The following is a 126,597-nucleotide window of genomic DNA, read 5'->3' on the forward strand; positions in this document are numbered from 1 at the left end:
AGATCACCTAGCCACGTTCCCTTCACACCCCCTTGGTTAGCAAGTGCAACTGTTTCTGCTCCAGTCCGTGGTTGCCACATCGCTTTCCCTCTGGAGCGATGACTTAATGTACCGCAGCTGTGCCCCCTTTCTAGATGGCCGACTTCCACCTAACCCTGGGAATTAATTGTCATGCCATCCAGTCCAGGGCACTCTGTTCCCTTTACACTGCATCCTCACAGGTCGGGAGGGAGATTTATCACCAAGAATCATTCTGTCTCTGTCACACATACCCATTAGCCTCGTAACTCATTCCACTGTTATGCTGATATTTGATTTCTGGAGGGCCATGCCGAGCAAGCCTTGCTTGATCTACCGAGTGGGGCATGCTGGGACTGAGCGATTGGACTTTCTGACGGCTCCGGACAAGTGGACTGTTCTGTTCCCTTTTTCGGAAGTTAACCCTTGAGTTATTGTTTCCCCTTGTGTGTACCACCGTGCTGTCCAATCTGGGGTAAGTGTGATGTGTTACCATATAGTGTGAGTGAGTCATTTAGTGTGACTCCCCTGTCTCTTCCCACTGTGTGTGAAAATTCCCTGACCTGTGTTATGCTCTGCAGCTGTATGGGTTGGATGAATAAAACTTGGTTGATTTAACTCTGTTGAATCTGTCATCACTTCCGGGTAGGAACGAACATGTAGCAGAAATGTTACAATATAGTGGTGTAAACTGGATTTGGAGTATTTGGAATACTGTATTAAACTTCAAATACATTTCAAGAAATTTTCATTAAATTATTCAGATATTTGTCCCAGCACTACACTGAGGTAACTGCCATCCAACCACTTCAAAAAATGCATGCAGATTTAGAATAACAATAACTTCTTAACTAGCAAATCAGTAGTGGTTTATATAAACAGCAGATGTGAGAACAGCTTGCCTGATTATTCGGCACAAACAGCGCAAACTGTGGCTCACTTGACATTTCATTTGATAATCCGGGTTTAATTGAAAACTGCAGATTTTTTGTAGAAAATACTGTTTTAGTTTTAAGAAACCAATTACTTAAAAGCAAGTATACCTCTTATTCAATACCTGCAAACCACTTGGAAACTTTGTACTTGTTCTTTGACAAGTATGTATTTTAGTAGAAAATTACACTTTTTATTTTCTTTTTAGAAACAGAAGCTTTAACATTAAAAGTACAGAACATCAGTCAGTATATAATAATAATAATAATAATAATAATAATAATAATAATAATAATAATAATAATAATAATAATACATTTTAAATATGGGATTCTAAAAGGAATCATTGACTAAAACATACTGCATGGAAATAGTGTCTGTCAGATATCTGTTAACAAAACAAAGCTGAGCTACACCTGGCTTTTGCCATTTGCCATGTGAATCCTGGTATTAAGCTGATCTCTATATAGGTTAACAAGTGTAAAAAAAAACATGTTTTGTCTTCAGTATGTGTTATTTTTATTTCAGATACTTTTTATTTTACTGTTACCTACTGATGCATACATTTTTAAGTTATTTTTCTACAGATCTTTCACTCGCTCCGATGTTCTCTCCCCTGCACAGACAACGTGGTCAGTGATTGTGTTATTCACTGTTGTACGCCTGGTTAACAAACTACACCCTTGCTACATGCACTAAGCACTTTCGAAAGTGCAATATTGCACTAGACAATCTGTAATTGATCACTTGCTGGTGAACTGAATAGTGGTCCTATATAAAAAATATTGAACAATGTGTTGTTGCTCCTTTTAACCGTGCTGTGTTTTTCTTGGTGACACTGTTCCCCGTATTTTAACTGATCAGTTATCTAATATTGTTCTGTGCTCACTGGACTGGTGTAGTTGCACTACATATTAAAAATAACCCCTCTGTTTGTAGCCCCTCTGAGTGAGCGGGTGTTGCATATCCATAGAGAAAGGCAACTGTTAAAGTAAGACAACCTGTGTGTTAGAGCCCAGCAATGCTATGTAAGCCTGCAGCTGGGATCAATTATGAACTTGAGACATAGGATTGTAAACACATATTAATATGCATGAGCACCCTTCCTGAGAATTTAATCTTCACACAATATGTACATGTCTTTCTTCCTAATCCTCCACTTAACACCTCACATGTGGTTTAGCCATGGTTACAAATTGTTCATAACAAATCAAAGCCATTTGGCTCCGCTTGAGTGCCCCTGCTCTCTTCCCTCTCTTCAACTAGCCACAGTGATATAAGAAGTGGCAACACTACAGGTTGAAATCATTGCTAGTGGGAAGCATGAAAGAAGATGTCACTTCCAATCTTTATCAGTATAGCCAATTCAGATGCTCTTTATATGGATCAGACTTTATTTGCCTGGTGTTATTCTTCAGATATCCCTTGCCTCATGATTATCCCCTTGAGTAAAACAGGATTTCCATTCCAGAAACAGTCTCATGTCTATGTTTACCTAGACATTTACCTTTAAGCAATAGCTTAAGCTTATGACAGTAAGGTCTATATTTTCAGTGTTTAATTAACATCTCTTTTTGAAAGGGGAAAACAGCTGACTCAAGAACATTTAAAATGTTGAGAACGAGAACAGGCTGAAAAAGAGTCTTGCTTCTTTTTTGCACACCAATTGCCAGAGGACAGTCAAATTCTACATTCTACACATGTATTTTTCTGTGTTAAAAAAAAGAAAAAAAAAGATTTCCTACCTTCTGCTCTGAACTTTCTTTGTATTTGTTGCATCTGGTACTACGACTCCCTGGGATAGAATGAAGAGATGTTAATCTTCCCTTCCATTTCTATAATGTTTTTTGTTTTTTGAGATTGCATAGCAAGAGTTTTCAAGTAGCAGCTTTTGACTGGTTGGTTGTGGTATTGATTAAACTGTTCTAGACTATTGTTGACTTGTCTAGAACAGTTTCTTGAATAAAAAAGTACTGTATAAAGTATAAACATACTTTAAATAACAGCTTATGTGAATAAACCCTAAATTATGACACCCTTAAACTCAACTGGCAGGGCTGAGGCCTGCCCCTGTAAAATATGTTTTGTTGTTTAATTATAAATATGGTTTAGTGGGATTTGGTTGGATTTTTAAAAATGTGTTTAATTTGTATAATTGGAAAGTGTTTGGATGTGGCTGGGCTGGGAGGTTCTCATTCCCTCCCTAATTGAAATATCATGTGCAGCAGGTGGCCAGATGGCAATTGAGTAATTGATAATCAATTAACCCTGGTCACCTGTCTTTAAAAAGAGTCTGAAAAGCCAGTTTCTTTGTTCTTCTTTTGCTTGGTGTTTGTTCCTGTTCTTGTGTACCAGCATAAAAATTAATGCCAATGTGGATAGCCAAGGAGAGTGAGAAAGGAGGAGTGTGTTTAGGGTAGGGATTAATGTAGGGGAATTTGAATCCCTCCTGTTTATTTCGTTTGTGTAGGGAGAAGATTGCTGGAGCGGGAGCTTCCTTTTAGTGGGAGCAGCGCTCGACCTGAGCTTGGCCACATTTTGTTTGCCAGCTGTTTTACCCACTGTGTTTTGTTTTGCGTTTTTGTAATTATGTACACGTGTGTGGATTTTCTTCCAAGCTAGGGCTACCATTGCTGTACCCTAATGGCGGCCACCAACCACTGCAACTCCCTGTGATTTAAAAAAAAAATAGATGCCTGAGCGATGTTTTCAGATACAAACCCTCTGTTTCTCGTTTCTCAGCGAATACCCACACAGTAACCAAACACCACTGTTACACCAACCTTCTCTTTATGTGGAATCAATAATTGATTATTGTATTGCTTGTTTTAATTTTCTGCAGTTTCTGTGACATTCACTGTTGATACATGTCAAATTTCTCCCACCTTGACAGAAGACCGAGTTCAAATCCTTGCTTAAAACATGTTAGGTTAGGAGAGGACACTCCATCTTAAGAAAACTGAAGTTGGAAGGGTTGGAGACAGAGTTTGCATGTGGACTGTGAACAAAGGAATAGAGGTAAAATAAAACAAGAAGAGAATTGTTTTGTTTGGAGACCGGTAAACGGCTTAGCCATCCGGTATAGTTCCGGAGAGGAGTTAAGGTTTTGTTTGGATGTAATCAGAAATAAAGGCACTGTCCTGTTTCAACAGAAAGCAATTGTGTGAGTGCTTTATTTGTCACAAGAAGACAGGGCTGGTGAGTGTGGACACCTGGAACACTACGTACTAGGGTCAACTTCATCACAATAGGTACATAATGTACTTTTTGTTTTTCATCATGAAAGATCTGCAAAATTAATTATTTGTGTTACTTTCTAATATCATGGCAGCAAAACCTCAAACAAAAATGGAACAATAATGAAATAAAGCTGGTCATGAAGTACTGCTGTATTTTTTTATTATTATTAAATTCAGTTGAATTCTATGTAGACAGCATATGCTGGTAGGTTTATCAGTGGACCGAGACCCCAATAGACAATTTGAGATTGATCGTTCCAGACTGTACTGTGGTGATGCTATCATCCGAGTCTCCACCCCTGCTGGATTTCATAACGTAGAATGTCTGTCGAGTCTTTTGACACTGCAAGTATCTAAAAGTATAAATAGAGGAACATCTTCTTTTCTTATCATTTTGACTCAAAAACAGATTGTATTGAACAATACAAAGACAGTATGCATAAATGAAGCAAAGCCATGGTTCTGGCAGGGTACTCACTTTAACCTTAGATCAAATCGTGTAAATATCAAGTATATTTTAGGCGCTTCCAATACCAGATCAAATCATCGATCGAATAGTTATTATCTTATTTGTCCTTTGATAAACAATACATCCAGTGATCATCAAAGATAGGGTTTATATCTTCCAGTATCTCAATCCATTATGTCCCCGCTGTGTGACAGAGTTCGCCTCCTCCTCTCCAGCCTCCACCTGCTTTTTGGCTTTGTTTAATGGGGAGGGCAGCTCTCCTGCCCCCCTGCCATAGCTTCCCTATGGTCAGCCTTTCCACTTGAGCTAATTTATGGGCAGCGCTACCTCGAAAGGCGAGACCAAAGGCCAAAGAATGTTGTGTAAAATATGTATAATGTTGTATTTTTGTCTAGTCTATGTTTTAATAAAGAATCTATCTCATGAGTCTTCTGACTGAACTATACAGCAACACTCACTGTACAGTAAAGTGCATGACATGGTTTTAATTCGATGACTTGCCAATAAATGGAACAATGTGAACTGCAAACACTGGTTTTGACAAGTGTGCAAATAGTTTTAACAAAATTGCATTGTGTTAGTTCAGTTGCATTTCCCCTAAATAGTTTATACCAATGCTTTAAGAGCAAAAGAAAAAGAATGAATGGTGTGTTTTGGCACATGTAGGCAACAGAGTGCCATCTATTATAAGTGAAACACTTTATTCTGTTGATAATGGTTGTCTCCAAATGAGCAGGATAATTATTACTTACTGTACAGTATGTATCTGTTTCCACACCAGTGCGTTGGTATTTAGACCTAACATTTTCAACACAGTGCAACGTAAAAGCTTCCAGAATACTCTGTTTCTCCATGGAAAATATCCCATTGAGATCAAGTATAAATTACAGTGTACTAAACTGTTGGTGTTCATGACTTTGCTGAAAGATTTTTTTTTTCCTAAGACAGCATATTCTCTGGGTGACATTATTATTATTATTATTATTATTATTATTATTTATTTCTTAGCAGACGCCCTTATCCAGGGCGACTTATAATCGTAAGCAAATACATTTCAAGTGTTACAATACAAGTACTACAATAAGAGCAAGATAAATACAATAACTTTTGTTCAAGCAAAGTACAAGTGTGACAAAACACAATTCAATAATACAGCAGATAGTGATAGTTACATCAGGATATGATTAAATACAAAATACTACAGGTTAAACGCTTAGCAGATTACAGTATTCTGAAGTACAGGATTAAATGCAGTAAAATAGGGGGCAGATAAGAGCAAAATAAAGCGCATTTAAATGATGGGTGATAGTGTCCCAGGATACAAACAGAGGAGTTCTACAGGTGCTGTTTGAAGAAGTGAGTCTTAAGGAGGTGCTGGAATGTGGTCAGGGACTGGGCAGTCCTGACATCTGTGGGAAGGTCATTCCACCACTGTGGAGCAAGGGTGGAGAAGGAGCAGGCTCTGGAGGCAGGGGAGCGTAGCGGAGGTAGAGCCAGACTTCTAGTGCAGGTGGAGCGGAGAGGTCGAGTGGGGGTGTAGGGAGAGATGAGGGTCTGGAGGTAGCTGGGTGCAGTCTGGTCAAGGCATCTGTAGGCTAGTACAAGAGTCTTGAACTGGATGCGAGCTGTGATCGGGAGCCAGTGGAGTGAGCGGAGTAGTGGAGTAGCATGGGAGAAGCGAGGCAGAGAGAACACCAGGCGGGCAGCGGAGTTCTGGATGAGCTGGAGTGGACGGGTGGCGGACGCATTGGGTAATGTGACTCTGCAAATTGTAATGGTTGCACATACGATAAACTGCAATCACCTTTTGAATACCAGGCTCCTTTGATTGAGCAATGAAAGCAAAAACAAGTAAAACAAAAAATTATAACGTATGTTTTCATTATCAGTAATTTTTAAATTAGTATTTACATAAATTATTCAACAACTGTTACAAAAGTGATTGAAATCTCTTTTGGCTCACCCATTGATTTAATTTCATTATGAGAATGCTTATGTACCTGATGTTGAAAAGGTTTGAGCAGGGGAGTTAAACAAGAAACGTATACTTGTGAATATTTAAAATGGAAGAAATTGTAACATTTGTTTTTATACAAAGTAGATACGCAAATATAAGTGACAATGCTTAAAGCAATTAAAATGCCTTGTGGAAGTGTGTTAAAACCAAAAATACACAGCCAACTGCTATAGTAATACAAAATAAACACATATTAGATCAGAAACTAACAGCCTAAATGAAATTTCACCATGTTTATTTTATATACAATTCTATCTGATTTGCAAAAGTACTGCTGTCCTTAGTATCTGTTAACATTACACACAAGCATACATATTGTAAATACCACAAATGTAATAATCTCACCCACAAATGTAATAACCACCAGTCCACATATATAAGCTGTCCCACAAATGTTGCATCCATGAAAATGCCCATGATTTACTTAGTACATATTTATTTATGTATTTAAATAACAGTTTAACTTATAATTAGTAATATTCATTAGTGCCGGTTTTGGATATAAAGATTTTTTTAAAAGCCATCCACATACCCCCAATAATGACTACCCAATGACTAAAATATATACTCTTCTAGTTAATTATGACAAATGTTTGTAATAAATAATAACTGAAAATTGGTAGTTGGGTATAACATTTTTGGGAGAGATTATTACATTTGTGGGTAGTTATTATATTTGTGGGCAGGTGGTTATTACATTTGAGGGAGATACTACATTTGTGGGCAGGTGGTTATTACTAGGGGTCTACCTAAATTACGATTTCGCGGAAATCGTGAAATTGAGGGGTCACCGTTAAATTCACCTCTTAGGGGCCAATGCATACAAACAAGTACGGAGAGGAAAAAAAAAGAAACCGCGTTTAAATGAACTACTGCACAATGCAAGCGACGCAAACTACGTAGCTTCCTTCTGTACATAGCCCTTTTTTATTCCTTCGCTGTCCTGTGTGCATTGCACTTAAGCAAAAAACAAACAAACAAAAAAGCGTCCACAAGTAACATTTACAAAAGAAATTCTCCAAAGCAGTTAACGTTCTTGTTTACTATTCAAATGACAAAGTTTTAATCAGCCTACCAATGCGTCTTTACTGCTTTTCTGTGATCTGTACTGTGCAGGAGGGGGTGGGACAAAGTTGGTGCTGCATTGTTTTGATGTAGGTTGCTAAAATCTAGTTTTCAGCATTGAAGGTAAAATAGTAGAAATGGACGACAAAAAAAAGAAAAGTATATTTCGGATGATGATCGTTTCAAGATATTTCCCAAAGAAACTGTACATGCAGATGGAGGTAATTGTTGTTCATATCTTAATGTGTCTTTGGAGAAAATACGATCGATCGCTATTTAGCTTCAGAATCACACGTTAAACAAAAGGCTACTACAGAGGTTGCTGAACAGAACGTAAAATAAACAGCTTTAGTTTCAGAAACCAAACTGGAAAGTCAGCCCAGACAAAAAGTATTCCTGTCTGCAAGTTAAATCAGTAGTAAAACGATCCAGCACAGCCACCTCTCTTCAACCTGCTGCTTACTTTTTCACAGTTGGAATTTTAGACCCGAATAGCCACGTTTTTTTTGTTTTGACTCGGTACTAATAAAATAAATTATTGGATGGAACAAATAATATGACAACGAATGTGCTGCATACATTGCCTTTATTAAAGTATGCCAGATGCCCTTGTGTAACCGAGTTTTGGGGCTGTTTCTAATCGATTTCCACCTCTGTACTATAACTTGGCAAAGCTTTGACTTCCAACCAATTCAGTGGATGCAGAACATGCAGTCTCAATGTATGGGCAAGTCAACTGCAGGGGGATGCTGCATGCTTGCCTTTAACAAATGACAGCACCCTGTGTTAGTAAGGAAGCAAGTAAGACTATTTTTAGGCTTTATAGTGTTCTGAAATACTGTCTATTTAGGTTTATTTAATGTTTAAACAGGTCCGCGAAATGTCCGCAAAATCCTAATTTTATTCCGCAACGTACCCGTGAAAAATACGTAAATTTACCGCGATTTAAGTAGACCCCTAGATATTACATTTGTGGGAGCTATTACTTTTGTGGGCAGTTATTACATTTGTGGTTTGTACAATGTCCATCAAATGCCTTGACAGTATTGCTATTGTTATTTTTATCAGTGAATGTGTGGGAGAATGTTTGTTTGTTGAGGGAACCTCCAAGGCTTATGTCAGTTATCTCCCTGAAAATAAACATGTAATATAAAGTGATTGTAAATCATTGTTTATCAGTACAAATTACAGTTTGTTGGCAGACAGAGATTTGTTTTATTAGACTGATGGTTTGTCGGAGTGAGAACCTGTTGTTGTAATTGGCTCCGCCATACTGATATCCAAATCCATTATGCACTGTTAAAACAATAATGTAATTATATTTTGATAAATACAATTCTTATAAAAACATTTCAAACAAGTTATTTCATATCAAACAGATGGCTCTTTGCAAACACACATATACACACATGCACACACAAAATATAAATTACAAGGTGTACTGGTGAAGATTAATCACAATATAGAAAACAGAAATTCAGCTGTATCAGGAGAGATTTGTGCTTTTAACTACAGTTCACAGCCAAATTATTTACATGTTTGGTTGATGTTTGTTGGGTTCAAGTGTTACAGAACCCCTAGCAGTATTTACAAGAAACATATTACTTTATCTTTGCTGTATCTTGTATTAGCCACATTGCAGAAGTATTGTTAGTCACACATAATAGATAAGTCAAGTAGGGAATTACTTTTTCTCCACTTTTGCTTCAGTCTGTTTGCTAGGAGAAAGGTATTTTTTCTTCCAAACATAATGCTGATTTTCTGTTCCCACGATACACTACTCATTTCAATCAGAGCATCAGCGTTGTGGCAGGAGAGAGCATAATCAGCATACACTGCGATCCTTATAGGAATAATGATCTTTCTCCTGGCGAACACCACAGTAAATGAGAAATTCCGCAGTTGATTTACTGTATGACCCATGATGTGTGATTAAAAATGTCAAAACTGTTTTATGTTTAAACTATATAATGCTGCGACACAGACAGCAAAGGTAACATAATGCAGGTCTTGTTAACACTGCACTATTACTTTATTTTTTGTATATGTTTGATAGCTCCTACAGGTACATCAAATGTTTACTTTGCAACACATTTCATATTACTTTCACTGATTAGTTAGTTAGGAAGTTGGCTGACTTCTGTATGCCCAAATAAATACTAATCAATCACATTCCAAACAATATGACATGTTCTGAAACAGGGTTTACCATAGTTTACAGCATCTATCTCTTTCCTTGCACCTTCACCAATAACCTGCTGCTACACAATACAGCATAACATAAACTACTCACAACATTCTAGCATCTATTATCTATTGTGGCAAAGTGGTTGATTGTGTACAGGTGCAGGAGTGATGCAGTGCGTAATTAACAGACAGAGAATTGTAATCCAGTTGGAAAGGGTTTTTAATTATAGTCCTGGTCTGGTGACCAAACAATAACTCCAGGCAATACACAACAATGTGTAATGCACTGGAATAAATAAATGGGTTGCAGTCCCAAATAATAAACACACATATCTTTCCCACAATGTACTAACACGGTCACCAGTCCTGGGTGCATGCTGTACTGCTCGTGGTGGGTGATACAAGTTTATGCGTGCCAAAAGCGAAGTGCTGTTCCGGGTTTTGTGCTAGCCCTTGGCGACAGCTCCGGAACGTGTTAGACATCTAATAATAACAAACAAGACAGTTATAGACAAACAAACAAAACACTCACGAAACGTTTTATCACTGGGTCTCTCACGGGTCCTTTCAGGTTCAATATCAGAAACCAAAGCAAAGGAACAGATTGCATCTCTCCGTCAACTTTTGTGCCGTTACACATGACCCCTTGGTAAACTAGTGCAGCCACCCCTCCAATCCACGACTGCCACATTGTTTCCCTTCCGGGTTGGTGAGTTAATGCACCAGAGTTCCGCCCCCTTTCTAGCTGACCGACTTCCCTTGAACCCTGGGAAAGAACTGTTGTGCCAGCCCATCCAAGGAACTCTGTTCTAACTGCTTAGCGTCCTCACAGGTCGGGAGGGAGATTTACTTCCAAGAATCATTGTATTTCTGTCACACTCTCCATAATATTACAATGCAAATTTTCACAAAACAAAAGTTTGGTGCAGTTTCAAAAATTGTTCTTAGTTCTTCGGATCCACTTATTTACACACACACTGACACACACACACACACACACACACACGCATGCATGCACTTACACACAAACAGAATTCAGTTGTTTACATAACCTTAACTAAATTGCTGTGAAGATCTAGATGTATTGCAGTTCCACCCTAGGGACTGCTCTGACTCTGGATTAGGTAATTTGGTCAGTGATTTAGCATGAGGCTTGTTCTACTATAAAACAGCTATATATAATTACTGTAGACTTCTTGATGTCATAGAGTAAGAAATATAGCTGGTTTTAATGAATGTAAATTATAGATTTACCAATTGCACCCCCTTTGTCCCACCAAACTCCTCCCTGCAAAAGTACCTTGTGATGCTGAAGGAACACTCGGCCAACTCTAAGTTCCCCCTATTAACCACCTCCCTTGAAAAAAATCTGCATTTTGATGGTCTTTACCCGCATGATGCTTCACCGTGTAGTGGAAGGGTTGCAGCGCCAGATACCACCGAGTTATCCTGGCATTATTGTCCTTTATCGTGTGTAACCACCTTAAAGGGATGTGATCCATGACGAGAGTGAAGGTATGCCCCAACAAGTAATATCGAAGGGCGTGAGTGGCCCATTTGATGGCCAGACACTCCTTCTCAATGACAGAGTAGTTAATCCCTCTGAGCCATTTTTTTGCTCATGTAAATGACCGGGTGTTCCACTCTGTCAACCTGTTCGGACAGGACCACCCCCAGACCAATCTGGGAGGCATCAGTCTGGAGGATGAACACTTTACTGAAATCTAGTGAAATAAAAGCAGGGGTCTGGTATAGTCTCCTCTTAATTATGTCAAACACCCCCTTGTACATTTAATTATTTTTGGAGCTGACTTTTTGGTGAGCTCGACCAGGGGGTTAACTATGGTGGCATACTCAGGGATAAAGCAGCGATAATAGCCTGCCAACCCCAATAGTGATCTCACCTGCAGCTTGGTTCTCGGGGTCACCGTCTCCATGTTTAATATTAGTTCCACCGGGCAATTTAGAAAAATATCATCAAACTGTTTCACTAACTCGCTACCTAGATGTCCCGAACAAGGGATATTGTGAGCCAGCCACATGATCTCACTTCGAAAACAGTGGAGAACGAGTAATTGCTTTACAGTCTGTCCTGTGCTTGTGGCTTGGGATACCCTATACAGCAAATGCCAGAGCACAATGTGGTGCCATCCACTGCTTTTCCCTCGGTAGACCGAACCTGCCCCAACCTTGTGTCATTGATGTTCCCTCCCATCGTTCCACCCTTCACTCTCGTTTTGTTTTTTTGGGGCAGAACCGAGAGTGGAACATTTTTCCAATAGTTTCCCCCGCTGCTCCCATGGTCTTACTGGAGACTGGCTTTCTCGTTTTATTTAGCGCTATTTCAAAATGTGGCCAGTCTCGACCCAAAATAGCTTCTTGCCACAGCCACGATTATAGGGTGGGTATGACGGCCTACCGTCACATCCGATTTAGTGAGGGGGGAGTCCTGTTTATCTCCATGGATACAGGAGATGACCACTAACTCACATGACCACTAGGGTACCCCCACCAAAAAATCTTCCTCAATTAAGGTTTGCCCGCACCCTGAGTCCACTAATGCGTGGGTACTCACATTGCCAATACATACCTCAACAATACAAGGCCCCTCCCAATCATTGCCCCCGCACTTACCTGCCGCCGGTGGAAAGTAGTGTGAGGCCACACCACACTCCATTGCTGCTGGGCAATTTCTGGCGAGGTGGCCGGCAACGGAAGCATGTCAGGGTAAAAGGCACCCATGAAGCCTGTATGTCCCGCTGCAGACCTGGCAGCGGAGAGGGGGCCCCTGCTCTTACCCAGCTGAGTGTCGACCTCGGCCTCCATTGATGTGGAGCGAGGTCGCCCAATGGGTGACGTGAAGGTGCTGATCCCAGGGTGAAGGGTGTGTGTGATTGAGTGGGCCACCATCCTGGGTCTGATGGATGAAGGCACTGGTGTTGCAGGTAGCGGAGCAGGCAGTGGAGAGGGTTGAGAGTCCTCGTAACCTTTGGTCCAGCATGGTGGGACGGTGTCGACTGACCCAGTTGCGTGCCTCCGGCCCCAGCTCCTATACAAACTGTCGATGGTCACTAGTTCAGTGACCTCCTCGTCTGTATGGGTGCCAGGGCAGAGCCATCGGGTCACTTGATCCACCAGCTGTTGCGCCATCACACGGGGTCTGGTTCCTGCAGGTTGCTGGTATTCTCTGAACCGGCAACGGTGTGTCTCCTCAGTGATGTCCAATTGCTGGAGTATGGCCTTCTTCACAAGGTCGTAATTTAATGTTTCCTCATGAGACAAGGCTTGGTAGGCTGCCTGGTCCTTCCCGATCAAATTGGAGCCCAACTGGGTAGCCCACCACCCCCGAGGCCATTGGGCTGCTGTTGCCTGCCTCTCAAATGACGTTAGATAGGCCTCGGGATCATACTAAAATGACATCTTCACCACTTTGAACTTAATAGCAATAGTATTGTTGGTTCGGCCGCCCGTTCCAGTCTCCCGTATCTAATCGCAATGGAGTTGTTTAGAGTACTTGCAGTTATGCACTTTCCCCAAGAAGGCCGACTTCCGGTTTCCACCTACCGTCGGGTCCGCCAGTCGAACGGAACACATACAACCAGCTTTACACAGTGCCTTTTCTGGTCGGGAGGGAGATTTACAGTTCAAATACCTCACGCTCTGTCACAGTAACACATACAGTACAATTAAAGTATGGCAAATGTCATTTAATTTTCATCAAAAATTATTCTACACAACATATCAGATTAGTCATAAGTTATCTGAGATAATCAGGATTAAATAATATGTAAGCATACAAACAGATAATCACTCATTCCTTCAGGTTCTGGACACTTTTATTACCAACAATTAATATTAAACATGCGCACAATATATAAAATTGCAACAACATATAAACCTTCTTAGATAAGCATATTCCTCACCATTAGCAACTCAAAAATTTGATATACTAGCAAATTACAAAGAAACAATTGTAGAAGTGCGTTTTCAAACACACACACACCGTTCTACAATAATGTTATTATTTAAATATGGTAAATGAAACTTATTTCTACAAACTTATCTATATATGCTTTCATCTGTCAATACATTTCCTATTTTCTATAATATTGTGGGCCATATTTAGACCATAGCCAACTATTGAGTACCAAAGATTTAGAAGAGTGGCAGAGGCAACAAAATGTGTAAAGGAATTGTATTTAGACAGCAATTATTTCTGTCACTTTTATTTCTGATCATTTTTATTTCACAAAGTTGTAACTTACTTACTATATGAGTTGTTAGAAGAATGTTTTTTAAAAATCAGTTAAATACAGTTTCATATTGAGCCTTGGCCTGTCTACCCCTAGTTCAATTTTAGGACGGATCAGACAGAATCTTTGTATAATTTGATACCTTTCAGAGGACACTGTCTTTCAGTGTCAGGACATACTGGTAAACATTATAGTCAGCTATTATTTGCTGCTGCAGTCCAAGCACAGGTTGCACTCTTTTCTGTGGTATACAGCTTGACTTAGCAATAAATCCTCCAAATTTTGGTATGAAAATATTTATAATAATATATTTTTACTAATGTTGATTACAAGTGACATGCTTCATGCTATAAATATATGCTGTCAAAACAGAGACATTGTATTTTGCTCCTTTGCATTCTTATAATAACAGATCAATCAATCAATCAATTTTTATTTTATATAGTGCCTTTCATAGTGGACTACCATCACAAAGCGCTTTACAAGATGGAGTAACAACAAGAAAATCCATAATACTTTGACATCCATAATCTCTGCTGACATACAGAGAAGGAGGTGGTGTGTCACTATATAGTGCTGACATCCTCTTTAAATGAAATCCCCTGAATGATGAGAAGGGACACATTTTAATAAAGGCTAAGTAACTGAGAACGTTTGTGCTGATGAAGTTTTCTGATCGCTTTGTGTGTGTGAGAATTGTAACTGCACTTTTTAAATTGCTGATTATATAAAGAAAACCCTTTATTACCAGGTCACATCATGTAATCTGGGCTGCTACCTCTAAAATGTGAAAACTCCCCAATATTGCTACCACTGTACTCACTACTTTCACTCCCTCCTTAGTTAAAATGCTGTTATATAACACTATCTCAGCGGAGAAATCGCTCTTTATGTCTGATTTTCTTTTATGCATGTAAAGCACTGTCACAAAGACGGCCAGAGTGGGTGGCGTCAGACCAGACAGGAATTCAAAACAAAGACAGTGGTTGATGATGAGCTGAGTGCAATGGCTGCACTCAGCGTTTATTAACAAATAAAAGGGTTGAAAACAGCACAAAACACGGGACACGGCACTTCACGCCAAAATAAACAGGTAGACAAAACGGACAGACACTAACAAACAGGGACGAACAAACACGGTGAGTGAAAACACTATTTACTTTATATTTACGTTCTTCCGTTCTTATTTTAACTCTCCTTCTCCACACTCGTTCTCCACTCACCGAACACCAACCCCGACTGAGTGAAACTGTGCATCTATATATACTGTTGTGCTGGGATTCAATTACTAATTAATTACTCACTTGAATCCCAGCACGTGAATTCATTACGTGCAACCCCGTGCCACACATTATACACATTTTATCTGCACGTGAAGTGATGTGCCATCCTCGTGCCTAAATATAATTAGACACTTTAAACACACGTGAAACACAGACCCGTTTATATCCCGTGTACCAATCTATACACCAACATTAACATACGCACGCATATATACAACACAGAACACACAAATGCACACAGGGGCGGGGCACTTTGCCACATATACCCCCCCTTGTGCGCAGCACACATGGCCTCAACGGCCACCTCCCCCCTTAAATACCCAGCAGTCCAGGCCAAAGTCTCGGGCTGGGAAGGGAGGCTTTAGTGGGCCCATGGCTGGACATGCTGTCAGCTCCCCTGCCGGTAGTGGCACGGCTGACAGCATGCTGGTCCCGTCCTGCAGCGAAAAAGCTGCGGGGGCAGGTGGTCCCCCGACCTCCCCCTTCTTCATAGCCGGCAGCTCCCTTTGGTGGGGCTCCGGCCACAAGAACTCCTGCAGCGAAACTGCTGCTGGGGAAAGTGGTCTCCAGACCTCATCCCCCTTCTTTGTGGCCGGCAGCTCCCCTTTCTGGGGCTCCGGCCACCGTACTCCCTGCGGAGGTACGGGCAGCAGAGGCAGCTCCAGCTCCTCTGCTCCAGGCGGTGGCGGAGGCAGAGGCAGCTCCAGCTCCTCTGCTCCTGGCGGTGGTGGAGGCAGAGGCAGCTCCAGCTCCTCTGCTCCTGGCGGTGGTGGTGGCGGAGGCAGAGGCAGCTCCTGCTCCTCTGCTCCTGGCGGTGGTGGAGGCAGAGGCAGCTCCAGCTCCTCTGCTCCTGGCGGTGGTGGAGGCAGAGGCAGCTCCAGCTCCTCTGCTCCTGGCGGTGGTGGAGGCAGAGGCAGCTCCAGCTCCTCTGCTCCTGGCGGTGGTGGAGGCAGAGGCAGCTCCAGCTCCTCTGCTCCTGGCGGTGGTGGTGGCGGAGGCAGAGGCAGCTCCTGCTCCTCTGCTCCTTGCGGTGGTGGTGGCGGCGGAGGCAGAGGCAGCTCCTGCTCCTCTGCTCCTTGCGGTGGTGGTGGTGGAGGCAGAGGCAGCTCCAGCTCCTCTGCTCCTTGCGGTGGTGGTGGCGGAGGCAGAGGCAGCTCCTGCTCCTCTGCTCCTTGCGGTGGTGGTGGCGGAGGCAGAGGCAGCTCCTGCTCCTCTGCTCCTTGCGGTGGTGGTGGCGGAGGCAGAGGCAGCTCCTGCTCCTCTGCTCCTGGCGGTGCTGGCTCCCTCTGCTGTGGCGGCTGGGCATGTGCGCGCCGTGCTGCCTTCAGCAGCATAGCGAGAGGCTGCTGGGGGACACCAGCATCCTGCCCTTCTCCCCCCCAAAAATTTTCAGGGGGTTGAGCCTGTAACCCCTCCCCTTCCGGCTCTTGGGGCTGAACCAGCAGGCATTTTCCCTCTGCTGGTGGCTTGGGTCCCAGGGCTGTGGAAGCCCCGACTTGCCTCCCTTTGGGCTGTGGACGCACCGACTCCTCCCTTTTGGGTTGTGGACGCACCGACTCCTCCCTTTTGGGCTGTGGACGCACCGACTCCTCCCTTTTGGGCTGTGGACGCACCGACTCCTCCCTTTTGGGCTGTGGACGCACCGACTCCCCCCTCTTGGGCTGTGGACGTTCGGGCTCCCCCCACTCAGGCGTAGGACGTTCGGGCTCCTCCCACTCAGGCGTAGGACGTTCGGGCTCCTCCCACTCAGGCGTAGGACGTTCGGGCTCCTCCCACTCAGGCGTAGGACGTTCGGGCTCCTCCCACTCAGGCGTAGGACGTTCGGGCTCCTCCCACTCAGGCGTAGGACGTTCGGGCTCCTCCCACTCAGGCGTAGGACGTTCGGGCTCCTCCCACTCAGGCGTAGGACGTTCGGGCTCCTCCCACTCAGGCGTAGGACGTTCGGGCTCCTCCCACTCAGGCGTAGGACGTTCGGGCTCCTCCCACTCAGGCGTAGGATGTTCGGGCTCCTTCCGCTTGGGCTGCGGACGCTCAGGCTCCTCCCATTTGGGCTGTGGACGCTCAGGCTCCTCCCATTTGGGCTGTGGAGGCAAAACCAGCAGGCATTCACCCTCTGCTGGTGGAGATGGGGACAGCAGGCATTCACCCTCTGCTGGTGGGCCTGCTACCTGGGCTGCTGTTCCTTTTATCGTTGCCTCCAGGTAGCTGAGGAGAAACTCCACACCTTCCTCCAAGGTGTTTGGGGTGTGTTCCTCCTGATAAGCCTCCCATCTCTCACTGTCCATCATCCACAGGGCCCGGACGATTATGGGCAGAGACTGGGCCTCCAGCCCAGCATTCTCTAGGAACCAGCCCCGCAGTTTGATGGCGTCTTCTGCCATTGACCTTTTTTTTTTTTTTTTTTTTTTCCAGACCCCTCCTGGTCTGACGCTTGGAGGCGCGGCTATCCCACGATGACACCACGTGTCACAAAGACGGCCAGAGTGGGTGGCGTCAGACCAGACAGGAATTCAAAACAAAGACAGTGGTTGATGATGAGCTGAGTGCAATGGCTGCACTCAGCGTTTATTAACAAATAAAAGGGTTGAAAACAGCACAAAACACGGGACACGGCACTTCACGCCAAAATAAACAGGTAGACAAAACGGACAGACACTAACAAACAGGGACGAACAAACACGGTGAGTGAAAACACTATTTACTTTATATTTACGTTCTTCCGTTCTTATTTTAACTCTCCTTCTCCACACTCGTTCTCCACTCACCGAACACCAACCCCGACTGAGTGAAACTGTGCATCTATATATACTGTTGTGCTGGGATTCAATTACTAATTAATTACTCACTTGAATCCCAGCACGTGAATTCATTACGTGCAACCCCGTGCCACACATTATACACATTTTATCTGCACGTGAAGTGATGTGCCATCCTCGTGCCTAAATATAATTATACACTTTAAACACACGTGAAACACAGACCCGTTTATATCCCGTGTACCAATCTATACACCAACATTAACATACGCACGCATATATACAACACAGAACACACAAATGCACACAGGGGCGGGGCACTTTGCCACAAGCACGCATATGACATATTCTTAATTGTTTTTCTTTAAGCTTGATTGTATTCACCTGCTTCGGCACACAAGACAAAAGTCTAAAATTACATTGTTTTTTTTTATTCATGATAAACACAACGGCAAAACCTAGCTTTGTCTGTGCTCTCCTTCTTAGCCAGATTCCTTTTTATTTGTAATGAGACTATGGTTAAATGTATTTGTTATCGCTGGTTTCTTTAAAACAAAATATGTTCCCACAATCGTCACCTTTAGCGCAGGACAATAATTTCCGACGTATGCCAGGTTTGGGGAAAAAAGTACTGAAAAGCTCTTTTGATTTTGGCGGCTAGCCGTAGAAACAAGGCATTACTCAGGCTGGTCTTCTGTATTTAAAACACACACACCCATGCCCTCCCCTACAACTAACATCACAGATTTACATAATTTCAGTTCAATCCCTGCCTGGAGTACCCACACTTAAGCATGCTCAGCATACCCAATAGCAAAGAGTTAGCAGCAGAACCCTCACAAGTATCAGTGTACCAGTATGCTGCCAGGCTGACTGCTGTACTCTGCAACAGACCAAGCCTGATAACGTACTTCCCTTTTAAATTCACAGGGGTCAGCCAGAGTGGGCAAGGGGGACAACCATCTTATACCTTTCACTTAAACTCAGAAAGCACAACTGTGCAGGAATTAGACAAATAAAAAAGATGCATTAAAACACTCTGTAAATGTAGTACTAGAACACATTTTGCCAGAGTAATATCTTTAAAGCCAGTGGCTTCCTTAAGAATACAAACTTCATCCTTTGCTCTTTAACAAATCCCTTTAATTTTCACCCTTTCTTTAATTATTTAATTGAATTTCATAACGTTCTGCTCTAAGTGGTTGGTATTTAAATTATACTTATTAAACTTAAATATATTTTTTGCCTTGTCCTGGCATCTACAGCACATCATAAGAAAGCACTTGAACCAAATTAATTGAAAATGTAAATGTTTGCTTCATTGCTTTCAAGCCTTAATGCACCTTAACTTGCAAAAAATGAATAGAAAAAATTGTAAGATATCCCATACTTTTTATTTCAAACTGTATGCAACTGGAAAACACAACATAGTACACGTTTGACCAATTTTCTTTTTGGCTGTACTAAGAATTCATGATTGTGTGTTGGATGGATTTAAACTCTTCGTTTCAGGATTACATTTTTTTTACAAGATTATTTCAAATTCACTAGAATGTTTTGGCTCCTGCTGTTTTCTGACTGAAAAATAAGAAATCAAATTAGTGTAAATACATTATAAACCCAGTAGCATTCTTTTTTAATGTAGACGTTAAAACATAAATTAAAAGCACACATTTTCAAGACTGCATTGGTCCTTGCAGCAAGTATTATTCATTTTTTTCCATCAAGGTAGGCTGTATTTCACATGATGTAAGGGTCTGAAGCTTTGTTTTTTACCGTGACTTACTCCATCTCAATAAGAGTCTAAGGTCATTCTTGGTATGGATGATGGATAGTTGTCCACACCCCTAATGGCATCCCCAGATTCCTCAAACACAATTGGTATAATGAACAGCAATCACAAAACTGTGCAGCTTGTGTCTGATTCCAACCACAATAATGCTAGCTGATCCAGAAAGATGTGTTGATTAATTTAAAAAAAGACTGGGGAAAATATACATTATAACAATGTAAAAAAAGTTCTCTGTATATTTTTCTTTTGAGAGAAAAATAAATGTGCTCTTCCATTTTAACCTAAAGGATTAGTTTAGCTTTTGATAATCTATTATTCATTTCAACCACACATTACTCATTCAGCCTTTGCTGAAATGGAAATGGGGATCCACAGCAAATTATTATTAGACAGGTTATATTTAGCTTTACTGATAATCAATTACTTTTTAAAAATAAATAACTCCAAATGCAATGTAATGGTCGATTTCATAAACCACTTAAACTAAAAAATAAATAAATCTTAATTAAGAGCAACTTGGTGCAGATCTGACATGTCACAGTTATCAGTTATCCTTTTCTGTTTAAATTATAACATTGTGGTGACGTTTTAAAACTCTTAAGTTAAAAACACCCTGTGGCCTTAAAGGGGCTCTCAGACATGTCTTTGATATTCAAGTGCTGCTGGTGCACCAGCATGTAACCCTTAACCTGTCCCCCTGCAACACTGTATTCACACTTCATCCCTGTATTATAATTAGGGCTTCTGATTTTCTGTTTTAACCGATAAAAACCGATAAAACAATCCAGATGGAAAAAAAAAAATGAAATCTGTGTATAGCTGTGGGAGGGTAGTGGGCGGAGCTTAGGGAAGGACCAGAAATGACAGCACACAGGAGCCGGAAGTGACGTTTAGTCCTGGAGCCTGTACCAACAATGGTATCTGAGCAGGATTTTATTTTAACACACAATGAAAATAAACAGTCCAGTATTGCAGAAAACAAACAGGAAAACCACCTGGAATACCAGCTATGGTAAACTCAGGTTTCAAATAAAAAGAGTAAACAAAAACATTGCGGTTACAAAAACAACAACAAAGGAAGCATGGGGTTTCTCCGTGGTACTGCAGTGGGTTTCCTCTCACCGCCTCTTGGCTCCCTTCCAAAGAATAAAAACTAGTCCTGGGTTTTTTCCCACCGCGGTAATCCACCAAGGTTTTCCAAAGCTTCAGGATTCTGTGAATTACAGCAGGTTTGTAAAAGCAAAAACAACAAAGCACAGCACGTCTCTTCCGTGTTTTCAGTTCAGGACAGGAAGAGCGAATGGCAAAACCACGCTGCCTAAATACTGCCCAGTCCCGCCCCTGCAATCAGTACGCTGCCCCATGTCAGCCAATCGAAGAGCACAGCACAGCTGATTGCAATGATAGGACTCAACGGCCACATGGCTCAACCTTGGGCCAAGATGGCCGCCTGACCCGGAACTTCCTGTCTGATCAGAGTTCAGCCTCCTGACCCAATCACGGTCAACCCTACACAGCGCTGTCGGTGGTTGGGAGGGCGAATTATGACAGGGACTCCTTTCAATCCTATCACAATAGCCAAAAAACAACGGAAAACACCGGAAAAACAGTGAAAATGGTTACTCAATTCATGTTGACCACCTCTTTCCCATAAAAATTAAATAAATAAAAATACCTTTCCCAGTGCAGCTGGGCAATGTCCCTCCTTCCTGACTTGTATCTATCATTGGCTCGTTCTGAATACTTTAAACCCGCCCCAACTACTGAGCACACTTTCTATTTGAGGCTCTGCTTGCGAGATTTAAAACGAGATTACAATTAGTAACGGAGGCTTGTTCGTGGTATTTAAAGCTGTATTAAGGATTTCGTTGTGGAAGACAGCAAAGGAAAGAAGGTACAATTTACGTAGCAAGTACTGTCGAGTTACTACTATACATATTTTGATAGAAAAAAAACGCCCAAGCAATTTGGAAAGTAACCGAAAACAATAAGTTCATACCGTATATAAAAGGCGAAAGCCCCCCAAAAAAACGATTTACATGAAACTTGAAAATAGCTCAAAATAAGCACCAAAAATGAAATTCAGAAAAACAGAAGCACTAATTTATCTTGGCATACAAAAGAAACCAAGCCTTTGATCACTGTGTGTGAAACCAGAATTAGGACTTTTCACATTCTGCATAGAGCAGTGATTAGCTTTGGGGTTTTAAATCCTGTACAGTCAGGAGTGTGTGTCAGCAGGACCTCATTTGTAGTAGAAGTAGCACATCATCAAGCTTAATTCTTGCGACATAAAGAATATGTGATGGGGATCACCATTCACCCAACTCAGTGGTTGCCTCACTATATAGTAAATGTTATAATTGGCTTGGTATAAGTATTGTAGCAACATCTCAAGGCTTTGAAAAGATTAATGCGGGTCACAAAAATACCATTCATCTTCCCAGAGTTGGCTGAATATTTTAACTGCTGTTAAAGTAACTATTTTGTCTATCCAAAATTGTGTCTCTCCCATCATACCATACCTAATGATGTAGTTACACTTGCCTAAACCAGACAATTAGTGGGAAGTGTGTTTGCTAAAAACAATTCATAACTTTTAAGTATGATTCTGAGAAGTATATTGAATAGCACTGTGTTCACAAACCTTTCCAGTTTTGCATCTGCTTTGTCTTTGATGACAGGTGGCTGGAAAGACTTTACTACTGTGCTTTGTGAAAAGTTCCTTTTGTTCCACTGCATTGACCTTAAAAAACTGTGACCTCTTGATCTGTCTCTACATCCCACTGAGGGCAGGGAAGCTTAAAAAAAGACAACATTGTGATGTATACAGATCTTCTTCATGATGTCGCTCTGGGGTGGGGGGGCAGTTTGTCTGGAGATTTTAACAACCTCAACAGTCAATTTGATAAGACTGATATCTGAGACTGAAAGCACAACTGGAAAATAATAATAATAATAATAATAATAATAATAATAATAATAATAATAATAATAATAATAATAATGTAAGGAGTTTGTTAGATTGCAGGACATATTGAATGACCTGGATGATTGCAAAGAAAATATGCACATATTTGACTAAAGGAAAAAAAGAAAGATACAGGAGTTTCACTTTTCATTTTGTAATGCAGACAGCTTTGCAGTGCAATCAACTGTCATCAGTGTCATCAACTGCAAATCTGTATCTTGCTGTGACAGACACATGCATCGAGAAATGGCCTCAAGTTATATCGTGCCTAAAAATAGGTCAGTCTTTATGAATTCCCATATGACAAGTTGCCAAAACTTTGTAACTTTGTAATGTCAAATTACAGCATTAAAGATCCAGTATCCTAGTTTAACCTGTACATGCATTTTTTTTTATCTATACAATTTGACCTTACCTAAAAACTGTGTTTAGTCATTGTCGCATTTTCCTATTTCGAAGAGACCCACCAGCTATCAATCAATCTATCCAGCTATCAATAACATTGACTTGTTTATAAAGACTGCAGGAATCAAGATTTACCTGTTCACCTCAATAGAAGTAACCTGGCTTTCAAATACTGCCACCTTGTCAGTGGAGGAGAACAACACTCGGCTTAGATTTTTTTCTAAAACGACTAGTAACCATATACAATAAGTTCTTAAAATCATGTTTCTTATAAGCTTTTCAAATTATTTATTAAAAGGTGTGTTTTCAAGACCCCATGGTCAAGAATAAAATATGATACAAATAGGCAAAATAAAATATAAAAGACTATGCCAAGTCTACCCATATGCTAGTCAGAGTGACATTGTTATAATGTTGTAGCAATAATAATAATAATAATAATAATAATAATAATAATAATAATAATAAGAAGAAGAAGAAGAAGAAGAAGAAGAAGACATTTATTTTTAAAAAAAGAGAAAAGTGAAATGCTGTTCTCTTTTATTTCACAATATACAATATACAGAAATATACTTTTAGGGACATTTTTCAGAGTTGATATATTTTCTATTATTACAGTAATGTTATTACAGTAAGAAATGAATGAATGAATAAATTGCCTACGCAAAATGCTGGAATGACAGTTTGCAATGACCAGGCTTCTTGTTAGGAACAGGGCACGAGATAACAAGAGAACACTGGTTCTGACCTCATCTTACAATCAGAGTAGTGCTGGTATGTAATTTACTGTATACAATTATGGTTGCAGAAGAGATTTAAAAAATGATGCTTTAATGGTATTTTAGCAACCTAAGCAGCTACTATATGTAAACGTTAGCTCGGGGGAACTCTTGAATGAGAATAATAAGTGTATCTACTGCTTTTATCGGGGTGCATCATGTTGGAAAGAATGAAGACACTGATTCTAGGTCTGCAGCCAACATGTAAACAATAGCACCAAGCTTTAGAATAGATCAAAGTTACTGAAAGTTATTTCAAGTGATCCGGGCAGATGGTAAACAGCACAGTGAGGTTCATTATAATAACTTATATGGACATGATACTGACTTTTTAAATGTTAGAGACTGATGCTGGTCTGTTAATGACCTGTAGGAGTAAAGGGTAAAATTAACCTGTAGGGATACAGGGTAAAAATACTTGGGCCAACCCAAAATTCTTTCTGAATGAAAATCAGTGCCTGAAATGCATTAATGGCACTTTTGGAAAATTAGCTAAATCTCCTAGTCTGTTGTTCACCTCTGCAATTGGCTTAGACACTCCTCTGCATTCCCTTTACTCATTCCCTCTTTAACTGCTTGAATGCTGCTTTTGAAATGACTGTTCTCGGGGTCTCAATCGGAGCTAGCCTGGTGACATAAGACATGTAGGGGATCTCAGATATGCACGACAAGCCCCATACGACAGACTGTTTCCTTTAAAAAAAAAAAATTATGCAATGTTATGTGAAAGTTAAAATGGTATAATTCCCAAATGTGCAGTCCTTGAAAACAAGGTTCGTGCTTTGGTGGTGTTTTTATCATTACATCTTTTGTTAGTAACATTTAATAATTATTGAAAACTCATACTCTTCTACCTCCCACACTCTGTATATTGGATTGCAATAATGAATTTAGTCGATCAAAAACATCATGCCATGCCAACTTGAAACGCTGGAAATTTTAATTTAGGGACAAGATGTTATTGCATTTCTGTCAACCGTCTACAGGAAGAGCCTAATTTAAGAGATTTCCCCTTTGGTTGTCATTCTGAGACCCGACAGCAGTACCATAGCAGTCGAGACTCCACCCCTGCTGCAGCTTGTTTATTCTAACTATGATAGGCAGGGTTTTAGACTAAATCAGAGATCCTGTCTCAGGAGAGCTGTGCAAACAGAATTACATTTTCTGGATAATGTGAGCATCAGGTGCACCTTAGTGCTTTTTTTTTATTGCAGTGGGCCATAGTTCTAATATAGTTAATGTTAGCTTCCAATCACAATACACCCATACCAATAACCAGAAATCATAAATCATGCCTCTTTCAGTCAAGCCTGTGCAGAGTGAATAAGATGAAAGGCTGCCTTCACTGTGTGCAGCAGGCCAGAGGACATATTCAGGATATATCTGTTAAAAGCAGCAAGGATTAAACACAACGTTTAGTCAAAAAAAAACCTTCAGAAGCCAGCTTGTGATAAAAAATTGATTAAAAGGTTTTCTTTGAAGCCCCTACTTCCTGAACCTTACCTCAAGCAGAGTAATCCCTCTAATGAGATCACATGAATGCAATCATGGGGCAGCCCATCCTCCTACTTACAGGGAATCATCATGATTACTACATTGATTAATTCTGACATTTATGGTAACTAGAGTTAAATTTTAAAGAAAATTGCTTAATTCAACAGAAAATGTAATTCATATTTTTGAAAAAGACGTAAGGAAATATTGTATTAAAAAAAAAAAAGATGTGTAACTATATATTGGCTTCACTGTATGTCACTTCATCTTTCTCAAGAATCCATTGTCAAAAAAGCTGACAACATGGGGTTAAGCAACTACATATATGACTAGAAAGCCAGTGCTCAACTGGAATACATTTATTGGAAATAATTAGAAAACGAGAACAGCTAATACCACAGTCTTAAAGCATTATGGTATACAAATGTCAAAATTGTCTTATACTCTGTAGAATTGGATTGATATGAATAGGATTCTAGGGAAAAGTAATAGAAGAAAATAATAAACCTCAAATAATAGTGAATGTACATCCAATCTGTAAGTGAGTGTTCCAATGTAATGCTTATTTCATACAGTAACTTTCTATGATATTTTCCAGTATTAGTATTGCATGGTTAAAGTAACAACATTTTTCACTTTATTCTTTTTTTTCATTGTATAATTATCCTGCAATTATGTTTTTCTTTGCAGTTTTGATACTTTAATGTACTGTATATATTATGAATGGACAAATTATCTGTATTAAATGTGCAATGCCTTGTGAAAACAGGCCTCCCTTTGAATATTTTATACCATTTTGTACTCACTTAAGTAGTTTATGCAGCATGACACCATTAACATGAATGCACTACTGATTTCCTTAAGGTCTGCCTGGATTTTAAAAATTATACAGTGGAAAGCTGTTATTGAAGTCCTCTTCCACTTAGTTTTGCAATGTAAGCTGGCTCAGGCACTTTGCATGATAGTTCAGTAAAGATCTTATATATCTGTCAAAAGCTCTTCTCTAGCTGTCACTGATTGGTCCTTGTTACGGGATCAGGCAGATGTGAATAAATGTGAAACAAGCAGTAAAAAATGGTAAACACAGGCAATCCATCCCTGCACTTGTGAATAGTGTGATTGTTCTGTGTTTGAGTTGTGTAAATAAAGTTTTTTTTCTTTTGAATTTCATTTTGGCAGGGATGATGTTAAAATCCCATCTCTACCAAATATGTGTGCAGAATGTGGATGGAGTTTAATTGAATAATTGGTGATCAATTAAGCCCAGCCAAATACTATAAAAAGAGGACCCAGATTGTTTCTTTGGAGAGCAGGAGATGGTTCAGTGAAGGTTTTGCCAGGGCCGGCCGGACGGAGAGATGGGAAATTTTAAACGCTGAGATAGCTGTGTTTGGGTGCTGTTTTGGTTCATGAAGTTTTTTTGTATAAACCCTTTGTTTTGTTCCCATGGTTTTTTTTGTGTTGTTTTGGGGGGTTTTTTGTAATTAATAAAAGTGCAGTGAACTACAGTTACTGCCTCTTGGGTCCGGTATTTCTGCATTTTTTGGAATCCTTGATAAATGCAAAAGTAATTTAAAAATAAGTGTATTTAAAATGCATAAAGGCACTTGAAGACTGACGATAAAGGCACTTGAAGACTGACAAATACTGTAGTATCATGCATTTCTACTTTAACATAAACTTTAAACATTTTGTCAAGTCATAATGTATTACAAAATTACAACTCTTCCAAGTGAGAGGAAACCATTGGGCACCTCTGTGCTCGTTTGGTCCCTAGTAGCTGATTGATCTTAAAACTTTGTCAAGTTGGGTCTTAAAGGATCCAAATGATTCATCATCAACAACAAGACTAGGTAACTAATTCAATTCCCTCACCACTCTCAGTATGATGAGGTGTCTCCTACAGATGTGGTGAGTATGAAAATTCAGATTGCGTATTGCATATTTCAACATGCCATACTTGCGATTGAGTATGGTATGCATATAAACGACCGTCATACTTACGTATTGAGTATGTGTATGTGTATAGCTCGAAATTTCTAAACATACCACTTTTGCAAATTTCTATGCCAGTAATCATGCAAATAACGCATTTTACGAAAACAAAGTAATGGACCACATTTAACAATAAGAACATCCTTCCTCCAGGACTTGAAATTAAGCCAGATCTGGATATGTCCAGTAAAAATTCAAGCTGCCCGCTAAAATATCTAATAATTCGGCAAGGGGGTCTGATTCTTTTTTTTCTTTCTTTCTTTCTTTTAAAGCACAGGAAGTTCTGTGTGGGCAAGCCTATGTGTGGGCAAGCCTATGTGTGGGCATGCCTCTGTGTGGGCATGCCTCTGTGTGGCCATGCCTCTGTGTGGCTATGCCTCTATGTGGGCCTGCCTCTGTGTGGGTAAGCCACATGATGACACACTACATGCGAGTCATTCTGGACTACATTCCATTAAAACATTTTTTTATGATTTATTTTTTTAATTCCTGACACCTGTTTGTGTATGTCTATCGCTTCAAGAGTGGACAGGTGTCAGATGAATGACGATAACGTTTAGGATGATTATAAGTGTACTTTATGTAATTATGATCCATTACCTTAGTTTAATGAAAGGGTTCTGTTCTAGTAGGTTCATGGAGCGGGACTAGCACTTGCCTTGTGTGGCAAACTTTTACTTTTAGCTTTGTTTTGTTTCCTTTACTGACTCTGACACTAGGGCTACCATTGCTGGTACCTTAGTGGCAGCACCTGTCGGTGTGTCAACACCTAATGGTCTGTGTCTGCCTCAGTATTATTCCGACCCACATATGTAACATCACCCTGTTACATACCCTGAAATCTGCATGCCATTAAAAAAACAAATAACATATATATCAATTAAAGGAACAGGCTACAGCTAGATACAAGGTTATGATGATAGCTTAAAGGTTTGGCCCAGTGGGGAACCGCCATGATTAGAGAGATACCTGACTGCGATCGTGTTTTGATGGTGATGAACCGACCTTCTAAAATAGGACCCCTGGGAACATGCTAACACTCTTCCAGTAAATAAAAACAATAAAATAAAAGCAAAAAATACAAAACACATACACTGCTATTATTCAGAAGCAGACAGAAATCACAGGTATTTCAACTGGGAGCAGAATAAGTCGTATAGAATGTATGGTGACCAGCAGCAGAAATTAATGAGAAATGATATGGTGGATGTATTTCCATAAATATTTTAGCACAGGCATTTTCATTAAACGGATTGCTGGTTTCGTTTGATATTCGTTACAGAACCTATTTCCAAGATAAATACTAAGACAAACTATTACTACATTGATAATGTTGTGTCACTGACTTGTAAATATGGCTACATTCACCAGAACTTTGCTTCCCCCTGAAAAAAAAAGCCTATAAGTTTTTCAGCACGGGATTGGTGCATGCTCGAAAGCCTATACCTTGGAAAAATTGAAAACATTGATTAACAAAACTTTTTACAATAAATAATGCCAAAATCCAGTAAATGATGCAAAGATCTTAAAAGCGTGCCACATATTTAAAACAATTTGAGGCATTAAAAAGTGACAAGCTGTGCCATTTGTTTGTTTATAAACTCGTTTTGTAGCCTATTCTTTAGACTTTTTTTGTCTCATTTTCTTTGTTGATTGTGATGTGAATATGCCGTATACTTCCTATGTTGATAACTTTGACTACATGTGATTGTGTGTTTCAAATGAACATTCTAATGTATTTATTGGAAATGTACTGGCTTTCATTCTGTGTTGTATGGGTAAAAAGCTGGGAGCAGCTAGGGTGCTGACGAACCACTTTATAATATTGAAAAATAAGTGAAACAACTGCGATTTGCAAGAAATATATACACCAACATTAAAAAGGCCACTACAAACAATGTAATGACACAAAGGTGTTTTTTTAAAAACTATCAACATTTTCTTTTATTTTCCTCAAAATAGAAGCATAGAAAGCCATGCTGAACAGTCTACCCTAGCGCAAACTCCACCCCCTTATGTCTCGCAATGTAATGGTAAAGTTAAATATAAGGAAAACGGAAAGTCTCTGTGTCTCCAAGAGTATTGAAATGAAACCTGGGATCATAAGCAATGTAATAAATGCAATTGTGTGTTTGAGATGAACGTACACATTCTTATATATTTGTTAGAATTGTGCAGAATTAAATAGGCGAGAGGTGGGGGCGAAATACGAGATGAGATCACTTTGTACTATTCAAATATAAGTAAAACCAACAACAAGACGAGAGGAACAAGAGCAAAAAATAGAAGAGGCGAGTATAAACAATCTAAAAACATTAAGCTTATATTTCAGAATGACCTGTACTTTCTTAAAATTGGTTTGAAATAAAAGCAAAAAATACAGTGACAAAAAGCCTCGTCTGCGACATATTGAATATTGTAGCCAATCAGATGTGACTGTGGTCCTTCCTGATTGGTTGATTCAGCCCTTAGGCTTTTCAGCATGGCGAGGCTTTTCAGCACGCGGCAGACGCTTTCTGAACGATGCGCCGGCCCTTTTTTTGATGTGGCTGAAGTTTGTCAGATGTCACCTCCCCTTTCTCTGATGTTAACACTCTGTTTCAGACTCCAGGTCGCAGCAACGTCTGTGTAGATTTGCTACCTCTTTGCACTTCTCAGTCACTGTCCTTAATTCATATGGCTGGTTGCACAGTTCCTGATCAGGACTAATCTTGGACTACCTGATATTGCATTCGGTAGACAAAGCTTAGTGCTAATCAGAGTTTGTTAAACCAGCTTTAAAGAATCTCACAAACGGCTGTGTTACCTGTTTGACAATGTGGGCAATAATCCTTACACTATCAGTGCACTAGAGTGGACATTTTGAAAAGAGCTTTGAAACAGACTTTAAAAGTTATAACTGTAAAAGGTTGTCAGGAAGGTAACAACGAAAAGAACAATTACAGGTACATTATTCAAACAGTTGTAACACTATATTTTTCGGAACCCTGCTATTTACTCTTTATACGTCTAACAGTGTTTACATGGTACTTGAAACATTTCTTTGAAGTCAGTTATATTGTAAATACTTCGCTCACTAAATTATGTATAATTATTTGTATGCCTCTAAAATATACATTAGTTCTTATTATATGTCAATACTACATTATTTGATGAGATAATTGAATAGCAAAAACATTTTCTGCTTTACTCTTACTAAAAAATGTACCAAATGAAACAGGACATATTTTTGTAATTTCGTTAGGAACAAACAATAACTACTACTGTTACCCAGGATATAAGAATGGACACAAGACTTTTCTACAAGACTGTACAGCTAAAAATAAAAACACATCTTAACTTACAGTAACATGCCCTTACAGATAAAGGTAACGTAAAATAATTATTTTATAACATATCAGAAATCAGAGGCCTTTCATAGGACATGTGCACAGGCATTTTTATAATTATTATTTATTTCTTAGCAGACGCCCTTATCCAGGGCGACTTACAATTGTTACAACATATCACATTATACATTATTTTTACATACAATTACTTATTTATACCGTTGGGTTATTACTGGAGCAATCTAGGTAAAGTACCTTGCTCAAGGGTACAACAACAGTGTCCCCCACTGGGGATTGAACCCACAACCCTCCGGTCAAGAGTCCAGAGCCCTAACCACTACTCCACACTGCTGCCCATAATACATGAATTCTAAGACTTGCAGAGGACCAATTACTTTCCAGGTTAATACAGTTAATCGGTTCTTTCACAGAACAGTACACAGTTCCAGAAAGATGCTCAGATATATTGTGAGAAGTGTTGAATTTAAATCAAGGGAAGTAATGTTAAAACTTTACAATGCATTAGTAAGACCTCACCTAGAATATTGTGTTCAGTTCTGGTCACCTCGTTACAAAAAGGATATTGCTGATCTAGAAAGAGGGCAAAGAAGAGCAAACAGAATTATCCCGGGTTTAAAAGGCATGTCGTATGCAGACAGGCTAAAAGAATTGAATCTATTCAGTCTTGAACAAAGAAGACTACGCGGCGATCTGATTCAAACATTCAAAATCCTAAAAGGTATAGACAATGTCGACCCAGGGGACTTTTTTGACCTGAAAAAAGAAACAAGGACCAGGGGTCACAAATGGAGATTAGATAAAAGGGCATTCAGAACAGAAAATAGGAGGCACTTTTTTACACAGAGAATTGTGAGGGTCTGGAACCAACTCCCCAGTAATGTTGTTGAAGCTGACACGCTGGGATCCTTCAAGAAGCTGCTTGATGAGATTCTGGGCTCAATAAGCTACTAACAACCAAACGAGCAAGATGGGCTGAATGGCCTCCTCTCGTTTGTAAACTTTCTTATGTTCTTATAAAAGCATATTAAATCAACTGAATTAGTAAGCACATTAAAACGACTATAAAAACACATTCACACAATTTAAACATAATGATTTAAAACAACTTAACTGTAAGACACACACATACACATAATGTAAAACGTATAATTAATAACATAATTAATACCTCATGCAGAAAGGCATGCAGGTATTTTTTTCATTATTGCCAAGACAGCAAATGAATCTCAAAGTACAATATAATCAATGTATTGTCAATGATTATGCTTCCATTTGATTATATAGATCCTATTCATAATCTATCTTTGAATAAATGTTTATTTATAAAATGAATGTTATATATATATATATATATATATATATATATATATATATATATATATATATATATATATATGTGGCACTAAATACAGCAACTGGAGAAAAAACACTGCAGTAACAAGTCAAATAACTTAAAGTAAGGAAGACAGTGTAATGTTGTAGTGAATTCCAGTTCATGTTTTATGCACAGCTTACTAAACTCAATGGAGCACATTCCAGTTCTAGGTTTTAGGGATTGCACACAGATTGCTAAGTGTGAAACTGGAGACTAGCGCCGTGTAATCAGTTTATTGTTGTAACAATACAAATTTACAAAGTATATGTGTTGTCTTCTAAAAGTCTCAAGCACGGCTACACTTGACGTTAAATACAATAGAGGCAGCAACTACACCACTCTCTGGATGACAGGACATCAATTAGCCCACAAACAAGTTTGTTTTCATAGGTTGGGTGTTTCTGAGATCAAGCTAATTTATTTTTAATTCTAACTTGGCAGAAGTCACTACTTTTGACACTAGATACAGCAGCTACCCCTTTATCCAGACCTCCTTTATCCAAACTACTGTCTTATCTGAACTGAAGGAGTGTCTCCCCGAAATGATCCAGCAGCATTAACTTTGATAAACTCCCTGTGACAGGGTGATGCAGGGGATGAGGCCCAGAGACCGACTGCAGTTCAAACAAAAGACTTTTATTAAATAGAAAACACAAAATAAGTAGGCATGAGGGCCAAACAAAAAGGTTCTTAAACACAAACAATAAACACAAAGTAAAACTTACCGAAATAAGGCTTCCAGGCTAAGCTATGCCTTCACTGGAATGCAAAAATTAACAAACTCCTGGGGTTTGGTTCAGTGATGTAATTTCAAAGGGCACTTTGTTTGTATCTTTTCCCATGAGGGCAATACCTCATACCAGCGATCACTCTCTGTATACTTGTCATGTATACGACATGATTTTCAGTAGTGATACCTTCTCTTCCCTAGTTAGAGATACTGTACATTTGTACAATTTTGTTATCCAAATGAAGTCTTCTCCTAGCTATTTCCACATGATAATAAGTACACTCTGAGTAAAGGATATTTGTACATCCACCCTCGGAAGCCGGTATGATTCTGATTTGACATGGTACCAGTATGCAAGCCTTTTCCTCAAGGAGTACCATCTCTAATTTATTCTGGAAAGTTGGGTGGAAATCTGCAGAAAACTGTTATTTTGCTGTTTTTAAAGTTTCTGTTTTTAGTGAGCGAGAGAGATATCAGAGAAGAGAGTTTATATTGTAATCAGATTTCCCTGGTGTACTATACTGTATCTGCTTTTGTTGCATTAGGATTTGTTTGCGGGGAGTTTTGTAACGCTGCATCATGCTGTCCTTATGTTTTATAGTTGTTCCTTTTTTGTCATAAATCAGAAAACGTGTGTGCAGAAACAGTTTCCTCTTACCCTTTGGAATAATGTGTTATTACTCAAAGTGGTTGAGCCCGTGTGATGCATAATGATAAACCAGTAGCTGTACATTGTGAGGGTAAATTTATGTGAGTATTTTCTTTTTCAGTTTGAATATATTCAAAACAGTAGTGAATTGCTGGGAACAATTCCAGCATTAAAATACATTCATAAAATATGTATCCATGGAATATTTCTTTATGCTCATAAAAGCTTTCCCCCACTTTGTAGTTATCAATCTTAACAAATTTATTGGTAAGCAATATAATTATTTTTTTAAAACATACAACAAAATATCTTCTAGCCAGTAAGATTTGCATTACATGCAACAGCTACTTAATAAGTGCAAAATAATATTAATACATATTTTAATAAAAATGGCTGAAGCATCTATTTGAGTACCAACTTGTTATCATTCCCCGGGGATGCACATGATTAGAATGCTTCAAATGGGATTTTCCATTACTTTAATAATCCATCCTCCACCAAACAGAAATATTGATCAGGGACAAATTGCTGTTGTCTTGCATTGTGATACATTTAACCCTAAAATCCCAAGGCTAAATTGTGTCTGCCACATACATTATATATATATATATATATATATATATATATATATATATATATATATATATATATATATATATTGTAACACAGCAGAGAGGGGGGTTAATATCCTCCCCGCATAAAACATTTTTTTTAATTGTTTAATTACTTTATGGTTAATTATCACATGCACCAGGAAGTATTTGTAAATTAGAACCAGGTGCAGGGTATTTAAGAGGTGCAGTCAGTCTGCACTGGACGGCTGAGTGGAAGGAAGCAGGAGGTGTACCCTGCTGCCGAGCCGTCACTGAAAGGTAACTGTGTGTGTTCCTTTTGTAATTGCATTACAACTGAGTGTTTTGTTTTTATTACAGGCAAACAGCCTAGCTGTCCTGTTTTATAGTTAGGTTCCAGTTGTGTTTAATTAGTGCTCAAAATGGAGCTAGGTGTTTTGTTTTGTTTATTTGTTTTGTTTATTAAACATAGCGCGTCAGCGTTCAAACTCAATTTCTGTGTCCTGGGTCTCTGTATTATAGGGGCAAACGAACGACCGTGAGTCTGGTAGTCTCGGGGAGTACAGGACTACATTCCCAAGAAGGCCATGGGCTGAAAAGTCTACAATTGGTATGGATTAATTGTATTGGTTCCTGTGTAAACTGTTTGTTTCAAGGTTTTTGTACTCCAAAATGTAATTATGTTTTGTTTCATTTTCTTTTGTTTTTGTAAATAGAAATAGCGCAACCGCGCTGTTAAAATAAGTTCCTGTGTGTCGGGTCAGTGTTTAGGTGCTGGAAAAGAACCAGAGAGAGTGTAAATCTATGTAAATCTGTAAGGTGACATTGGTTTTATGTTGGTAAATATTTAAGAAAAATAAAAAAACTGAAATATCTTGCTTGCATAAGTATTCAACCCCCACACTAATATTTGGTAGAGCCACCTTTCGCTGCAATAACAGCTTTAAGTCTTTTGGGGTAAGTATGTACCAGCTTTGCACATGGTGTCGGAGTGATTTTGGCCCATTCTTCTTGGCAGATTTGCTCCAGGTTGTTCAGGTTGGTTGGATGACGCTTGTGGACCGCAGTTTTCAAATAGTGCCACAGATTTAGTGCCACAGATCATTTATCTGATGCCCATTATCCAAGTCAACTTACATGGTAAAAACAGACTAACATACAGTGCTCTACACATACATTATAGGATAAGGGTAATAACATTAGAAAATACATCAACATACATCACATTGAATATAGCAGATGATTAAAAAGGTCTACTAGTGTATTCTAAACAGATGCATCGTAAAGAATCATCTAAAGGTGGTAAGATTTTGTGTAGTCCTTATGGTCACTGGTAGCTCATTCTACCACTGAGGGTCAAAGGAGGAGAAAGAGCAGGCATGAGCAGCTGGACACCTGAAGGCACAACCCATTGACCAGCAGCAGAGGAACGGAAAGGGTGAGAGTGGATATAGGGAAAGACAAGGGGCTGTAGATAAGATGCAGTGTGGTAAAAGAGAGCGGTGAGTAAGGAGTAATAGGAAGCAAGTGTAGGGTATGAAACGGGAGTAGCTGTAGTGTAAAAGGTAGTATTCCAAAATGTGTATCCCCAAAGACATATGTTAGGTGTCATGCAGACACATTCTCAACACATTGTGATGAAACATTTAACATTTCAAAGCATAAAGTGTGTGTGTGTGTGTGTGTGTGTGTCCTAACTATCATTGATGGTATTCTATTATATGCGGTCTGGAGTTAATTGCACCATTACAAGCATAATGTAATCTGTTCACTGTTTGTAAATTGCCATCATATTCCTTGTAATATAGTTATGTGTGTTCTGTTACTTCATATACATATATATATTCCGATTCATACACATATATAATGTAATACATGTTGTTCTACTTATAGGGTTGTTTCAAAGATCAGAAATTATGTTGCTGAGGTGGTGCCTCATGATACCATAAGTGACTTCCAAAGTCATCTTCGACTTACTCCAGTACAAGTTGAGGTAGGTATTCATATTAACAGATGTATTGCAATTGACTTCAGAGTAAGGAACATGATTCCCTTTAAACATATAACCATTCTACAGGAGCTGATGGGACAGTTGCAGCCCTTCTACACAGATGTTTGAAGCAGAAAATGGGCATTCCATAATACAGTGCTTGCTGTGCTGTGGACATTGTCAAATCAGGAATCATACAGAGGAATAGCAGATAGGTTTAATTCAAGTAAATCTGTAATGTTCACATCTGCATGAGGTGTGTTCACTCATTACAATGCACCTCTCCCACAAGATTTCCTGACCCACAGGCCATGCCATTCATGAAGCTGAACAGGGTTTCCAGAGGGCCGGTTTCCCTGCAACACTCGGTGCAGTCGATGGGTGTCATATACCCATAGTGAAACCACAACATCTTGCAAACCCTGACATGTACTACAACAGGAAGCAGTTTTATTCCATCAACCTCACCGCTTTCTGTGATAGTAGTGCACGCTTCACCCATGTAAATGTTGGCCATCCTGGAAGCTGGCATAAGGCATGTGTTTACAGGATGACAGAACTGTACAGCATTCTCCAAGACAATCCACTGTCCCTTCTTCCTGGCGAGCTACACATTATTGGAGATGCTGCATACCCTCTGTCCCAACACCTGATGACCCCATTCTGTGACAATGGCCACTTAACAGCTCAGCAAAAGAGATACAACCAGAAGCTCTCAACAGCCAGAATAGTAATCGAAAGAGCATTTGGATTGTTAAAGTCTAGGCTTAGGAGACATAAAGGACTACACATGCATTCATTACAGAACCTCAGCACAACTGTCACAGCATGCTGCATCCTCTACAATATGTGCTTAGAGACACCAGGGAATGTGTGTAGAGGATGCCTTAGATCCTGATATACTGTACAGTACATGTCTGTGAACAACCAGACATTCGACAAAATGACAACCGTGGCATTGTCAAAAGAAACTGTATTTGTGAATCATTATAATTTGTTCAGTACAATATCTTCTTTCCTTTGTGTATTTTCCTATGTTCATCATCCTGATTTCATAGAGATCCCCATACAGTTTTGACACTAGCCTCTATATGTGTACATGTGTGTTTACCTTGGTTTTCCATTTTATTGGGTGGATTTTGTTTAAAAAGGAAAACAATAAATCAAGAAAACACCTTGTCGGTCAGAACCTGTTTGGAAGATTCTGTAAAGGTTTATATTCCATTGCCCAGCCTTCTAACATTTATCGTGCATTTTGGTTGTCATGGGTAATTACGTAAATACAGACATACCCTATACTCAGAATAATGGAGGTGTTTAAACAATACAAACATACAGAAATGAATTCCAAATTAAATATTGATTTATATACAACATATTAAGGTCTGTTTTCCAACAGTGAGATAATGTGGTCCTGTTTCCAGGACATCTCATGAAGTGTACAAGAGATGTCCTTTAAACAGGCCAACATTTCCTCTTCTCTCTCTTCTCTACTGATTCCTTAGCCTTTGTTCTCCAGCATTTGTCCGTTTGGTGACAAGCCTCTCAAGTACTTTAGTGCGCCTCAGTGCACGTTGCTCATAACTGTGCAGAAATGACTGTGTAGGATCTGATTTCTTTTTCCTTTTCCCCCCTGCTTTGAGGTGCGATGTGACTGGTGTGATGGGTGAAGGGTCTGTGTGGGTGTCCTGCCTGTCAGACGTCTGGGTGTGTGAAGGACAGGGTGTACATGGTGCTGGAGAAGGTGTTATGTGAGGTGGTGCTTGAGGTGGGTCTGTGTCTGTGGGAAGCAGTGGTGTGGAGACAATGGATCCTGATGCAGGTGGTGCACCCACTGTTTCAGACAGGAGATCATCAAGGGCCTGAAGAGGTGACAGTAGAAATGGGCATTCAAACGTACTCTGAATCTGTAAGGTTCATTGTACATTTAGAATAAATACCATCACCAAGCATCGGTCAACCTGAGCTCAAGAATATTTAGTATTTAAACAAGGAGCTAAGCTTGATTGAAACTTGGAGTCTGGTTATATGTGGACTTATATCTGAGCAGGTTCTACATGTTTGCTGTACACTGCATCATCAGCATGCTCCCTTTTATATGCATCATAAAACATGATTTTTTGTGAATAATGCTGCAGTACAATAAAGCATATCTTAATTGTTGAATCATTACATTTGTTGTGGATGCAGAACAAGTACTGTAGTTAGTGACATTTACAACGTAACTTGCGTACCTCGAAGTACTCCCACGTAATTCTTCCTTCACCCGTCTCTCTGTGTTTGTCCTTGGTCCGCTTGTACGTCACAAGCATGTTGTTCCATTTCCTTCGGATCCTGTTCGCAGAGAATGTGTACCCATGTGCCAAGAATTTCGTACTGACAGTCTGGTAGAACTGGGTTTTGTTCTTCTTATAGTTCCCAGGTCTGTCGAGTCAGGTCAATCAATAGCAATGTTGTTTTGGGATCAAACTCTGGGTGAATGAAACATACTGAAGATTAAACATGCACACATAACTGGACAATATGAAGTAAAGCAGAAATTAGATTAGGGCCACTCACCTCTGGTGGCCCACAAGATCCAGTCCTGTTGTCGTTTTAAACACAGCACAGGTTCTAAACTAGTGCACTGAACATGTTCAGAGGCAATAGACCCATTTAGAACATATTGGAATGAAGTCCAGGAATGGAATGGATCAAGGGCCAGAGTTGAGTGCTATACATTGATTAAGCTAGCTTTTATCTTGTATTCAGATTGACATGTTCATGGTTTATCCCCTTATAAGAATGTGGCATTTCTGCAAATGTAATTAGATTGGCAGTACTTTCCAGTGGTGGAGCAGTGTTCGGAACCTGGGTACTGCATGTAGGCTCATTTGCTAAAGCAGGAGGAAACACACCACATTTACCCCCATGTCATGAATATAATGTTACCCATCTTTACGTATACCTGATATACTTTCTTGTCTAGAACAATGCATGTCCTCATAGTAGTTGTAAGACCTGAAGCAGGGTAGGACGTTTTATTACCATATACACCACAGAAGTCTGTTGGAGATGCACCATCCAATATTATGTCAGCAACATACTTTCAATACATTTCCAGCCATTTAGGTTATGAAAGGGGATTATGAACAAACACAAGTGAACTCTCCCTACAATACAGTTTAGAAACATGCACACACATAACTCACCTTTTGGTTGCACTATGTTCTGGTTCTTCAGTACATCACTGAAAAGCCTACTTGCATATTCAAGATCTGCATGAAATAGGATGAGCAAAGATTAGCTGATATATAACTGTGGCATTACATTAAGTCAGAATATGTATTGTATCAAGAGGAGCTAACAGGTCTGGTAAAGGGTGTCTAAACAAATACCAATGCAAATGCACAAGAACAAAAGGTTGTTGTAGTTATTGTACTACAGGGTTGTGAAGATGACAGATGCTCTCTGTAAAACATTTAATCATGTTGCCTTATAACAGCTTTCGGATGTCTTCAAGAACATATTTGTTGCAGTAGTTATAGTGACAAATCAAACATGAACACACAACATCACTGATACACATAATGTAAGTTTCAATAATGCATTCATAAATGGGGTTTAGTTTATTATCAGTATCAATATTTCATACTTGACTGGATTCCTTTCTTCTCTGCAGGTGTAACCAGCAATGTAATAGTTGCCACGCCATCAGTGAGAGTAATATCCACCTTTTCCATTATGGATGCTCACCAGGGTAGTGGCTACCACTACCATAGCTTTTATAGACACAAATACGCACAGGTGGGTTGAATGAATCACTCAGGATAACAATGAGGCATTATCACACTTTAACCATTCAGGTGTGTTTTAAGTACATGTGGGTTACTTGTTAATATATTATTAAATGTGATAACTATGGATAACTACTTTCACAGGAGAAAGCTTATGTACTTTCATATCTGTTCTGAAAGTGACATTTAGCTTACAACATTAGCACATATTTTATATGTGTATGTATGTGTAAATTAGACCAAATACATTCCAAACCAACAGTTAACTGGTAAGGGCATCATTTGAGGTCTGCTTTACCTTTATTGTTTGTAGTTTAATCAATAGGCAGCAATAAGAACAGGAATACTACACATGTCATTTAATAAACTAGAGCAATGTAACCTGCTTTGCAAGCTGTATTGGAAATGCCTGTATAAATAAACACATACATACTGTATATATCGTAACATTGTCATGTCTGTGAAGCAGGACTCAGGGGAAACAGTGTTAATTCTTAATACAGGTTTATTTGAAAATAAAAGAAACAGGGGATTCCTGTGGGGCCGCAACAACAAATAGTCTGGCCAGCAGCAGCACAAAATAAGACAGACCAGACAAACAAACTGGACAGACAACAAATCCTGCATTGCTGCAGGTGTCCTGATCGTTATTATTATTTTATTATAGGTCTGTTCAAGCAATTTAAGTTATGTACATCGGTTTTAATAGTTATGTTCGAGAATTAAATGCAAATGCATAATATATGCACATATATGTCGTTTACAATAATAAGTTGTCATTTATACAAGCTGTTTTCCCATGTATTTCACACCCCCATACTAGGTGGCGGTATCCTGTTCACTAATCCTGCACGTGGCTCTCAAAGCCCCTCTTGTACTGCTGGTGCTCTTCCATTGTTTATAGTACGGGCCTGCTTCAGCGCAGCACCTTTTAGAATCTGCAGCGTATGCGTAGTCTCCCCATCCAGAGCATGCGCTGTCAGTTCCGGCTGCGGCCAAGCAGTCTGCCTTACTGGGACAGGTTTTGCACGCAGACCCACGTCATTTGATGCAAAGTCGATGCAGGCTCCCAAAATCCTGCGCTACTAGAACGCAGCCGGTATCTTAACTCCTGGGGCTTGGTTCAGTGATGTCATTTCAAAGGGCACTTTGTTTGACTGTATCTTTTCTCATGAGGGCAATAAATCATACCAGTGATCACTCTCTGTGTATTTGTCATGCATACAACATGATTTTGAGCGGTGATACCTCCTCTGAGGCTGATAAGCCATAGATAAAAGAAGGGGAAACCCTGTGTCTGTGTCTGGGTTAGGGCAGTGACCATAACGTAGACTGGGAGACAACTCATGCGACAGTCTGTATTGTAAGCACGTCTGTTCAATAGTTAAACGGCCTAGCTGTCTCATTTAATAGATAAGGTTAACCCCAAAGTTAGTTAGTGCTCCTAAGAGGAGTTTTTGTTTTGTTTTGTTTGTATTTCTGTAAAAAAATAAAAAATACAGGCACCGCCCTGTTTAAACTGCACTTACTGTCTTTTCTTACACTAGAAGACGGTGACAACATGTCCAAACGTTGCAGACATTCCCTGGTTTGCCACACTACACATATGATAGTGAAAGGGCCAACTATTATACTGTTGTAGCCCTAATACGACTACTACAACTAATAATAATAATAATAATAATAATAATAATAATAATAATAATAATAATATAAATTTGTTAAAGGAAAAGTGACACGCTGTTCTGTTTTATTTAATGCCACAATACACTGAAAGAAACGTAAGTTTATCAAAGTTGGTTGATATTTTAATAATTCAAAATGTGTTAACATCATGATCTGGTTTCAGACTGAGTATACTGTTTTTAAATTAACGAGATTACAATCGAACGCTCAGGTCACAATCAAAGCAGGCATGAAAACGCACCCTATCATTTTAATGGTGTCTAAAAATGCAATAATAAAACTAAAATCGTTAGTCTGTTGCGTTTCATTCATCGGTTGCATCCCAGATGACACCCACCAGTATTGTTTGGTATTGTCAGGGTAATACATAATTTTTCTTGCTGCTGCATGTGATGTCTTCCATGTTGCAGCTGCTGTCTATAATTGAGCTAAGAGGAACTCTCAAGTGGGGTGTACTATGCAACTACCTTACTGTAAAAAATGAAGATGCTAATTCCAGCCAGGAGCAAGACAGTAAATATTGCAACCATGCTTCGGGATAGCCTGAAGCTGTTTATATTCCAGAAAAAGTACTGAATGTTATATGGAATGATAAGAAACAACCCAACAAGGTCCATTACATCTCACTGGTATTGTTATAACTTAGATAGGTGTGATTTTAGATCTTTAATGGGATAATGATATATAATCAAACTGTAGTAACCACACACCACACTGTTCAATAAAAGTAATTCTGAAAAAAGGAAAATATATAATTAGTCAAATATTATTGGATTAATAATTATTGGCTTACTTATTAAAATGTCTAAATATGGCAAACTACTATTTATATAACTAAGCCGTCTAATTAGTTTATATATATGAAATGAAAGTAATTAAAATACAATTTTACTCATGTACTGTATTTTGATTAAAAATGGCAATAGATTTTTAACAGCATGTGTGTCCTTAAAAATATGGCTGATTTCTTACTGTATCTGTTTCCAGCTCTGTTTCTAATTCTAAAATTACATTACATAATATGGGGGGACAGGGGGGACATCAAAGATTCCCCACTTGTGTTGGCCAAGAGGCTATGCAGTGTTAAGTGGCATCTCTTTAGAGTCCCTCGGTACATCAGCTGCTGCATCATTTCACTTCACACACACACAGACACAGCCTATACCTTCCGAGACTGGGTTCAGAATGTGGACGTGAGCACATGCACCACTTTGTTGGTGGAACATGTAGGCTTGGCTTATGGCTAACAAAATAATTCCAGTAAATCTTACTTAATATAGAAATTACCTTCAATTCATAGGTCTCTCAAAAAGCAGACAATGAAAAATGTACAAGAAGTAATTTTCTGGGCTTTAAATGCAATCATTTTCTAGCCCTACAGTATGTCCTTTGGAGGAACAGGGATATCTCAAGACATCAAACCATTACAAGACAGACTTGTAGGACTCGAGTCCAGGACACACACTCCAGTCACGGCCGACCTTGTGTGTCGAACATTTAGGCTCTGTGAGACTGTGACTCGGAGATATTAAAAACCCACCCAATGAAAAATGATCAAATCACTGGTTAGCCCTGTTGTTGCTGCAGCCAAACATAGAAAGAATAAGAAATTGGAAGCAAGTTAAGTTGCAGCATAAACACACCCCACACAAACCTATCTGCAACAATCGCAGACCTAGTTTTTTGTTCCTCTTTTGTATTAAGTTCTATAAGGAATAAATGATGTCAGCATGGTAAACAAGTAAGTACTTATGTCTCTTTACTTCTTTAAACTGTGTTCTATTTTTTTTGTTTAATTTAGTAGTCGGCAATTGTTTTATCATTTTTTCTCCCAATTTGGAATAGCCAATTATTTTTACGTTCAGCTCACCTTTACCACCCCCACGCTAATTTGGGAGTGGCTTAGACGAACACATGCTGTCCACCGAAGCGTGTGGCGTCAGCCGACCGCTTTTTGTTCACACTGCGGACTCACCATGCAGCCACCCAAGAGCTACAGCGGCGGAGGACAACGCAGCTCTTGGGCAGCTTACAGGCAAGCCTGCAGGCCGAGTCCTTGCAACAAACTCAAATCAAAACAATTGGCTCGGCCAATTGTGCGCTGCCCCCCTGGAAAGTTCTGTCCACTGTCGGCAGTGGAATAGCCTGGACTAGAATCGGCGACGTCCAGGCTATTGGGCGCATCCTGCACTCCACGTGGAGCGCCTTTACCGGATGCGCCACTCGGGAACCCCCGTTCTAAGTTTTTCAAGCGCTGTAGAAATACATTTCTAAAACTGCATTCTTGAAAAATATGTAATTTAATTTTGAGTTTACTGAAAACAAAAAACAATGAAAAATAATAATTATATAAGTTATAATCATACTTTTAGAGCTTCTTAATTCATATCAGAAAGTCGCTGTGTGATTAAATATTCTGTGCTTTGCTTCTAATCTCCACCCGTTCCCAGCACACGCCATCACTGTTTGCAAAAAAAGTCAATAAACTCACCTAGCAAATTCAGTCGAAACAGGTAGATATATCAGACTGATAGGACAGAAGGACTGATTGATAGCAAAAAAAAAGAACGGCAGAATAACTTAATACCACTTCATTTACCAAAATGAAAATGATTTATTATGGATGCAGGAAAAAACACATTAACAATACGCTGCAAAAAAGACAGAACACGTTTAAGCTGTTTAAATGATAAAGTAAAATGCACAAGTGAAATTGTCTTTGTCTAGCTTCATCTAACTTTAAATTAATGTTATTTGTCTTATTTGTTCAACTTCGTTTCACAGTTTTAATCTGCCTTTATTTTGTGCCGTCTGTCCCTTTTTCTCTCAAGGCTGCTGCCCGTCAGCAGTGCTTTAAATTAAACACAGTAATATCTTGCGGTGTTAGGCAATGTTTTTTTTTGTTAATTTACCAGCCACTACTGCCTGTTTGGGGTAATCAGTTATTAAATATACCGTACAGTATATTTGTATAATTTATGTATTATTTTATATTACTATTTTTTTAATCTTGTTGATAGCCGTGTCAGGCTGGACGGTGCTTCTACCACTGAGGTTGAGCCCCTGGACCCCTCCCCCTCACCTGCATCTGGGGTGTGAACACCCAAATATGTTGGCCACCAGCCGCCACTGGGAAATACATAAACATAATGTTTTTGTGTAAAAGAAAAAAGATAAAAAATACATGATCTGAAATCAAATGAACTGAAGCACAATCTCGTAAATGCATCATTGTATTAGACTTAATAAAAGTGCAAATGCAATGAAAGTGAAACATAACGTTTCTGTTTTGCAAAACAAATAATAAAAATAATACTAAATGTACTATTTAAGAACACAGTATATATACAGTTCCGGCAATGTCTAAATCAGATTGGCAGATTTTACCCAAATTGAGGTCAAAGTAGATGCCATAGTCAGAGGTGAAAGTAACTTTAATTTCTTGCCTGTGTAGTGGTACTTCTGCTAAGAAAGCAGAGAAGCACCCATTCAAATATGGTACGTTATGCTGTTTTCAGTCTTTAACGTTTTTTTTATTTTTTATTGAATTCATATTTTCCAGTCTTTTATGTAGTTTTTTTTTACTTGTGCAACTTTGCGGTGGACTTCTCGTGAATTGTTTTTCTTTTTAGAGAAATTAATTGTCTGTTGCCAGTTTAAGTTTGCAAAAAAATGATGTATAATTAATGGTAAATGTACCTCTTTAGACAATAGGAAAACATCCATCAGATCGCAATTGATTGCACATGTACCAAAATATGACGGTGCACAACTTGCAATCTGACATCGTACCAGTTTCTGCCATTACATGAGTCAAGTTGTGGTATGCATACCACATTCTGATGATGTACCATTTTCTAACACTACACTGGCTCTATAGTCCAGATCACAGCTTCTATCAAATGAAAAAACAACGTCTACAAACTTGAACTTAAAGCTTATCTATAAACTTCAGGTATATTCAAACAGTGTTCCAAGTCCAAAAGAAAAGAAGACAGTGACAGACAAGTTGAACAGGGCATGCAAATAGAATAACCTAGCTAGAAAAAATAAATCAAATAATTTTTTGTATATTTATTTTTCGTGAGGGATATCAGATAACATCCGTTAGGTAAATTGTTCCCCCACTACTACCACTAGTTGAATGACAGCTGATTTGAGTTTGTTGCAAGGACTCGGACTCGAGACTCAAAGTCAAGGACTCGGACTCGAGACTCAAAGTCAAGGACTTGTGATAAGCATCCTATAAGCATAGTAGGTTGTTGAATTATAACTGTAGATGCAGCTGGTTGTTGAATTAGAACTGCGGGAGTTTATGGAAAACCATTTGCATTGTGAAATGTGATTGGGGGAAGACTAACAACAGACTTTTAAGTGAGTTGGCCCAAGTATTCTGCATTGTGGTGGAATGTTGCTTAACTGCTGAATGTCCATTTCACTTACGGTAAAACAAGTCAGTCATTAGGGGAAACATCTGGTTAGTTAATGACAGGATGGACATGTTTGAAGGGCCTGGATAATTTCACTCTACCTGCGAAATGACCTAGGAAGTGCAAGTTTAAGTAAAACTTACAATTTTTGTTTGTTTTGTTATTTTGTACATTTTAAAAGCCAAAATAAGGATAGCAATCAACTAAAAAACTATTTGATTTGTAAAATGATGTTGCTATATAATTGTATCTGGTTTGCTGTTCTGCAGCATTATTAAAATGCTTTTTGGGTTTAAATGAATTTGATGAAAATGAATTCCAGCAACACTGGGAATCCTTCACATCAATGCTTGGCACCCTCAATACAAATTAATTGTAATCTGGAAATGCCAAAAATGTGGTTCTGCTGTACAGAGAAACTAAAAGGGCTTCAAAACATAAACTGGCTTTGAAATTGTTATAATAGTTATATACATATTTTTTTTTCTGTGGCACATCCAGAATAAAGGCTTCTACACACCGGATGTGATGCGACAAGCGAATGTGTCGTACGACACACCACACCGAGCCGTTCACACTGCCTGTGATGCGACGGGCGATACTGAAGCAATACATAAAAAATAGGATTGGTGTCTATTTTTGCAATTTTGTCGCTCGGCAACTAGGGAACTGACAAATGAGGAACAGCTTCCTTTGCATGCCTTCAGTAAACAATGACAGAAACAAAGATAATTCTTGCAGTATCAAAATACCCAGAGCTGTTTATAAATTATAAAGACACAGCAATGAGGGAGAACATCTGGCAGTCCATTTCCAGGGAATTGGATATAGCTGGTATGTATGATTAGTTTACCTTTTCTGAAAAGCTATTATGTATTTAACATTTTTATCAGCTGTATGTCTGCTGTGAAAGGTAATATCGCAGCGAAAGTACTTTATCGGAGGACAAATCGCATCGCATCCAGTGTGAGGACTTTAACATTCTATTTGCATGACAGTCAAAAGGATATAGAACTAGGGGTCCCCGAGTGGCTCACCTGGTCGAAGCGCAGCCGTGTGGTGCACAGGGCGAGTCATACAGCACAGGTTCGCATCCTGGTTGTGCAAAGTACGCCAGTCTTCTCTGGGGGCTTCAAAGGGAGTGCCGCATTGGCTGAGGTGCTCCAGTGGGTTATCGAGGTAAAACCGGCAAGGACTGTTTCTCTTCATCGCTCTACACAGCAAACCCTGCTGGCCAGGCGCCCAGTGAACTCAGAGCAGACACCTGCAGCGCTGGCCTTTGTCCTCCAGAGGTCAGTAGCATGCTGACATGCGCTCTTGAGTTCTAGAATGAAAAAGGAAGATGGCTTGGTCATGGAATCGGAGGTCACCCCTTGAATCTTCGCGTCTCCTGAGCCGCATGGGGAATTGCTGCAGTGATGAGAAAAGCGATTGGGCATTCCAAAATGGGAGAAAATCGGGCGGAAAATTATAATTGGACACACAAAAAATTGCTAGCAATATTTAAGTTCAGGCTAAATGGTCGGATGCATTAGGTTTAAATTGTATTTTTCAAATAAATGACGATACTGCATGAACCAGGACCAAAGGACACATTAAGTGGAGATAGGCTTAGAACAGAGAGATGGAGACGTGATGTGGTAAGTATACTCATTATTTTTCATTGCGTATACGCATACCCATACGCAATCAAAATTCCATACACACACGCAATATGTTTTGTTTGCGTATAGATTGCGTATTTGTTTACGTATGTTTAGGCCAGAAAGTTTTATCAAGCAACCAGAATACACTAGTAAATACCCATCAGACGGTTTTAAAAGCTTGATGACGGGCAGAGACGGAAACCGGCAGTCAGTTTGGCTGCAAAAGTTTTGTGACATGACGGGCATCTAGAAGAAACTGACTGTCACTTACAAGAGCCTCACAGGCAGTTCTTGTCTTAGCGCATGGTTGTTAACACAGCAAGTCACCGATAGGCTGTGCTGGACTGGAGGGGAGGGTTTGTTTACTGGTGTCACGTGTGTTCATTGAAAACATAAAGTAAGTGCAGTGTGGTTTTTACGTGTTCTTTTAGCCTAAATCTGTCAGTAAAGTCTTATGTATGCTTGCACACCCTATCTTTTCAGTTCAAAATGCTTTGTAATTCATGCTGATATTATACCTGTAGTTTTCAGTTACGCTAAAAACTATTGTGTAAAATATTAGAATTTGAAATTAAGCAAAATATGTAGGTTACAAAATAAGAAAATACTCCAACTTTTGAAAATAAATTGTTAAACTATTTTCTTTCATCTTCTGTCAAATTAAAAAAATAAGGCTGCAAAGTGAAAAGAATTTGTTTTTGTGTGGTTTTTTTTGGTTTTTACTTTCAGATAGGCCTGTTTTTTTCTCCATAACTATGTCACACTACGCCATCCCTCTCTATACTGTTTGTGATCAACATCCCCTCACGGCGGCCCGAGCCCCTTCAAACAGCCTTTTCGCACAGCCTCGGCTGGGCAGTGCCTTCAGGAGCACCATCTTGCAGTGGAAGGGTTTCATGTAGTAGTTCTCTCCATTGAGTGGACACTCTCCTCCTTGATGTCAACACAGCAAGCTTTCGCTCAGCGTCGTGTAGTAGCCATGACCTGTGATGCAGATGCTTTTTGAGCTGTGCGCAGACTCCCCGGGCACGCCCATCAACCAATCCAGATCAGCTCAGAGCCGGACAAGCCTACTTGCTCAATTGGTTGCCTAGCAACATGTCTCCTGTTCCGCATCCCAGCTGCACACATCTGCCCAAGAACCAGCGACAGGGCTTTCCCTGTCACAGGTATCATTAAAGATTATATAACAATGAAATACACAGCAATTGATGCATAATTGAAATGCCTTCTTAAAATAGTAAATAGGCTTACTATAAGCCTAAGGAAGTCCAAATAGTCTGCTACAGTGAGTTATTATAATTATACAAGGAAAAGCTGATGCTTTTTGCAGGGTAATTTGAGGAGCCTGGGAGGCATATTCTACTGCAGTGGGATTCAAGCAGTCAGTGCAACCTGCTACTCCCTGTGGCATAGTTCAACAGATTGGATGACTTCCAGCACTTAAAAAATCAGTATGACAGTAGCAGTTTACAGCGGGCCAATGCCCACAACTGCTGTGAATATCCCCTGCATGAAGGTTACTGTAACAGACTGAATTCACCGTCACTGAATAATGGAAATTATAAGACATTGTTTATAACATAGAAAGCACGCAATAAGGACTTCCTGTAAACATTTTATTATTTTTATTTTTCATCTGCTAGCTTAATAACTGTAAACTAAATGGTAATATGTGAAACGAGAATGTACTTACCAATGCGGGGTGTTTGGATCCAGGGTCTGGGGGAGGAGAAGATGAGCCTGTTCCTGAAAGAAAAGAAAAAAAAAGTTTGTTTGTATCTGAATGGCAGGGTGCGCAGTGATGGCGGAGTTCATTGAATGGAAGCCTACGATCAATGAGCTTGCAGCGTCTCTGTTAAGAAAATTAAAACTAACTTTAATCCAACTGAGTTATATGGTGGATTTGCACTTAAAAGAATAAAGAAAGATCTAACTGGGAAGTTAGCATAATTTCTTTAAATAAGACTTTGGAAAGATGAAAGTAAAACTTACCGATTTGGGGATGCCTGTCTCTCTGTGCACGTGTGTGGACAAAGGGGGGCGCTTTTTGAAAATGATAGGGGACGTGCATGGGGTGGGAAGTATAGGAAGAAAAATGGTTTTATAGTCCATGAAAGTACCTCAGCCATGAAAAACAATAATACGTATTTATGTCTAGTTAATAGAAATGTAGTGCTTAGTATTGCCCAATTTAAAGTAAGACATACATCACACCACACACTCATTTGGGTTGGTTTTGTAAACTGGTTAAAGCTGTATAAAGGGCTGAATATTGCCTCTTTTTACAGTTGTGTTATTTGATTGTTTTTTCTAGATTTTTTTGTTTGTTTTGTTGTGTGGTCTTGTTTATTTGTGGCCACAGTTGTACAAAGTTCATTTATGTTCCTGTGTTCCTCACTCTTGTTTAGATAATAAAAGAAAGCCATCTTGGTGCAACAAAAACTCCTCTGGTCATTGCTTGGTACTTAACAACATCTTACATTTCGCACACTAGTCTATAACAGTTACTCATCACAATCAGTGTTATGCTTGATAAAGTGTGTTCTTAAAAGGTTTTACAAGGAATGTCAACTAGAATTTGTTTAATAGTTGATTTCAGTAAGATTGGCATAGACCTATAAGTTAATATATTCAATTTAATTCAGTTCTTTATTGTGTAACCATTACGAGATCCCATTGAAATCTATGTAATTGCAGTTCTAGGTTCCAATGGGTTCCTGGGAGACAGCAAAAGCAGCAGCACCTAATCACACTCAGTCAGATATAAACAAATGACAATTACATTGTTAAAGTTTCAATTAAATATTCTTTCTACCCAATTATTTTATAAATTTTGTAATTTGGGAGCTCATTATATAGTTACCATGGATACTATAGATTTGCATATTTAAAAATAAATAACAATAATATAAAGGCAAACCAAATGTTCAAAGCAAATAATCTGCCAATCTGATTCATCTCCCAACATAGACATTGTGGTTTCATATTTAAAAGTACAGTACTTTGCTAGTGTGAAATAGTGGATTTTCACTTTGCTAAAAGCTTTCATGATGAAATGCTTTGTACATGAGTTTAGTGCTGCTATATAAAAATAACCTCTCATAAAGCATTTTTCAGCACCCTCAGACACAATGAAAGTGTATGTAAATGACCCTGGAGTACAGTGTTTTCTCGCTTGCAGCGAACATCTTCTTTCTCTTGATTCTTGCTGAAACTGACATCACCCCTACTGGTAAAAATATACAGATCTCAGAGTGACCCAATTTGAGTCAGGAACAAGCTGTTGGAGGAAGATCCAATACATTGATGGTAGCAGAAAACATATTTGAAAGAGCTTTCGTGATTTAGAACCACATACATCCCTTGTGCAAACACTATACATCAGCTCATTTCTTTGCACTTTTATGGTGCTTTACTGAGGATGACCCTACAATGACTGTGTGTGTCAGCCACATCATAGAATGTTAATGTTATCATAAACAAATCTGAGTAATTAAATTTTTGCCTCGGAAGCCAGACATTCATTAATCAAGCATCACTGCAGTTAAGATGGCTGCATCCTCGATTGTAATGCATACAAATATTTGTAGATCTACAACAAAGATCTATGTATGAATGTAGACCTGTCAATGTTTATATCAATTTATAAACCCCATAATACAGTACAACCGAGTAACCAGAAGTCTAAACCAGAGTTTCCTCAGAATGATAATAATCATATTCCATGAATTCAGACTATAGGGGGCTGCCCATCTTAAAGAGTACAATAAACCTGATGAGAAAGCATACTATATCTTCAATAAAAAATACCCTTAAACCTAGGTTACCTATCAGAACTGTAAGTGTACAGTATGTATGCTCAGTTCTGCTTTTTAAGAAGTACATGTATATGCTTTATTAAAATTAAGTATTTTTCCTCTGGCCTCAGTTTCCAGATGCAATTTCTATTCAAAATTATAAATATAATTTAATCCAGCTGCTTTCCTCTTCTTATAATTTCAGGTCCACTGAGTATCTCCCTCAATCATGACTTCTTTCAAGCAGGTTGGTGAGTGATTCATATACAAAATAGCTAATTGTTCAGCTTGAGTGCTGGGGGGTGAGTTTCCTTCAGGGATTACAAGAAAACCATCATTCTGTCATGCTGGATCAAGACATATTGCTGACTACTAATTAAGGACTTATGTTGATGTTTGTTAAGGCAAAACATATGGAATTGTCTGTTTTCAATGTTATCATTTTTCCTGTTTTCTGTTCAAATTGTTTGGAAGATATTTTAATGTTTCAAATCCAGACATTGAAGAGATAATAGTGTCACAGTACTTCTTGAGTAATTCTAGATTTTGAAGTATCTCATTCTTTTGATAAACTTCCCGGCACTTTGATTTTGCTTGTGCTGTTCCACTGATGGAAGCACTTATATAATTGGTTGTAGGTAGGGGCACAATACCAAATTGTGTCCGCTCCCTGAATTGTAATACACTGGCATACACCATTTGAGAGATGTTGTTGGGTAGGAATGTTATTTACATTGCAATTTGAAAAGCATCCTAAATTAGATACTGAAGCCGTCTTTTTTCGCACTGGAGGTCCACAGCGAAGCCATCAGACCTATAGTGCCAGAGGACAATACAGATCTGAATGGCTCCACAGCAGACCCGCAGGTGCCCTGCCGGCCACAGGAGTCGCTGGTGCACCGAGGATTATCCTGCCGACCTGAACCCTCCCTACCCGGGCGGCACTCAGCCAATTGTGCGCCACCCCTGGGAACTCCCGGTCACGGTTGGCAAATGACGTAGCCTGGATACGAACCAGCGAACTCCAGGCTATAGGACGCATCCTGCAGTCCACATGGAGCGCCTTTACTGGATGCACCACTCGGGAGCCCCCTAACACAAAGGTCTTAACTTCATTATGGGTCACTACATGGGCGCAAACAGATTTGCCCTATGAAGTGATTTTGTTACCATTTATGCACCTGTGCTGCCACTGGGTCGTGTTGGACAAACATTTGGCTTGTGGCCTCATGAACATACTCATCTGAGAAGATGCTGCAGAGGTCTGCCATTGAGCAGGTCTTATTAAAGAGCAAATGATGTTGCAAGGTATTGAACACACTATCAAATTGGTGTTAGTAAAAAAAAAAAGACAAAAATGTGTTTGTTCATTTCAGGATAATAAAAAAAGTACATGTGTCCAGAGTAAAGCTTAAAATATAAAATAAAAGCTGTTTTTAAAGTATGTGTATACAATTCCTAGTTGTAGAATTGCTTTTCCCGAGACTGAAAGGCATCAGTTTCAAATCCTTTCAGAGTTTGTCTGGCTGGAAATGCTTATTCTATTCTACCACTGCACCAGCACGGTGTGCTATTGCTAATGCTTTCACTGTAATATAAATCACATATCTATCTGCTAAGTGGACACTTCAGCTCACACTGCAGTTAAAGTGAGAATGTGAATACATCCACTAAAGTGTATTGTAGGTCTACTTTGCAAACGTCCTTGCTTGAAGCACAATAAAAAGTCAAATATAAAAATGGCTTCTGATTTTCAGTTTTAACCTATAAAACCTGATAAACATCCCCAATACAAAAAAAATGTAATCGGTGGATAGCCAATAAACACCGGAAAAACTGTGGAAATGGTTAATCGATTCACGTTGACCTACTACAAAAATAATAAATACATTTCCCTGTGCTGCTGGGCAATGTCCCGCCTTCCTGACTGGCATCTATCATTGATTCTTTCTGAATACTTTAAACCCGCCCCAACTACAGAGTGACAGCACATTCCTACATTTCTATTGGAGACTTTGCTTGCGAGATTTAAAACAAGATTACAATCAGGATGAAGGCTTGTTAGCAGGATTTAAAGCTGTACAAAATACCTACACACAAAAACCCCAGAAGAATGTGCCCGTGACTGTAGGGATTTTGTTGTGGAAGCCAGCAAAGGAAAGAAGGTAGACGTGTGCAAGTACTGTCCAGTTACTATACATATTTTGACAGAAAAAAAAAAAACGCTCAAGCATTTTGGAAAGTAACCAAAAACACTAATTCCATACAGTATGTCAAAAACGAAAGCCCCGAAAAAAAACAATTTACATAAACTCAAAAATAACTAAAAATAAGCACAGAAACATACAATTAATAAAACCCCAAAAGCAGAAGCCCTAAATATAAACTAAAAAATATATTAATATTGTAGCAATTGGATGAATGTGCAAAAAACAGTGCAGCATTTGTAAGTGCTGTTAATTGTAGACAACTTTTTCCTTTTTTTTTTTTTTTTAAATCTAATTAAATCTAATTCTAATGAAAAGTGAGGAACAAATGGATGCCACATGCTTAATTTAGACTTGGTGTGGAAGCAGTCACTGTAAGAGCTTACTTCCAAAGCTCTCCAAGCACACCCTAGCCTTAATTTAGCCTTCAGCTTCTGTTGTTCTTAAATCAAGAGACCCCCTGGCTTTTTAAGAAGCTGAAAATTGCTGAGTTTGTGTTAGCATTTGGGATTTACAGATATATTCTCTGTGAGAGATTCCCTGACATAAGAATAGAATTATATTCATATCTATCCATTCTCATTGATCTTTCTATGCAATCTGGTGGCACACAAGTTTATAATTACCATAAACCATTTTCTCTTAAGGCAGCCGCAATTTTGCAACACTTTAATATCCGGGTCAATTGGGCAGTTCGCAGGTCTCACTTCATTGGTCTCAAAGCTTTGACCTGCTCTCTTTGAAGCTCTGCTTTTCACCAACTGTAATTTAGAAGCTCAACCCCCCTCCATTGTTAATTCAACCAGCGAAAGCCAATTATAGGTGAGGTCGCTAAGACTTGTTGGCAGCAGGAAAACAGGTGTACAACAATTTTGAAGAGTATGGCTGCTCATGGCCTATTCACAGCCCTTTGAACTTTATCCAAATCGTGATCGCCATTTGGGAGAAATCATGGGCAAGAAAAATGATTATTTTTAGATGCAGTAACAGAGTCATTAATAAAAGAAGATCCCCATCCTTAGCAATAATAAGCCCCCTAAGAAAGCTGACCTAGATTTCAATTGTGGGAAACTTTTTAATCAAAGCTGAACATGTCACAACTTTTGATGCAAAACTTTTGGTCATAGCTGTACCTGCAGGGTTCCGCCATGTTTCACTGTGTGGAACTGCTCCTCGAGCAGACCGGGCTGTTGATGTAACACAATAAAATAAAAAGGTCCTTATGTACCCTTTAAGTTACAGTAAGTTAGTACAAATAAGTATAACAGCGACTGTCCTTTTATGGGCTTTGACATGAAATCACTAAACCTACAATACAGTGACAGAACAAGAACTGGAACTTTTGGTCTTTGTGCATTAGTTTACTGAGTAAATGGCAGGTGAAAACTGAAGCGCAACGGCGCACAGCACTTTATTAAATATTAAACAAAACAAAAGATTTAACCAAAAACAAAACACTAAACAAAAAGGCTTGTTGGCCAGCCAAACAAGTATCGTGCTGGTTTTTAGCCAACACGTATAGCAATTGTTTTACTCTCGTTCTCCCACAGCCTTACGTCTCTCCTCTGACACTCTCCTGGGCGCAGACAGCTGCAGGCTTTTAATTAATTATCTTATTACCCCTCGGCCATAGTCTGCACTAGTTTAGTAAGGATGCGTGACTGTCAGCTAGTTAAATAATCAGTAGCTGATCAGTCACGCATCCTCACAAGGTTTTAAAATCAAAACACAAAACAATAACAAATAATATTGGCTTTCGCCGTCATATAAATATATAAATCATAATATAAATAAATAATAAACAAAGGGGCGGGACACTCCGCCACACACATGCTCTTGCTCTGGGAAGGTCTGATTATGTGGTAGTATGCAGAGCATTGTATGTATTTATGTATTTTTTTTTTTATGTCAGCACTTTAGGAACATGCCCCAGTAAGAATTTAACTCGGTAACTGAAAAAATTATAAAACGAGGAGCATTTATATGTAAGTGGCGTACACACTGAGATTTCCAACTGTAAGAGACATGCAATCCTTGCAGATATTTTTATATTTTCAACTCCTGAAGGCTTAGTATAAGAATTATTTCCATAATGAAATGTTCTCAATTAAATCATCAGTAGAAAAAATAAAGATTAAAAGAGACGACTCAGCCACTGAGGATTAAAGTAGTAGACCCCAGGTATATGTGGATGCAGAAAATATTCTAAAACTTTATCAATCCTTTGAAGAACAAGATCCTGTGGGCTCTTCCATCAACTCACCAGACCAAGGGCTCCCCAGAAGTGTGCCCCGTTTTCATATGAAATAGCGTCCCTATGTTCACTCTGATTGGTCGGACTGTATAGTGATGTCACACCACCAGCCTATTTGCTACGTCCCTAAGCCTAACCCTAACCCTAACCATAATCCTAGGACAGTATTTCATGGGGACGCTATTTCACATGAAAATGGGGCACAGTCCATTGGACAGAAGCCAGGGTGTTCCACTATAGAAACCCCTCAAAACTCCCCGCTGTCCATTTCCCACATATCCCGGGGCGAAGTCTTTGTACAGGGTCCCACAATATCTGCACTCTATAATGCTGAACAGTGTGGCACTCCTGTATGTACTCCATCGGGAACATCTTCCAGTTTACACCTGTTTGAATTGTAAGAATGTTCAATTGAGTTATTTAATGTAGTTCCAGTTGTTTCAAGGTACTTAAACAATAAAAAGATGTACTTAGCAGATTTCTCAAAAAAAAAATATTTGAACCAGATTAATATTTCTCTTTAGACAATAGAGATTACAACTTTACTTATTTCCATCTAAGGTGAAAGCATTAAAAAAAATGATATTGTGTAAAAACATTTTAAAAATAAAAACTTTAAACATGTAGCAAACCTTCGTACTGTACTGCCCGTTTAAGACGGACCTCCAAGTGCCGCCTTACACTATGTTGGCCCCTTGGCTTATATATAGACAATTTACAAAAAGGACAGTGATACAGCTGACAGCATTGTGAGCAGCGTTTTAATGTAGGTAGCTCTCCTGTCTTCAACACTGTAATATATAACTGAAATAAAAGAGAGAGTTTGATATGCTTAAGTAAGAAACTTAACTCTAGTTACACAATAGCTGTTACACTTAAAGATTACTACACTACCTAGTTAGGTTAAGATTATTACTATTAGTGGATTTAAATAGATTTTTTGAAGTGATGGTTTGTATTTTAATCCAAGTCATACCGAATACAATTCGCACATGTGATTAACAGTAAATGTATGTATATTTATAGATCTGTTAATGTAACCAATAGAAAATCTTGTAAATAAACGACGTTTTGGTAGCTAAATATGTGTATAATTTTTAGCAAAACAATAACTATGGTCAAATATACATTTCTTTCTTTCTTTAAATATTTATCACTTACCGATCTCTCTTCAACAACTGACTTCACTCCACCAACTCAATATGGGTACAACCTTCTTTGTTAAACAATAACATTGTGCATGTTCACAACACAAAGCAAGTGCTCACCCTTATCATGTGATTGGGCTGTAGTGTAGAATGATGACATGACTTAGGAGCTGCGCAGGCACGACTACAGGGCTGGAGCTACACGGCTGGAGCTTCCGGTCTGCAGAGACACCCTTCTCACTGCGATTTGCGAATTTCTGTTTTGATTGACAGTTCGCCAATACTACCTTGCTATTTTTTTTTTTCTAATCCCAGGGAAGTAGGCGGCACCTATATATTTTTTTATGTCTAGTCATTAAAGTGGACTCAGAAACAAAAACGGACTCGGCGTTGGGCCCCTCCAAAGGCTTGGCCCAGGTACAGTTGCAACCACCCTGATGCAGGCCCTGGCTCCAAGTTAGTTCTTATCAGTGGGGGAAGTCAATCTTATACCACGTTTCCATGAACCACTATGTGGTATGTGCTTGAGTTGCCCACCGCACACCGTTTCCATGTTTTTAAATTACTCGAGTTGGCTCCCAATTCGGACGGGAGTCCGAATTATCTGGTCCGATTTGTAGGGGGCTGGAACATACCATATAATGGGACATTTTGGCTGGTATTAAATTCGGAGGATTTGCTACCTTGGGGGATTTACGGCTTTTGAATTGCCATTTTTTCATTTAGCACGGTCACAAAGAAACTTGTTATACTAGCATCTACAATGTCACTGCAGCAACTTGGAGAACAACAAAAAAGGCCTTCTAATCAGTTAGACTAGCGAGCACTGGTAAAATCAGCTCAGTTTTATACGGTGCAGAACTAATTTATTTTAACATTTTGTTTTGTTTATGGACTTTGCGATACCTCGGTGGATGTCTTTAGTAATATCTACAATGTATCGACAATAACAATAAACCATTTTGTTACAAACTTTCTAACAAGTCTGGCATAAACAATTTTGGCTTGATTAAACCTTTATAAAAAAAAGAATACAAAAAATGCATAAAAAAGAACAGTCCTACTACAGTAGCATTTGCAGTTTACAGTGCCTCTGGGTTTCTGATCGCATCAGATCAATTCCAGATTTTTTAAATCCATTGATGGAAATGGCCGGTCTACTTTTTATGTTTTCAAGCAAATTGGCATCATCGCTGCCATTCTCATATCCACTTTGACATCTGACACGTTATTTCCCTTGTCCGGCGCTTCTTTCCCTGTTCTGCATACCAGTCTGCCAGAGGTATATGTACTGCATGAAACAAATTTGAAAGAATATCTAGATGAATTTCTTTTAAATCATTGACAGTTTGACTGTAATACCATCTGCAGCAAATGCACGTCTTGACCTTTAACTCGCAAGTATCTGCTACTCAACTCATGTGATAACTCGGGTAACTCGGACAAGCATGGAAACGCCTCCTTTTTCACCAACTCGAGTTGCCCATCAACTGGAGTTCTGGAAGAATTCAGACCAATTCGAGCGCACTCGAGTTGGCTGTCTATGAGATTCCTGCTGTATGTTGTTTCACTGTTGTTTTTCTTTGAGGGGAGGGATTCTCTACTCCACACCAAATAGCTACCTACTAGGCACCAATAAAACTTTTCTAAATCATTTTAAATCTTAAGCACTGGCAGCCCATGTCCTGAAAGTCTCAATGAAAGCCAGTAACGTAATTATCTCTTTTGCATTACCAAATAAATCATTGGAATCTATCAAGTGTCTTTCTCTCTGAAATAATGATTTTTTTTATTTATTTATGTTTTTTAATATTCCAATATTCTTCACACATCCTTACTTTAGAACACCCAACTTCTTTCACTTGTGACCCAGACCTCCGGAGGTGAAAGGCACAAGAGGCTAGTGAATTGGCATGCTGCACTGCATATCCACCTTGTGTCAGTACCTTAATTAAGTCTTAACAGTTTTATAGACAAACCATATTTGTTTTCATTTGTGGCTAAAATTAAACTACCTTCTTCATCATACTGTAACAGTGTAGACTTAAAGAAAATATGGATTATGTCATATCTGTAAAAGGAAAATTAATTTTTGGATTAACAACCCTGCCTCTATTGCTACCTAGAGAGCTGCACTGGGAACAAATTCATAAAACCTGCACAGAAACACAGAAGTGATGTGCTAGAGGGCATCTGGCAAGTCACCTACTCTATTCTAGTTTGGCAGATTTATTTCTGATTCATATTCAATATCACTGTTGATTTCAATACAAAAAAATAAAGATTAAATTCCTGCTAGGCAGCACATTTCTTTTGAATGCCTGCCTGCCTTAAAGTGCTGGGTATAGTCTGGGTTCACATGTGGTTTTGTTGCATTTATACTCTTTGAGAGTAAGCAAAAAGATCAGAGACTGCAGCGTGACTAGACAGATCTGTAAGTTCTTATATATATATATATATATATATATATATATATACACAGACGTGCTCAAATTTGTTGGTACCCTTAGAGCTCATTGAAATAATGCTTCATTCCTCCTGAAAAGTGATGAAATTAAAAGCTATTTTATCATGTATACTTGCATGCCTTTGGTATGCCACAGAATAAAGCAAAGAAGCTGTGAAAAGAGATGAATTATTGCTTATTCTACAAAGATATTCTAAAATGGCCTGGACACATTTGTTGGTACCCCTTAGAAAAGATAATAAATAATTGGATTATAGTGATATTTCAAACTAATTAGTTTCTTTAATTAGTATCACACATGTCTCCAATCTTGAAATCAGTCATTCAGCCTATTTAAATGGAGAAAAGTAGTCACTGTGCTGTTTGGTATCATTGTGTGCACCACACTGAACATGGACCAGAGAAAGCAAAGGAGAGAGTTGTCTGAGGAGATCAGAAAGAAAATAATAGACAAGCATGGTAAAGGTAAAGGCTACAAGACCATCTCCAAGCGGCTTGATGTTCCTGTGACAACAGTTGCAAATATTATTAAGAAGTTTAAGGTCCATGGAACTGTAGCCAACCTCCCGGGGCGCGGCCGCAAGAGGAAAATCGACCCCAGAGTGAACAGAAGGATAGTGTGAATGGTAGAAAAAGAACCAAGGATAACTGCCAAAGAGATACAAGCTGAACTCCAAAGTGAAGGTACGTCAGTTTCTGATCGCACCATCCGTCGCTTTTTGAGCGAAAGTGGGCTCCATGAAAGAAGACCCAGGAGGACTCCACTTTTGAAAGAAAAACATAAAAAAGCCAGACTGGAATTTGCTAAAATGCATATTGACAAGCCACAATCCTTCTGGGAGAATGTCTTTTGGACAGATGAGTCAAAACTGGAGCTTTTTGGCAAGTCACATCAGCTCTATGTTCACAGACAAAAAAAATGAAGCTTTCAAAGAAAAGAACACCATAGCTACAGTGAAACATGGAGGAGGCTCGGTTATGTTTTGGGGCTGCTTTGCTGTGCTTGAATCTGTGCAGGGCACAATGAAATCTCAAGACTATCAAGGCATTCTGGAGCGAAACGTACTGCCCAGTGTCAGAAAGCTCTGTCTCAGTCGCAGGTCATGGGTCCTCCAACAGGATAATGACCCAAAACACACAGCTAAAAGCACCCAAGAATGGATAAGAACAAAACATTGGACTATTCTGAAGTGGCCTTCTATGAGTCCTGATCTGAATCCTATCGAACATCTATGGAAAGAGCTGAAACTTGCAGTCTGGAGAAGGCACCCATCAAACCTGAGACAGCTGGAGCAGTTTGCTCAGGAAGAGTGGGCCAAACTACCTGTTAACAGGTGCAGAAGTCTCATTCAGAGCTACAGAAAACGTTTGATTGCAGTGATTGCCTCTAAAAGTTGTGCAACAAAATATTAGGTTAGCGGTCCCATCATTTTTGTCCATGCCATTTTCATTTGTTTTATTATTTACAATATTATGTTGAATAAAAAATCAAAAGCAAAGTCTGATTTCTATTAAATATGGAATAAACAATGGTGGATGTCAATTACTTTTGTCAGTTTCAAGTTATTTCAGAGAAAATTGTGCATTCTTCGTTTTTTGTGGAGGGGTACCAACAAATTTGAGCACATCTGTATATATATAAAGAAAATAGTATAATACATGTGATTGGTAGAATGTTACTATGGTAGTATCTGATGTTTTTTCTACTGCATCTCTCTCCCTCTATATCTATCCATATAACTATTTATCTATCTACCCTAAAAAAACTGTTTATTTTCTTATGCTTTAATTTAGCAGTCAGTTTCAGGAGTGGGTTACAGAGTTTGTTGGCCTCCTGCCCACACCATACTGTCTGTGTAGCTCTATCTCAAAGCCAGTCTGTCTCCTATGTTTTCCAAAAACATTTTTTGTTCACATTGTAATATTTTTAACTGTTAAGACTGAACTGTTTTTCCATGTTACCATATCATCTTTCCCCCCATAGGTTGCTTATAGATTGACAGACTTCAGCACATCTCTCCTTGTCTAAGAAATTGTATTTTAGATAGGAATAATCCTTTGGGGACATTTTGTATTATCATACTACTTGCATGGTTATTTAGCATACGCCATAATATGTACTGTATTTAATTGTTATTTATGAGTTAATTGTACAAACTGTATGTGTTTATTAATTTGCATATAAAGTACCGGTATAGTTGCATTTTCAACACGCTTTAATTAGAGGTACCCGATATGATGAAAAACTACAGCAGGTGAGGTAAATGTATAGATTAGACCATGTTACAGACTTGCGCAAGTGGTCTAGTCTAATTTTCCTGAGATTTTCTGAAGTGTCCAATAAATCTCCGAAAGCAAAATTGCTGCAAACATTTGTTTCGCTCAGAAATGCACAGCAGCGTCACTCTCCGAACGTGGTTGAAATCTCCTGTAAAGCGGACGGTATTTTAACTATAAACAGCCTCACAGTTATCAGTCAAGCTGCTGCACAGGTCTAGGGTTGGTCACACGAAATAACATTCTTTCATTTCAGTTGGCGGAGAGTGATTATTGTTCACAAGACTCCAAAGGAGGCTTTTTTTTCATCCGGCTTTTCATTGCGCTATCTGATCTTTGGCTTATTGTAACAAAACTAAGATTCCCGAGAACGGAATTAATGTAAATCTTCAGCAAAAGTGTTTTATAAACTGTTCATAGATCACATCCTCCATAGGGAAAGTGTGTTTTTAAAGAGGAATTTCAACAGATGCCAGAAGACTGCTTCTCTTTTTCTCTCTTCTTTCTACCGGTATGTGATTTATTTTTGAAACCCGTACTTCAGGATACATCAACTCTGCATCACTGCTTTTTGATACATCTGCGTGTTTGTATGCATTTACCTCCTAATCAACAGCAGCACTCTGTTCTATTAATGTTTGTCTTTTAGGTGTGCTAAAAGTGATTTATGTTGAGCCACTCTGCGCCTTCTCTCGGATGCATTGTGTAATTATTTTAATAAATTAATTATCTTCAATGTGTATCTTAAAATCTGAAGCATCATGTGCTAATACTTAGTTACGAAATGAAAATGTTTCCTGTATGTTTAATACTGTGATTCTAAAATTACACGCCCGTGACATCTTCTTTAAAGCGCATGGCTTGTTGCTGATGAAAAAGATGAACTTACAAAAGCATGGTTTATTTTCAATCACTTGATATATATTTTCCTGTATGTTTAGTGTTGTGCTGGCATTTGCCGCTCATGTGGCCGACAGGAGTGGGTAGCAGGCTGCCCTGTCCCCGGGACTCTTCACTTCGCAGGGCGGCCCTCTGTGGAAATGTCCTCGCCATCTCTCCTCACCACGTACCGGCAGGCAAAAGCGTCCGTGTCTTTATGTGTGCCAACCCCGATGGTAAGACTATACATAGTTTATACGTCAAAATTAATATTATGTATTCACGATATACAGCTACAGTATTGCATTTATGCGTATTTGTTGTCTTTAAGTAGGGTAGGCGAACAGAACACGATCGAGTTCATCCCCAGTGTGTGTGTGCGTATCTTCAATGTACTAAAAATGTAATTTTACATTTGATGAATAACTGCCGCCAGTTTTAATAATTAATACCTACTGCCTCATTATCACAGAAAATTAATGAGACCCATGAATTCCAAGTTTTAGAGATATGTTTAACAAGCAAAATATTGTTTTACCATATGTTAATAATCTGTCTGTGCATTCATTAAATTGAATTAGATATGGTACAGTATGTACCAGTTAATCTGTCTACCCATTATCTTTATTTAGAGTTAGCCCAGCACTTGCATGATTTAAGATACCTGGTCACTGACCAGCAGCAATAGCAGTTAGTTGGGGTGGGGTGAAAATTATATCCTGTATGGTATATAAATAAAGACATTTCCCTAGCCAGTCTTTGTATATGAAGGAAGACCTCCAGGGAAAAGCTATAGCCCAGCTGCTCAGTCATCGGCTGTATTGCTTGTTTGGCCCCCAAGGTACTGGTCCTACTAAAACGTTGAAAATCATTCAAATGAACTGTGACACATTGTAACCAGACAGGGTCTGTATCATGATAAAACTCTTTTTGTCTTGCATGTCTTGGTAGATACATTGTTACAGTAAATGTCAGACATACAGCTCCTGGTGGTATTTTTCAGCACCATTTAATGAAGTCTCAAACTGGGCTGAGGATAAAACTACAGTTTACTTAATCAGATCTGACTGTTTTGAGAATAAAATGACTGCACAGTTAGATTTGTTTTATTTTATGTTTTTTTTTTTTTTTTTTTACAGTTTTGTATTTAAAATGAGAAATGTAAAATGTTGTTTGTACAAATTAAAAGTATATGGGTTTAGGACTATGTCTTTTAACTGTATTGCCATAAACTGACCATTGCTTTGTTGAAACTTTGATTGTGGACCTGGATTTTTGGGAGTTGCCGCCTTTTTCCTTTCTGTCCCTTTACGGCTGGAACGGTACTTTCTTGATACATTTTTTCCCAGGACATGGCACCCCAGTTGAGAAAAGTTTGTAAACTTTCTTTTAGTGCTGGTACACACATCCTTTATATATATATATATATGTATGTATGTATGTATGGTGACTTGTATTGTATTATATGTCCTTGACACAGCAGTGTGTAGTAAGTGGAAATGCCTGTTCCAGTTTTCCAAAAACACTCATGGCAGATTTTGAACAAAAGTATCTCAATGCCCCCACATAAATTCTCCTTGGTTCTGGTTTTTGTTTTTGTTTTTTTGAGTTTTTTTCTCCGATTATATTATTATAATTTTTCTTTAAAACTGTTTTTACCTGGTTCTGAGCTTGTATGTACCTGCCTGGTACATAATAATTGGAACACAGAACTACAAAAATAACTTCACATGACATTTAAATCACATTAGCCTGCATATTAGTTCATATCCCAATTGGTTTCTCTAAAATAACTGAAAAGCTGATTTAAAAAAAAAAAAATGTAATTAAATGTATCAAAGTCATTTTTTAAAATGTATCCTAAGTTTATTTTGGCACTGTTCTAAACATTAACAGTGTTCAAAGCATTTCTTGTAATTCATTATATTTGTATTGTTTTCTTCATCACTGCAGACACAGAAGCTGAAAGAAATGCATTAAGAGAACACGTTTATCCTAAACTAAGGGAATTCTGCAGGGAAAACTATGGGATAGAATTTCAGGTATTATTTATTTTTCAATTATTTGACTGAAATATTATAATTTACAGATTGTATATCTATTACAGAATGTATGTGTGACAGGGGGCAGTGTTGAATGTATGTGTGACAGGGGGCAGTGTTGAATGTATGTGTGACAGGGGGCAGTGTTGTCCTAATTTCCAAAGTTGCTGCAATTTTGTTTCCTCTATTGCACATGGAGATGAATTTGAGAAGCTATATTTTGGGTTCAATGATTGAAAACAGCACCATACATGAGCCAATCACACAATGAAATTGTGCTGTTGTTTTATTTCCCTATTTACAAAGAATATGAAAACTATAAAAATTTCATATAAAAATAATAATATGAATGTAATGCTTTTACAGCTATATACAGCAGTGTTTTCACTGATCCACAAAAGGAGTGAGGGTGAGGATGGAGGAGGACATTGATAGGCTTCTCCTTGATATCTATAGGGGGAGATTTGCTGCATAACAGCTCATTTATTGACACAGCAACATCTGAAGACATGCTTGTGAGCTAAACATCTCTGACAGTATCTCAGTACATTAATTGCCATATATGTCAGTATGGAAATATTTCAGGAGCCCAGTACAGCATTTGTATATATTTGCATGTAGCATAGATGGCATAGATGGACCTGCTCAGCACTTGGTACCTTTTCAATACCCCTTAAACTTGTGAGTTAATATGTTATTGTTCTTTTACTGCTGTGGTATTGGAAAGCTTGGTGTGTGTGTGTGTGTGTGTGTGTGTGTGTGTGTGTGTGTGTGTGTGTGTTTATTATGTCAGCAGCAATGTGGAGTTTTCAGTATCTTTTTGTATTGTCGGTTACCTGTGATCTAGCCCCTTATAAAGACTCATATAGCTGATACTGCCCTGTTGAGCTTTACCATATTACTAATAAACTTGTCAGGCTGTGAGTGGTGTGGGAATAATGGAATGTCCAAACAGTGGGTGTATTTACAAACAACTGTCTGTTCCTTTAATAAATAATCCACCCTCTATACCAGCAGTGGGATGAGGTAAAATGGCAGGTTTACAGTCCCCAAACAAAAAGGTTTCACAAAACAAATACAGTACAGTAATCCCCCAGTGCACGGGTTGAAGGGGTGTGCAAAGGAAGGTGCACCAGGTACAGGTTCAGTTTACAGGTGTGTGGCAGTGCAGGTGCTCCGAGTGAAAGTGCTGGCTCGATAGCTTCAGGTCCCGAACGGCTCTCCATCTGCCAACATCAAAACAAAACACACAGTGCTCCGGCTGCATTAACATTTCAGCGTAAGGGGCCGTACTCACATAGCTGCATCCCATATGTACTGCTAAACTCCTCCCTGTGATCAATGTGGTGCCACGCTCTATCCAATCACCACAAGCAACACAGGTGATCACAATAAAGTCGGTCAGCAGTCTTACAGCTATGCCATAGATATTGTAGGATTAGATAGGACATGACGTCATTTTGTTGTGAGTTTAAACGCCATCTTATCTAGGTATCAGTACAGTGTTTCAAAGCCACTTCACAACTACAGGTATGCACAGTGGTCTTGTTTTTCTCTTTATTTTTTGCATATTATTTGTCTTCTTAGCAGTGTGTTATGCCTCACAAAATACAAACCATATTTATGTCATTTTACTATGTGCAAGTAAAATATTTTACATTTTACAGAAAGTATCGAGCCGTGAAAGTAGGAAATAATGCCTTTTGTGGCGACAATTCATTTTACACACCAAGCCTATGAAAACTAAGTAGACTAGTTTCTTTGAGGGTTTTTTTTAAGAAATCAATCTGTTACATTAATTATTAAAATTCTATTATAGCACTTTTTAAAGATACAGCTCTTAGAATATTTAGCCCCATCATTTCCAATGTAAAGTTACACAAATGTTGAGGCTGTTATATCCCAGGTGGGGGACACCGCTGCTGTACCCTTGAGCGAGGTGCCCAGATTGCTCCAGTAAAAACCCAACTGTATAAATGGGTACCAGAATTTGTATGCAACAATAATTAGTTGTACCCCTGTAAAGCTGCTTTGGATAAAAGTGTCAGCCAAATAAATTTATTATTATTATTATTATTATTAGTATTATTATTATTATTATTATTATTATTATTAAAGGTAATATAACTTCTTACTTATTGGAAAAAATGCTATATTAGTAGTTACAATAGATATAGAACCTGTCTATAGCTATGGTAGTTATACTTCATTACAAATTACTATTGGTATTCATGCATATAAAAAAAAACTGTCATCAGAGTAGTGTTGAAATAATTGGGTGTGTTTACGTATGTATGTACTGTAGGTATTCATTTATTTTATTTATTAATATGACTATCAAAAAGTCTGCAGGAAAAAAAGTCTCCTAAGCTGTTCATTAGCTGTCTGACCTTCTCTATTGTGTATATTACCAACCTTCATTCTGGGTTTTTATTGAACGATCAAAAAACAATCAATATTTTCACATAATATTTGTGATTTTAATGTATTACCGGAACAAGACAAAGTTTAAACAACAACCAAACACCTTTTCTCGAGCTCCACTCCTATCTGTTGCCTTATAAGGAATGAAGTTCCTTACTAGGGATTTGCTTTCGGTCAATTTTTATGAACGTTTAAATTCTATGCAGGTGTCAGCATTTAAACTTTTAAACGATATCTACATACACACACACACACTCTTTTATATTACATTCTGATGTATACTGACAGCCCCGGTTAGTATTTTCCAAACAAAGAACCCCTAGATAAGCGAATACTGTTTTAACATCGCAAAGAACATTATATTATATTCAAAGAACAAAACCAAACCAATAATAATAATTAAAAAACAAAACGCAGCTTACATGAGTTACAGAATCTATTAAATGCACAGATTCCAATACATTGTTATATTAACTCTACTGTTCAGGGATCGGTGACACATTTATTTATTTATTTATTTATAAATATCCCCTTCTGTTGACAATTTACATAGATATCAAGGACATTTTTTTTTTAAACAAATGATTTGCGTAAAAGTGTACTGGTAAATTAAAGCCGATACATAATTTAATTACACTTATGTGTTCTCTGAATTTATATTGAAAAAAAAAAACTCCTTTTAAAATCATGTTATACACATTCACAGTCGCCATCTAGAGTGTTCTGTATATTATGGATGTTTGCTTTTTACTGTATTCAGTAACTCCTGCCACAGTAATTCTGAATGTTTTCATTTCAAATGATGAAGCATTGAACTTGTGTTTTTGTGGTATGGCAGCATAATTATTTACATACCACGGTTTTCTCAAACGGTTCCTCAAAATAATTCCAAACGTGGCTTTGCCTTGTTCCTTTGTTTAGAGATGCAATTTTATTAAAATATTTAAACAGTCAGAAAAAATGCTTTTTTTTTAATTGAGTTACAACAGAAAATGCAAAACACAACAGAACAGGCAGAGTAGAAACAAACACGGTAGATGGGGGATGAGAAAAAGTTAACAGAAAAATATTTCAATAAATATACATAAATAAACATAAAATAAGTACACATAATTAAAATACAATTTCTAAGGAGTGGTAGCTCCCTGAAAAAAATGCTTTTCTTACCCCATGTGGACTAAACCTTACCACACCCACTACAGCATGAACACAGAGTGCACCAATGAAGTGCCAGATCGACCGAGAATAAAACCCACCCCATTGTCAATCTTTCTGGTGCACCAGTTAGAAAAACTACATTGCTAAACCCCTTCCTTTTTATAATGTCCGCCCTTACTGTGGCACCTCAGCAGTCGAATAAGTGACAGACTGCTGTATATGATGATGATAAATTACTAAAATTAATACATTAACAAATATGCGTTTGGTGAAATTTGTCATGTGACTGGTTATACTTCTAGCATATTATTCAACTTGTAACCACTTCTTTAGAGTTTATACATTTTAAATGTTTCAAATTCCCATCCCTATTCCTTACCTAGGCCATCTGGCCGCCCGGTTTGCATACTGCTGCTAGGAGAGTTTCCATGGGTGTTCTGATCTAATCCTTCTTTATCTATGAGCTACGCCCTTTTCCCAAGATGGCCGACTTCCTGTTCCGTCCGTCCATTGAGTCGGCCCATCCCTGTGAAGCTGTACTACCAACCTTACTTAGCGTCCTTCCTGGTTGGGAGGTAAATTTGCAGCGCAGAATCCTTCACTCCCGACTGTATCCTTCTCTCCCGACTGTATACTATAGTAACCAGTGTTTTTTTAGTTATGTTTTTTTTTTAGTTATAGTTATACATTTTTTATTTTACTTATAGGTAGTTATAGTTATTAGTTTAATTTTAGTTACAGTTATTCTTACAGTTAACTAAATATAATTTTAGTTATTATTACAGTTAACAGAGTGGTGATGACCTAGGAACTCTGTCGAGGTAAAAATACCTTGGGCAATGCCAGGCTCTACACCTCTTCACAGTACACTCCTTAGGATAGCCAACCACTAACATGTATTGATCAGATTACCATTTACTAGACAAGGCTTGCTGTACAGCCCTCCACACACTTTAATACTACTCAAATAGATTATGTGTGCTGGAAACAAGTAGTAAAAAGCAGGCTGTTTATTTCAGCTTCATTTTACTTAACAATTTACAAAAGCTATATTTCGTTTTTTACATTAAACTAACTTGAGGAAAAATAGTTAAATCGTTCAATTTGCAGTTGTAAATGTTTAAGTGGAACCTCAATGCCTGATGAAAACAAGGCATTAGAAGGGTTAAATATATACGGAACTTACCTGAATCAATGGTACCCATGAAAAATAAAACAGTGAATAAAAAATAAAACATTTGCCTTTTCTGTACAATACAAAATGCCACAGGCTTTCCAAGAGATCTGAAGAGAACATAATGTAGGGCCATATTTATAAAGCATTTACCTTTGTTTTCCTTATTAGAAAACAACACAAAGTTGTAGTGTCAGATCATCTTTCATGTGCTAATTTAACTGTCCCTAATGGCAGTTTAGATGTTTATTTTTGATTTTGGTTGAAAGTGCTTTATGAATATGGACTATATTGAAACAAAAACTCATATTAAAATGTACATTTTCGATAGGCTTACATTACCATTCCATTTTCAGATAACAGATACATTTTCGTTCCATACATGTAATATTGCACTAGTTTTGTTTGATTAACTTTGAATTTAGAATTTACCAGTTTTTTCTATCTTTATTTTTCCATTCATGCAGAGAATGGGTGAAATCAATCTTTATGCTTTAAAAAAAACAACAAGACTTTTTATGCCATTGAGAAACGTCTCATTTAGCGAAAACCCTTTATCATATTCAACATGCAAAAAAAAACATTCTCATTGAAATAATGTTTGGTCACAGCAGAGCTATACATATAGATAAAGATCCTACACACATGTTGTCTCAAATAAACCGCAGAAACTGCAGCATATAAAAGTGTATTACACAGACTTTTATAGCAGAAATTTACAGGTAACAATAATATGCACAGAACAAAACTAGAGATAGTTGAACAGAACTAACTTGCACTTCTCCTCTCCTCTCTTGCTTCAGCACAGCTGGCCTCAGAGTCACTGGAAGGCAAGGCAGACGGGTCTGCTCCGTCCTGCCGCAGACTTCAGCAGTCGGTCAGGGTATTATGCTAAGGTGACCATATGGCTCTGTGTTCAGCGGGACAGTTTGGGATAGTTCAGGCTTTTCAACTCACAACCCAATGCATTCTTGTAAGTGTAGTTCTACTTCTCTGAACGGTAACAATGGTACCTGAAACATGTAAAATGTACCAGAATGCATTGGGTTACGAGTTAAAAAGCCTGAACTATCCCAAACTGTCCTGCTGAACACGGAGCCATATGGACACCTTGTATTGTGCACAATATTCATTAAGTGTCTTCCTCTTTTTTCAAATCAAACTAGTAACTAGTCACCATATACAGTACCTACAGCAAAAGCTTACCTACACCTTAAAGGGTACATAAGGACCTTTTTATTTTATTGTGTTAAATGTTCCCATGTGTTGCTACAACTGTTTACGTAAGGTGTGTGTATTGTTTAATTATTATTATTTTTTTAATTTTGTCCACTTTTTTAAACCTTTAAATTGCATTCCCTGCCTCAAGATGGCGTCCCGTGTACCTGAAGCGGATTTACCAGTGAGCAGGAGGACGATGGGAAATGTAGTTCTGAGAGGTCCATGCGGGTACATGGGAAGCCATCTTGATGCAGGGAACCACTTTGCCACAGTAACACAATAAAATAAAAAGGTCCTTATGTACCCTTTAACCCGCTAATTTCAAAGTAGATGCTTTGAATGACAGGCATTGTAGCTGGCAAATGAAAGCGCACAGGGTGCAGGTCTTGATGATTGACAGTCATTTAAACAAACAAGAGCATTCTAGTGCTGCTTCAGTCAACGAGACCTGTCAGAATAAGATGAAATGACTGACAGTGAAACTACAGTAGCCTATTATTAAAGGACCATTGAGTTGACTGACAGCGACCCCTAGCCATTCAGAGTGGAACTGAGATGGGACAGACAGCAAGTATAACAACTACACAAACTAGAGATGATTTCTAAATGATTATTTTTGGTAAGAAAATTAAAAATAGCGAGTGGTTTTACACACGTTTATCCTATATAAATGTATTTCAGTTGAACTCATATTTTTGGGAATTCAACGTTTAACGAGCTTTACCGATTACAATCGAAAAGTAGCAAGCCTAACTATAACAAAATGTTATTGTTTTGTTTTTTTAGTTTCTATTTTGTTATCATTTTACATCATTTTTTAGTTATAGTTACTATTAACATTAATAGACATTTTCATTATCGTTAGTTAACTCAAGAAAGTAACCCAGCAGTACGGTAAAAACATCTCAAACACTAATTTTAACAAGTCCTCTAAATAACTGATGAAGTATACTGGTTTGACTAATTCAGATTTTCTTCACCCCAATTCTAGGGATTTCAAATAGGATTATCATCATTGACTTCAGACCCTAACTGCTGTCCTCATTAAGTCAAATGTATGCATATTCATCTGTTTTAATAGGATCAGTCAGTCGAGACTAAGCTAAAAAATATAATCCAAACAGCACCCAGGGTAGTTTGCTAAAGCATAGTAACAATGTTATTTGTATTAGTAACTAGATTTACATCAATAAATCCATTCCAGTATCAATAGCCTGATTGCAACAACTGTGCCGTGTGTAGACCATCACAGACGTTTGTAGTGCCATGAAATCAGATTTGATATTTGTTAATGTATAATGCACTCATCCAAAGAAAGCAAAGGGGGGTGGCATTGTTTCCTGTGATCCAGTATCTGTTTGTCATCTCTGAGAAGTATAAGTGGATACAGTGTAAGCACTAAAATTAACTGACCAGTCAAATAATTGATTTTCCAATGATACCTTCTTTCAGCCACACATGAAAGAATGGAACAGAACATGAACACTGATATAAAAATAATCATAATATTCTTTATTATGGACATTGTCCCAGTCTTTTATTATAATAACCTGTTGGGGTCCAAGCCTTTTGTTCTTTATATTGAGGGGTTCTTTATAGCGAAAGAACAATCAAAATGAAGGATAAACCGTTGGAGTAAGTTAATGAGATGAGATTGTGAATGAAAGTAGAATTACATTAACCTGTTCGTCTCATGTATGCAGTATTCTGCCTTTGCTTTATCCTATTTGTTAACAAATTAAAACGCAGTACAAAAGCAAAAATACCGAATTCAAGCTGAACTTTTATTTAAAATCAATCTGTCATGAATCGTTTCAAAATGCACCAAATCTCAATCCAACATGCAAGAATCCCAAACTGAGTTTTTATTCCAAATTAACCGACATGAAAAATATATATATATATTTTTTTCATCATGCTTTGCCTCATGGTTGCAGAACAAGCCAAAAAACAATGCTTTTTGACAACCTATATTCACGACAGAGATATGCCTGCATTGCTCCTTTTTTCAGACGACATAGTTTCCAGCTTGAAAATCATGAAAATAATGAAATTATTTTCGTCTCAGAGGCATAGTTACACAGCGTGCACTTTTTATTAAGATAAAAGAGCTGACTTAACTGTGGAGGTGGCATACCGTGCGTACAGACTGGGATGTTGACAGAGTGTGTTTATATTATCTTATTTTTTTTTGATTTGGGGTCCAGAGGCCAGGTTCGTTATAGCTGAAGGTTCGTTATAATGAAGGGTGTTATAGCGAGGGTGCACTGTATTTGTTGCTCTATTTACTTGAATATATAGGGCAGTGTATTAAAATAAATAAATAAATTATATATATATATATATATATATATATATATTATTATTATTATTATTATTTATTTCTTAGCAGACGCCCTTATCCAGGGCGACTTACAATTGTTACAAGATATCACATTATACATTATTTCACATTATACAGATATCACATTATTTTACATACAATTACCCATTTATACAGTTGGGTTTTTACTGGAGCAATCTAGGTAAAGTACCTTGCTCAAGGGTACAACAGCAGTGTCCCCCACTGGGGATTGAACCCACAACCCTCCGGTCAAGAGTCCAGAGCCCTAACCACTTACTCCACACTGCACACTGCTGCCCCATATATATAATTTGTCAGTGGTTGGAAATTGTGGCTTGTGATTGGTTAAAACCTCATCATACAACAGATTTAACTATTGCCCTCACATCCTTACACTACCGAGCAATAGTCTCCGTCTGTTATGTGATTGGTTCACATCACTGTCAGCCCCGCCCCTTTTCAAAAGAACACATTTCTTCCCTGCACAACAAGAGAAAATGGCTGAACACCAATTCTGTGACTTAACAGAAAATAAATTACAAAACATACTACAAAAGAAAGACTAAAATGGTGATTAAAACGCCACTGTCACTGTTTTCTGACTCGATGATGTAAACAGATATGACGGCCGGGATATAAACTGGATTATGCAGCAGTCAGCATGCCACACAGAGAGCTGGACGCCAAAAAACATTTATAACTACAGTATGCGGTATAAACGTCAAAAACATGTTCTGTTATTATTTATGTTATTTATTTATTTACTTATGCTGTATTAGCCATATTTAAACAAAATATGTATTTATGTATGCTTGTGACCTGTTAGGTCAAATTGTTTCGATCTCTGACCGTGCTCGTGCAAATGAGAGACCAGTAGACATTAGTTCCAATGAACAAAACAGGGCAGGTTAATTTACAAGGAATAAATAAACAAAAACTTTTTAATAAAAACAAAAACCTAACCCAGTTTGTGGGCACTGGCTCACTTCTTGAACCCTCTGTACTTATTATAACAAAAGTCAAAACTAAAACGATGAGGGACTTTTTCCCTCCTGGACTCTTCACTTTGTCAGGCAGGTTGGTACCCTTCTCCAGATCACTCTCAAAGGTAAGTTGTGATTAAAAAGTCCATCTATTTACTTCTATTCCTTGATTTAGCATTGTTGTTGAATTAGTTTCTTCTTTGGTTTCCCACAGGAGCTTTTCTGTCCCTTTGGCGACACTCTGGTGGATACTGGTATTGCAGGTAAGTATGTAGCTCCCTTTGTACCACCCTCCGAGGACCTCTGCTGGCAAACCCTGGAATGGCACTCCTTGGATGGCAGTATTAAATAAAAAAATAATTCCAAACTAACCTTCAACGTTGTAGTGTCGTTATTTATTTAAACTGTATTGTGTAAGTTTAAATATTCCTCATTGAGTAACAGTAAAGTCACTCTCTCTATACTGTACTCTTTTTCTGGTTGGTTGGTTTACAGTTTTATCTAAAACCTCTATCACTTGCCTCTTCTTTAAAACAGGATCATACACTTTACTAATCTTCCTCAACCTTAGTTTTTTCTTCTTGTCTTTTTCCAGCTTTCAGGCTAAACTACCCTTTGCTTCTGTTTCTCAGTTACCAGTCACAATGACCATACCGTTTTTGCCTATTACCAGCCACCAGGGCTACACCGCTCTCTATGTAGTATCAATTCCTAGTTTATATATCCCAGAACTCCCAGTGTCACCTGACAGGAACGGCGGGAATTATTAACCTACAGAAGTCTCACACACTCCACATACAGACATTTTAAAACATCTGTGACAATTATTATTTTGCAGCATAACAGGACTACATTATTAACCCCTCATTATTTTAATGTATTTATTCCTGTAAACCTACATTATCTGTCACAGCTGTATCAGCTATATTTAAACAAAATATATAAAGTAGTATTTACTATCCAACCTTGCCTCAAGAAGACTATTGTTACCTCCAGGGTGCAATGCCCCCTGTCGGTAACAATAGTCTTCCCTCGGGTCAATACATTTCCACTATAGCCCTCCTCTCAAGTCCATATTTACTACATATATACAAAGTAGAACCTCATTTAGCCACACCCTGTTCATCTGCGACTTCAGTTATCCATGGCTCCCTGACGAGTTTTATCTCTGAAATAGAGTACATGTAGACTTAATGCCTACGGTGCACACACACACACATAAAGGCGCATGCGTCAGTCTAACCTGTGGTGTCAGCTCCAAGATGCGAGGATTCATGTCTTGGTATGAACAGCAGAAGGATTCTGTAAAATGAGTTCTCCTGAGGCAGCTACTTAGTGAAGCCCAGCAAACATATTTTGCCTCACTGAAATAAAAGACTATGAAGGACTTTGTCAAGGTTCAAAAGAATGACTTGCAGCAGTGAATTGTTTAAAAAAGCTATTACGAAAAAAAGAAAAATCCACTTCTGTTGGTACCTATTTTGTTGAAATGTAATTCAAGTTTAAATTACACAGCAGGCTTGTTTATTTAGTTTTAAAGTTTTTTAAAAAAAATAGTATAGCTACCATTATTTAATATTAATGCATGGAATAAATTCATTATAATACCTTGTAATATTTCCAAGCTGCTAGCCACACAACTTAGTTTACAGGAAAATTGTGAGCTCTGGTGGGCTGAATAGCTTATTCCTGTCATAAAATGTTTAATGATCTTGTAGCTTTGTAGTATTTTTTTTTTTTTTTTGTAGTCATAGTATATTTATTTTTTATTAGTATTTATATGTATTTTTTTTTGGTAACAGAAAAAGCTAGGGAAATGGGGTTGGAGGTGAATCGCAAAGAAAACTAATTTTAAAACATTCTTTTGTCTTTGTAATATTTTGGATTGCATACATCTCCAGTAAATGCTAATTTGGTTTACATTACTAGTTTCTGTATTTTATTCATGCATTCTAGTCTATGTCTCCCCAATCGCACGAATAAATCATAATCTTATCAAAGCAGTTAGTTCAGTCTTATATTTCCATAAATGAATAAGGGAAACCTTGGAGTAAATGCATATTTTAAAAATAAAATAATTTGCACACTGAATGAATTCCTCCCATTACTGTAAATGGCTACTTCTCTCCATGTATTTTCTAATAACTTGTAGAATGGACAGGGGTATACCCCTGTGTTCTTTTTCAATTCACCAACACAGGCATGAGATGACAGAAATCAGATTATATCAAGCCCCAGAAGCTTTGCTTAAGCTGTTGTTTCCACAATTTGCAAGGCTCAATAATCATCAAAATGCTCAGTCATCTACTTCAGTTTACATCATTCCTGTGTGGAAAAGTCCAAAAGACAGTGTTTATGTTAGATGAAAGAGCTTATTAAACCTGAATAAATCATTTAAACTCAATCAAGGAGCATACATATTCCTGGCATAATGAAGCTACATGCACACGCATGACGGTTGTATTTTATATAATTTGCCAAAAAAAAACAAGATGCTCTTTTTGACTTTCAGAAATGCAAAGCCTCCATTCTCATTGGGTATTTTAGTCATTTATATTAGTTACAGATGCTGCTCTTGGCTTTAAAAAAAATGTAATTTGCATTTGCTTCAAAAAAGAATTCTGTCTTACCATTTGTTAACTGTCTAAGAAAAAAAACACTATAAAAGCTTACCAAAGTTTTTAATCTCTATCTTTGTAACCCCCTGCCCCCCAATTTATGGAAGTCTTGATCCACCCCTGCAAATTATGTGATAATATAATTAAAGCTCTGTAAACCTCTTTCACCATTAGTTTCAGTTTTGTTACATACAGGAAAGACTGGAGTAAATGCTTGATGTCGGTTTGATGAAGTTATACACACTGGTGACTGCAGTACAACAGTACTGTATATCAGTAACCATACTACCATACGGCATCAGGACAGGACTAGTAAACAATATGTGTTCCAAAAACATTGTTGCTTTTGCTAGCATTGCTATGGTCTGCTAATGGGTCATATATAGGGCTTGAATTTCAGCGTGGGATCACGGCAACCGCGCATTTTCCAAGTTGCTCCCGCATATCTGCAACTTTCAGTGTGGGAAAATCCTGCAGAGATATTTGAAGACACCAAGCGACTGTATTGTTCACCCATTTTAGAATGCCTGAAACGCTACAACAATAAGGAAGTTAGTGTCAGTGACAAAAGCACTGTGAGCCGCATTCTGAGTAGTTCTGGTTAAACTAAAAAAAAATTTAAAAGTAGTGCTGGATATTTTAAGTGCCGCGAGACTTGATTCTCTCGTACGTGATTCTCGGCCACTGTCTTTAAGCATTATAGAAACTCAGTACACTGCAGTATAAGTAAACAGTTTTGGAAGAAAAATACGATATTAAGTCTATCTAGGTGTTGTTTTGCAAGCGGTGACTTTTGCTTTAACTCTTAAAACTCAGCCCCATTCATTTTGGGGCGCTAGGGCACCAAAGGTTATGCACATATTACTCAGGCACCGTAAAAGCCACCTACAGACTCTGGGCTTTCCAAAGACGTATTCAGTGTGTGTATGCGGTACTTCTAGCCAGAACTATGACTGCCTGAAGTTAAGCCTCTCATCATGTGACAGAGTTCACAGCTTAGGTTTTGTTTTGAGCTAGGATTATATAAAAAACAATAGGAAAATGATGTCACAAGGGGGCGGAGTTAGTAAACAGTGGAGCCATTTCTGGAGCCCGTAGAGCACTTTAACAGTGCACTCGCAATGCTTTTAATATATTTGCGCTTGCCCTGACAAAATGTTTCTTGATATAATCAAGCATTTATTCGCATAAATACGTCAGTCACTTTATATTAATGATATTTTGTATTGTTATTAGAAAAATACCGGTATATCCTGGTGCTGCAACACAGCATCGCCACAATGTATTCAGTACTGAGTGGGCTCCACAAATGGCGCCTGTAATTGAGTACCGAACTGCATCACGGGATTGACTGGCCTATCCTTCTTTATATAGTCCTAGGTTTTGAGTCTATTGCTCTATCATTGTAGCAGCTAGACTGAAAGGGGCGGTATTGTTGGAAAGCTTAGAAGCTCAGCCCCCCCCCCCCCCCCATGTTCGTTTCATATTGAGGTTCAATGGTGTAAAGAGTTAAAAAAAAAGAAATGGAGCACTGGTTTAAAAGAAAAGCACATTTTTCTTCTGCTGCATGCAAAAACTTCATGTCAGACAATGGCAAAAGCAATGGAGAGTGCTCCGTCTCACAGTGATGAACAGCAGCTTATCTTAAAGCAACACCAGGGTGAATGATGATGCAGTAAAATATATGTAGTTTTTGTATATGCGAGTGCCCTTTTTGCCATTCCCCCTAAAATTTTTTAATCTCCCCCATTGGCTACAGCATAGGGGGGAAATCCCCCCAGCACACAGAAATGAAATTCAAGCCCTGATATATATATATATATATATAATTTGTATTAGGATTTCATGAGGCAGGAGCCAGGCCTGCGTAAAGGGTCTACTAGAATAAAGACAAAGTGCTTGTAACTTTAGCAACAGAATAGGGGTTTCCCTTTGACTACTCGGAGAACCGCCCTCGCTGAGGTGAGGTCGAACCAATCGACCTCCAAGGCTGGGAAGCGAGGAACTTCCCCCAAGGGGAAACCAAGGAAGGATAGGAGGACGAACCAAGGTCTCCTTGGCTTACTAAGTCATCCAATCGGGAGAGGTCAGGCTCGTCTGAAGCTCCAAGGCCGCATGGAGAGCCTCACAATCTATGCAGGGAGAACAAAAGCGCTTGAAAAGAGTATAAGAAATAAACACATAAAGAGGGCCAGGTTCCCCCCCCCCTCTCCCCCAGCTGTAAGAGCCACCTTCGATAAGCTCAGTCAAGGACTAGATCGAAAGTTGGGAGCAAGCTTTGCTGTCCGAAGGGGAGACTGGCACGGGTGCAAATGAATAGATTTAAGCAGATGTTTTGGCTGGGGGTCCCCTTTGACAAGCGGGAATCTTCCTCTCAGAGGGTGAGACGATGTTGTCGGCCTCTAAGATTGGGAAATGAGCTTCACTTGCCCCCAGAGGACCCCTGGCTCCCCACAACTGCTCCACCAATGCAAAGAAGAGAGAAAATTCTTAGTTAGAAATGATAGTGATTAATTACAATTATAATTTTTTTTAAACTAATCTAACCACTCGGTGGAGAGGAAACCCCCCCCCCTTTGTGTGGGAGGAAACCTGTTGTGGTCCTGGCGGAGAGATGGCCCCCACTCCATGCATGCTAGCAATACTTTATTGAACAGAAATAATATCAGCGAGAGTGGAGAGAATGTAAGATTCCACTGCAGAGGAAGACCAATGCCCCATTTATTTTAATTAACCCTTTGCGGTTCATTTATTCAGCGCATCTCAGGCACGTCAGGTCCAATTTATTTTCACATGCAGAGTTTATTTTAGACGCGCTGTTTAAAAGTATTTTTTTTCACAGTAAAACAGGTTTAAAAGGCACTGCCTATCAACAGGACACTCAGTACTGCATCTCCAGCCCTGCCCCACCCCTTGTTCGCTGTATTTTTCACATACCTCTTCATAGTCGTGCATACCAATAATCATCTCCCGATCACTCGTTTTATCACCAAACTGCTCAATAATGCGATCCAAGTCATTATTTTATTACTATAACATCTCAAAAAGCTCTGCAAATGTCCGTGATATTCTTTGAGCGCTGGATGCAGAAGCAGCTATCTTGTTTGTTTATGGCTGTGTTATCTCTGTGGTGCCGGGGCAATGTGTATTGCTCAGATCCGCTCCTTTTTTTCGGCTTCTCTCGGCTCCTATCAGTCTCACTCGGCCATTGAATAGTTTTCTCAGCTTTTTCCGGAGAAAAAACGACTAGAGACCTGTTTTTTTATGTATTTTTGATGATGTCGGACCGGAAAGGGAAAATTGTAATGTCGGACCTGGTCCAACATAGGATCGCAAAGGGTTAAGTACTGGTTGATTTTAACTTTGGGGGGAGTACAATTGGGGGTGAAGGCCAACTAGTGAGGAAAGATGAATAGAAAACCAGTTTACTGTTATAATAGAATTGTTAGAGTTGATAAAGAGAGGATCGGAGGGGTTAGAGGGGTTACGACAGGAAAGATAGTGGGATAAAGAGGAATAAGGGCAAAGAGGAGAGTTGAGTTGAGTTTGCACAGCTGAACAATTTGCCCCTGTGTAACTGATCTGTTTTAGAAATGTGAAGAAAACTGAGATAATAAGAGTCAGGAATGAGACAGACATTACAGGAACGAAGGCCCAGAGATGGAAAACATGAGGGAGAGGGGACTGCAAACTCAGAACAGTGAAGGAAACCAAAGAATGCACAAAAACGAAGGGATTCCATGACTAGATCATCAAAAGGAGAAAAGCAACCTTGGCATAGATTTGAGATGAGGCGATAAAGAATATCTGAACTGATGGGGAGACGGGAAGGAGAAGGAATGAAACTTTTTGCCATTCCCCTAAGTAGAAGGCAAACAGCAGGGATAAATGAGAGAGGAGGACAGGAAATGCACAATAGGCGATAATGGTATTGAATTCCAGCTACGTAAGTTTTGATAGTTCCCAGATAGAGGTGCAGCTTGTCTTTAGCATGAACAAGAAAGAATGAAATGGTTGAAGGGAGAAGGTGAGATGTGATGTTGCTTGCAGAAGGTTGTGAAAGTGAATCAGCCAGTTGAGTAGGAAGATGGAGGAATGGGTAGAGGGAAAATTTAAGCTAAGGGAGCTTAAATCTGAATTGAGAGATCTTGAGTAAGGCTGTGGATTTAAGCAGAGGAGAAGGATTTTTCATTTCTGGAGGCCAGGCATCTGAGAACCATTGATTAAGAAACAAATTCCACCAAAACTGATAGAAGAAGCATCCGTATGAAGTGACAGGTCATGGGGGGCAGAATGAAGTCATCGTAGAACAGAGAACGACCGTTCCAGTGCTGAAGGAGAGAGGACCACATCCTAATCTCTTTCCAGGCTTCAGCTTGAGGAATGATGCGAACTGCAAAATTGAAATGTCCCAGGAGAGAAAGAAGGTTCCGTTTAGAAATGGAACGGTTAATCTCAAAGGATTGAATGAGAGAGCGAATGCGTTAAGTTTATCAGGAAGCAGCCAGTCTTCAAATCAGATAGTATCCAATGTAATTCCTAGCAACTCAAGAGAGTGTCCTGGACCAATGTTTTTTTCTTTGCGAGGGGGATTCCAACTGCTGAGAAGAGAGACCTGAGTTCTAAGAGTGCTTCAGCTGGAGGGGCTGATGGAGGAGATATAAGGAGAAAGTTGTCCAAGAAGTGCAGCAGAAAGGGGATGCGATTCATATTGAGTAGAATCCTTCAGAGAGGAAATCAAAGATCTTTGGGCTGCTTTGGCAACTAGAAGTTAGATTAGCCCTTTCCAACAGATACCAAAAGATGACGGAGAGAAGGGAGTATAGGCATGACTTTGAAGGCGTCAGAAATGTCTGCTTTAGCTAACCAAGAACCCTGTCTAGATATTTTGATGGTATGGATAGCATCAGATGTGGTGATGTAATGAAGAGAAAACTGATCTGAGGGAATGAGAGAATTAATGCTGCTGATAGAAGAGCCGCGAGGGGCAGAGAAGTCAGTAATGAGGTGATACTTGCCTGACATATCCTTGTAGCTACTCCAATTGGATTGATACGGAATTGAGGGAAGGGAGGGGCTGGAAACGGGCCCTCCATTAATCCCTTTGAGATCGCAGAATTGATGAGTGTTGATGATTTCTAGTTACTTTATAGCGGTTTGGATTTTTTTTACAAAAATAAGTGGAAGAAGGCATGGCTTTTGATATTGAAGAGCGTCTGATAGAGCAGGGACGTTGATGGGGGTAGAGACGATTAGTAATGATGAATGTCATTTAGATGAAAGAGGGCAGATGGAGCATCACCAACTGCATATTTGAAAAAAACCGCATCCTTTGGAAATGCAGAATGAGAAATTGAAATTATTGCACAGCTGTCTGTCATCGGAATATTTGATGGGTCTTCCATGGGAATCTTTGCTTGATGAAAAAGGAGGCAGAGCTGAAGAATGAATAGGAGAGACTGCAGATGCACAATTCCTGATGAAAGGAGTGTTGTTGAGAGCGGGGGAAAAATCATTTGAGGCTGAAGAGGAGGCTGCTTTTGGACACAGGGAGGTTAACTCCACAAGCGTTAGCGTGGAGACCACTGAAGAATCTATTAAACAGATCAGGATCGGGTTGAGACCAGTCAATCAGTGTATTGCCCACTTTTAACCGAGAAGCTGCTTTTGCTGAAAAAGCTTTGTGATAGTCATAAAAAAGGTACCGCCATATCTGACCAAGAGATCAACAATGTTAAATAAATATGAGTCCAATTCCTGTCATCGGTGAGCATATACTTCACAAAGGACATTGCAAAAAACAGAGAAAGCAAGCACAAATTCTCCAAGAGTAAGATTTTTACACCGCCAAAGATCCCGTGATTTAAGAGTAACAGACAAATCTCCACAATCTCCACCCTGTGATCCAGAAATTCTGAGGTTGCAATAAGTATTGAGACCAAAATAATATCCTTACCTTCAATAATATTGCGTCTCAGTTGAGGAGAGAGAGAGTGGCGATGAATTACTGAAGCAGAAGAAGATCCTGAACTGGACACGGTTGCTAGAGTGAAGATCGGCAGCTCGGGAACAAGTGTGGGCATAGTTGAAACAGCAGGAGAGACGAGTGCTGCTGCTGGCGCTACTGATGAGGAAGTAATGGCTGCCAGTTCCAAGCGAGTGATCCTGCTATCTAGCACATCCAGGCGGTCAGATACTGTAGAAATGGAGGTGGAAAGAGGATGAATGAGTTGCTTGATATCATTAAAAATAACGCAAATCGGAGGAAGGATCAGATGAAATTGAAAACTGAGGGGTTGTAGTAGCTGGATCATGAGCGATTGAAGCTTGCACTGCAGGGGCAGAGTGGGAAGTTTGGATTTGGATTTCTGTTGTGACTTCTGAGGGGGAAAAACAGGCTCTGCCGATATGGAACTGCAGTATGAAACAAAAATTAAGCAGCCCGATCGCTCCCTGCTTCAATGGGCAATCCTTTTTTGAAAAGAGCTTTCAGAAGTTTGTCGATGGGCCAATCCTTGTAAAAAAGTTGCGCTGGAGAATCCTGAGGTCTGATGCGTTTAGAGCGGCGAAGAGGAATGGCAGCGGGCACAGGTGGATAAGCGGAGGTTGATGCAGGAGAAGCAGGAAGGGCAGATTTCTTTGTGAGTTTTTTCGATGGATTATTTGTTGCAGGCAGACAGCCAGAAGGAGAGAAAAAATCTTCATCTGAATCAGACAAAAACGAAAGCTGCCTCGGGTGAGTAATCATTTTTATAAGCTTGAAAAAACAGTTTTCTTTTTTAAGTTTCAGTCTGCAAGTCTGCATGGTAACTGCAAACTGAAAATCTAAAATCTTTTAAAACTTCAAGTCATAACAAAGTCATTAACATAATTTAAGTACAGAACTACAAAGACTATGGAATGGGTTACCTAGTCGTGTTGTCAGGGCCGGCCTTAGGGCAAGGCGAGCAAGACGGCCGCCTAGGGACCCACACCTAAGGGGGGCGCCGCGAGTGTAAATTGTATGACGTCTTCAGAGTCGAAACAGTCTCGCGAGTATTATGTCAGACCCTCGCAAGTAAGAGTCGACCATTGTAAAAGGAAAATAAAAACTATAAAGAAATTAAAGTCAAGTGGCTATAAGGAGCTCTGCTGCTGTACCTAGACAAACCGCAAAATAAAAATCTGCTCCAGGAAGCAAATGAATCCAATTCAGACTCTTCACAATAATCATCTCCAAAATATTGATTTCTGCTTACCAATGAACGTTACCACATTTGCACTTTCTGACTGACAGAGTGGACGTATTTCCTCATGTGAGTGTACTCGATCATAAGAAATTTTGGTAACGCTTTATATTGCGTGGCATAAATTAATATTAAATAGATATGCAATTGCATACTAAATTTACGTAAAATTAATATTAAATAGATATGCAATTGCATATTAAATTTACGTTAAATTATTCCTTGTTACTGTCCATTAAAAAAATTTTAAAAAGCAACATCTAAGGATGTCTGATTAGCTAATCAGTAGCCTGTCCGTCTTTACATTCCACCGAAGAAAACCAAGACACGGCGCAGGACAGTGCAGCATCGTCTTTTAAAGTTTTCCTGGAGGCTTTTCTTAAAGTGAGTAGGCTACTATTAATCGATAATGAAATCGAGATTGTGTGTATTAAAGTAAGACAGACCACCACACCAACGGTCTGAATAGGTATCTGCGACGAATGAAATGTTTGAGTGCAGCGTGGTATAAAATAAAGCTGCTTCTTGGCTAGAACATCATAATGTTTTGTTGGGCATGTTGTTTTAGTGTAATTTACACAGCAAAAATTAAAGAGCACTGCAGCTGAATGTGCAGTATCCAAATGTGAAATATTACACATGGATTTGAAACGTAGATCGGTCAAATATAATTTTAGATTAATATAAAAAGGATAATGTTTGCAAACAGTTTTTATTTCACTTAAGTGACAGCACACATGCAGTATGGCTTGCCTACTTGATTACTGAAGGTGAAAAGTAGCCTACCGTATTATTGACATAATGTGTGTGTGTGTGGGGGGGGGGGGTGTTGTTGTTGTTTTGGGTTTTTTTTTTTTTTTTTTGAGGGAGGGGTGTCACCGCATAGGGCCCCTGCCTAGGGCCCCACACTGACTAAGGCCAGCCCTGTGTGTTGTTTATGCTCTATCACTGGAATCCATTAAGACACAACTTGACAAAAGTTTTTAGCTACTAGGAGCTACTCATTCATAAAGTTTCTTATGTTTATACAGTCATGCGTTTATATAATCAGGCTGCCAAAATATTCAGACGCTGACAGTAATATGATTGCGGAACCAAGCACCTTTCAACATTTCATTATTTCAAAACAGATTCTGAAGCTACAATATTTTTGATTCTTGTCTACATAGATACAACCGATAATGCCTGCATACAGTATATGCAACTGACTGGTAATGTGTATATCGGGACAGTATCAGGGATTGTCAATTAGTCCATCATATTATAATCCCCTGTTGGTTTTAAAGGGAATAACTGAAATACATCTTCGGTGAAAAATGCTGCTACTGCATATTCATACAGTAAAATCCATGTAGTAAAAAAATATATATTACAAACGTAATTCAAACTTTATTTGCAAACTTTATTTCCTGTATACCATTTTGTCACATCACGGATGGTGATCCTGGAGCAATCAGCTCATTTTACATATTATTGCATGTCATTGAAGTAGAATTTTCAGGTTTGAACGCTGTTCTGCATGCATCCACTGTACACGATCACATCATTTTCTTCAGAGACATCTCTTTTTTATACATGCCTTGCAGGTTGTGGATTTATACTGGGGGATAGAGCCAGAAGAATGGGATAGCCCTGAGCTTCACAGGATCAGAATGAGAGTGCTGGAAGAGTGTCTGAGAACATCTGCAGGTCCATGTTTTGTTGTGGGTATATTAAAATAAGCCTTAATGTTGTTTGCCTTTTCAGTTTGCTGCTTATCTGTTTAAAAGACTCCTTATAGAGTTAACGGTCTATAGCACAAGTCAGTGATGGAAGCAGCACAAGTCAGTGATGGTAGCAGCACTGAGACGAACCATGCATTAATAAATGGGTCTATTGAAAATCAAACCATTAAACGAACAAATAGATTTTTGTCATTACACTTGGATGTACTGCATGCATATGGTTGCCACTGAACTAGAGTAACTTTGCTTTCGTTAGCATGTGTGTGTAAAGTAAGCTCTGTGTTGAGAAATTTAATATTCCAACATAATAAACTGAAAAAGAAGAATGTTTGTATTTAAATAATAACATGCATTCTTTCTTATAAAATATTACAAAACATAAAACCTATTAAAGCAAGCTCACTGAAAACATTTCATCTCTAAACAAAAGCACAAACAGGATTTCGGGTAACATTGCTGTTAGACACAGTGACCTTTTTGTTCATTACAACTTATTATGAATTGCAACATTACTAACGTCAGTTCAATTTATATAACTTCTAAACACTTGTTAGTCTTATAAGAGTGTTGTCTCGTGCACAAAGGTGTACATTCTGTAACATAAATGACAATGAAAACAGCTCACCTGAAAGAGATGAAATTAAAAAGGCAAGCCAAACATTGTCATTATATTTTTATATATGGCACAGGACCTCGTGTTATTTGAAGTGTTGTCTTGTGTATTCTTTGTAAGGCCCGCATGGATGATTTGCAACACATACAAGTAATGCGAATAGAGCAAGACATGTCATTCCTGGCCTGTGATGTACAATAAGACCAGCAGATGATGTCTCTTTGTATATGTTAAGAAGTAAATTGTTGACCCTGAGCAAAGCTGTCTCAGTGCTGTGCAACGGTGTACATCCAGAGTTACAATTTAGTTGAGGCTGGAGCTGTAAATGTGGATGTATACTCGTGTGACAGCAAAGAGAGGAAGCTTACTGATCACAGACGTGCATGTTATCAAACTTGCAGCTTGACAGTGGTGTGTTTGATCTCACAGCATCATTTATTGTTTTGTCTTTGGGAAGAGTGGTCACATATCATCATTTGCTTTTATGCTCATAATTACATTTAGGAAAACTTTTGATGGTGAGCTCATATAATTTCATATTGCAATATAACATGCATAGAAAATGAGAAAATGTATGACTGGGAAGAAATGAGACTAAAGAAGGCAAATTAAGAAATAGTCAGTTTGTGTATCTGAAATGGTGTATCTCATTATGAACCCATGTTTGTGAACCCATATTAGTTTTCAAGAACAACAGCTTACACAGTACATACAATAATAATAATGAAGCAGAAACATTAATGAACTTTCTATAGTAATTACCATGGCATTCGATGGAATGTTTTCCTGTTTGACTTTTTTTTTGGTTTGAATTCCAAATGTAAGAGTTCAAAGTTTAATGGCATTTTTTCCATGCAGTCATATGATTATTATTATTATTTATTTCTTAGCAGACGCCCTTATCCAGGGCGATTTACAGTCGTAAGCAAATACATTTCAAGTATCACAGTACAAGTAATAATACAATTAAGAGCAAGATAAATACAATGACTTTGGTTCAAGCAAGTACAAGTGTGACAAAATACAATTCAATAATACAGCAGATAACAGTGTCAGTGATAGTTACATCAGGATATGATTAAATACAAAATACTACAGATTAAACACTTGGCAGATTACAGTACTCTGAAGTACAGGATTAAATGCAGTAAAATAGGGGGCAGATAAGAGCAAGTAAAGCACATTTAAGGAAGGGTGATAAGTGTCCCAGGGGAAAAACAGAGGAGTTCTACAGGTGCTGTCTGAAGAGGTGAGTCTTAAGGAGGCGCCGGAATGTGGTCAGGGACTGGGCAGTCCTGACATCTGTAGGAAGGTCATTCCACCACTGCGGAGTGAGGGTGGAGAAGGAGTGGGCTCTGGAGGCAGGGGAGCGTAGCGGAGGTAGAGCCAGTCTTCTAGTGCAGGCGGAGCGGAGAGGTCGAGTGGGGATGTAGGGAGAGATGAGGGTCTGGAGGTAGCTGGGTGCAGTCTGGTCAACGCATCTGTAGGCTAGTACAAGAGTCTTGAACTGGATGCGAGCGGTGATCGGGAGCCAGTGGAGTGAGCGGAGTAGTGGAGTTGCGTGGGAGAAGCGAGGCAGAGAGAACACCAGGCGGTGTTGTGATCATGGTATGTTACTGGCTGGCATTGCTTGACATGTCTGAACAGAATGCAAGACAATGTACACAATGAGATTTTGCCACAGGAAACATAGAAAAAATGCAGCAATCACATGGGATAGCTTGTGACAGATAAAGAATTTGCATGCATCATTCTGCACGATTTAGTACTTGATGCAAATCAACACATGCCACACAATGACACGGCCTAGTGCATGTCGTTCTCAAACTGGGGGTTGTGACTTAGTTGTTTATTTTGATTTTGAAATGCCTGTTAAATCAATTGCTGTGAATATTTAGCAGGGTTGTGTTATGAAAGTATATACATATATTATTTTTAATTCTCAATATATTTGGGGGGCGGGGTTGTGAGAAAAACTGGCCTATTGTTTTTAAGCTGTTTATTTAATGCTCATAAAAGATGAGGGACAATGCCTCTGGCTAGTCAGCGATGATGCAGGCAGACGACTGGGATCTAAGCTGAGTCCACCATACTCATTTCACATGTAACCTGAGCCAGATTTGAACCCATACATCCAGATGGCACAAAAACACTGCCTGCTGAGACATCTAGCCCCTAGACTGTCATTCACATAGAACAACTGTCATGCTATCATAGTATTGCCATCTGTTTTTATATTTTAGAATAAAAAAAGTTATGTTATGCAACATAAACTGTGAACACACAGTGCTTGAAGTGACTGTATCAAAAGGATAACATGTAAAGGAAACCCATTCATAAATTATGTCTGGATTAAGTAACTTAAATTCTACTGTACAGAAGAGGTTTTCTCTCCTGAGGTACCAGCTTTATTGTGCTGTTTAGAGATATGTGTTACTGTAATATGGAATTATACAAATTGAAAGAATAATTAAATGTTTATATTTTGGAAGAATATGTTAACATGAAAAACCCAGAACTATGATAATTAAAAAACATTTGATATTCATGAAACATTTCTTGACAGTTATTGGATTAATTGCCAATAGTCAATGAATGTAACAATGAATAAAAAGCTACATTTAGTTTTTCAAAACCACTGCGTTCATCTATAGTTGTTGTACCACAGACACCAGGGAGCACGCTATGAATGCTGTGTGCGTTGCAATAGCTTTTTACACTGTAAAAGTCTGCTCAGTGCCGCTAGCATGTACTTTAATAGTTACATGTTTATGTAAAAACTCGCAATAGACCATGAACGCTAAACAGACTTTTTCTTTCTTCAACACAGGCACTTGTAGGGGAAAAATATGGCAGCATCCAAATTCCTGGTGAGGTTGAATCATCTGAGTTTGAAATGATTCTGGATGCTGCAGTAGAAGCTAAGTTAGACACAAGGATTTTGGAGGAATGGTACTGTAGAGATGAGAATGCTGTCCCACCAGCATACTACCTCAAATCCAAATCTGAAATGCTGAAAAATTATCATAATGCAGTAAGTATTCTTATAGCAGAAAGCTTTTTGTTTTATATTTCATTTCCCACAATATTTTCAGTTATCTGCTTGTGTTGCCTAACATTATGATAGGTCCCCCTTTTTCTTGTTTTGCAGCTAGATCTCTCTAGATGGTCTAGCTGCAGTTGATCATGTGACATCAGCTAGATCTCTCTAGATGGTCTAGCTGCAGTTGATCATGTGACATCAGCTAGATCTCTCTAGATGGTCTAGTTGCAGTTGATCATGTGACATCAGCTAGATCTCTCTAGATGGTCTAGCTGCAATTGATCATGTGACATAGAGCACAGTAAGTGATTAAGCATCAGGAAGTGATTAAGCATCACAATTTGACTGACTTTGAACAACCTAACACATAGTAGGCCTACTGTTAAAATTAACTGATACATTAAAGATGGTGATCATGTTAAAAGAGTAAACAAATACATATTAAAAATGAATTAGTGAAATCAGTACCACGTAGGTAACTGAATCCTTTATCTTCTGATCTAGACGCTAATCCATGACACTACATGGCCTAAGTTACAGGAAATGACATGCTTTTCTGCCCGAGGGAGATACTAGAACATATTGGAATTGACAAAGAAAAAAATCATTACAATGTTTTTAAAGGGCTCAATATTTCAAACAAAGTTCACACCAACAGCATACCAAACTACTACTTCATTTAGTACACGTTTTGCCTTTGCAACTGGTCCCCAAGCAAGCCCTTTAACCATTGACTCAGGAATAGATCACTTTAAACTACAAGGGGAGGAATGGGGTGGGCATCATGCCATCGAATGCATCTTGAGTTTTGACTCGGGTGACTGTATCTTAGAGGAATGGGCCAATGAGCACACAAGCACTTCAAAATGTAATTTCTGCTGCCTCTGTGATTCTCCTGGAGAGCAAGAAGAGCGTTGCCAGGTCAATGAATATTCATGACCTATAATGTTAACACACATATTGGAAGGGTGCCTAGCAATGCTATGCCTGTGCTATTCCAGATGTGAGATCCCAAATAAAGAATAAACTAAAATACAGTACAAATCCGCTTGCATAATGCAGCAATGTTTGAATGGAAGTTAGAATACAGGAGTGGCAAGCAAAAAAAGTGTCAGTGTCTGGGTAATATCACTGCATAAACATGTGCTCACGACTGCTCGTGCCGATATTCCCCTATACACAACAACTAGAACATGATTCAATAAATGTAATAACTACAGTTGGATGATATGAGGAACCAGCAGGCACTTCTGCCCTTTAAGACAGGTGTTGAATGAGAAAAATCTAACATACCTGCTATATATTTGTTGTTTGGTTCTCTTTTTTTGCCCGCACAGCAAGACAGTTTTGTTTTGTGATGAAATGTAGTTTAAAAAAAGACCACTTGTCACTTTGTGATTAAATTCACAGATTTTTCATGGAATGTAGAAAGTAATCTGTAATGCCTTTTAATTTTCAGATGGACTCCACCAATAATTCACAGAAGGACAAGATGTGGCAGAACATATCTGAGGAAATCAAAAAGATTTTTAAAACAGCAGTTTCTTTACTACAGGGAAAGGGAACCATGAATTACAACCAAGCAAAGAGATTCTTCTGCTCTGGTATTATAGTCTTTATTTCTGCATGGAAGCTTTATTAATAGAAAAGGCTACAATGTATATAGTAAGTCTCTAAACCAAAGTAAACAATAAGCTGGAATTAATAAGGCTTTTTAAACTCCAAAATGTAAAATGTTCTCTAGGAACAGGAGCATATTTATTTCTGAACCTACTGTACTAAAACAGTTATTGTAATTATGCTTATATGTACTACTTTCATGTATGGACTAGAGAGGAGTACAGAAGATGGCGTGTGAATATATTCAAGGGATTCTGATCATATCATTGTCATGGTCTCTGAAGTCATCAGAATCCTGAGGTTCCGAAAAGTATAGTGTTACACGTCCCCACATGTTACTACAACTGTTTAAATAACGTCATTTTTCTTACATATACATTATTTAAACAGTTGTAGCAACACGTGGGGACTTAAAACATTATATTTTTCAGAACCCTGCTACTTTAAGCATGGGTTTTGGCCATTTGCTGTTTTATATTGTATATGATCACAAGAAGTATTTGTCAGCGCTTCCTAGAAATCCTTTATGTGGCATAGTTTGCAGATGAGTGATGATTTTTAAACCCTATTTTGTATGGACCACTTGTGGTCTTGTTAAGAAATTAACTTTTGTAAGTGACAGCTCATTAATTAATTAATTAATTAATTAATTAATTAATTAATGCTACAACCATGTTTACAGGGTTGCTGATTAGTTACAAAAGAAAGTTGTTTTACTGTACAACAAGTTTTTAGTTTGTATAGACATCAGTAAACAATACCCCTTAACCGTATACTATATAATTAGGGCTTCTGTTTTTCTGGTTTTATTAATTGTATTTTTCGGTGCTTGTTTTTAGCTATTTTTGAGTTTTATGTAAATCTTTTTTTTTTTCGGGGCTTTTGTTTTTGATATATTGTATGAAATTAGTGTTTTTGGTTACTTTTCAAAATGCTTGAGTGTTTTGTTTTTTTTTGTCAAAATATGTATAGTAGTAACTCGACAGTACTTGCACACTTAAGTTGTACCTTCCTTCCATTGCTGTCTTCCACAACTAAATCCCTATTGTCACGGGTACATTCTTCTGGGGTTTTTGTGTGTAGGCATTTTTGTACATTTCGCCACAATTCTGTTTTAAATCCACCATATCTTAACTGTAATACAGCTTGAAATCCCGCCACCAAGTTTTAAATCTTGCAAGCGGAGTCTCCAATAGAAATGTAGGAATGTGCTGTCCTTCAGTAGTTGGGGTGGGTTTAAAGTACTGAAAACGAATCACTGATAGATGCAAGTCAGGAAGGCGGGACATTGCCCAGCAGCACTGGGAAATGTATTTATTATTATTTTTTTAGTAGGTTTTATTTTTTAATGGGAAAAGGGTAAAGTCAACGTGAATTGATTAACCATTTCCACATTTTTTCCGGTGCTTTCCGATTTCATTTTTTTTTGTACCAGGGATGTTTTCAGGGATGTTTTATTGGGTTTTATCAGTTAAAACTGAAAATCAGAAGCCCTATATATAATATAGTATACTACACCATTCTACCAAGCTATTACTGACAGACAAAGCTTTACATTTATTGCAAACTAAGTATAACACAACCTTGTGTCATTTCCCATTAGTATAGACAGGCTTAGACATGGTGACAGCAGGTTGTTTAAGAACAGGAGCACAAAAAAAAAAACACCATGCACAAGGGACCCCTGTAGACTGGCCGGGCACCTGCTGGCCTGCCTGTAAACTGCCCAGAGCTGCGTTGTCCTCTGACACTGTAGCTCTGGGTTGGCTGCATGGCAGGCCTGCAGAGTGAAAAGAAGCACTCGGAGGACAGTGTGCGGAGGACAGTGTGTGTTCGTCTTCGCCGCTCCCGAGTCAGCGCGGGGGTGGTAGCGGTGAGCTGAGACTAAATGCTTCATCATTTTCAACCCACTATTCATAAGGTAATAGGATAACTTGGCTGGTACAATATTGTTATGCTCCCAAAAGTTTTGTTCTAGCAAGCATGTACATTTTTTATGAAATTACACCAGCTATACAAATGTGAAGCTGCTATAAAGAGCAAAGCGTGATCATATTTTTAAGAAATCTCAATTATTGTTTTTTTTTTTACAGCAATTGAAGATGAATTGGACTTTGCTTTGGGAAAGCAAATGCCTGCATTTCTAAAAAATTGTGTGTGCTACATTCGGAAAATCGCAAACTTTGACAGGCATGCAAAACTCCCAGAGATGGGCCGATATATGGATACAATAGTGGAGAATGATAAAGTTGTGAGAAACCAAGAAGCCCATGAGAGACTCATTAAACTCAGGGATGAATTTATTCCTACTGTTGTTGCATCTTCCAACTTTAGAGTCTACACGTCCGTTACACATTGTGACATGAAACTCGGCTATTCTCAAGAGGTGGAAAACCATTATGTGGAAGGCCTTTGTAAACAGTTTTATGAAGATATGGTTGACATAATCCAGGCCGCAGTCCAGCAAAACTTTGACACTGAAACAGATCCACTCTATGATGAAGTACTGCAACACTTATCTCTGTGTAAAACGTATGCCTCTTTCTACGAGCACAGATGTGAAGCTTTGAATATAATACACAAGTATATTTTGCCCAGCAAGGCAGGACGCATGAACCCCCTAATAGTATATGGAGGACCTTGCACAGGGAAAACTTTGCTTCTCGCAGAGGTGGCAAAACAGGTAAAGTGTCTTTCACTAATACAGTATTGCTTAAGAAAGTGTTAAAAATATAGATGTATTCTTACCATTTATTAGTTAAAAATCTCAACCAAAAATGTTAAGCAATTGTCAATGTTGATATTATTTATCAACCAACTTTTGAACTGAGTAGCCATACCTTTATCATAGGAATTGGTTTTGAAATTCAGGTGAAATTATATATATATATATATATATATATATATATATATATATATATATATATATATATATATATATATATATATATACATATATATTAGGGCTGTCAAGTGATTAAAATAATTAATCATAGTTAATCTTGGTTTTAATTACATATTTAATTAATACAGTTACTGCATTCATTTTTTCTTCTTATTACCTATAAGGCCTGACATGGTCTTGGATTTTCTTATCTTCATATGTCCCTGGTCATTCCCTGAGATCGGAAATGCTAATCTTCTTACAGTCCCTAAAATTCGTTTGAACTCTGTCGGAGCCTAGTTATAATGCCCCTTGTCTTTGAAACTTGCTCCCGATTCATATCCGGAATGCTAGTACAATTTAATCTTTTAAATATTGTTTGAAAACGTATTTGTTTGGGTCTGTCTATTTGTAGCTTATTTGTAAGTGAAATTTGTATTGTATTATTATTATTATTATTATTATTATTATTATTATTATTATTATTGTCATCCAAAAAAACAACCAAGCATTAAAACATGTTGTCCTATTTCTGGATTAATAGTGTTGCCCGTTCTTTATAGTTTTATATTTATTTACACAGAATTATACAGAAAAACTCTAGCATTTGTTGTTAAATTGTCTGAACCAACTGCTAAATCACAATGGAGTCAGTTTATTACTCACCTCAATGCATTTCATATTATACTGTATATTTTGTTTCCTTTAAAAGGGTATCCTTTACTGATGTTTTTCATTACTGTTTTTAAGAAAAGGTATTCTCTTATTAATTAAAATTTTCAAAATAAAACAAAGCATTCATTGAGTAACAGTTATATTCTCCTTAATTGTAAATACTATTATGGTATTATACTTTTAGTACTTTGCTCTTTAATGCAGCTAACTTTCTATGCAAACGAAGACTGCACTCATTGCGTTGCATGCGCTCAAGTATATTATTAAAATGGTGCCGCAGGGAAAGAATTATGGTATGCTAAGAGGGTCAAAATAGAGGCAAGGGAGATTAACATGCGTAAAAAAAAATATCTCCAAGGAAATTAATGAGTTAATCGATTAATTGACAGTCCTAATATATATATATATATATATATATATATATATATATATATATATATATATATATATATATATATATATATCTTCAAACTTGAGCTCTCACTTGTGTATTTTTACTTTAAAGCAGAAAGTAATAATATAAATTGGTTGTCCTTGTAAATCTTGAATTATCTTGTTGTTCATTTAGAAATTCACTTGGATCCTAACCTTACTTTAATACTCCTATCATTCAGACTTTTAATGTATCACTAGCTTCCTTTTGATGAGTCATTCATGTTTCTTGACAATGCATCTGAGACCCTACAGGGTTTATTCTTATGACATCATCCTAATACACCTTGCATGGGGGTCCTGTTGCCTGGCATTACTTTTTCATCAGGGCCAAGTAATTATGACACATCTTTACAACATTGGCATCAAGCCAAGTTATATAGCAGTCATTGCAACTTTCTCATTCAGATGCATTTCCATTCTGGGCCATCTAGAAGATGATGTCCTCATTTTAATGACATAGATTTACATCCCACACTTTTGCATCTTCACTTTCACATCATCAGTTGGTTATTTGCTAGGTGTAGGACTTTTTTCATTTTCCTCATCCTCTTGTTCACTTTTGGCTATGGAAGTGCCAGAATACACAGGAAAGAAACATTTTTTGGAGTGACTGTACAACACTTTGCTGTTCCTGTTTTTTGGTTAATGAGAAGTAACATAGCAAGTACATTAGATGTGTGTGAGCTTGAGAAACATCTTATAATTATTTAATTCAAACAGGAGACTTTCTGAACTTAAATTGTCAAAACCTGAACAAATTGATAGTATGAAACTGCCTCCTTTATGGAAGATTATAAGAAAAATTCTACAACATCAACCAATAAGTTGTGCTTCAACTCATTTTGTTCATGTACCCTTGCTTCTTCTCATAATTCAATTGCTACAACGTGTATTACACTATTAAACTATTAAGCTGCAAAAATGCAAGCACCCATATACAGTTGCTGTCCACAATGGTGTGGTTCAATACACACATTTGCCCTGAATACTTTTTATATGACAGTTTTCTGAACTGCCTGATCCTTCTTGCTTTTGCTTCATTTTAATTGTCTGGATCTGAACTTTAAAATATTGGTAGCGGTATATATTTAATGATTGTTTTTAACTACATACAGTAGAATGTATTTAAAAGCTGTGTCCCAAATGTAAGAACTTACATCATATATCAATCTGGAATTTTTTTAAACACTTTATTTAAATATTTCTTATTTCAGGCTTATGCATGGCTTCAGCAAGAAATGGGACAAGACACTGATCCAGTAGTAATTGTAAGATTTTTGGGATCCACTGAAGTTGGTTCAGAGCTTAGAAGTGTACTACAAAACATCTGCAAACAAATAGCAATCAACTACAGATGCCTTGTACATAGTAATCCACACAAGATTCACGATCTCAAGGAGCTGCTTGTAAACCTGATGAATGAGTCTTCATTCCATAGACCCTTGGTAATTATATTGGATGCTGTAGAACAGCTTTCAGACAGCGATGAAGCACGCAAACTGTGGTGGCTTCCCATCAACCTTCCACGGTCTGTAAGGATTGTTGTCTCAACACTACCAAACAAACATGGGATTCTACAGAAAATGAGGTGCCTTATTCATGACGAAGACAATTATGTCGAGCTGATGCAGCGTGACAGAAAAATGTGCAGCCAGATACTGAAACACCAACTGTTAAAAGTGAAACGTAAAGTCACCTCAGGGCAGCAAATCTATGTAAATGAAGCGCTGGCAAAGTGCACTTTGCCTATGTTTGTAAATTTGATCTTCAGAGAGGTCATGCATTGGAGATCGCACAAAGATGTTGACGATTCATCTCTTTGTGTAACTGTACATGAAAGCATAGAGCAGCTATTTTGGTCTCTTGAGAACAAACTTGGTTCCAGGTTTGTTGTAAGAGCACTTGGTTACATCACAATGGCCAAAACCGGTCTAAGTGAAATGGAGTTGGAAGACATACTTTCCCTTGACAATAGTGTTCTCAGTGAAATCATAGTGAGCACCAACCTGCAAAACCCATTACGAATCTCATACATTCTCATTGCAAAACTGAAGGAAGAGTTGAATGGTTACCTTGTGGAAAGACAAGTGAGAAATGTGACTTTGCTTGTGTGGGCCAACAGGCATCTTCAGCTGATTGCCCAGAAACTTTACCTCAGCAATGAAGAGGATGTACATCAAATGCACAGTCTCCTGGCTGAGTATTTTCTAGGTGTTTGGTCTGGAGGAAGAAAGAAAATATTCCACTGTGAAAGTAATCACTTTGGTTCCCTCGACAAGAATCAAATGAACCTCAACCACTGTGAAAAACCAAGTGTGGAGGAGTCTTCCTTTGATAGACAGACACCAGAGCAGCCATGGGTGTTTCAGTGTAACTCACTAGAACCCGACATCTTCTTTGTCAATCACCGAAAAATGACAGAGCTCTTACATCACCTGACAAGGAGTGGGCGGACGGATGACCTGATGTTTGGGGTCATCATGAATTTCAGCTGGCTCTACACAATGATCAAAATAGGTCAATTTAACAGAGCACTCTCAGACATCGATGTTGCTTATAATTATTCACAAGAGAAGGAGCTCAAGTTTCTTGCAAGCACTCTTCGCAGTATAAAGTTAAAAGTGATGAAGAACCCAAGTTCCCTTTCTGCCGAGTTGCAACAGAGACTTTTGCCTGTCGTTACCTCATTGCCAAAGCTTAGACACCTCCTGCTAGAGTGTGACAAAGATGGTCCCAAATATTGTTCTATTGTACCTTTGCATTCATCCATGGATGTCACCTACAGTCCAGAGCGTCTTCCTCTGTGTTTAAGTTACATGCAGATTGTTGAGGTTCTCCCAACCTTCAGCCCTGGTATTGTCATTGCTGCTTTGGAAAATGGATCTATCAGCACCTGGGATGTTGAGACTCATCAGCTTCTAAGGCAGATTGACACAGCTCACTCTGTTGTCCTTGGGATAAAACTTACTTCTGATGAAAAATACCTTGTTGTGGCTACAACTAAAAACACACTGCTTGTATATGATAACCATAAGTCCTGTCTTTTGTCTGAAGTTGAAATAAAAGGTTCAAAACACTGTGGAGTTGGTGGAGGGGTCGCATTTATAAATGGTTTCACATTATCTAGCAATCATGCTCTTGCATGGCTGGAAGCGAGCAAAGATGTCAATGTGATAGACCTGCTCTTTGGATGGCCCTTATACCAATTTCACTGTTGGTATGAAGTCACTTGTGTTCAGTGTTCTCCGGACGGAGTATATGCATTTTGTGGGCAATACCTCAATACCACAACTATATTTCATTTAGGAAGTGGTGAAAAGCTTTCCACAGTGACATCTGAATTTTCTGGAGGATTTGTGAAATCCATTCTTATTCTCGACACACTTCAGGAAATGGTGATGATTGATAATGAAGGAAATCTCTCAGTTTGGAACACCGAAGAAGTTACAAACCCCCAGATAATTGAGGACTTTGACTGCAGAGGAGAAGACAATGAAGTCGTTAGTATTGAGCTGTCTGAAGATCAAAGGGCAATTCTCATATGCAAGGCAAGAAGCATAGAGGTTTTAGACACTGACTTGTGGAAAATGGCAGAGAAGTTTAAGGCAAAACGGAATGAGCGTTTTGTTTCTGCAGTCCTGACGAAAACTGCAGAGTGTATCGTTGCTTCCATGGAAAATACCTCAGCCATTTTTGTGTGGCGGAGAGACAGTGGCCAGTGTATGGCAAGCTTAGAAGAAATATCAGGATCCATTGTCAAGTTAGTTAAATCTAATCATCACAACTTGCTGTTGTCCCTTACCACCAGTGGCGTAGTTTCAATTTGGGACATAGATATCATTACAGCCATGTCAAACATAGACAAAACTGGAAAGCCGATCCACAACCTGTTGTTACCTGGTAGAGGTGAACTGATCTATACACTTGATAGGTCTGAAGCAGTTCATAAGTGGAACTTTAACACAGGTTTCATTGAGACTGTGTTCAAGCATGAGGGGATTGTGGAAAACTGTGTCCTGACGTCATCAGGTGATCTGATGGTCACATCAGATGACAAATGTAGCCAGTATGTTTGGCACACTGCTACCGGTGAAAACATTTTCCGTATTAATGGACAGAAAATATCCCAGCTTTTGATTACCCACAATGATCAGTTTGTTGTCTCGCTTTGTGAGCAAAATGCATCTAGAGTGTGGAGATTAGCTACAGGTCACAAAGTATGCAACATACTTGTAGCATTACAGAATGCATTCATCACAACTGCAAATACATTCCTGATTGGCATGACAAAGAACAAACTGTTAGCAGTGAGCTTGTGGTCAGGAAGTGTAACTAAGAAGTTCTGCTGCGATGATGGCACCTCCATTGTCAATGTTAAACTTATACCTGATTGCCCTGATTATGTAGTTTTTATTACATCCACAGAAACTGTTTACATCTGGAGTGTGGCAGAAGAGTCTATCTGCAGGCGAGTGCAACTTCCTACCAATTTTCTGAAAACTCTGGAAGACTTTCAAATTTCCCCCAATGGAAAGCTGGGAATTGTGTCCCGAGGGGATGAGAATATAAATGTTCTGGATTTACACAGTGGGAAGCTCAGAATTGTTCATGCCTCTGGTGTTGTCTGGCGCCAGAGGTTGTCTCGGGATGGTCGTTACCTCGTGTACATTTGCTTTCGGAATGGAGATGATGATGATGACAGTGGTGCAGCCTCCAGCCTGATTGTAATGAGACTGGCTGATGGCAAGAGCATTGGTTCTTGTTCACTTTACAAAACTCCAACCTTCCTTGGCCTGTCTCAGAGACATTTGAATATCATAGTGGGATTTGAGGATGGAAGCCTTGGGACCTACACAGTTGTGGATCGAGTTGATGCAGCCTTAAAGATCAAGATCGCTACTTCAAATAGCCGTCAAATTGTCAACAATGCATCCCAAAAAGTGAGACCCAAGTGTGGAAGTTTTCCTTTTAAGACAATAGTCGATTGTGTTTGGAGGGAATCCACTGAGGTTTTTTCAAGAGACAGCCCCGTAAATAATGTATCAGACTCAGGTGAGGCAGAAACAACGCCAACAAAAAAACAGAACTATTGCTATGACCGGGTATGCTCTGCTATTGACTGCAGAAGCCAGGGCTTTCCATCAGAGAATTAAGTTTACAAATGTAATACAACTGAGAAAAGTACAGTGCAGGTACTAATTTTGAAATAGTGTTAATCAAAGTGATCTGACTACTGTTTCAAAAACAAATATTTATGTAGAGCAGCAGGTAAACAACCACAGTGTTCAAAGGTGGACTAGTTCAAAATTTTGCAGAAATAAAGATTCTTACAGTAAGACACATGGGGCCCTATTTTAAGATTTTAAGATTGATAATCATCAAATTGAACAGTTTCCTGAATGTCAGACTGTATACAAAACATAATTAATTAAAGCCTTGTGAACAGGGCCCATAATTTTATCAATAGCCAGCTTTATTATATAATTAAAGTGGGGTATTGCTGCGGTGAGGAGAAAAGCGATTGGGCATTCCAAACTGGGAGAAAATCTGGAGAAAATTATAGTGCACCAGAGCAGATATTTTGACAAGAAACAGACTTTAAAGTTATAAGTGTAAAAAGTTGTCAGGATGTTAACAATGAAAAGAAAATGTACAGGTACGTTATTTAAACAGTTGTAGCAACACGTGGGGATGTATAACGCTATATTTTTTCAGAACCCCGCTATACTCTTTAATGGCTGTTTGATACCAGTGTATATAGTTTGGGTTAATCCACCTCATTATAACAGAATCCCATGACGTGCTTTTTCTGCGGATGGCAGTGGTATAATCATTCTAAAAAGGTATTATAAATGAACAGTTAACATTCCAGCCATTTATGATTATGTAATTACTATTTTTCTAAAAGTGTAATTGTTCTAACTCAAACCCATTATAACAAAAGATCATTCACTGAAATTATCCCAATTAAAACAGTCCATGATCTTTTCATTCACCATAACGTTTTTGAATTTGCATCAGCCAATAAAACATATACATCATGTATCAACATTACAATATGTTGCTTTCATATGTAGATGCATTAATTGCTTGAATACTTATATAGTTTTAAAAAGCAGTAACCAAATGTTTAAGAACTAAACATGAATCTTATGATACAGATTCTTAATGATGTACTGTTCATTTTGTGGTTTTGTGTGCATCTTAAGTATATACAGTTAGTGGAGAAAAAATGGAAACACCAATGTAATAAGTCACTTAATAGGGCATTGGGCCACTATAGTATCCAGCTCTGTGGAGTTCTCGGCAGACCGTTTTTGATGAAACTGGCGGCTCGCGCCCCAGGTTGAAATTTGCAGTCAATTGATCTGCAGTTGCTCGCCTGTTTTTCCTTGCACTTCGAATTAATGCACGGGTATCATGATCCTGGAGTATGCGCTTCCTCCCTCTGTTGCCCTTTGCAGATGATGTCTTTCCCTCGGAGTTCCATGCCGACATCACCTTAGACACCGTTGCTCGTGAAACATCAGCAAGTTGAGCTGTCTTGGTCACTGAAGCTCCTGCCAAACGCTCCCCAACAATCACCCCTCTTTCAAAGTCACTGAGGTCTCCTCTTGCAGTCATGCTAGCCATAATTATAGGCAACAAGGCCTGTCCAGCATTTCTATACATGACCCTAAGCATGCTGGGATGTTATTTGCTTAATTAATGCATGAGCCACACCTGTGTGGAAGCCCTTGCTTTCAATATACTTGGTGTCCCTCATTTACCCAGGTGTTTCAATTTTTTGTCTGCTACCTGTAGTTAAGCAACTACAATAAACACAAAGATGTATGTAGAATCTGTTGTTTAAGATGTATTTTTAAATTCTTAAACATTTGGTTGTATAGTGCACATAAGACACATCAAGTAAGTTGTCAAAAGCTGACATTTATTGGTTATACAGTGGCTTAACTTGAGTCAATTTTTGTGGGACCAGATGTTGATACAACATTCAGAACAATGTACTTTATACTTAAAAAAATTGAATTACTGTCTTCACCTTTTAACCTATAAAGTACTTTCTCCTTTATGGTGTAGTATGGTTCTGTATATAATGTCCAGTCTGGTGGTGTTTATTCAAGGGTATTTATTATTTAAGATATAATATATACTGTTACAGCTTAATACATTGCCTTTGTCTCACTTAGAGGGCAATACCCTTGCAGTTACCCAGCACATAACTAACCCCTTGCCTTTCTTCAGGCTCATGGCTTAAGAAGAAAAAATGGTAATACATATAGTTTAAGAACACATATATCTTTTGAATAGCATGATTCAGAAATAAAAATGATGATTCTGGTAGAGTTAGTTTCAGCTAATTGCTTGAATTTCATACATGATGGGGTTGCTGATGCAGCATGAACGTGATTCCAATGAAATACAATGAACACTGACCAATATTATTGTTTACAAAATAAATTATTTCAAAAATGTATATTTTTAATGCTTTCAAGTAAATTAAATGAAAAAAAAGTTTGACCCCTCATTCACTTGTCAGATTTTTAAATGTTTTAATATTAATTTATACATTTAAAAGCATATTATAATACTTTGATATTTTTATAGAAATTGTCTTTACAAATAAGACTAAAGGGCTGCCTTTATATTAACACTTTTTGGTTCACGTATGCAGTGGGCATTTAGGTCTGTATTCAATCAATTATCTGAGACTAACCACTGATTTCCTGTAGCAGTAAAATAATATTGAGCATATCATTTAAGGTTTTTTTTTTTTTTTTTTTTACTTTATATTTGCCAAAGGTCATCAATTATATATTTTTAGTTTGAATATTTTTCATCGAGTATGGTTGGTGTATACACCATAGTATCTTTTTTTGTTATAGATATGGATGCCACACATATCTTTGTTATTTATGTAGTTGTGTAAGGACAACATGCTGTTTTAACAATTTTCATTTTGGTTCTAAAACTCTTGTGTCCAGTCTATTTTTGAATGCTAGTTTTAAAGTTAACAAGTGCATTTGAATGTTTTAATCTAAAAGCCAATATACAGTATATGGTATGTTATCTAACTTGAATGACTTTGAATATGTTTGCAATCGATATACTATATACTGCTACTGAATGTTTTTATGGTGTTCTTTATATTGTTGGGAGTTACTTCCCTGGTTAGAGATTTATATTTTCGTAAATGTAGCATTTAAAATCAAATTTTATTACAGAGTTGTATAATTAGAATTATTCCAAAAATGATGTCAGAAGCAATATAAGCTAGTGTGTATGCATTGTTTGTATGAATCATTTTAATGTAATAAAATAGTCAAAAGTTCTCCTGTGCTTTTTAATGTGTAATAAAGTAACCTCAGTTTAATTCTGGGTCATGTACAAGTTTTTGTATATTCAACCCAAGTTTACATTTCAGATGTTTTTTAAACTTACATTTTCATCAGATTAGTTAATACGGATAGCAATTGATATCACACTATACATTTATACATGAGAATTTACCAGTTAGAGTGCAGCAGTCTAAAAAGATCCCTTTCCCTTGTAACTTCTCTTAGTAAAAGTTTACCACGGTAAATTTGCACAGTAATTCTGCAGTTTCCCATGGTTTTCCTACTATGCATTTACAATAGTACCAGGATTTGCTATATTTATGAATGGGATTTATCATACCTCTCTGGGCTTTACAATGCGTACCTGTGTTGTACTGTGCTTTCACTGTGTTTTATTATACTTTGCCATGCTTTTACTAAGGGAAGCTTTTATAAGGAACTCAAATGTTTCAAAAAAGTGTTTATTCATTTTTTGCATTCTTTGGAGAAATTGAGCATTTGTCAAATTAATTTCAATCATTTAAAGAAAAATATATTTTCATCACAATAAAAAGAAGGCAGTCCTAATTTTAAAAAGTTAATAGGTAAGAAAACTATTTTAAAGCATAGGTAAATAAACTCTAATTTAATTCACACTAATAACTGTGACAGAGCGATGAAGACACCAGTTTAAAGTCACATGGGCACTCAGTATTCGGTGTGCTTATTCCTCCTGGATATGAAGAAGACCTACGTGCTCCAGTATGCATGCATTGCATGCTTCAGCTCAACAAGTATAAAGATGTCAGGATTGCACACTTGAATGCATCTCACAAGCTCATCTCACAAGTGTTAATTTAGAGACAGGTCTGTTGAACGGGCTAGCAATGCAAGGATTGTTTTTAGCTGGACAAAGCGTTGTGTTTAAGTGGCTTCAGGCCATTAACATCAAGTTGAATCCTTAAACTGCAAAGGCTTTCAAGTGACACAACTCAGAGATTCAGATTCTGGGTGGCTCTTATGTCTTGTCTGAGTCGTGCTTGGGCTCCTCGGGAAAGGCACTTGAGGATACGCTCCGCTCCAGTACCACCTGCTTTGCAATCTCTTGTACAGAACCTGTTTTCAACACAAGAACAGGCAGATACAAGATGTATTTTGCATGCCTTGATTTATCCCACAGCTATTCAAGAATAATAATTCTGTTTAGGTGCACATAGAACATATTGGTAAAATGTGCTGTTGTGAGTGATTTATTCCTGTTGACAGTATTGACAAAAAAACTAACAAAAAATGTTTGCCAGCTATGTATGCTCTGTTTAAAACAAGAAAGTGTACATCTTACACAAGGTTAGTACAAAACTCTGCTTCTCTTGCTTCATTGTCTCATTGTCTGAATTTGGGTTGTTATGAGGACTGGGGCATTCCCTTGCTGTGGCATTTAAATTTGTACTGACTTTGTATGGTGAAAAACATCAAGAGAATGGCAGGCCATGTACAACACCAGTGGCGCAACGATACAAATTCATGATTGTACAGTCGCATTTATACAAAGATATTCTATGGAAGCAGTGTGGCAAACAATGCTTCCAACAGCGAATGAAAACCATGAATGTACACAGCTTACAAAATGCAGTAAGGTGCTTGACTATGGCTACACATGTGTCACTTCTGGAAGGAATATTTGCATACTGTAGCGCTACAGAACTGTGCGGGGTGCCAGGACTTGTGCTCATTTACCCCCGGAATGTTGTTTGCGGGACCCTGTTGCAGTGAAGCTGAGCATGCAACTCCAGGACTGCTGCAAGCTTGCACCAGCGGTGACCTTCCCCCGGGCGCGAGAAAAGGGATACACGAGACTTGGGGTACACCTGACAGGAGGCGGAGGCAGGTTTTGGACAGGGAGCTGTGATTGACCCCCGCGTATAAAATGCAGTGGTAATGTGTAGGGATAGTTTGCAGGGTTGGGATATAAATAGTGATGGAAAACTGTGTTAAGGGTGCGAGTTTGGAAAGCCTGTGACACCCAGTGAGAGAACAGAGAATCGAATCAAGTGTGTGAGACCTGTTTGCATTTAACCTTGTATTTTGTTGAATGTGTTTTTACTGTATGCCTCCTTTTTGTTTTATCTCCTCTGTGTCCTGTCGTGTCAGCTTCTGCAGGACAGAAAATACAGCAGCCTGGCGGCTACTGATTTATTCTTTCTTCATCATAATCCTTTTGCTACAATACTTAAGCCAAAGACAAAAATGAAGAAAATCACAGATTTTTTTCATCTGTGCCACTAGGATCGTCGTGATCTCCATCAAAAGAAATGTCAGAATTAAGTGAAGGGCCAAGTGTAAATAAATGCAACGAAGCAACAGCGTGTGAAAAAAATGATGTTGGTTTCTTTTGTGGTCATCAATTAAGCAACAGTGATCGAATGATTATATTGAAAGACTGCCGGATACCACCGTACCTTTTCCCGTGCCTGGCACTGTAGACCACAGAAAAGAGAAACACACTTTTCAGCACAAATGGCTGCTGCAATATCCATTGCTGGCTTACAGTGCTGCACAGCTGGGTGGATTTTGTAAATTTTGTGTGGCATTTACACCTGGCAGCGTTACACAAAGCGGGAGAGATGTGGAAAGCTATGGTGCCTGCTGTCTAATCACCTGGCTGACTCTTCTGACGAATCAATAATGGAGCTAGTTCAGCTAAGAGATTACTTATTTTATATTTGGGTGAATTTTACTTTGGTGATAAAAAAATAGATCAAATTAGGTACCTATACCAATGTTAAATATGGATATGCTGAATAACTGAAACAAACTTATTGTGGGGATTCTTGTATTAAGCTACCGCATTCATGAATACATGCTGTTTCCACTTATGAGTTGTACCGAATGCATTTGTACTATGGGCTAAGTTTTGAGATGCAGACATGTGTTTTTTTATAGATACGTTTCATACTAACTTTTGTACTTAATAACACAAATTAAAAAATAAAATTGATGCCTATGATTAATACGTTTTTGTGACTCATTTAAAGCTATGTATATGTTTCAATATGAACTAAATCAAGTTATTAATCAAATTGATTAATTTTTTACATAATTGATTTATTAAAATGTTTGGATATACTTGATTGATTAGTGAAAACAAAAAAAACAGAAGGGAGACCACATAAAAACAAGGGAAATAACTCAGGTAAGACAGTCATTAAATGTATTTATCTACATGCTTGAAGTCTCAGAAACAACTTGAAGCTACTGCACTAACAAGTAACTACGATGTGATAGGTGTTACAGAAACTTGGTTGTCAGAGAGTGATGGAGACGAATATAATATTAGTGGGTATACACTGTATAGGAAAGACAGGCAGGACAGAAGAGGCGGAGGTGCATCCGGGGGGTGGTGGTAATTGGAAAACACACAGAGACGCTGGCTGAGACGGCCAGTGGTTGGAGGGGGACAACCAAAACAGACAAGCACAGCTGAGGAAAACAGCCAGAAAAAAATAAACCATTTTATTAAAATCTCTTGTTATGTACCCAAGGGGACGTGTGTAGTGATAGGGGAACCTTGGCCACCCCAGTGTATAGTACATAACAGCGTAGGACGGAGATCCCAAGCTGACCGTCTTAGTGGCAGTGGGGGCACTGCGTAAGCACCTTTATTTTGTAGTTTTATTACTATGTTTTATTTTTCCTTTTCATTTCGTCTTTTGTACCACAGTATTGGTATTACTGTGGTCCTGTTTACCGTTGCCGGTATTCAGGCCACAGACAACAGCGCCCTCTGCGGGCTAAAAGAAAATACAGAAAATAATAAAACTGGGCACCAGTGCGGTGTTTTCAATTAAACCTTCTGTCTCCCGTGTGTGTCAGTGAATTGCCCACCACCCTTCTACAGGCATAATAATAGGAGCATGGTATAGACCGACAAATTCAGATGCCGAGCAAAATAATCTGTTATACAATGACATTAGAAATGCATGTAGCAAAGGAGAAGCCATACTAATTGGGGATTTCAACTTCCCCCATATAAAATGGGAAAACCCACTGGGGTGCACGCCGGATGAAATTGAAATGGTGGAAATGACAAATGACTGCTTCCTAACGCAATTTGTCAAGGCACCGACTAGAGGGGAGGCATGCCTTGATTTAGTCTTTTCAAATAATGAAGACAGAATAACTAAAACAGAGGTCAGAGAACCATTGGCAAACTCAGACCACAACATGGTCTCATTTGAAGTGATTTTTAAACCCCAAAAAGTAATGACTAAAGCTAAGGTTTACAATTTTAGAAAAGCAAACTATGAAGGTATAAAACAGAGACTAACAGAAGTAGATTGGTGTAAAATAGAGAAAACATCCACAGAAAAAGGTTGGCTGTTTTTTTAAAAATGTAGCACTAGAGGTGCAAAACAATTACATCCCAAAAGTAGACAAATAGCCAAAATGGTTTAATAGATCAATTAACAAAAATATTCAGCGAAACAAGGCACTTTACAGAGTGCTTAAAAGGGACCAAAAACAAAGTACACAGAAAGAGTACTTGGAACTGCAAACGCAAGTCAAATGGGAAGTTAAGAAAAGCCAAGAGAGAGATAGAAATGAACATTGCTAAGGGAGCTAAAACCAATTCCAGAATGTTTTTCCAATACTATAACAGCAAGAGAACATTCAAAGAGGAGGTTAAATATCTAAGAGATACAAATGGCAAAATCATAGACGAAGAAAAAAAATAGCAAATATATTAAATGATTACTTTTCACAAGTTTTTACAAAGGAGGATACGGACAACATGCCCCACATGTCGACCTGTTGCTATCCAGTCTTAAATAACTTTAGCATAACAGAGGCAGAAGTGTTAAAGGGACTAGGAGCTCTTAAAATAAACAAATCCCCTAGGCTGGATGAGATCCTCCCAATAGTACTCAAAGAAATGAAAGAAGTTACTTACAAACCGCTAACCAAAATCATGCAACAGTCTCTTGACACAGGGGTTGTACCGACAGACTGGAGAATTGCAAACTGTCGCAAGTGACGCTGAATCAGCTAGGCTGGTCAGTAAAACATTGACACCTTTTGCATGGAGGATCTCAGTAGCTAAGGCTCATGGTTCATCAATTGATTCAAATTCAGTTGTATTGTGTCTGCCAACTGATGATGTGAGGCAGAACAGTAATTGGGTACCAGAAAATATGAATAACAGTGAGTTTTGGCCTCCCTCTGTATTCTGGATGGAGGGCGTACCTCGCAAAGTGACTCTGTGCGAGTAAAAGAAAATGTATAGCAACAATGTGTACAGATCCAGAACTATTGTACAGGGTGCAGAATTAACCCTGACACATAAATTAAAACATAATCCTCTTGTTATGTGTGCATGTAATATGTGCCAAAGCAAGTCATCAGTAACTGGCCCAAACTTTGTCCGGCCTGCAGTCATTGGGCTAAACACTGTAGAATCTTGTTTGAATGCAATGATTCTACAGGAATTTCTTTCTCTCATTTAAATGTAGACACAAAAGATATTAAGAGGATTGAATGCATGAATTGTGAAGGAGGTCACTTAGTGAAATGGGCACATCTAGGTAAATTGGAATGTGTAGGTGTCCCAGCTAAACGTGTCCAAGTATCTTGTAGGTACGAAGTGAGGAAGATGGTGTCTCACACCTGTGATGCTAAACTTTGGATAAAGAGACCTGTGATCGTGTTCGCGGAACCAACCAGAGCTGAACCCGGCACAGAAGTTGAATCCTGCTGGGAACGTGTGGATATGCTGGACATGGACTAGGCAATTTCAAATATGGAATGTACTTTGATATATAAAAATGAAGTGTTAGAAGTATTAGGAAGGATAAAGAGAGAGTATCCTTGTACCACCAGTAGATGGCTCTCTTGCTCCATGAAATAGATCAGTCTACATATGGTTCTAATTAAACATTTAGCAATCTGAGAATTTTTAAAATATATATATATAAGTAACGATTTACCGCTTGTATATCTTATCTTCAGAAAGCATGACGCTTGATAAAAAGTACCATTCCGGCTAAAAGTGAACGTTAATCTACAAATTTATGTTCTAAAAACACAAGATAAGAAAAGAGACTCTTTATGACCAAAAGATTAACTAACAAGCCAGAGGTCTTGAGAAGAAAGCCTGTCTCGGCTGAGTTTTGTATGAACAGAGAAAAAGGTCAAGTCTAGTTCAATCATTATAAAAATGCAGTTGAATGTAGTTATACTGGCCTGTATTTGGATTTAAATCTTAAGAGGGATTCACCAAAGAAATAAAGTAATATTATAGCACCTGTTAAACTGAGGTAAATTAATTGAAAGATTATCTTATAGTGAAACAGGTTCAGTGCTAATTGACACTGTTTATAGTTCATAATAGTTATTTCATAAGATTAATAATATGTTTTAAGTATTTGCTATAATGAGAAAACATATTATTTAAAACTGACAAGTATTATTGCTTGTTCATAACTTTGCTGTAGTGATAAGAAGATTAAAACCTGGAGCAGTATTTGATTTAATTAAATGGGAAAATGGTACAAGTTTATTTCTCCTTCTATTGAACAACAAGACTTCTAGACATTATGATATCCATTGAATTATAGAATATAAAAGGTGTTGTGTTATGTTTTTGTGTTAAGTTTATAATAATATACTATAATGTACCTTGTTATTAATCCACTATACTGTTGTCTAATGATGGTAGAGGAAGTCATTGTGTGGTTATGTGAAACTGCTGCATTGCAAGGGAGCCTCTCTACTTATCAAATGGCCTGTAGAACAAGGAGGGGGTTTCCTTACATTCTCCTCCAACAATGCTGTAAGTCTTTGTCACAGAGACGGCCGGAGTGGGTGGCATCAGACCAGAGCCAGGAAATAAACAACAGAGAGGTGTGGTTTGGTGGAGCTGAGCGAATGGTTTCGCTCAGCATTTAATAAACAGAACAGAAAATAAAAAGGTTGTAAACATACAAAAACACAGGGCACAGCACTGGTAGCCAAAATAAAGAGACAAACAAAACGGACAGACAATTATACAATTTAAATACCACGTGAAACACAGACCCGTTTATATCCCGTGTACCAATGACTAGTGGAGGAAGCGGTGGAGGTGGGAGCAGCGTGTAGTCTCCTGGCGATGGAGGTGGGAGCAGCGTGTAGTCTCCTGACGATGGAGGTGGGAGCAGCGTGTAGTCTCCTGACGTTGCAGTGGACTGGTGTGGCTCTGCCTCTCTTGCAGGGGACTGGTGCGGCTCTGCCTCTCTTGCAGGGGACTGGTGCGGCTCTGCCTCACTTGCAGGGGACTGGTGCGGCTCTGCCTCACTTGCAGGGGACTGGTGCGGCTCTGCCTCACTTGCAGGGGACTGTGGTGGAGGCAGTGGCGATGGGGCGGAAGCTGGCCACTAAAGGGAGGCTGTTGCGGTGCTGGCTCCCTCTGCTGTGGCGGCTGGGCTGGTGTGTGCCATGCTCCCTTCAGCAGCATAAATAGTGGCTGCTGGGGGACACCAGCATCCTGCCCTTCTCCCCCCCAGAAAAATTCAGGGGGTTGAGCCTGTAACTCCTCCCCTTCTGGCTCTTGGGACGGCGGCAGCAGGTGAACCAACAGGAATGCTTCCTCTGCTGGTGGACACTGGGACAGCAGGCCTTGTTCCTCTGCTGGTGTAGATGGGGACAGCAGGCATTGTTCTTCTGCTGGTGGAGGTGGAACCAGCAGGTATTCTCCCTCTGCTGGCAGCTTGGGTCCTAGGGCTGTGGAAGCCCCGACTTCCCTCTCTTCAGGCTGTGGACGCACCGACTCCTCCCTTTTGGGCTGTGGACGCACCGACTCCTCCCTTTTGGGCTGTGGACGCACCGACTCCCCCCTCTTGGGCTTAGGATGTTCGGGCTCCCCCCACTCAGACGTAGGACGTTCAGGCTCCTCCCACTCAGGCGTAGGACGTTCGGGCTCCTCCCACTCAGGCGTAGGACGTTCGGTCTCCTCCCGCTTGGGCTGTGGACGCTCGGGCTCCTCCCGCTTGGGCTGTGGACGCTCAGGCTCCTCCCGCTTGGGCTGTGGACGCTCTGGCTCCTCCTCATAACTGCGGAAGGGACAGTTGGCGAACAGATGATCCTGGTCGCAGAGGAGGCACCCCGGCGTTGGCTTGTTAAATCGCCGTGGATGTCTGGCCCTTAGGCGGCACTCCTCCTCCCTGTCCTTCACCTCTTTATCCTCCTTCCATCCCATTTTATTTATTTATATATATTTTTTTGTAATCAATTTTTTTTTCCCCAAAAATGCGGTTCCTGCTCTGGTCTGATGCTTGGAGGCGCTGTTAGCCCACTCTGACACCACGTGTCACAAAGACGGCCGGAGTGGGTGGCGTCAGACCAGAGCCAGGAAATGAACAACAGAGAGGTGTGGTTTGGTGGAGCTGAGCGAATGGTTTCGCTCAGCATTTAATAAACAGAACAGAAAATAAAAAGGTTGTAAACATACAAAAACACAGGGCACGGCACTGGTAGCCAAAGTAAAGAGACAAACAAAACGGACAGACACTAACAAACAGGGACGAACAAACACGGTGAGAAACACTTATTATTATTCTTGTTGTTATTATTTTTACCTCCTCTCTCTCCCGTTCTTTCGCCCTGAACAGCCAACCCCGAGTGAATGAAACGTGCATCTATTTATACCGTTGTGCTGGGATTCAATTACTAATTAATTATTCACTTGAATCCCAGCATGTGAATTAATTATGTGCAACCTCGTGCGCGCATATTACTTTAAATGCACGTGCAGTGATGTGCAATCCCGTGCCTAAATACAATTATACAATTTAAATACCACGTGAAACACAGACCCGTTTATATCCCGTGTACCAATGACTATACACCAACATTAACACACGCACCATACAACACATAACACACAAATGCACACAGGGGCGGGGCACATTGCCACAGTCTTGCAGATTTGGAATTTAAGGTTCATGGATTTAGTGACCTAGCACTGATAAGTACATGTCTTGAAATAATATGCACAAATTATGGCTTAATGGACAGGTCATATATCTAATAAAGTGTTTTGCACAGACTCTGACCTTGGAAAAAACAAGAGACTGTGGAAACTGCTTGCAGTAACATATTCCCAGAGTCAGGTACAGGTCAGAGCCTGGTCAGTGCATCTCTTAAGGGATAAATAATTGTAATGAAAACTATTACCACTTAAACTTAGTGAAACTAAATGACTTGAATATTGTATGAGACAAACTTTTGTCAAATACTCTGTTAGACAATGGTATATGGAATCAAAACTGACTCATTAACAAAATGATGAAACAATATGAAGTTAAAAGAAACACATACCTTTAATTTAGCATAATATAATCAATTAGAAGATGATGTCACATATTAAGAACATCTCTCATATATAACATATATAAAAAATAGTGTTTTGCATGCACATATAACAGTAGTGTTTTTATATTATATTATAAACCAAGATCCTGTGAACTTTGGTTCACTTGACTTTTCAGATAACGGAGGGGCTCGGAGGAAAGCAAAAAATGAGATCATAAGAGTTGAAACAAATGTGAAGTTTTGAATTTATTTGTGTACATGCCACCTATTAATTCTGAAAAGTTAGTCCGGATCTTTTGAAAAACTATTATTTGTAAAAGGGATAAAGAGCTGTCTCACCTGATTAATGATTGGATTTAATTGAGGCATCCCATGTATTCCAATGAGATGAAAAACCTATAAAACTCCTAAGTAAATTTCAATGGGTACCACACTCATCCCAGACAGGGTAAGGTGGTCCATCTTTTGCAGACTTACACAATTGAGCTGATTGACCTCAGTTTCATTTGCCTGGAGAAGACAGTCATATCCTTTTACAATTTATATTAAAGGGTAAGCATTAATCAATTATTATTTTATCTCACATGTATTGCATGTATTGCTATAAGGGACTCACACTAAGTTTTAGAAATAAGAGTGTGTTTTGTTGAATGTGCTGAAATAGACCATTGGGTACTTTAGGTGATGTGTTCTTGGCCTGCTTGTCGGCCTTGATTACATATATATATATATATACATGTATTAAAGTGTTAACGTTGATATCTGTTAAGACACTGGACTGCCCAGTGTGTCTGTCAGCTAGGGATACGACGTAGCCTGTAGCTACTCTATCCAATATTTAACCGTTAATAAACCGAACGAGTACTAATCATACTCCGATTCGTAAAAAACTTTAAATACATGAGTCTGTCAATTTCTTGGGTACTATATTGGTCATCTGAATATACTGCGGGTCCAGAGCACGAACTATACCCCACTAGGAGTAATAACATCTCTGTCCTCCTAACGTCTCCTCTGAGATAAGAATGTGTGCTGAGCAAATAAAAAGAGTATGTAAGAAATCTGAACACGCGGATTCCGTGACAAAACGTAATACCGATCCACAAAAAGGGAGACAAAACCGAACCAGGTAACTACAGACCAATAAGCCTGACTTCTATTATTTGTAAACTTATGGAAACTATAATAAGATCCAAAATGGAAAATTACCTATATGGTAACAGTATCCTGGGAGACAGTCAGCATGGTTTTAGGAAAGGGAGATCGTGTCTAATTAATCTGCTTGATTTCTTTGAGGATGCAACATCGACAATGTATAATTGCACAGCACATGACTTGGTTTATTTAGATTTCCAGAAAGCTTTTGACAAAGTCCCGGATAAAAGATTGTGCCGTTTTGAATTCAGCACTAGCCTCTTTGGCTGTCAATCATTTTAAGATTGTATAAAGGCGTCAGGTGGAGGAAGAGAGAGGGTGATTGTAGGAAGTGACGTAATAGTTGACGCAGAGAGAGAGAGAGAATGAGAGAATGCAGTATGGCAATAAGTTGTAATAGTTTTTTTGTTTTGTTTTGTTTTTTTTTGGTGTCTAAGCTTACCGTTAATATATGAAATATAGCTTTGACACCACAGATGTTTTGTATATGGGGAAACTCGTTAGGACAGGAATGATGTCAAGTCGACGATTGAGGAATAAAGTGGCGAGTGATTTGAAACGTGCAGGACCAGTGAAGACGCCGACACGGTTTGCAATTTTGAATTCACCAATGGTTATTTAATGTGTGGAGAACAATCCATATTGATTTAAATTAACGAGACTGAAACCTGGAGTTTTTATACTGACTGCTGTATTACTAGCCGGATAAACCTGGAGTTTTCTGCATATTGCTCTATTATTAGCGAGACTGAAACCTGGAGTTTTATACTGCTGTATTACTAGCCGGATACACCTGGAGTTTTCTGCATATTGCTCTATTATTGGCGAGACTGAAACCTGGAGTTTTTTTTGTTTTTTGTTTTTGATTGCCTACTGGATTGTTATGGAGTTGTCCTGCACGTGTATTTGAGGAGGACGGCTGACAACTGTAGCGGGACTTAATCAATATTATGGAAGTTCCCGTCGTTTCTCTTTTGGGAAAATGACTGTTTAGATCTATGTCACGTTCCTTTCTTACTTTGCTTGACTTTATTATAGCCTCCCGGTCATTATTTCTGTTACTTACCTTGATGCAAACTGCTTGTTTATTATCTGTATGTTGGTGTAATGACTTGGAAAATATTGTCTGTTTGAAACCAGATATATTTATGACCAGATTTAAAGAAAGTGTTTTCATACTAATGGTTTTTTTTCCTTTCTTTCTCTCTCTCCATATTAACTGTATTAACTGAGTTTCTTTGCATATGAATCAGTTAAACTGAATTGCTATTTGCACAGCCTGTGATATGAATAATTTATGAATGTTGGTTGTATTAATGGTATAAAATTGGTTCTTTGCATATGAATCAGTTAAACTGAATTGCCATTTTCTCAATATGTGATATAGATGGTTTGTGAATGTTTGCTGTGTGTAAAGAACTGCATCCGAGGAATAACCATAGTTAATCCGTTAGGAGGGTTCAATATGAGTAATGGAATTACAATTAACCATAAAAAAATCTTATTGGCTATTCAGTTTAATTGCTTGTGCTATGCTTAGGATAATGCGGAGACCATGTAAATTGAGAAATATACTATTGTATGTTTCTTAATAGATATGGTTTCAGTGATTGGGAACTAATTGAGTACTAAAGGTGTCAAGGAAGAATGCTCTTAAATGTGTGTTGTAAAACGAAAATGAGTGACAGTACTGGTTATGGAATAAATGTTAATGGGTGTTTATTTAAAACCCTATGCTTAAGTTATCAAGAGTCAGTTGCAATTTTTATATTGTAGGGTCACGTAGGTAGAAACTTGGTTTTGCTACAAGGTCCGAGTAACGAGTTGTGTTTTATTGGGAAGTTTATATATACTTTCCTGGCGCCCGAACTTTATTAGGCCAATTTCGTTACATAATTTGGCGCCCAAACAGGGACAGAAACAAATGTGAATATTTTTGCTTCTGACGGTTTGATTGTTGATAAAATGGCGGAAGAAGTCAATTATGATAACTTTGCATTGATAGGGCAGGATGTATTGTTAGAACCAGTACTTGTTACATGCGGTTCTTCATGGCAGGACCATGATTCATTAAATGTAGGGTCTGATCGTTCATTGTCTACTCCAGGATTAAGACCTTTGCCGACACCCACTCCAAGAGCTAGAGGGTGTGGTAACCACGCTGAATTTCGTACTTTAATTGGTACTATAGAGATAGTTAAAGAGGTATCAAAGGAAACTCAAGCTGCACAGGAACAGTTGTTGGAAAACCAGAAAGAAATACAAGAGCAGATGCGCTCTGATTTTGTGAGGCTGGAGTTTAATTTGGAGAAGGAAAGACAAAAGCAGTTAAGTGAGATTATGACTTTTGTGGAGAAGGAATTTCAGAATTTTGGACGGATAATAATTGAGAAAATTGAGGGAGAATCTGCCAAGGTTAAAGAAGAAGGAAATTGGAATATGAAGCAGTTAACTTCAGAAGTGGGTAGTGAACTACAGCAGGTAATTCAAAATGTGCAGAGTTTAGCTCAGTCAACAGTGGATGAGATTACAGGCTTTAAAACACAAATTATTAGAGAATTTAAGGATTTACAGGGTTGTCTGCAGAAAGAAATAGAGGTGTTGAGTAATCAAATCAGTCAATTACAAAAAAGTGTGGAAGTAAAGCAAGTTGGAAAGCAAGGTGAACAATTATGTTCTCCTATGGTAATTAAGAGTGGGGATCATTTGGGAAACGTTGGAAAATTACCAGTTAAATTGTTGTTTCCATCATTTGGAAGGTCTGAAGATGAGCCAGACCCTATTTCATATTTAGAAAAATGTCAGGATTTTCTGGCTTTAAGACCTATGTCTGATGAGGACATTCTTGCTACTTTAAGGAATGTATTATTTGGAACAGCTAGAGCTTGGTGGGAAATTGCTAGAAGTCAAGTTCATACATGGTCAGAATTTAAGTCTCGGTTTATGGCAGCTTTTCTGTCTGAGGACTATGAAGATGAATTGGCAGAGAGGATAAGAACTAGAAGGCAACAGGAAGGAGAGAGTGTGCGTGATTTTGCGTTTGTACTGCAGGTTCTATGTAAAAAATGGAAATCCGATATGTCTGAGTCAGAAGTAGTTAAAATGATTTTGAGAAATATGAATCCTCATTTAACTTCCCAGTTAAGATTAAGAGTACAAACTGTAGAAGAACTAGTACGTCTGGGAGGTCAGTTGGAAAAGGATCAACTCAATCAATATGAGTTTGATCAACGCAGCGCTTTGCAAAGCAAAAGTAAGGATGCAGTGGTGAAGTTGGCTGAGACTAGTAAACACAATGAAAGAAGTGTTGTACCTAGTGTAAGTGGTTCTACTGTTTTGTGTTGGAGATGTAATGGGCAACACCTTCCTGGGAATTGCCCACGGTATAAGTCAACCAAACAAATGGAGCCCGGAAATAGGTATATTAGTAATAGAAATTTTAATCAATCTTCAACTACTAAAATGGATTCTTCGGTTTCTACTGTGAGTGGAACACTGCCAGAAGTGGTAAAAAAGCCTCCTGGAAAAAATGTTAAACCATCTGAGAAGCAGGCACCTGAAAGTATATTGAAACAACTGGTGGTGTGTGTAACAATCCGTAACTGGGTTGGAAATGCCCTCTTGGATACAGGCTCATCTTTCACTCTATTACAGGAGCAAATGTGGGAGAAATTAAAACAACCTCAAGAGACACTAAAAAGCTGGGAGGGAGCTCCTTTGTATTTAGCAAATGGAGAGGAGTGTGTGCCAGTAGGAAGCATTCCGCTTTTATATGAAATGCATGGATTTAGATGGACGGTACCCACAGTAGTTTTGCCATCTGGGAAATTAGCGTATGTTCTTGTCTTTGGTCTTGATTTTATCACAAAAAGTGGAATACAAATTGATGTTCGTCATCAGGAGTATGGGTTTTTTTGGGATAAAAACCAAAGAAAATTTCCTTTCCAGGTGGGAAGAGTTGAAGAAGTATCCTGGATTCCCTTAGAGAGGAAGGCCTCTTCAGCTGCAAATTTTCTATATTCAGCTATTAAACCTTCTGATAGTTTCCACTCTTCGTCTAAAGTGGTTTCTCAGGAAAAGCAATGGCAAACGTTGATTACAGATGCAGTGAGTCAAGCTGATTTATCAGAGGAGGAAGTTGAGTTACTATCAAAACTTATACAAGATTATCCAAAGGTGTGTACTCTAAAGCTGGGTCGAACTTCGGTTTTACAGCATAGAATCCATACTAGAAGTCTGGTGTCCATTAAGCAAAAGTCGTATCGAATGTCTGCAAGTAAACAGCAGACGGTTAAAGAACATATTATGGATATGTTAGAGAAAGGTGTTTGTGACGGGGTACTGCCCCGTCTTTATGATCATGGTTGGGACTGGCAGGGAGGGGGTTAAAATTCCTCCCTGCCAGAAAAACATGTGAGAATGTGGCTGGAGCCCTAATTGACTAATCAGTAATTATTGAATAATTGGGCTCCAGCCACAGGGGATAAAAGCCAGGGGAGAGGCCCTGGCTAGGAGAGAGAGTTGGAGAGAGTTGGAGAGAGAGTTCTAGAAGAGAAGAGTGTTTGGTTTGTGCTGTGTTTTCAGTTTGTTTTCTGTTCCAGTGAAGGCAACGCCCAGCCTGGAAACTTTATTTTGTAAGTTTTTGTTTTGTGTTTGTATTTTGTGTTTGAAACCTTTTTGTTTGGCCCTCGTGCCTATTTATTTGATTATTTTTGTCTATTAAAAACTTTATTTTTAACTTTATACTGGCTCTGAGTCTCAAACTTCGGTCCATCCTGTCACAGTGTTATTGAACACTCTTTCTCTTCTTGGGCTTTTCCTGTGGTTTTATCTCCAAAGAAAGATGGTTCAAGTAGGTTCTGTGTAGATTATAGGAAATTAAAGCTCAGAAAGCAGATCTAGAAGTACAGGAATTGTACCAACAACTCCTTGTTGGAGTAGAAGAAAATAATCCAGGAAGTAACAGTTCTATTACTTATGAGATATTGGAGGATAAAGTCTATCGAAAAGTGAAACAATCTGATCAAGGATATCGCTATCAAGTCTTTATTCCTCAAGCTATGCGAAATCAAGTTATATCTGCTTATCATGATAATCCTATGAGTGGTCATTTTGGTAGATATAAAACATTGAAAAGGATAACTGAGGTAGCCTTCTGGCCTAAAATGTGGAAGGATGTGATTAAATATGTGCAGAATTGTGTTACTTGTCAGGTTTACAAACCTGAGAATAGACTTCCAGGAGGGAAGCTTCAACAGACTGAAGTTCATCGGCCATGGGAGATGGTTGGTGTGGATTTGATGGGTCCGTTACCCCGGAGTGTTAAAGGAAACACTCAGTTACTTGTGGTAGTAGATTACTACTCTAAGTGGGTGGAGTTATTTCCTTTGCGAAAGGGCACGGCTGATGTTGTGAGTAGGATCTTGGTTAATGAAATTTTCACGAGATGGGGAACTCCTGATTGTGTTCTTTCAGATCGTGGTCCTCAGTTTGTATCACAAATCCTACAGGAAGTGTGTGATCGATGGCTTGTTGTAAAAAAATTCACTACGGCTTATCATCCTCAGACCATTTTAACAGAAAGGGTAAACCGAACTTTAAAACCCATGATTGCTTCTTTTGTAGGGAATCAGCACAAGAAATGGGATCAGTATTTGTCTGAATTTCGCTTTGCTATAAACTCAGCAATTCAAGAATCCACTGGATTTTCGCCGGCTGAGATAAATTTGGGACGGCGTCTCCAAGGTCCCTTAGAGAAGACCTTGCAGTGTGCGATTAATCCTGATGCTTCTGCTTATGAGGTAGTTTCCAATCTTGATCATATGCGTAAGCATATTTCTGAAAATGTACATAAGGCTAGAATTCGGCAAGAAAGAAACTATAATAAACATCGTAGAGAAGTAAATTATGACCTCAAGGATCGAGTGTGGGTACGAGCGCATCCCCTGTCAAAAGCAAGTATTTCCTACTCTGCAAAGTTAGCTCCTCGATGGGTAGGTCCATACCGAGTTGTTGGTAAACCTGGGCCTGTTAATTATCAAGTTGTTCGAGAAGACAATGGAGAAGATTTGAAAACTATTCATGTTGTGAACCTTAAGCCTTGTTATCCTTCTGCTGAAGTCTTGGAGGAACGAGAAAGGTTGGGGGTTATGGATATTTTTATTGAGGAAGATAGTCCTGATGATTTTTTAGGGTTTACTCAGGAGGAGATTGATTTAGCTACCCCGTGTAGTGTTAGCTTTTAACAAGGGGGGGGAAATGTGCCGTTTTGAATTCAGCACTAGCCTCTTTGGCTGTCAATCATTTTAAGATTGTATAAAGACGTCAGGTGGAGGAAGAGAGAGGGTGATTGTAGGAAGTGACGTAATAGTTGACGCAGAGAGAGAGAGAGAATGAGAGAATCCAGTATGGCAATAAGTTGTAATAGTTTTTTTTTTTGTTTTGTTTTTTTTTTGGTGTCTAAGCTTACCGTTAATATATGAAATATAGCTTTGACACCACAGATGTTTTGTATATGGGGAAACTCGTTAGGACAGGAATGATGTCAAGTCGACGATTGAGGAATAAAGTGGCGAGTGATTTGAAACGTGCAGGACCAGTGAAGACGCCGACACGGTTTGCAATTTTGAATTCACCAATGGTTATTTAATGTGTGGAGAACAATCCATATTGATTTAAATTAACGAGACTGAAACCTAGAGTTTTTATACTGACTGCTGTATTACTAGCCGGATAAACCTGGAGTTTTCTGCATATTGCTCTATTATTAGCGAGACTGAAACCTGGAGTTTTATACTGCTGTATTACTAGCCGGATACACCTGGAGTTTTCTGCATATTGCTCTATTATTGGCGAGACTGAAACCTGGAGTTTTTTTTGTTTTTTGTTTTTGATTGCCTACTGGATTGTTATGGAGTTGTCCTGCACGTGTATTTGAGGAGGACGGCTGACAACTGTAGCGGGACTTAATCAATATTATGGAAGTTCCCGTCGTTTCTCTTTTGGGAAAATGACTGTTTAGGTCTATGTCACGTTCCTTTCTTACTTTGCTTGACTTTATTATAGCCTCCCGGTCATTATTTCTGTTACTTACCTTGATGCAAACTGCTTGTTTATTATCTGTATGTTGGTGTAATGACTTGGAAAATATTGTCTGTTTGAAACCAGATATATTTATGACCAGATTTAAAGAAAGTGTTTTCATACTAATGGTTTTTTTTCCTTTCTTTCTCTGTATTAACTGTATTAACTGAGTTTCTTTGCATATGAATCAGTTAAACTGAATTGCTATTTGCACAGCCTGTGATATGAATGTTTGTTGTAATGTTAGCTTGCGAGGTTCGGGGGGCGTGAAGCTGGGGGGGCTGCTAATCTCTAATCTTTCAATTTTCTAATCTCCAGTTAATTAGTTCTATTTACTATTTAAGACCTGATCACCTGCACCTTTTCTGTCTAGTGTTTCGTTTTTTAGCAAACGCTCAGACGCCGTCGTTTCGTGCTTCACCTCTAATATCTAAACTTCGTTGCCTCGCTCACGCAGGTCGTTTCTCTGCACATCGCTGCCAAGATATTATCAATCATTTTCTTACCTGCTCAGGTGATCTTTCTTTTCAGTCAGCTTCTCTTTTCGGCTCCAAGAGCTCCAACGTTACTCTTTCCTGTTCCATCCGGTCTCCACCTCGGCATCATAGCCGTCCAAAGCGCAGCTTCATACTCAACTTGTCTGTAACTTTAACAGAAAGTCTGGTCCTCCGTTAAACTTCCAAGCTCCTTCAACATGACATCCTCGTTCCCGTTGTCTGCGATTGCCTTACCTTAGCTCTATTTAATTCTACCACAAAGTTTTGTCGGCTTAATCCTTCTTTACTCCTCGCTTGTAATCAGACGCCCCTCCCCTCGCTCCCACTGAGCCAGCACAATTACCGTTTCATCAGAAGATCTTGCCCTGGACCTCCATCAGCTACGTTCAACCTTTTAAAGACGTATCCAGCCCATTCTGAACTCAATTTTTAACTAGTGGCGGCTCGTGACTCGACTGGTCACAACATTCTCCAACGACACTATTGTACTGTAACTTTTCCACCGGCGCCTCACAGACTATAGTTACCACGGCAACGCCCTTATTGAGTGACTGCGGGGAGTGGTAAGTTGTCATGGTGACCAGGCAGCTTCATCAGGCTCTGCGCCTCAGCACTGCAATCTTCCGGCTTCCTGTTGCTGCACTTTCACAACTGGCAGAGACGAATTCAACGCACCGAACCATAACATCTAAATATTGCGTCAACTTATTTCTATTCATGACTATCTGTCCTAAACATGTCTAGAATATTTATTATTCAAATCTAAAGGAATAAGCAAATGTTGTTCTACATAGACAAGGATTTTAATCGTAATAGCTTCTTAGATTCTACCCTGATTCACTCAGGTCAATGATGTAACTCCAATCATAACCTCTGGATGGCAGTATAATACCACAAGCTCTCTCTCTATACATTAAACCAGTTTGGTTTCGCTGCAAAGCTCGGACACTACAGCTTTTCTATCTATTCCCGCAGTTCTCACTCGGATGGATTCTCGGGAGTTCCCCTCCTGCCTCATCCTCCGTCTATCTATATCAAATGACATTCTTCAATTTCAACTCTACCCCCCTCCCCCCGCCCCTTTTTGAGGCGGACTGCTCCTGACCAAATCTATAGATATTTCAACAGCCTCAGAGCAGCGGATTCTTCATCCTCTTAGGTTCTACAGCGGCCTCAGCTCTATGTATTCTCCATCTCTGGCTTCATCTAAATCAGTTAACTCACAGTCCAATATCCACCGCATTCAGCAGATGTCTGTGCTCTACAGCAGATCATCACACTACCGATGGCAATCCACCATTCACTATTACAGATCCCTGCTTCAGCAGATATCGGCGTTCTGCAGCAGACCACCACGCTCTACCAATGGCAGTCCACCATTCACAATAACAGATCACTGCTTCAGCAGATCTCTCTCTACAGCAGACCACCGCTCATTATTGACAGCACTTCTTTGTTTACTTCCTCAGATCTCTGCACCGTCCAGCAGATCCCATCCTCTACTGTTAATTGCTCCTCCCTACAGCAGATCTCTGCTCCCTCTTCAGATCTACTCACTGTTCTAGCATGCAAGTTGCTTTAGTTCAGTCTAAATCTGGACCTGCACTACTCCAGATCTTCCAACGCTTCCGCTTTCCTCCAATACGCAGATCGTGGAAGCATTCCGCAGTCAAGGCTAATGCTAATCCCCATCTAATCAAAAATACGAGGTGCTTGTCTTTCTCAGCAATCTATTCATATGTCCACACATCCTCTCAAATATTACAGCATTAATACATGGTGAGAGACGCGGTGAGACTGGAAATCTGTCTTGTTTATGAGTTAAGGAGTTCCACTCTAGGAGAATAACTGGAGTTGTGAAACCCAGTCTCTCAATGTGAGTTCACCTTTTCCATTTCAAGCAGACATGATAGTAGCAGACCACAGATCGATCCCGTATTCACTGACACATAGGATAGTCAACATCTCATCTCTGCCCTCCATTCCAGTAAATGGAGCACAAAGCGTGCTGAGCTTCCCCAGCAGTCGATTTACACACGTTCGTCGGTTCCAGCTGCTACCTCAACTGTCAGTTCCAGCTCCCCTTCGGCCTCCACTTTTAGTGTTCAAGTTCCGTCGACTGGTCCTGTCTGCTGCCCCTTATTTTCAACGTCAAGGTATCTCATCTGCTTCTCGGCCGCCTTCGGCTTCCTCAGAAGCTCAGACTTCACAGTTCCCTCAGCTTCAAGCTTCCCTGCAGCGACGAAGATCTCCTAATCAGCCAACCTCTCCACCCTCCTTTCTAGAGCAGGCCTCCTTCCTCAGCTATATTCTCCCCATTCATTTTGTATAGGTGCAGCTACCTCCGCTGCGAGAGCCAACATCAACCACAGTCTGATCAAGACCATGGGCCGCTGGTCCTCTTCCGCAGTAGATTATTACGTTCAGAACTCGCAGTTTCTTCTGCTTCTGATTTACTTCACCATTCGGTCGTACCCCCAAGAGGGATCAATTTCAACGTGGTTAGTCCATTCAGCTGTCAAGTAGAGTCCCCTTTCTGCCCCTTTTCATCATCAAGGTATCTCCCCAGCAAGAACCCCCCCCCCCCCCCCAGGACCCTCGGTTCATTGATTCCTCTCGCTCCTATCATCACTCATCGCCCCTCCTTCCACCCTCCAGAGCAAGCCTCCCTCCTCTACTTCACCCCCTCATTGATTTCTCTCACTCCTAGGATCACTCGTCACTGGATTCCAACCTACCTTGCCTCCAGAGCGGGCCTCCCCCCCCCCCCCAATCATTCCGTAGGCACAGCCCCCTCTGCTGCGAGGGCCAACATCACTCACAGCCTTCTTCGGCTTCCTCGGAAGCTCAGAATACACAGTTTCTTCAGCTTCAAGCTTCCCTGCAGCGACGAAAATCTCCTAATCAGCCCAGCTCTCCTCCCTCCTTTCTAGAACAGGCCTCCCTCCTCAGCTGTATTCTCCCCATTCATTTCGTATAGGTGCAGCTACCTCCGCTGCAAGAGCCAGCATCAATCACAGTCTGATCAAGACCATGGGCCGCTGGTCCTCTTCTGCAGCAGACTATTACGTCCATTCATCTCCCTTCGATATAGCAGCAGCCCATTTTAAAATTGCTAGCATGCCCGGAGTGGGGGCTACCTGTTCGCCGGGGCCACCTGAGGTTTTCCCCTAAATTCGCTTCGAGGGGTTTTTTCCTCTCCACTGAGCGGCAGGTATACACATAGTCAGGTATACACAGTCACATCCCATTAACTAATTTACTAATCCCCCTTGTTCGTCCTTCTGGTCTTTTGTTTGTTTGTTTATGTTATGCGTTGGCATGTTCTGTCTTGTTTGTCTCACGGTGTGGGAATTTTCGTAGGTGCCGGGGGTCCATCCTTTGGGGGGCAAGTGAGGCTCACTTCCCCGACCTCAGGGCTAGGCAGCCGCCTCCCTTACCTTCAGGGGTTCTCACCGCGTGAGTCAGAGCAGACCCCCGGCCAAACTCTGTCCTGTCGCAGCTCCTGCACTCATCTCACTCGAGGCTCTCTTCTATTCTGCCTCTCTTCAGGACGTGGTCACTCGTGCCGAGTCCTATACTAACCTCAATGCTCTGTCCTTATTTTCAGGTCCCAGGCAGCGTGATGTCTCGGCCAATCAGGGGTTTTACGAGCGCCCCTTACATAAGCCTCAAATGCTGGGTACCTCTCTCATCTCCTCCCGAGGGGTGGCTTTTCAAGTCTAACCCTCATATGTGTTTTCAGGTTGCCGGGTCCTCCGCCCCTGGGATGTCGACAGCGTCGGCCCCAGTCGACGACCTCTTTTCTATCCCGTTTCAGGTTGCGGGGTCCTCCGCCCCTGGGATGTCGACAGCGTCGGCCCCAGTCGACGACCTCTTTTCTATCCCGTTTCCGGTTGCCGGGTCCTCCGCCCCTGGGATGTCGACAGCGTCGGCCCCAGTCGACGACCTCTTTTCTATCCTTTCCGGTTGCCGGGTCCTCCGCCCCTGGGATGTCGACAGCGTCGGCCCCAGTCGGTGACCACATTCTGTCCTACTAACTGCTCCTTGCTGCTTCTTCTGCCTTATCTTTCCCCCCCAGCTCACGCCCAGTGAATTAAGGGTATAAAATTGATTCTTTGTATAAATCAGTTAAACTGAATTGATACTTGTACAACCTGTGATATTGATAGTTTCTTTGCATATGAATCAGTTAAACTGAATTGCTATTTGCACAGCCTGTGATATGAATAATTTATGAATGTTGGTTGTATTAATGGTATAAAATTGGTTCTTTGCATATGAATCAGTTAAACTGAATTGCCATTTTCTCAATATGTGATATAGATGGTTTGTGAATGTTTGCTGTGTGTAAAGAACTGCATCCGAGGAATAACCATAGTTAATCCGTTAGGAGGGTTCAATATGAGTAATGGAATTACCATTTAACCATAAAAAAATCTTATTGGCTATTCAGTTTAATTGCTTGTGCTATGCTTAGGATAATGCGGAGACCATGTAAATTGAGAAATATACTATTGTATGTTTCTTAATAGATATGGTTTCAGTGATTGGGAACTAATTGAGTACTAAAGGTGTCAAGGAAGAATGCTCTTAAATGTGTGGTGTAAAACGAAAATGAGTGACAGTACTGGTTATGGAATAAATGTTAATGGGTGTTTATTTAAAACCCTATGCTTAAGTTATCAAGAGTCAGTTGCAATTTTTACATTGTAGGGTCGCGTAGGTAGAAACTTGGTTTTGCTACAAGGTCCGAGTAACGAGTTGTGTTTTATTGGGAAGTTTATATATACTTTCCTGGCGCCCGAACTTTATTAGGCCAATTTCGTTACAAGATTAATTCTCCAACTGAATGCAGTAGGGATTCAAGGAAATGCATGCACATGGATTAGGGAGTGGTTAACATGTAGAAAACAGAAAGTACTGATTAGAGGAGAAACCTCAAAATGGAGCGAGGTAACCAGTGTTGTACCACAGGGATCAGTATTAGGTCCTCTGCTATTCCTAATCTACAATAATGATTTAGATTCTGGTATAGTAAGCAAACAAAATTTGCAGACGACACAAAAATAGGAGGAGTGGCAAACACTGTTGAAGCAGCAAAGATCATTCAAAATGAT

At 38.9% G+C, this 126,597-nt stretch overlaps 1 protein-coding gene and 1 long non-coding RNA gene across 3 annotated transcripts; one reads left to right on the plus strand and one right to left on the minus strand.

Moving 5' to 3' along the window:
• Positions 1 to 36,907: 36,907 nt before the first annotated feature.
• LOC131738195 (uncharacterized) lies at positions 36,908 to 38,953 on the minus strand. Its single transcript, XR_009329759.1, has 3 exons — positions 38,882 to 38,953; positions 38,557 to 38,793; positions 36,908 to 38,184 (listed from the first exon to the last, which is right to left on the minus strand). It is a non-coding gene; the product is annotated as an uncharacterized LOC131738195 (long non-coding RNA).
• Positions 38,954 to 62,133: 23,180 nt separating this feature from the next.
• LOC117421563 (NACHT and WD repeat domain-containing protein 2-like) lies at positions 62,134 to 106,369 on the plus strand. 2 transcript variants are annotated; one of them, XM_034036101.3, is made up of 8 exons: positions 62,134 to 62,524; positions 62,955 to 63,128; positions 64,846 to 64,934; positions 85,669 to 85,785; positions 89,250 to 89,453; positions 90,922 to 91,066; positions 93,176 to 93,765; positions 96,291 to 106,369. In XM_034036101.3, the coding sequence occupies exons 2-8, from the start codon at positions 62,978 to 62,980 to the stop codon at positions 100,227 to 100,229; spliced, it is 5,235 nt and encodes a 1,744-aa protein (XP_033891992.2). In that variant the 5' UTR covers positions 62,134 to 62,524; positions 62,955 to 62,977; the 3' UTR covers positions 100,230 to 106,369. The 2 variants fall into 2 exon arrangements, with proteins under 2 accessions (XP_033891992.2, XP_058888459.1); XM_059032476.1 differs by lacking the exons at positions 62,134 to 62,524; positions 62,955 to 63,128; positions 64,846 to 64,934; positions 85,669 to 85,785; positions 89,250 to 89,453 and having other exon boundaries at positions 90,980 to 93,003.
• Positions 106,370 to 126,597: the final 20,228 nt, after the last annotated feature.

Source organism: Acipenser ruthenus, chromosome 1 (genome assembly GCF_902713425.1).
Source record: "Acipenser ruthenus chromosome 1, fAciRut3.2 maternal haplotype, whole genome shotgun sequence".
Classification (NCBI taxonomy): domain Eukaryota; kingdom Metazoa; phylum Chordata; class Actinopteri; order Acipenseriformes; family Acipenseridae; genus Acipenser; species Acipenser ruthenus.

Excerpts from the sequence above, each read along its gene's own strand:
- LOC117421563 (XM_034036101.3), top strand. The coding sequence starts at position 62,978 with ATGTGGCCGACAGGAGTGGGTAGCAGGCTGCCCTGTCCCCGGGACTCT. Across the intron at positions 64,935-85,668 it reads ACTATGGGATAGAATTTCAG|GTTGTGGATTTATACTGGGG; the intron begins GTATTATTTATT and ends CATGCCTTGCAG. Across the intron at positions 93,766-96,290 it reads TCGCAGAGGTGGCAAAACAG|GCTTATGCATGGCTTCAGCA; the intron begins GTAAAGTGTCTT and ends TTCTTATTTCAG.